This window comes from Gracilinanus agilis, chromosome 4, assembly GCF_016433145.1.
Source record: "Gracilinanus agilis isolate LMUSP501 chromosome 4, AgileGrace, whole genome shotgun sequence".
NCBI classification, from domain to species: domain Eukaryota; kingdom Metazoa; phylum Chordata; class Mammalia; order Didelphimorphia; family Didelphidae; genus Gracilinanus; species Gracilinanus agilis.
Window position 1 is genome coordinate 173,245,225 of NC_058133.1, and position 104,379 is coordinate 173,349,603.

At 36.7% G+C, this 104,379-nt stretch overlaps 2 protein-coding genes and 1 long non-coding RNA gene across 4 annotated transcripts; 1 reads left to right on the forward strand and 2 right to left on the reverse strand.

Annotated features, from left to right (window-relative positions):
- Nucleotides 1–32,021: 32,021 nt before the first annotated feature.
- C4H17orf64 (chromosome 4 C17orf64 homolog) lies at nt 32,022–89,988 on the forward strand. The gene is made up of 6 exons (XM_044674517.1): nt 32,022–32,072; nt 38,286–38,387; nt 38,790–38,965; nt 39,964–40,063; nt 41,275–41,473; nt 89,882–89,988. The coding sequence occupies exons 1-6, from the start codon at nt 32,022–32,024 to the stop codon at nt 89,986–89,988; spliced, it is 735 nt and encodes a 244-aa protein (XP_044530452.1).
- Nucleotides 32,064–52,358, reverse strand: LOC123245569. 2 transcript variants are annotated; one of them, XR_006506115.1, is made up of 5 exons: nt 52,299–52,358; nt 49,727–49,905; nt 43,884–43,961; nt 33,999–34,095; nt 32,064–32,323 (listed from the first exon to the last, which is right to left on the reverse strand). It is a non-coding gene; the product is annotated as an uncharacterized LOC123245569 (long non-coding RNA). The 2 variants fall into 2 exon arrangements; XR_006506114.1 differs by lacking the exon at nt 52,299–52,358 and having other exon boundaries at nt 32,065–32,323; nt 49,727–49,953.
- Nucleotides 57,583–78,353, reverse strand: APPBP2 (amyloid beta precursor protein binding protein 2). The gene is made up of 14 exons (XM_044673062.1): nt 78,321–78,353; nt 77,251–77,262; nt 75,900–76,042; nt 74,680–74,831; nt 72,977–73,100; nt 68,523–68,691; nt 67,143–67,232; nt 64,629–64,696; nt 64,377–64,482; nt 63,532–63,656; nt 60,879–60,964; nt 60,230–60,420; nt 59,628–59,793; nt 57,583–58,163 (listed from the first exon to the last, which is right to left on the reverse strand). The coding sequence occupies exons 1-14, from the start codon at nt 78,351–78,353 to the stop codon at nt 57,910–57,912; spliced, it is 1,719 nt and encodes a 572-aa protein (XP_044528997.1). The 3' UTR covers nt 57,583–57,909.
- Nucleotides 89,989–104,379: the final 14,391 nt, after the last annotated feature.

The following is a 104,379-nucleotide window of genomic DNA, read 5'->3' on the forward strand; positions in this document are numbered from 1 at the left end:
TTTTTAAAGGCCTTATGAATTCCCTCCCCCTTCTCCCCTCCCTTTTTTGACCTTCCCACTCCCCTGCTCCCCTTGGTTTATCCCTTCTGACTTTCTCAGTAGGGTTAGATAGAGTTTTTTATCCCAATGGATAATAAAGCTACTCTTCCCTCTCCGGGTTGATTACACTAAGAGTAAGGTTTGATTATTACCTCTTAATGCTCTCTTCCTCTCCTTCTTATAATAGTATTTGTCCCCTCTCCCTCCCATGCCCTCTTTGTGTGTAATAGAATATTCTATTTTCTTATTCACTCAAGTTTCTCTTGGTGTCCCCTGCTATTTACCCCCTCTTTCCCATCCCTCACGCCATCTTAGATTATTTAGTGTTCCACCCTCACCCTGTGAATTATTCTTCTGATTACTATAATAGTGAATATTATAATAGTGAATAGAGTTCACTACGGAGAATTATAAATAACATTTCTCTACATAGGAATACAGATAATTAGATCTCACTGAGGCCCTTAAAAAGGCAAATTTAAAAATTATGAGTTTTCTTTCTTTTCCCTCTGTATCTTATTTACCTTTTCAGGTTTCTCTCGATTTTTGTGGTTGGATATCAAACTTTCCATTTAGCCCTGGTCTTTTCTGTGCAAATACCTGGAATTCTTCAATTTTGTTGAATGCCCATACTTTCCCTTGGAAATATATAGTCAATTTTGATGGGTAGTTGATCCGTGGTTGCAGGCCCAGCTCTCTTGCCTTTCTGAATATTGTATTCCAAGCCTTACGGTCTTTTAGCGTGGAGGCTGCCAGATCCTGTGTGATCCTGATTGGTGCTCCTTGATATTTGAATTGTCTCTTTCTGGCTTCTTGTAAGATTTTTTCTTTTGCTTGAAAGCTTTTGAATTTGGCAATAATATTTCTAACCGATTTCTTCTCTGGGTCAAATGTAGTGGGTGTTCTATGAATCCTTTTGATGTCTATATTGCCCTCTTGTTGTAGGACTTCAGGGCAATTTTGCTGAATAATTTCTTTTAGTACGGAGTCCAGGTTTCTATTAATTTCTGGTTTTTCTGGAAGACCAATTATTCTCAAATTGTCTCTTCTAGACCGGTTTTCTTGGTCTGTCACTCTCTCATTGAGATATTTCATGTTTCCTTCTATTTTTTCAGTCTTTTAACTTTGTTTTATTTGTTCTTGTTATCTTGAGAGATCATTAGCTTCCAATTGTTCAATTCTAGCCTTTAGGGATTGATTTTCGGCTATAATCTTTCGGTTTTCGGCCATAATCTTCTGGTTTTCGGCCATGATCTTCTGGTTTTCGGCCATAATCTTCTGGTTTTCGGCCATAATCTTCTGGTATTCCTTTTCAATCTGGTCATTTCTGGTGTTCAGTTGCAAGATTTTACCTTTTAAACAGTTATTTTCTTGCCAGATCTCTTCCATTTTCCTCAAAATCTCAGTTTTGAACTCTTCCATAGCTTGTGAGGAGTTTTCCTTATTTGAGGAGGGTCCGGATGCTTGTTTGTTCTCCTCCTCTGTTTGCTCGGTTGTCTGGATTTTCTCTGTGTAAAAGTTGTCCAGTGTTAAAGGCTTCTTTTTCTTGTTGTTATTCTTTCTCTTCTGAGTCTCCTGAGTCTGGGTAACCATCATTAGCCCAGCAGCTTCTCAGGTTTATCCTTGTGCTCAGTGTCTGTCCGCGGTCTATTGGCTCCTGAGGTCTGAGTTCTGGTTTTTTCCAAGGTCAAGCCCCCTGGTGGACCCCCTTACTTGATCCTCTGCAGGAGGTTCCTTTACAAGTCTCAGGGCGCTGCTTCCACAGTCGTATACCCGTCTGCACTGGTTCCCCACTCAGGTTTTCAGAGCTTTAGTTCCTGGCTGTGTCTGCCTCCACCCATGCCTCTGCCCGTGCCTGTGCTCTGCTCAGCCTGCACTCTGCGTCCAGTGTCCTGCTCCCGTGCTCAGATTTCGCTTGCGTTCTTTGGCTTACTGGGGTCCTAAATCTTGCTGCTCTCAGGAACAGGCCCCGGAGCTGCCAATGACTCGATGGGTGCCCCAAACTTGCTCTATTTCTTTTTAGCTGGGTTCCGTGCTATAGGTGCTGTGTGTGGAGGGGGTGGGGATGGGGCGGTTGCTCAGCCCGCGATTTAGTGAGAGCCCTTTATAGCCTGGAAATGTCTCGATTCCACGTACCTTCCACGCTGTGCCCTGTTGTGGGGTTCCTCCGTTCGTCTGGACTGGTTTTTATGTCCCCTTGAGGAATTTTGTGTGTTTCGGTCAGGAGAGGTTAAGAGCTGCTTCTTACTCTGCCGCCATCTTAACCCGGAACCCTTTGTTTTTAATTTTAAGTGGCTTCAATTAATATTTTGTTGTATAAGAAACCCTTTCTGCTTTCAATGTATATCTTTCCTATTTCTGAGCCAAAGACTGGACATTTTAGTCATTTTCTTAGCATACTCTCAAGTTACTTTCCAAAGCAATTTGAATGATTGAATCTTTAAAAACCCCTCCAAAAGTTTATCAGTGTGCCTGTCTTTCTGGGTGACTTAATTTCATTAAATATAACCACAGGCCCAGAAATGGACTATACGTCATCTGTGTAAGCACCAGCTTTGCTGGGTCTGAAGAGGCACATCACTACTTGATTGAGGATTATGAAATTTTTTGGACAGTACAGCTCTTTTTAAAAAACATTAATGTTTTATTGGTTTGGTTTACTTTTTTACATCACAATAATTTTTAAATTATGACCCTTCCCTGACTGAATCTTCCTTTGTAACAAAACAAAATAATTAAATAAAATTATAAATCACTAGATTTCGTGTCTGACAATACATGCAACTTCCTATACTTTGTCCAAGTAAAGGAGGTGCATTTCCTCATTTCTTATTGAGGAAAAACATGTACACAGATAATTAAATACAAAATATATGCAAAGTAAATACAAATCAGGAATGGATTCCTTCTTTTCAAAAAGAACCAATGACATCAAAGGCTGATGTCTTGACTCTTGAGTGTAGCTTTTGTTGTGAAAATCTTACTAAGAGAATTAATACCTAGATTCTCTATACCATTACATATTGCATCAGATTCTGGGTCCCATTTCGAAAATAAGATTCTAGCTACAGTTTATGAAATATTAGGAATTAAGAGACATCTTCACTCAATATTTAGACCCCAGTCCAGCGGGCAGATTGAACGAGTGAATAAAAGTCTAAAAAATCTTATAGCAAAATTATGTGCAGAATCTCATATGAAATGGCCTGATGCATTGCCATTAGCACTATTCCACCTAAGAAGCCAACCCAACAGCATCACACATATTTCACCATTTGAAATGCTATATGGACATCCACCATTCCATGGCAAAGCACCTCAAAGCATTCACAAATTATCACACCTAGGTATGGAATGCAAGCTATATGAATGTATCAAATTGCTCAAGCAACGATTAAATCAACTTCACAAATTAGGCTTGATACATCAAAGAGTACCTTTTGATTTTGATCTACACAACTTCCAACCCGGAGATTATGTTTACACCAGAAACTTCGCTAGGAAGACTGTGTTAGAACCCAAATGGCTTGGACCTTTCCAAATAATATTAACTCCAAGTGCAATCAAAATTGAAGGAAAAGATCCGTGGTTCCATGTCACCCATGTCAAGCCAGCTAAAGACATGTCCCTACAACAACAACCACAAGACCCAGAAATTTGTTCCTGACACAAGTCAGAAGGTGACAAGCGCTGGTGCATCAAAGCAACATAAATCAGAAGTTGACAAGCGCGGGTACATCGAACATCTCACTTGTTGCTGACTACACAGATTGTCACGAGGACAGAAAACCTGAGAACTACAAAGACATCCGTGACCAAATACATCTATCGTAAAGAGGACATCCACACTGTGAAGAGGAACATCGAATCAGCGTGGGACACATGTATTTGGAAAAGAGATAATTTACACCCAACAGAATTCTCACTGCATACAACACTAGATTCCATCCAAGCAGTACATGCTAATTGCAAAAGAATTCCGGTGGAGTAAGTATCTAACACGTCATTACACGGATAAGTCAATAGACAACACATAAAACATTTTCCTGACTTCACATTTACATGTGAAACATAAACTTTCACTTAAGAGAGAAGGGTATATCTGCCTTAGTAAAAGAAAGTCTCTTACTATGGTACAGATACCGTTCTACTCAAATCACCTGACATGTCATGTACATATGTAATTTTGATTACTAACCATTAGCAATAAGTTTACTAACACACAGGGACAGTTTAGTTAGTTTAGTAAGTTAGTACAGGGACAGATCTTTCTAAAATTTTCTTTGTAAATATTGTACATAATAAAGGTCTATGGTTTAACCAATAGACTTACAAAAGATATAGGCTTACTTATTATTACTAACATTTCTAATTTAGGCATAAGTGTACTAACCTATTCATACACTAACTTTAGCAAGAGAACTACAATTTAGAAGCATATTTGGAAAAAATTTGCAAAACTTTTCTTAGTTAATATTATCTGAGTAGTTCATAAGATTAGGTAATGCATAGATAGGATTCATTACTTTGTTCTAGTTAGCAAAAATTAGCCTTAAAAATGTGTGAATGTTTAAAATGTAATTTGTTTTCCTTCCTGTTCAAAATTTTTTGAAAAAATGAAATCCCCATTCCTCTCCTATACTTTTACCTTATCCCGTCTTAGTTTTAGCTTATTTCGTTGTAGCATAGTTTAGGAGATAGCAACCTTTTATTATTTTGCAAACTTAGTTAGGGATAAGAGCTTAGTAAGAATTTAGCTTAGTATAAGAGTAGTAATCCCTTAGACTTTAGTAACTATTAAAATGGTGCTAGTTGCACATTTTGAAAAGAAAAGGGGCATTTGTAGTATACAGAATTGGGGTCATATAGTTTTTTCTAGCTTTGGCTGAGTTCCAAAAGCGGTTAGGCTTTTGGAATCTTGAGGAGAAAAAGCAGTTGACTGGATCTTCCGTAGAGGGAGTTGGTCAATGAGCGAGCTGCTTTGATTACCTAGCTTTAATATTGAAATTTAGCCTAGCTTTGATATATTTACTTAAGAAATTATTATTTTAGATAAACCCTTTATATCTTCCTTTCCTAATACCACCCTACCTTCCCTCCCTTACCTTAGTGTCTGTGAAGTTAATAAGGAGAGTAATTAGAGAGGAGTTAAATCTGTGAAGAGTTATGTAATTGACAGCATTAGTTATAGTTAGTCAAATCATCATTTATTCCCTTTAGATAGCCACAGCATTTTGTAAAGTGAGTTTAAAAGGCAGGTCCTTACTCAGACTCCATCTTTACTTTCCTTCCCCCGCCTGAGGTTCCTGAGACAACTGATAGGGCTTTCCTTTGATCCACCTTCCTAACAAACCATCCTTCAAACAAAATAAACCCTTTTTGTGTTTCAACAACCCTAATTAGTATAATTTGTCTGTTAGTTATCAAGAGGGAAGAAGAGGGAAAGAGACAACATACTCTGGATTAGAGGAAGCTGGGGCATCCATCTTGAAGGAAGGTGTTACTTCAAAATAGGTCCCTTCCTGTGAAATTAACTAAAGCCTGTTTGTTAATTTCAGTCTAGTCTATTTCCCTCAGCTTGTGTTTGAGTCTAAGTCCCAGTCTGTAAGCCTGCTGTGTTTGTCTGTTTAGTTTAACTTCTCTTCTCCCTAAAAGATCTCTGTTTCCCTTCTGTGTTATACTCCTGACTTCAGTCCTATTATACCCTGAATCTCCTTTAATCCCAGCCTACCTGAAACCGAGATTACCCACTTAGCAAGTCTCCAACATCTTCCTTTCAATTTCCTTTATCCCAAACACCTTTCCTCAAAATTTCCTCATAACATGAGTGAATTGGATTTAAGTGAGGCAGAGTTGCACAAAGTCATTGGTCTCACTTGCTTTTCCAAAATCATCCAAATCCAGCTCTAAGTGCTCCGTAGCACCTGCTTTAGCTGCCTTCATGGCCATTGGAATATATTGTTCTCATTCACTCATTCTACTGGAGGAAGTCTTCACATGCTTGGGGTAGACACCCCCCAAACTCACTGATGGGTTGGAAACCTGGTAGTTGCCCTCACCCTGGTTTAAGCTTCTCTCCCAAGAAGGTTTTATTGGGGTGTGACAGCTGGGCATGCCACAGGTGGGAGTTGGGTGAGTTGGGTGAAAGGTAAAGCCCAAAGGTGTTCAAGGTGGATGAGCAGCCCTGGCAAGGGCTCAGCAAGTCCTCATGCCAGAGGTGCTAGTCCTCCCAGAACACCCCTTATCTCCTAAGGTGATAGTGGTATAACTATGGCTGTTATCCCAGCTACCAGGGAGGCTGAGGCTGGTGGTTCTCTTGAGCACCAGAGTTCCGAGTTTCAGTGAGCTACTGTTATTAACACCTATTGGATGTCTTCATTAAGATCAGCATTAATAAGGTAAACTCATGAGAGGTTGGAGAGGTATATATTGACCTTAAGGAAGGGTCAAGCAGCCCAGGAGGGAAATGAAACCAATCAAATCAAAATGCCAATATCCCAATCAGCAGTGTTCCAGTCTTCTAAAACAACAACAACAACAATAAAAGTAAATATAAAATAATTTGGGGTATTGATTAATATGGATTGATTAATTGATTGAAAGGGACACTATTAACTAGGGAAATAAGAAGGATCTAATGTAGCAGTCCAGATGAATTATTACAAGGAGCAACCCTTAAAAGACTAATTTATACTTATACACAGTGACAGATACACTGTGGCACAATCAAATGTAATGGATTTCTCCACTAGCAGCAATGCAATGATCCAAGACATTTCTGAGGGATTTATGAGAAAGAACACTATCCACATCCAGAGGAAGAACTGTGGGAACAGAAACACAGAAGAAAAACAACTGCCTGATCACATGGTTCTATGGGGACAAGATTGGGGATGTAGACTCTAAACCAGGGGTCGGCAACCTTTTTGGCCATAAGAGCCATAAACACCACATTTTTAAAAATGTAATTTCATGAGAGCCGTGCAGTGCTCACGGTGTACACTCCTGAAACAGTGCCTGAAAAAAAATTGACTTTATGGCTCCTGCAGAGCCATATCTGGCCCTCAAAAGAACCAGCTATGGCTCGAGAGCCATACGTTGCTGACCCCTGCTCTAAACGATCATCCTAATGCAAATATCAATAATATGGAAATAGGTCTTGATCACATGTAAAACCCAGGGGAATTGCACATTGACTACGGGAAGGGGTGGGAGGAGGGGAGGGAAAGAACATAAATCATGTAACCATGGAAAAATTCTCTTAATTAATCAATTAAATAAAAATTAAATTTAATTTAAAAAAAAGGACTAATTGTAGTGGGACACAATCTGTGCTGATGGAGGGAGTACCCATGATGACAAATTTACAGATCCCTGGGGGATTAAACCTTAATAAACAACAAAATAATATATATAAATTCCAGATTATGTCCAGCTAAGGAAGAAGAGGAAGAGAAAACATGGAATGAGGGAAGATAAGAGGAAAAGAGAATGAGGTTTTTGGTTCTTGGTGACCAGGAATTCTTTTTGCAATTATGCATTAAAACAGCCAAAGAAACAGCTGCATGGAACTAGTAGGTTTTGAACTGACTCCTAATCTAGAGCTCATATACCCTATTATGAGCAATAGGACATTTTTTTGAATTACAACCAGTAATTTAACTGATATTTGAAATAGTTGACTAGATGACTAACCATTGTTTATAGTCCTTTACCTCCTCTGAGAAAACCTCTCTTCTTGTCCTGGAGATGACCTGGGTTCTTAATGCTATGTCCACAGAGCCAAAGTGCTAGCAAATCCTAAACACATATATGTATGTATAATAAACATATCATAAATACATGCATATACAAACATATAATAATAATATTTATATGGCACCTATTATGTGCCAGGCACTGTGCTAAGCACTTTACAAGTATTATCCTCACACCAACCCAGCAAGTTAGGTGTTATTATTATCATCCCCATTTTACAGTTGAAGAAAATAAGGCAAACAGATGTTAAGTGACTTGCTCAGTGTCACACAGTAGTAAATATAATAAATATCTATAGGGGTGTGTGTGTGTGTGTATGTGTGTACACACACAACCTAAGTCCCTCACTTCTCTTGCAGTAGATATCATGTTTCATCATTGGTCCTTTGAAATCACAAATGGTCATTGTATTGATCATAGTTCTTAAAGGTTTTAAAGTTGTTTGTTTTTATGATGTTGTTATTGTGTAAATTGTTTTCCTTGTTCTGCTCATTTTAGTATTCATTAATTTACAAAAGTCATCACAATTGTTAGCTTTTACAATATTGAAATCATAGTGTAAATTGTTCTGTTCTGCTCACTTTACTGTATTAGTTCTTGTAAGTCTTTTCATGGGAATTTTGGAAATCATCTATTTCCTCATTTCTTACAACACAATAGTATTCCATCACATTCACATACCACAACTTATTTAGTCATTGCCTAATATTTACAGTAGCAAAAAAACAATAGGATATGTAACTATCGTGAAGCACCAACTTAACTATTAAGTTTGGAGAGCTTTCTTATCAGGATAACCATTTAGATGACAAATTGGGGTGGAGAGAGCCACAGCAACTCATAAAATAGCAACTCTAATTGTTATATAATTTTTTTAAATTCCCATTCACCAACACAAGCTGTATGGAAAATCATGTAAGTAGTTGAGCTTATGAAATTTAGCTGAGAGTTCCAACAATGAACACAAAATGATTAATTGATCAGGGGTTAAAAAACCTCTGGCTCCACTTTAAGATAACTATTTGCTAGACTAATATCTGTATCAATTTACCAGATATAATTTTTCCCCTTCTACCCTTGACATGTAAACCTCTTTCCTCCCCATCTGCTTGCTATATAAATTTTACAATCCTATCACTGAAATGTAAATCATAACTATATTTCTTTTTTCTGTTGCAACTGGAAACTACATAAGCCTTAGAACAGTGATTCCCAAAGTGGGTGCCACCGCCCCCTAGTGGGTGCTGCAGCGATCCAGGAGGAGCAGTGATGGCCACAGGTGCATTTATCTTTCCTATTAATTGCTATTAAAACTTTTTAAAAATTAATTTCCAGGGGGCTAAGTAATATTTTTTCTGGAAAGGGGGCAGTAGGCCAAAAAAGTTTGGGAACCACTGCCTTAGAAGAACCTTGTCTATTGCTCAGTGGCTATTTAGAACCCTGAGTTTGTGCTTTGAGCATATAATAAAATTTAATTTTAAAATGACTCTCATATTCATAAGAATGATTGACAGAAGTACCTATTAAGAATCTTTGGATAACTCTATAACCTAAAATTAATGATCTGTAAGTGTTTAAAAAGGAGAGATAGCCTCAGAAAGATCAGGTGGTTTACTTCTGCTCATTTAGGCAATAGGTTTCTGAGGCAGAATTCAAACCCCAAATCATTCACCAAATACAAGAATCTCTTCTACATTTCAACTTTCCCCATCATGGTATCCATATATCTTGGGTCGGCATAAGAAATTAAATAGGATTTTTTTTAAGTTCTGTGAAAACCACAGTGGGATTCAGCAGCCTTCTACCTGTCTGAGCAGCTTTTCCTTTAAAGTACTCCACTGCTTATCTCCTGACATGAGGAAGGGGATAGAAAAAGTGCCTTAAAAATGTCTGCTTCACCTTACCTAACCCTGGCTTATACAGTGACAGGTGGGGAATCCTATCCTGTGGTGAAAACACACAAAAAAATGTGAGACATGAGAGACACTGACACAGGACTATCCAGCATGGTTTGCCCACATCAAAGAAGGTGCTGTGATCTGTGAGCAAAGCAGAATTGCAGCAGTTCAAAAGAAACACGAGATGTACAAATTGAGACATCTTTAATCCCAAATGTTTATATGGGCTATTTGTGTCTCACCTGTGGGAGAGCCTTCTGAGCTTGTATTGGTCTCATCAGCCACAGCTGGACACACTGTACATTGGCCCCAACAGAGTGGTATCAATTTGGTCCTCTTTGAATACAAAGGATAACAATCAACCAACCAAGTAATGAAGATACTGCTCTGCAGGAAGTACCCAGATCAATGAAATGATGGCTCTTTTGGATTTTTGAAGTATAATTCTTTAATGATTATAGTCAGAGCTTGAAGGCTGTACTCTGAATGGGAAATCCAAAGCAGTCAATTATGGGAGAAATTATTTTTTAGATTGTAGAAACAATAGACAAAGTAATATGATTCCCAAAGTTGGAGAAAATCAAGCAGAGTTATATAGATATTTGTGTATGTGTACCTCCCCTACTGGATTGTAAACTCTATCAAGCCAGAGCTAGGGGAAGAAGGTAGTCCTGGAAAATAGTAAGAAAAGTAGTTATAACAATTAGGGAAACATTTATTAAATCTTATTGTTAAAGGGAAAATTCTATACTGGGGATGTTTGCCCTGATTAATGAGGCAAAACTTAGGAAGAGAGTCTTAAAAACTTTATTTTTTAAAAGGCAGGGCAGAAATACATAGATGGATTGACCATTAAAGATAAGCTCAGGATTCAAAATGGAGGATGCTCTTATTTATTACTTTTATAAGAGCAAAATAATACCAATAGGTACCTATTACCAAAAGGGAAATGGGCCAATCCTCAGTTTCTCTCTCTTTCCCATATTATAAGGAAATAAGATGAGAGATCAAGAAGATAGGAAGAAAGCTCATATGACTGACTGCTAAAGAGCAGGTAGGACAAGGAGATCAAAAACACAAGCCTTAATGAACTGATTCAGAGAGAAATAAGCAGAATCAGGAGAACATCTTAGACAGTAAGAACAATACTGTGGAATTATCAACTGGGATAGACTTGGTTACTCTCAGCATTACAATGATCCAAGACAATTCTTTGGGACTTATGACAAAGAGTGCTATCTACCTCCATAGAAAAAATTGTTGTCAGATGCAGATCAAAGTATGAGATTTTTCACTTAAGTTTATTTGGGTTTTGGTTTGGCGGTTTTGGTTTAAATGATTATTCTCTTACAAAAATGAACAATATAGAAATGTGTTTTGCATAATAATACATGTATAAAACAGATCAAACTGCTTGCCAGCTCTGGGAAGGGGGAGGGAAAGGAGGGAAGGGGATAATTTGGATCACATAACTTCAGAAAACTTATGTAGGTTAGTAGCAATGCAATGATCCAGGACAATTCTGAGGGACTTATGAGAAAGAACACTATCCACATCCAGAGAAAGAACTATGGGAGCAGAAACAGAAGAAAAACAACTGCTTGATCACATGGGTTGATGAGGATATGATTGGGGATGTGGACACTAAGTGATCACCTTAATGCAAATATTAATAATATGGAGATAGGTCTTAATCAATGACGCATGTAAAACCCACTGGAATTTCTCATTGGCTGTGGGAGAGGAAGTTGGGGAGGGAAAGAACATGAATCATGTAATCATGAAAAAATTCATTAAATTAAAATCAGGATGGGCAAACTGTGGCCCCCTGAAATGTTCTATCTGGCAGCGCAACATTATTCCTAATCTGACGAATACAAATGAGTAGGATACAATACAATGAAACTTCAAAAAAGTTGCCTTAGAAACACAAGATGAGCAATTCCTTTCCTTTGGCCCCCTCTTTAAAAAGCTTGTCCATCACTGAATTAAATAAAAACGTATGTAGGGGGCAACTGGATGGCTCAGTGGATTGAGAGCCAGACCTAGAGACAGGAGGTCCTAGGTTCAAATCTGGCCTCAGATACTTCTTAGCTGTGTGACTCTGGGCAAGTCACTTCACCCCCATTGCCTAGTCCTTACTGCTCTTCTGCCTTGGAACCAATACACAGTATTGATTCTAAGATAGAAAGTAAGGGGGAAGGAAGAAGAAAAGAAAAGGAAAGAAAGGGAGGAAGGAAGGAAGAAAGAATGAAAGAAAACTTATGTAGAAATTTATTATTACATGTAATTGGCAGAATAAATATCTTTATCATTAAAAAAAAAAAACCAACAGGTTATAGACTAGCTGAGGCCTCCATGAGTTAAACAAACTGATTAACATTTTTCTGAAGACTAGAAACAGTAGGAGGTCACTGAGATAGCATAAATTCCAATACTTCTCCACTGTGGTACTAATAAGACCCATGGTGGAGAGATTTCATATTTACATATATATATATATACATACATGTGTATGTGTAATATATATATGCATATATGTATATGTATGTGTTTCACCTATATGGGTCCTCTATCCTTAACTACAACATCTCAATTTCTGTTGTCTGTAAACATGGAAGTTGGCTTAGAGATCAGTTCTTTGCCTCAAGGAAGACAGTGTAGACATCAACTGCAAACAATCCCTAAGAGCTCAAAAGAGAAAACCCCACAGACAGACACTTTAGTCAATGAAAGTTCTGCACCCTAAAACATATCTGCAGCCCATGAACTTTGGAGATTCTCTAGATAATGCTGTTAAGTCCTGCTCGTGATAAAACTTTGTTTAAATCAAGTCACTGTGTGGGTATTCAAATGGTGGAGTACCCACTTTCATATGCCAGCCCCCCCAACAGACACAGCCCCACCCCCACCCTGTGTTGTTCATAAACTGGAGGCAGGTTGGTAATAAGAAGGCTGCTAAGCCTCACTTGGGCCTGACAGGCTCTGTTGACTGAGTCTGCCAAGTAGGCACTGGATGAATCTGGGCTAGCGAGCAAAGCGTTTGCCAGGTGGCTACCCAATGTGTCAGTGACTCCAGAACCTATGAAGATCAGCTTAGCTAAGCCTCTGCCTCTACAACACATCCAAATCAGGAACCAAATGGGAGTTGCAACAGAGTTCAACAACTCCTCTAACCCTGGCTTGGGGTTAGATTTGATGGCAAAGGGTTAGTTCAGGCTGGTATAGATGTGCTCGCTGGATAAACGCTATTGACTGCGGTTTATAAATCCCTTCCCTAATCAGCTATAGATGATTCACCAATTAGAAAGGGACCACCAAACTTCTTTGATTGAACTGTAACAAGGTTTATTTGCTATCTATAGGGGTTAGGAATAAGGAAATAGGAGGAAGGGTTTGGGAATGCTAAGCTGAATCTAAATAAATCAAGGTGATCTAAATCAATGGATGAAAGATTTGGTAATAGGCTGGCGCTTTCTTCTCCCTCTCTCAATCCCTGCCTTAGCCCAGCCATGACACAAGCCAAAGGATGAGGAAAGCTAGTGATATTCTTCTTGTTAGTTGTGATGTTTGTCTCTCTCAGTTCTATTAATAGCAGGTAAATGATTTCCTATGGCACTCAGATATGGATGCTTGATTGCAGGTCATGGGTCTGCCCTCCCTCCAATCCACCCTCCTCCCAGGAATTCTCAAAAATGAGACCCAGTGTGCTGCTGTCCCTGGGTATTTATAGGGTGGTTCTGTCTTCTGGCCCTGGCTCACGCCACTTGGACACATTCCTAGGTCTACAACCGACGTTCCTATCACTCAACTTGTCCCAGAAGTTCCTTATTACACCTGTAGCACGGTTTCCTTTCACAAGGGGTTAGCCACCTCTGCATAGACACTGGTGGTACAAGGGCTTTGGTTCCCACAGTGGCAATCTGCCAAAGGGGAAATGATAAGCAGCCTACAGAACAGGTCCATAACACACTCATAACTAACATAACAAGTGAAGTTACAACAGGTGAATAAGAAAACCCACTGTAATGGTAGCTTTAGGGGTGGCAAGTCCTTTTGCAGGGTCCATGCTCCTCAGGGGTCCAGTAAGCATTTTCTTTGCATCTCTCAGACAGCTGTATACGGATCAGGGCAGTTCGATGGAGGCATTTCTTTAACCATCTCTTGGTTCCAGGTCATTTGTGGAGATTCTCTAGATAATGCTCCAAGTCCTGCTAGAGATAAAACTTTGCATAATTTAGTAAACTGTGACAAAATCTAATCAGATTGACTTTCTAGTAATTTGTTCATGTGGCAAGAACTAATTCAAAAACAGTATAGATCTAACTCTATTAGCAATAGAGTTACAAGAAAAACAACACATTAGGTACCTCTAATTCATCTAAACTTAGGAAAATTTCAGTTTTTTACATTTTACTTGCCTTTTCTATCTGTCCCCAAACTCTGTACCTAATATGGACTAAAGGAATAGGCCAAAGGAAAAGAGTGGGCCTGACTTGGAAAATGAGCCCTGGTGTCCGTTAATATTATCACACAGATACTTCAAAATAGGAAAAAGAAAATCCACCTATTTAAAATTCTTTACAATTATTAAAGTAATTTTATATGTAAAAAACCTTAATTGATTTTTAAGAACTTATTACCAAAACATACTCAATATATGTATGTGTGTATATGTATGTATGTATATATATTTATGTATAAAATATCTTAGTTCTTAGAGAAAAGTCTTATCTTATTGTTTTCCCAAAGTTTATTATTCCATTAAAATTATTTTTAAATCCTTATCTTCTGTCTTAGACTCAATATTAAGTACTGGTTCCAAGGCAGAAAAGTGGTAAGGACCAGGTAATTGGGGTTAAGTGATTTGCCCAGGGTCACAAGCTAGAAACTACTCTATTAAATTTTCAACCTTTTACATGTGTCTTATCCCCCTTTTTGAGAAAAAAATATACATATGTACATATTATCTTGAAGAAATGAGGTACTTTAAGAATCTAATCTTGTACATGAAAATGTAATTATTAGCAAGGGGATGGCAAGCTTAAGAACTCATTTAGTTACTTAGATCCATGGGAAAGAGTTGACCACAAATATACAGTAATAGCAAGATCTTTCACACTTGCATCCTATTATAATAATTTAGATGGATTAGTATTAATCTATTAATTAATGGATTTAGTAATCCTTTGCAAGAAGGCACACTTCTTTCCTGTGCCGTTCCTGTGCCTCACCACTTGATTCTTTACTTAATCCACTGGTGAAATTGCTCCCAGGCCATCTGCCACTTCTTAAAGGTCTGTCAACATTCTCCCAGGGGAGTCTCTCTCTCTCCCCCATTCCCAACACCCATGGAAGAAAGCACTGTCTTATAGAACAATCACACACACACACACACACACACACACACACACACACACACCTACCATGGTTTCATTAGTAATCAGACAATTCTTTCCTCATGGACAAGATTAGATTCTTAAAGTACCTCATTTCTTCAAGATAATATGTACATATGTATATTTTTTTCTCAAAAAGGGGGATAAGACACATGTAAAAGGTTGAAAATTTAATAGAGCAGTTTCTAGCTTTTTTATCTCTGCAAACTCCACCTAAATATGCACCATTTTTGTCCTAGGTGAAATAATTCCTGTTTCTGATTCTGATTCTATGCTTCTATATGAACACCATTTCAGAAAAGAGAAACTTCTTAAGCTAAAATGCTAATCATAGTAACTTATATTTTCTCCCATATACACTCACATATGCACTGAAGTATATCATGAAAAGTTTAGAAATAGGCAATAGAGATTATTATGAAGCTTTATTTTTATATCTGTCAGGTTATTTGGGGAGTTCATGAACACTCAATGATAATAAGAGGGATATAAAAATCTAGAAATATGAAATTAAATCAGAGTTCCATAAAATGGTAAATGGGAATAAACATTTTTGGATAAGGCCTGGAGGTTTTTGTTTTTAGCAAAGAAAAATACTTGTCATAATGGGAATTTTTTAAAAACATTTATTAATATTCATTTTTAACATGGTTACATGATTCATGCTCCTACTTTCCCCTTCGCCCCCCGCACTCCCCCCATGGCCAATGCACATTTCCACTAGTTTTGTCATGTGTCCTTGATCAAGACCAATTTCCAAATTGTTGGTAGTTGCATTGGTGTGGTAGTTTCGAGTCTACATCCCCAATCATGTCCGCCTCAACCCATGTGTTCAAGCAGTTGTTTTTCTTATATGTTTCCTCTCCTGCAGTCCTTCCTCTGAATGTGGGTAGTGTCTTTACCATAGATCCCTCAGAATTGTCCTGGGTCATTGTATTGCTGCTGGTACAGAGGTCCATTACATTCAATTTTACCACAGTATATCAGTCTCTGTGTACAGTGTTCTTCTGGCTCTGCATCTGTTCCTGGAGGTCTCTCCAGTTCGCCTGGAACTCCTCCAGTTTATTATTCCTTTTAGCACAATAGTATTCCATCACCCACATATACCACAGTTTGTTCAGCCATTCCCCAATTGAAGAACATCCCCTCCTTTTCCAATTTGTTGCCACCACAAAAAGCGCCGCTATAAATATTTTCGTACAAGTCTGTTTATCTATGATCTCTTTGGGGTACAAACCCAACAATGGTATGGCTGGATCAAAGGGCAGGCATTCTTTTATAGCCCTTTGAGCATGGTTCCAAATTGCCAGCCAGAATGGCTGGATCAGTTCTATAAAGGGAATTTTTTAATGGAGATGGAGAGATCCTTTTGTCCAGTGTCTTGGAAGATGAACAACCACTTCCCAAGAAGTCAGAGCTCTAACTACAAATTGTAGCACCCAGGGCAAACACAGTTGGCAAGTTGCTGCCAGGAGAGGAAATGGATAGACCTAGGCTGAGGATAAGCTCACCTGGGCAAGAAAATAGTCCTCATTTAACTTCCAGTTTCAACTAATTATTTTAGATAATCAACTTCAAAGTTCATTTCTTTCTGCTGAAGTAATTAAATACTGTTAACAGCCTTTAAATTTTGGAACCCTGACCAAAGTTCAGGTTGCCCTGCCCTAGTTTATGACTCTGCATTTGGAGGAAAGGTTTTTAGAAATTCAAGAAATTATGAGATTCTTTCATTTAATGCTGATGAAGCCTATTTATTTGGAATCTGGATATACATGGTGGAAGCTGTAGATATTTTACAGCACCACTTTGTTGGTACCATTCAACACTGGCCTTAGTTTCATAATCGATCCATCAATGAGCATTTATAAAATAATTACTATGTGCCAAGCATTGGGCATAGCACTGGGAATATAGACAATATATGAAGCAATTCCTACAATTAAAGAGCTTGTAATCTATAGGGAGAGACAATATGGACACACAAAGGTTTACACAAAATATATGCAAAATAAATACAAGGTAATTTAAGGGGGAGAAACTAGTAGAGAAATGCATGTACTGGAGAAATGGTCAAGCCCTTATGAGCCTGCATATAACATGCTAAGTTGATGCAATTCCTTCCTGGACCTTGTAGCACATAAAGCTATGACTTTTCCAGTCTGCTTACCTTGTGAAGAAACAAACTTTTGATTCACTCCTGAGACTTGGTACTAGATAGATAATAGAATTGGACTTTGCATATAAAAGTTATTAATAAGTCAAAGTATTTCTTCTTTCCTCCCTTATTTCAATCAAAGGAAAAAATGGTATAGAGATCTGGGTAGGGAATATCAGGGGTCCAGGAGTTGGGGTCCATGCCAGAAAGCCAAGCCTTTGAGGAGTGAAGTCCTCAGTGGCTTGTTTGACCCAGCACAGAAATGGATGGAAGGCAACTGAGGGGGAGTTTAGAAAATGAACTTGGTGAAGTGAATGCTATGTAGAAGAAACTGCTTTAAGTTTGAGTCCACAGTGATGGTGAACCTTTTTGAGACTGTGTGTGCCATTCTCCACCCCTGCCCCACCCATTCAGTGTCACATGCACTTTCCTATCTCCCCCCCTTACCCCAGAGAGGGGAGGAAGTGCTCCCATTGGCTGCTGGGCAGAGGGGTGGGGGAAGTAAGGAATGTCTTCAGGCACTTGGAGAGGGAGAGAACAGCTCCTCCCTGAATCCCTTGGTTTTCTAGTAATATATTTTGGTGGACAACTGCAGGCATGCCCACAGAGAGGGCTCTGTGTGGTCTTTTCAGTACCCATACCATAGGTTTACCATGGCTCTAGGGGCGGAGGAAATATAGGGGAGAGGGTGCCTCCACTTGCAGATGGGGGAAAATGTTGTGTGGCATCTATTCTTGCTATGTCTTTTCAATATCCCTTTGAAAAACTGATATGTGTATATACATATATACGTATACAAATAACTTCAGAAAACTTACATGGAAATTTGTTATTAAAATAAAAAATTTAAAGAAAAAAAAGAAGAAAAATTATGAAACCAACAGCAAAAAGCTGATGTGAACTGGTTAAATGCAACCAGGGTGCTGTCAGTACCTAATGATACTAAGAAGAACACATCAGAAAGGGGGGTTGAGTTGATAGTATTAGAAAAAGATAACCCTTGACTCTCAAGAATACCTTTAAAGCCCCAGAAGGGGTGATGTAATCTTGTTCAAGGGACCTGACTCAACATGCCCCAAACTCCAAACTGAACTCATCCTTTCCCTAAAAATTCTCCCCTCTTCTTAACTTTCCTTTTACTACAGAGGGCACCACCATCTTCCTCGTCATTAAGGCTTTGAAAAGTTACTAACAAGTTCTCTTGACTTACTTACCTAACAAACTAAAATTTGGTTGTTGTCATGCCTGTCTCCAGAATCTGTCAAAGACCTAATATGGGCAGCAGGAGGAGCAGACCTTAAAGATTTTACCAGTAACTGTGTCCCCAGATAATTATGATGACCTTTAAGGCAATGAAGCTAGAGCCCATCGTCACAGGTTTAGTTTTATAAGCAAATGCATTGTGATGTCAGTGACGTAGCATGTCTGGCAATCAATCAATAAACATTAACTAAGTTCCTATTATGTGCCAGGCACCATGTTAAGTGTTAGGGGTTACAAAAAAAGACACAAGACAGTCCTTTGCCCTCAAGGAGTTTGCAGTCTAATAGAGGAGACAACATGCAAACAAATATATACAAAATAAGCTACAGACAGGATAAATAGGAGACAATTAACAGAGAGAAGGTACTGGAATTAAGAGGGGTCACAGAAGAATACTGTAGATGGTAGGATTTTAGTTGAGACTTAAAGGAAGCCAGGGAGGTCAGTAAAGTTGCCATTTTATTCTTTAGTTGAGTAGAACATGCATTTAATCTTTGATATGATGACAATGATGAATGGGCTTTGGAGTGAATGTAACATTTTATTTTATTTTTTAACTAAGGAAATTTTTTTTAAACCCTTCCCTTCCATTTTAGAATCAGTCCTGTGTATTGATTCCAAGGCAGAAGAGTGGTAAGGGCTAGATAATGGGAGTTAATTGACTTGCCCAGGGTCACACAGCTAGGAAGTGTCTGAGGCCAGATTTGAACACCAAACCTCCCATTTCTAGGCCTGGCTCTTAATCCACTGAGCCACTCAGTTGCCCCCTGAATGGAGCATTTAAAAAATATACATAATTTATATTTTAGTCTGAAATACATCTTTCAGTTTTAAAACATTAGACTGCTACAGTCCCATCAAAATATCCAGCAGTGAATCTTGTTGCTGCTGTAACCTTGTTGAAATACTAGCTCATTGGTGAGATACTTCATTGCCTGAATGGTGGGGTTGAAGAGGGGATGGAGATGGTGAGACCAGGAGAGGAAACTTCAGTGTCATCAGCTCTGCAGTCCCTTCCAGTGCTTCTGGCTCCAACTTTGAAAGAGAAGATGGATGATGTCCATTCCATTTCAGGTTGCTAAAGGCAGAATAAGACTCTAGGAAGAAGCCAACATGAGAAAAACTAATAGTTTCCATCATGTCCCCAGATCCCTAGATAGCTACACTAGAGATTTCAGGGAATTTCCCTTTTGTTGGGATCTAGTATTCTCTCTTGTTTAATCTGAGTTATCTCGCTTCCACTGAGAGATCTTCACTCTGCATTGTCTGGTACATGTTCTTCTGTGCATACTTTCTGTGATTTCCATTTTACTTGGATAAATGGATTCCTTTTCTGGTTGCTATGTGTGTTCAAGATAGAAATGGTATGTGTGGGAAAGGGATTAAGTCTTCTATTTAAAGCTTCAGTTCTTTTCCCTCATTAATGGATCATGATCAGAAGTTTAGCTTGAAACTGAAAAACATATACCCCAAGATTAATAATATTGAAGAGAGGAGATAGACATAATCTATTCCAGTACTCCCTGTCTTTGAGGAGAGCAGAGTGGTCAAACTTCTAGTCCCAATCTCCTGCTTCCCCTTTTAGCAGAAATTAAAATCTCTCTTGGAGAAAAGTTGGGGGAAAACAGCCAAGATGTGTCTATTCTGCCTTCTTTTGAGCTACATAACCATATCTTCATGCTACATCACTATATTGCCATTCACATTTCTTTGTTTTTTAGGATCATAATAAAGTTTGTTTTCAAATACCTTTTTTAAAAAGACATTTTTTTTTTGGATAGCAGCCAGTTAAAAGGCAGGCATCTTATCAAGGAATTTTGTCTCCAAATTGTTGGGCCACCACCAACAGGGTAACCTTGGGTTGTCCTTTTAAGGGATGACCAAAAGTCTCTGATGGAGATACTTAAGGCTTTTCTCCCTGAGGATACTAGCACAAATGCTAACCCAGACTTCACTGGGGAAGTGGGCAGAAATAAATTCCCACCTTATATACAGAGATAGATACACTGTAGCACAATTGAATGTAATAGATTTCTCTACTAGCAGCAACACAATGATCCAGGACAATTCTGAGGGATTTATGAGAAAGAACACTATCCACAGCCAGAGAAAGAACTGTGGGAGTAGAAACACAGAAGAAAAACAACTTCATGATCACATGGTTCGATGGGGACATGATTGGGGATGTAGACTCTAAGCAATCACCCTAATGCAAATATCAATAACATGGAAATGGGTCTTGATCAATAATGACACTTGTAAAGCCCAGTGGAATTGCATGTTGGCTACGGGCGGGGAGGAGGAGGGAGAGAAAGAGCATGAATCATGGAACCATGGAAAAATTCTCTTAATCAATAAAACAAATAAATAAGAAATTCCCAAAACAGAAAAATACCGAAATGGGGGGAAAGACCTCTATTACTATAGCTATAATAAAATGAGTATGCAATATGCACCTATTTATTCATTAGAAAGAAATGCCAATTACTTTGCATTTCCCAGAAAATGGCACATGCAATGGGGCAACTAGGTGACACAGTGGACAGAGAGAGCCAGACCTAGAGACAGGAAGTCCTGGGTTCAGATCTGACCTCAGATACTTCCTAGATGTGTGACCCTGAGCAAGTCACTTAACTGTGTTTGCCTAATCCTTGCCCATCTGCTTTAGTTATTACTAGAACAGAAAGTAAGGGTTTTGTGTTGTGTTTTTTTTAATGGCATATATACATATAATCATCACAAGAAATGTCTCAGAAAACACAAACCAGCCACTATGAAATGAATCATGGCAATTGTAGCTGAATGGGTCCTATGGCAAAGCAGTAATTAGTCAGAAAAAGAAGTCTCTGTTGTTTTTTAGTGGACCACAAGCTTCATACAGGTCAATAGGATGATGCTGTTTACAAAATGGCTAATATGAGCCTAGGCTCCGTAAAGAGACATCTGGTGTGAAAGATTGGGGAGCTTATAGTTAGGCTGGGCAGAGTACGTTTTGTTATTGACTTCCAGGCTAGACATTACATGACTATTATTAGTAGTTTTAAAAGCCTCACCTTCTGTTTTAGAATCCATAACAAGTATGAATACCAAAGCAGAAGCATGGTAAGGACTAGGCAATGGGGGTTAAGTGACTTGCCTGAGCCATAGCGACGAGATTTGAATCTAGTAACTGTCATCGCCAAGTCTGATTCTACCCACTGAGTCTCCTAGGTTCCCCCAGGCATTACATTTTAGGGAGCACGATGACATGGTAAAGTGTCCAAAGGAAGGTAATCAGATTGGTGAAGGGCCTTGAGGTCAGGTCAGATGCATAGGATTGGTTGAAGAAACAGGAGATGTTTAATTAAAAAAAAAAAAAGATATTTAGGGGGCAGTTGGGTGGCTCAGTGGATTGAGAGCCAGGCCTAGAGATGGAAGGTCCTGGGTTCAAATCTGGCCTCAGACACTTCCTAGCTGTGTGACCCTGGGCAAGTCACTTGACCCCCATTGCCTAGCCCTTACCACTCGCAGTATTGACTCCAAGACAGAAGGTAAGGGTTTTAAAAGAAAGAGAGAGAGAGAGAGAGAGAGAGAGAGAGAGAGAGAGAGAGAGAGAGAGAGAGAGATTGATTGATTGATTGATTTAGGGGGCAGCTGGGTGGCTCCTTGGTTCAAATCTGGCCTTTGTAGAGAATTATTTATTAATCAAGAGTTCATTAGGAAATAGAGTTAAGTAGCATAAGCTATTGATAGATGCATAAGAGAGTTATAAATTAGGTTTCTTTTAAAAAATCTGAATGGAATCTCAGATGGATTTATGGATGAGAGAGGATTTTCCCAGAGTGCTTTGAGAGACAAATTACCCAACTGACTTTCACTCTTTGACCCTGTTCTGAAAGGAGGTCCTAAGAGCTGCTTGGCAAGATTGGGAAAATCTCAGTGTTTTTCACATCTAAAGATTCATCTAAAAGACTTGACAAGTGAAGGAGACTGTTGGGTGAAACACCAGTGCAAGCCCAGAAGGTTTGCTGTGCAAGTGGAGAGAGGCAGTGGAGATTCAAAGCTGTTTGTTCATCTATACAGCAAGGAAGAGAAAGAGACCTAACTTATTTCTCGTGTATAATTTAATGAGGGTAGACAGATTAACGTTTTGGGGAATTTAGATAAAATATGAAGAGAGAGTAGCCTCAACTCTGTTTGGAGATCTTTGCAGATCAGATTTTGGGTGGTTAGAGTAAGAATTAAGAATTATTAGCTTAGGGACTTATATATTATAAGAATTTCTTTTCCACTTGTTTCCTTTTACTATCCCTTTCATTAGTTTTTTTTACCTACAATAAAAAAAATATATTTTTATACAACTGACTGAGATGCTCTAAGGAGTCATTTTTCTCAGTCACACCAACAGCCTGTCCACACAGGACAAATTTATTGGTATTACTATACTATAACAATAATCAATAAGGATTAGAAAACCCTTATAACACTTCAGATACTTCCTAGCTGTGTGACCCTGTAGTCACAAGACCCCCATTGCTTAGCCCTTACCTTTCTTCTGCCTTGGAACCAATACACAGTATTGATTCTAAGATGAAAGGTGTTTAAAAAAAAGAGGTTTAGGTAGGATGCAATACTTCTTTTTAGGCATTAGATGGACAGTTTCATAGAAGAGAGATTGAATTTGTTCTTTTTGTGGGACAGTTATGTGGCTCAAAGGATAGAAAGAGCTAGACCTGAAGATGGGAGGTCCTGGGTTTGAATGTGACCTTAAATAGCTTAGCTGTATCAACCTGGGCAAGTCACTTAATCCTATATTCTTAGCCCTTACTGCTCTTCTTCTTTGAAACCAATACCAAAAAAGAAAGTAAGAGTTTTTTTTGTTTTTTTTTTTAAGTTTGTTCTACTTGACTGTAGGGCAGGGTTCAGCAACCTATGGCTCTAGAGCCATATCTGGCTCTTTCTGCAGGAGCCATAAAGTCAATTTTTTTTTCAGGCACTGTTACAGGAGTGTGCAACAGGAGCGCGCATTGTGAGCACTGACAGAGGAACTGCAGCACAGTAACTAACAGTTTATGCATGACATGGTACGTCACATGATACGTCAACATCATGACGTTACACGTCGCGTACCTTTCGGTACCGTGACTATCTTCTAAGATAGAAGGCTCCCTCATTGATATTGCCCTGCGAGACGAATCCTGGTCTTCAGTTCAGCTTGGTAGGTGTGCTGTGTGTTCCTCCTTCTGCCCTCCTTTTACTCTTTCCACACCTGTTACTGACATCTTGGGGTTCTGTATAATGTTTGATCACTTTTGTCTACATTCTCTACCCCTCTGCCTCTGATTTACATGGCTTTATCTCAGTGCATATATACATTTACAATCCTGCCTCACTTTTTTTTACCTATTCTGCTGCTATATTTATTTTTCAGTGAGGACACTGCCTTGTTTTTTACCCCTCTGCCTCTGATTAAGTGGCTTTATCTCAGTGTATTTATACATTTACAATCCATCCCTGGAACTGTCTCACTTGTTTTACCTATTCTGCTGCTATATTGATTTTTCAGTGAGGACACTGCCTTGTTTGTTACCTCTATTCATGGGGTCTGCACTCCCTATTTGTGGGATTGTTATTATTTTTAACTTTTCTACCTGCTCTTAAAGGGGAACTATAGTCAGATTACATCTTTACATATGCTTCATTAGTGAGAAGCATTTCTCCCCAGTAGTTGTTTCATTTGATACAGAATGATTGAGTAAGCAGCACTGATAAATACCTGTACCAGGAAATGTGTGTGATGTGTCCTCGCCAGTTTTCCATGAAAAGGTACCCTCCTCCCCCTATACTTACTAATGCCTGCACACAAGTCATGTTATTTTCTGTAATCTCCTGATCCCCTACTTAATTTATGTGGCCAAATGGCTTAACCAGCAGGCCGGCAGCTTTTTCTTCTCCTGTTGCCTGACTTGAGAGGGGGAGAGGAAAAAGTATTCTTCCCTGAAACTTATTGTACTTTAAAAGTGTTGTTCTTACATAAAATGCACATATTTACTTGTATTCAGTGTTAAACATATTGTACAGCTCTCACGAAATTACATTTTAAAAAACGTGGTATTTATGGCTCTCACGGCCAAAAAGGTTGCAGACCCCTGCTCTAGGGGAAGAACTTCCCCCAAACCACCATTGAAAATTTTCAAGCAAAGAGTTTTCAACTGTGATGCAGAAGACTCCTTGTCAAGCAAATGTTAGACTGGATGGCCCCTGTAGTCTCAGTCTCCCCACTCCTTTTGGTCTCAAAGCAAATGTGTCTACAAGGGGAAGGTAGTTTCTCCAAACAGCAAAAAGGAGGCAGGGAAAGATAATGCAGCCTCTACTGCCTCCTAGTGGCCCCACATTCATGTGACACATCCACCTCTTCTCCCTACTGGCCAAAGAGCTAGTTGGAAGGCATGGGATATGGCGGGAAAACCCTAGCAGAGAAGGTCCAGAGAGGAAATGCTAACAACTCAAGGCCAACCAAGAGGAGCAGCCAGGGAAGGGTGTTTCACCAAATGTCATGTTGAAATGAGGAAACAGAAGCAAAAAGTTCTCTTAGAAATATTTTGTTAATAACCCAGAGCCAGGAATTTACCGTATAAGAATGACTCCGACTGTGTAAGAGAAGACACAAGAGGGCCACTAGGGTGACTGAGAGGGCCTTGAAGAAGAGAGAGAAGGATGCCCAGTGAAGTAAGCAGAATCAGGACAAGAACTTCTACAATAATAACAACTTGGTAGAGAAAGACAGCTTCAGAGCTCTAATCAATGCGATGAGCAACCAAGACTCCAGAGGATAAAGCAGGACCTCTACCTTCTGTCACAGAAGAGAGATTGGAAATGCAGAATAAGACATACAGTTTTGGATGTGGCCTTTGGGGTTTTGTTTTTCTTCTTTTCTTTTAAATGGGGTAGGGAGAGCTGGGAAGAAGAAGAAAAATAAATGATCATTAATATGCAAATTTTTTTCATTTAAAAGGAGAGATAGAAGAATGTCCTTTTCCTCCTCCTATGGGAGGAAAGATTAAAGATGTGGCAAATTGCTTGTGCTATTTTCCCCCCTGGTTTTAAAGGGCTTTATTTTATGTATATTATTTTTTAATTTTTATTGTCATGCAAAACACACTTCCATGTTGGTCATTGTTGTAAGAGCAAACTCATACATAACCAAAACCTCAGAATAAAACCATAAATACACGGATGTAAAAGATAATCTGCTTGGATCCACATCCATCCAACTCCAACAGTTCTTTCTCTGTAAGTGGATAATGTTCTCTGTCATAAGACTTTCAGGACTGTCCCATATCAGTGCATTGCTGAGAGCAACCCAGTTTTCACAGCTGATCATTGTGTAATATTGTTGTTACTGTGTATAATGTTCTCCCAGAGATGCTTATTTCACTCTGCATCAGTTCATGAAGATTTTCCCAGCTTTTTCTGAAATCATCTCTGCTTATGCTATTGAACTTATTTGAGGTATTGGTTAGTTTTAGGCTCTCTTTTTATTCTTTGTTATAAATGATGGTTCTCTGAGTCAGATGGGGAGGTATTAGAAATGAATGTGATATTAAAATAAAGATATAAACAAAAGTTAAGCATATATGTATATGCAAATAAATATATACATACACAGGTATATATGTATGTATTATTGTTATTCAGTCTTTTCATATCTACCTCTTTGTGACTCTATTTAGGGTTTTCTTGTCAAAGACACTGAAGAGATTTGCAATGTCCTTCTCCAACTCATTTTAGAGATGAAGAAACTGAGGCAAACAAGGTTAAGTGAGTGCCCAGGAGATAGCTAGGAAGCGTTTGAGGCTGGATTTATTACATTTTATTTTTATTTTTAAACCCTTAACTTCTGTGTATTAGTTCCTTGGTGGAAGAGTGGTAAGGGTAGGCAATGGGGGTCAAGTGACTTGCCCAAGGTCACACAGCTGGGAAGTGTCTGAGGCCAGATTTGAACCTAGGACCTCCCGTCTCTAGGCCTGGCTCTCAATCCACTGAGCTACCCAGCTGCCCCTTGAGGCTGGATTTAAACTCAGGAAGATGAGTCTTCCTAATTCTAGGCCTGGAGATCTATTCATCAAGCCACCTGACTGCCCTTATACTAATTATACATTATACATGTAATGTATACATATGTATATTATATATAAACATATACATGTATTTATGTATATTATATCTATATATGTGCATATATACATATGCATACATACATACACATATACTTAAGACTACTCAAGGTAATCAGGAAAACATAAGAAGATGTCTATAAAGTGATATAGAGTGAAGAAAGCAAAATCAACAAAACAATCTATATATTGACTAGGTGTATATATGAGTGACTCATAGATGTCAATATTCGGTCCTAGTTTTCCTCTTTCTCCTGAGTTCCAGAGTCTATATTGCCAAGTACCTATTGGATAACAACAGAAAGTCTCAAATTTAAAAGAACTCATTATCTTTCCCCTCAAACCTACCACCCTTCATTAAAAAAACAAATAAACAAAAAAAACTTACCTTCTGTCTTAGAATCAACTCTAAATATCAATTCTAAGGCAGAAGAGCAAGAGCGGCTAGGTAATTGGGGTTAAGTGTCTTGCCCAGGGTCCATAGCTAGGAAGTATCTAGGTTATATTTGAACTTAAGTCCTCCTGACTCCAGGCCTGGTGCTCTATCCATTGTGCTTCCTAGCTGCCCCATCCATCCCATCCCAGGGAATAGCAAGGTGGCTCTGTGGAAGAGAGCCAGGCCTAGAGAAGAGAGATCTTGGATTCAAATCTGACTCCAGATACGTCTTAGCTATGTAACCCTGTACAAATCACTTAACCCCAATTATCTAGCCCTTACTAATCTTCTACCTTGGAACCAATACACTATATTGATTTTAAGATGCAAAGTAAAGGTTTAAAAAAAAAAAAGACCGAAAGAGTTGACAGCCCCATTAGGACATTCAATTCAATTAGCATTTTACCAAGCATCCACTTCAGCTGGACCCACAAAAATAGATTAGATTATGACTGAGATCCTGCCCTCAGGAAACTCCCAATCTAATTGAAGCAGGAGGGAACTGACATGTACATAAATAATGACTCCAAAGTGAGAAGAATCTGAAAATCTAATTTTTTCCATAAAAAATCAAGGATACCAAAAGGAAGAAATCTAGGGAAATTAAATATCAAAATGATAACATTCTACATTCCATTTGGAACTCTAAGAAAAATTCAGTCAGTTCTCCATTGAGGCAAGGAATCTCCTTGATGAACGCAGCCCCTTAACTGAATCAGTCTCTCACCACTTTAGCAGCAAGTAGCATGTGCTTACCCATCACGAATGACCTCCCCTATCCTCCAATCAGCTGGTTCCTATCACCTCTTAGCCCATTCCTGTAAGCCCAATGAAACCCCAGTTCTATTTCTCATTCATAAATTCTCCTTATATCCTTGAGTACTTTAATCAGCATTCCTTCTACCTTCTCATTTTATGAAAACTTGCCTCTCCCAAGGACTGGAGAATTTTTACAACACCCTTCATATTAGGCAAACCATTCTTGAAGCCAGGAGGAATGTCTGGGCATATACCTACTGTCACCTCAAGATTATTTCTCCCTGATTATTAGTTCTTTTCCTCTTTTGAGGTTCATGAAATCCATTTATGTCACTCTTTCTCCCTCTACTATCATTCTTGTTGCTGGCATTTATAGTTTCTTTCCCAATTTCTAAATGACATTATTAAGAACCAAGGACATGTTGGTTCATGGTCTTTTTCTCTATCCTATTATATGCTATCATACCTGAATTCTTCAAAATTCATCTTTTTGACTCTTCTAGCAACTCAACCTCCTCAACTCAGATTATTTCCTTTACTATCACACCACCTAAATACTTGCATAGTTAAATCTTTAATCACTAAGCAAGCATTTATTAGGTGACTTTGTGTCAGGTACTATGTCTGGATACATACAGACAAAAATGAAATAGCCTCTGTCTTCAAGGAACTTTTTTCTACTGGACATACAAGATGTACACATGTAAGTAGAAAAATATACAATAGAAAATATGTGCAAAATAAATATGAGGTAAATATTTGGAGGCAGCATTAGCAGTCTGGGGATTGGAAAAGGCCTCACGTAAGAGGTAATGTTTGAGAAGAGCTTTAGAAGACCTGAGAGAAATATATAATGAGATGGATTGGAGCCAAGCTGTTAATGGCTTTCGATACTAACCAGTTTGCATTTGATCCTGGAAGTGATAGGGAGCTTCCTCATCAAGACAATAAATGACATAGTCAAAACTGTGCTTTGTGAATATCTCCTTGCAAACAATGTGGAGGTTGGATTGGAGAAGGGAGGGATTTGAAGCAGGAAGACCAATTAGTAGATTCTTGCAATAGTCTAGCAGACAGATGATGAAGGCACAAGTTAGTGTGGCGACTGTGTGAATCCAGAGAAGGGGATGTATGTGAAGGCAGTAAGGCAAAATCAATATTGGTTGGATATATGTGGGATGAGAGATAAAGAAGAAGTCACGGTGACTCAGATTGGGTACCTAGGTTGCTGGGAGGATGCACAGTCTTGAGGAAATTAGACTTCACTATCTCATTGTATTCCCTCTCCAAGACTGATAATGTTCAATTCCCCCTACCTACAATCTCCTATCCTTCTACCACTTTCACTCTGTCCTTCACGTGAAGAGATCATCTTCATCCTTATGGCTATTCCTTTTCTCAAATCCTCCTAATTCATGTTCTTCAGCCTGACTTAACTTTCCTACTTAACCAGTCTGGACTCCCATTTTCTGTCAGTTTAATATTTCACTTAACTGCTGCTTTAGAGTCCCTTGTGTTCCCCAACATCATCCCTATTCTCCACCTTTGGATTGTTTTGATAATCTTTACCTTTTCCACCACATCTAGCCACCTCTTTCTCTCTCATACTCTTTACCATTAAACCTAAACAGGTTACTTTCATCCAGTGCCACAATTTCTTCATTATTGTCTCTTTCCTCTCAATCCTTTGCAATTTGGCTTCCACTAACACCATTGACTTAAAACTGTTCTCTCCAAAATTGCTCATGAACTCTTATTAACTCTTAAATCTTATTAACTCTTAAATCCAGTGACAGTTAAAAAAATTGATCCCACTTCAGCTTTTGGCTGTATCAGCAATCTCCCATTCAACTAGATATTCTCAGAGACCTCCTAGGCTCTTGGTTTTCATCTACACTCTTATCTTTTCCTTCTCTCAGGTCTTCAAGGTAGAAGGACCCCTTGATGAATCCACTTAATTATACTCTATCCTCTTTTCATGGGTCCCTTGCCACCCTGCCCCTCCTCCCCAATCATCTATCTTACCCTTCAGTCTTGCATCATTCTCACCATCTGTTGCCTTTGCTTCTACCATGTGCTGCTGAACAAAAGTGGGCATTTAACAGTTCCAACCTCTTCATACTTTCTTTTTTTTTTAAACCCTTACCCTTTGTCTTAGAATCAATACAAGTATCAGTTCCAAGATGGAAGAGCAGTAAGGGCTAGGAAATTGGAGTTAAGTGACTTTCCCAGGGTCACATAGCTAGGAAGTATCTGAGGTCAGATTTGAACCCAGGTCCTCCAGTCTCCAGGAATGGCATTCTATCTACTGAGCCATCTAGCTGCCCCTTCAAACTCTCTTAATGTTCATGTTCCACAAGATTCTGTCTCAACTATTGAGTTCACAACTCATCTTCCAACTACTTGTTCTTAGCAAAAAAGTCTCTTAATCTGTATCTTCATTTCTGAGCCTAGACAAGCTTCTCTGTCTGTCTACAGGACATATCTATCTACCTGAATGATTGCCTTTCCACATCCTCAAACTCAACATTGGTCAAAATTAAGTATATTTTTTTCCCAAGACTTCACCATTTCAGTCAATGGCACTTAATCCCTTTGAGGTTGTCTTCTGACTTTTCCTTCTCCCTTTAACTTAATCATTATACCAGTGCAACACTTCTTTAGCTCATCCTCTCCTCTCTATTTGCAGGGCTATCATCCTAACAGAAATCCTTGTTACAATTCACTGGAACTATTTATTACAATAGTCATTTACCAGGATGTCCTGTCTCTCTTTTCAGGTTACCTGTCAGTGATTTATCTTCATTAAGCAATGATCTGGTCATGCCATCCTTCAGTAATTTCCCATCACTACTAAGTAGACTTCAAATTCCTTAACATAACAATTGAGACCTTCTACAATTTTGTATCATTTTATCTAGTTTATCCACTTTTCCCCTTCTTATTTCCTATTAATCCCCTCTATCCACTTTTTATGGCAGATAATTTGGGCCATTCTCACTTCTATTCCTGCCTTGCTCTTTTACCACCTCATACTCCATGAGTTTGTTCATGTTCTTTTCTGTGCCTAGAGTTCTCGTCTCCCTTTTTGTGGAATCAAATGATAGCTCTTCCATACCATCTTCTCTAATCCCAACAATAAAAAATAATTTTCCCTCTCAAATTTCCCAGAGCCCTTGTTTTGTAACTCTAGCACACCCATTGTGCACAATAGTCATTTATCAGGATGTCTTGTTTCTCTTCTCTCCATCCTTTCAGATTACCTGACAGTGATTTATCTTCATTAAGCAATGATCTGGTCATGTCACCCTTCAATGATTCCTTATTACCTACTGAGAAAAGTTCAAATTCCAGCTCTTTCTGTTCTATATTGGTGTCTTATCCTCTTACTAGGCTGTAACTTCCTCGAGGATAGAGATATGTCTTATTTAAACTTTGCATTTTTCTCAGTGCCTATGATAGTGCTAGAGCAATATTAGTGCAGTGGATAGAGTGATGGGCCTAGAGTCAGGAAGAACTGAGTTCAAATCTAGCCTCAGACATCTACTAGCCATATAACCCTGTGGCATTCACTTAATCCTGTTTGCCTCAGTTTCCTCATCTGAAAAAAATGAGCTGGAAAAAGAAATGGCAAACCAATACAATATCTACCAAGAAAACCCCAAGTGGGGTCACAAAGAGTTAGACACGATTGAATAAGACAATAGTACTCTGGACACAGAAATGAATAAATTTTTTTTGGTATTTGTATGTAACCATGATAATTATATGTTCAAACTAAAATTCCCATCAGTTTTTAAGAATATATGTGTGTATATATGTATATATGTGTGTATATATTAACAGGCATCTGCCGCCTGAGCTAGCTTGGCCCCCTAGAAGGGTCTGGGACACTTAATGAGATTACGTACGTACATGGGCAGTGTTCTCCCTGGGTCATACACAGCTGTGTGCCTTTACAAATGACATTAAGACCTGGCCAGGCATCCTTAGCTATGGAGAGGGTACTCTGTTTTGGCAGTTGCCATGGTTTCCTTGTGAGTTCTGGAGTCAACCTCCACACTCCAGGAGGGACTCAGGTCACAGAGGAGGATCGGAAGTCGGGGGTGGGGGGTGGTGTGTGTCTCCTTCCAGGAGCCCACCAGCCCAGCTGCTGAGATGGAGACCTCGGATGGGCTAGGGGGCGAAGGGGACAAGGCGCTAGAGAAGGTGAAGTGGGGCATTTGGGGGGGGCAGGTGACCCTAAAGGAGGAGAGTGACGGTGAGGAAGCAAGGGAGCTAGCAGAAGATTCAAGGAAGAAGTGGGAGGAAGAAGCTAGGAAGGGAAAGGAAGTGATTAGAGACCTAGAAAATGATAACCTGGCTTTGGATTATAGTCGAGGTAGCTGGGGTCCCATCTTACTGTTTGCTTAGAGATGCTTTGGTCAGGTGTCTTACATTGCCAATGTCAGGAGTAATGGCTGAAATAGAAGGGAGAAACAGAAGATCTGAAGGTTCATTGATTCCTTTACAAGTGCATTTACCTCATCTTTGTGAAGCAGTTTAGTGGATTACTGGATCTATAATCAGGAAGCCCTGCATTCAAATCCTCCCTCAGAAACTTACCAGGTATATAATTTTAAACGAATCACTTAATCTCTCCCAGGCTCAGATTCCTCCTCTGTAAAATGGGGTTAATCATAGCACCTATTTTTTGAGATTGTTGTGAAAATCAAATGATATAATATGCAAAGTACTTTGCTTAAAGACCTATAACTGTGAGTTACTCTTATCTTTCATATATTACCCTGAAAAGTTGTTTATGCCTAACTCTAATTTGTGTAAATGAATCAATTCAGTGGTACCTCAGTTCCATGTGCCTACTATTATATAGCCTCTTGCTTCTCACTTTTCAGAGATCCTTTTTCTGCATGCTGAATGGATCTTCTGGAAAAGACACTTATGTGCAGCTCTTAATTGATTTGCATCCTTCATCATCTCTAACAGCATCTTCATGTTTATTTTGCCCTGCCCAGAGACAAGGCAGAGTGAGAGGCATCACAGAGTAATGAATAGAGAAGCAGACTGGGAGTCAGGAAGACCTGGATTCAAGGCTAGCCTCTGATCCATACTTTCTGGTTATGTGATTCTGGGCAAGTTGCTTAATGTCTCAGGGTCCTGGGCAACTCTCTAAGAGTATATAAATTGCAAAATAGGTGTAGACCAGTGTTGGTGGAGGGAGGTTCCCTAATAAGAGGTCTGGTTTACACTATGCAAGGCACTGGACCAGACAGGAAGAGGTATGAGACAGAATCCCTGCCCTCACAGTGACAGCCTAGGGAGGGAGGCAAGCAGCAGCAGCAGTAACGTTGATTGCATAATAACTTGAATATAGTGGAGAAACATTTGTTAAACTGAACAATAACTCACACTTGTGAAGCACTTAGCTTCATCACATAGCTAGTAATCTAATCAAAGAGAGGATTTGAACCTAGGTCTTCCTGACTCTAAATCTAGGCTTCCAGACATGATGCTCTAGGGCTAAACAAATTTCAAGGAGTACAATGAGTGGATTGGGGAAGGATCTGAGTGCAGAGAAAGAAGAGATCCTTGTGGGCTGGAGGATTGTTGGGGAAGGCTTGGAGGGAACAGAACTTGAACTGGGCCTTGGACAGTGGGGAGAAGGTATTTCAGGCCAGAAAGTTATGCGAGTAGTTGGCTAGACAAAGGCACCAATAGTATTCTACTAAAGAAGCCTTCAAAACCTGTCAATTCCAGGCTCATGAATTCTGAATTTTGAAATTCTCTTACCTGATCACAATCTATTGTCACTCCAACTATCCCTCTGCTTTGCAACCCCAAACCCTGCTCTTGATCTTCATTAGGCCCTCTAATCCCTTATTTATGGAGTTTTTCCCTAGGTCATCATTCCTGCATTGATTTCATCTGAACTCCTTGGTGAACCAATTCAATTCTATACTGTCTTTAGCTTTCCAGTCCCTGGATCACTTCCACTACTGGCTGCCTTTGTTCCTACTCATGTGCTACTGAACTAAGCTATCTACTTCAAATTTGTTATAATCGCAACTGGGGCTTCTCTGTGGCAATGTAATTCTTTTATACCTCCCTGAGAGGTATAAAAACTATCCTACTCACCACAGAGGCTTTTCCAAATCTTTTCATCTTTCTTCGGACTTCCCAGTGGCTCCCTCTTCCTCTACTCTCTCAGCTGTGAACCTTGTCTCATATTTCCCTGAAAAAAAAATTGAGGCCATTTACTGAGAGCTCCCTTTTCTCCCCTCCTCATCTCACATCACCCAGATGCCTTCTGTTCAATCTCACATGAAGTGGCCCTTCTCTTTGCCAAAGCAAACTCTTTTACATGCACCAGGGATCCAATTCCATCTAATTTCTGTAAACTGCCCCTTCTATAATCCCCACTCACTTAACTTCAGCCTCTTTTGCTTATTGGCTATTTCCCTGCTACCTATAAATGGGCCCATGCCTTCCCCAACCTCAAAAATCACTCATTTGGTCTGTCTGTCCTCATTAGCTATTGTACCATGTGTCTTCACCCTTTTGTGGTTAAATTCTTTGAGACAGCTCTCTACAATCAGTGCCTCTACTTCCTTTCCTCTCATTCTCCATTCTCTTATGAACTCTCTACAGGCTAGTTTTCAACCTCATCATTCAACTAGATCAATTCTCTTTATATACTCTCTTAATTTTCAGATTAATAGCCTTTTCTCAGGCATTGTCCTTCTTAACTTCTCTGAAGTCTTTGATACTGTCATTCTTCTCTCTTCTCTCTAAGCTTTTGTGAACTGCTCTACCCTGATTCTCCTCTTACCTATCTAACTGCTCCTCAATCTCTCTTTTAAAAAACAACAAAACCTAACCCCCTTTCCTTCAGCCTTAGAATCCATTCCATATTGATTCCAAGATAAAAGGGCATTAAAAGCTAGGCAATTGGGCTTAAGTGACTTATTCAGGGTCACACAGGAAGTATATGAGGCCAGACTTGAAAAGCTAACATTCTTCTTATATGCTCTTTGACTTAGTGATTTCATCGGCCCCTGTGAATTCATTTATCATCTCTCTCTACACTAATGATTTTCAGATCTACTTATCACCTAGCCCTAACCTCAAGCCTCTGAACTTGAATCTCTGTCTATTGGACACCTTAAAATAGATAGCCCACAGACATCTTAGTCAAATTAATTTTTTTTTTTTTGAGACAGCTAGGTGGCTCAGTGATTGAGAGCTTCTGCCTTGGAACCAATACACAATATTGATTCTATAATGGAAGGTAAGGGTTAAAAAAAAATTTTTTTTTAACTTTCAGTTCTCTTCCTTCCATACCATATCCCCTTTGCTCATTTATTGAGAAAATAAGAAAAACAAAATCTGTTAAAAATATGTAGTGAGACTAAAATTTCCTTATTAGTCATGTCCAAAACAATAGGCTTCAGTAGGCATTCTGAATCTATCACCTCTCTCTCTGGAATAGGGCAACTATGTTTCATCATGAGTCTTTTGGAACAATATTTGGCTATTGTATTGATTGGAGTTTCTAAGTCTTTTTAAAGTTGTTTGTCTTCACAATATTGTACTTATTATATAAACTTTTCTCCTGGTTCTGCTCACTTCATTTTGCATCAGTTAATTCAAGTCTTCCTGGATTTTTCTGAAATTATCCCCTTTATCATTTGTTACAACACGATATTTCATCATATTTATATACTATAACTTGCTGAGTCATTTTCCAATTGCTGGTCACCCCTCCCTTCAGTTTGCAATTCTTTGCCACCAGGAAAAGATTTGCTAAAAGTACTTTTGCATGTATAGATCCTTTTCCTATGATCTCTTTGGGAAAGAGAGAATAGCTTGGGTCAGAGTTTAATAGCCTTTTGAGTATGCTTCCAAATTGCTTTCCAGAATGGCTGGAACAGATCAGAACTCTACTAATAATGCATTAATGTGCCTTTTTTTTTTTTTTTTTTTTTTTTGCCACAGCCCCTGTAGCATTTGACATTTTCCTCTTTTTCAACTTTGTCAATCTATGAGTATGAAGAGGTACCTCAGAATTGTTGTGGTGGTGGTTGGTGTCCTTATCCTCTGTCTTAGAATTAATACTACATATTCATTCAAAGGCAGAAGAGTGATATGGTCTAGGGTAGGCAATTGGGGTTAAATGACTTGCCCAAGATAGGAAGTATCTGAAACCAGATCTGAACCCAGAGCTTCCCATCTTCAGGCCTGGCTCTATCAATTGAGCCACCTAATTGCCACTCAGAATTTGCATCCTAATTATTGGTCATTTAGAGTATTTTTCATATGGCTATTGATAGATATGATTTCTTCCTTGAAAAATTGTCTATTGTATCCTTTGACCATGTGTCAAAATAGGGAATGGCTCTTATTCTTATATATTTGAATCACAGGAACTAGAAATTAAACTTCTATTTTAAAAAGCATGCTGCAAAGATTCTTTCCCTAATTTCTTACTTCTCTTTTATCTATGTTTGTCTTCTTTGTGCAAGAATCTTAAGTTTTGTGTAATCGGAATTATCCATTTTTCCTTTGTAGGTCTCTCTTATCTCTTGCTTTGTCATTAATTTTTTCCTTATCCATAAATTTGGTGATTTTTTCCATGTTCCTCTAATTTGTTTATGATGTTCCCATTTATTTTATGAACCATTTACCCATTTGGAGCTTGCCTTGATGTATGGTGTGAAATGGCCTATGGCTAGTTTCTGCCAGACCAATTGCTAGCTTTTCCCAATAGTTTTTGTCAAATAGTGAGTTCTTGCCCAAATAAGTGGGATATCTCATAGATATCTTAAAACAGAACTCATTATCTTCTCCATCCCCTCAAGAAGTCTTCTCCTCTCTTCTCTATTACTGTGAAGGTAATTACTGTTATCATACAGTCACCTTGGCTCACAACTGAGGTGTCATCATCTTCCACTCCTTGTTCTCTGCCATTCTCCCCTCACATCCAATTGACTTATCAAGTCTTGTCAATTCTACCTTTGTAATACATCATAAATGCCCCCTTTTCTCTGCTACTTCTGTGGTGCAGGCTCTCATCACTTCACACCTGGATTTTCTTTTTAAACTCTTACCTTCTCTCTTAAAGTTAAAAAAAAAATACTTTAAAGTCTTAAAGCATTAACTTTAAAACAGAACAGTGGCAAAGGCAAGGCAACCGGGGGTTAAGTGACTTACCCAGGGCCACACAAGCTAAGAAGAGTCTGAGGTCACATTTGAACCTAGCTCCTCTCTCTTTCTATTATGTTACCTAACTGCCCTTATACTTTCAATAGACTTCTGATTAGTTACCTTGCCTGAAGTCTCTGACCCAGTCTAGCTTCCATTCAGCTGTCAAATGGATCTTCCTAAAAAGTGTGTGTCTGACCATCATCTCCCTATTCAATAAATGTTATTTCTCCATTCAAATATAAAATCCTCTGGTCTTTAAAGCCCTCCTGACTTTTTCCAGACTGCCAATTTTATGATGTCTTATGCTTTTCCATTCATTCTGTAATCCAGTGACATTGGCCTCTTTGCTGTCCCTTGCACAAGACACTCCATCTCCCAACTCTAGGCATTTTCACTTGCTGTCCTCCATGCTACTCTAATGCTTTCTCTCCTAGCCTATCATTTCTGGCTTCCCTGGCTTCCTTTGAATCTCAGCTAAAATCTTACCTTCTACAAGAGGCCTTTCCAAACCCTTAACGCTAGTCCCTCCTCTTTGAGATTATTTTGAATTTTATCTTGGATGTATCTTGTTTAATATAGTTGTTTGCATGTTGTCTCCCCCTTTAGACTGTGAACCCCACAATAACTCAATTTTTTGCCTCTCTGTGTATCCCCAGTTCTTAGCACAGCATCTGGCACATAGCAGGTGTTTAACAAATGCTTGGTGTGACAGACTCCCAATGCTATATGGATATACTTATTTCATTATTTACATTCAACTTCAGGAAGAATTACGAATTGAATTGACTCTGCTATCATGGTTGCATTCAATTCCCCAGCAACAATTGGAAGCAACTGGTGGGGTCCTGTCAGCCTTGACAGTTCTTGGATACTCACTTAAAAATTAAACGTTTTTGCTGAAAATCTTAAGCAGGCTTCACCTGGGGTTAGGCAAGACACATTTGCCTGATGAATTGCTTATTAGACACCCATGTCCCAGTGTCTCTACTTTCTAAGTCAGTTCTTTTTATGGGCAGAATATTTAATATGGGACATTCTCTGTTAGTATTAGTTTGAGAAAACTGGGGAGGAAGGAAAAGTGTCGTGTTGGAGCTTTGGTAAATAGTGGCTCAGGCCAGACTGCTGGGTTGGCTTCAGCTACAACCCTGCTCAATCCCAACCCCCTGACTAGAAACAGGGACTAGGCCCTCGACCCTACCCCAGGCCTGTGTCCTGCAGGTGACAGAGGCACCCTGTCTGGAGAGAAGCTCCAGCACCATCCCAGCTGGAGACTCACTCATCCGCCATGCAGAGGGCCTAGGACAGGACACCTTCAAAATTGTGAGTGAGGAATTTGCAAAATTTTATCTCATTTCTTTGACTCTTTAGAAAATGTTGGCAGATCTCACATCTGCAGGGGGCATCGTAGCTCTTACCTATGAGTGGAATTTCATATGTGCCATGGTACAGAGGCAGACTCTTGGAAACGTGAGATTGCATAGAGTCAGGAATCAGTCTTCACTTCCCCTGCCTTAGAGCACTGGGAGTTAAAGGCTATTTGATCTCAAAGATGGAGAATTGGGACCTGGGGAAGGAAAAGAGCAGGGGGAAGACTGGCCTCTAGCCTAAGAGACAGATTCCTCTTAATAGTCTGGGCTCTTTTTCCTTTGTTCTGGTTGCTCCATGACCAGAGGGAAAATAAACCCCTGGCTTTTTCTAACCATGTCCATTTTCTCCTCTTAGTGTAAAGAATACTTGAGACCTTTAAAGAAGTTTCTTCGAAAGTTGCACTTGCCCCGGGATCTACCCCAAAAGAAGAAACTCAAGTATATGAAGAGGAGCCTGATGGTTCTCGGGGACCACATCAACACCTTCTTGCAGCATTACTGCCGAGCCTGGGAAATCAAACATTGGAGGAAGTATGGCACCTCTCTCTTCAAACGTCTCACCAATGAGTTCCCTCTTTCATAGGATCATTGGGAGGGAGAGAGTGATAGAGGGAGAGAGAGAAGGGGAGTAGAGGGAAAGATTAGAGAGAGAAGACTATTTTTATCAAGCAGGTCTCTGGACCACTCCTACAAATTCAACCAACAAGTATTCATTAAATGACTATTATGTGCCAGATATGCTACTAAGTATAAAAGTGGAACAGTATCTGCCCTCACAGAACTTATGTCCTAATAGGGTAAAACATATAATATATAAACATATGTGTAAAATGAATCCAAGATAGTTTGGGGATGGAAGATACTAGCATTTGGGGAGATGGGGAAAAGTTTTAGGTAAAAGGTGACACATGAGCTGAATCTTGAAGGAAAATAGGAAAAAACATTCAGCATCTTTTTCTCTTTGCCCAATGAGGAGTTTTGAGGGTGTTTAAGGACCAGGGGAAATAGTAAGGAGTGCACTTTTAGGGCAGCACTACTCCCAGTATGATCATAACTAGTATCCAACATTTGTTGACCACACAGAATGCTACATGCATTCCTGAACTCAGAACTCCATCCTCGAGTCATATTTTATCATATCTAATCAACATGAAGTGCCTACTATGTTGCAGGTACTGTGCTAAGTACCAGAGATATAAATTGAATAAAAAGACAGCCCCTGTCCTTAAGGAACTTGAAATCTAACATCTTAAAGAGTAACATCTTATTAAGTTATTCAAAGAAAGGGCAGGGGTGGTGGTGGAAGTTCTTGACTTGTTCAGCAAACAAGGTATCCTTAAATTGCCACCTCTCCCACTTTCCACCTATCCTCCAAGTCCTCCCAAATAATTCAAGCTTATTTATGTGATCTAGGACTAGGCAATCCACCCTAGATCATTCTGTCTCCCCAATGAAGGAGATTGCTTTCCTTTTGACCCAGCTTTTAGCAGCACTCAGGGTGTTGCTGTCTTCCTGTCTCTTCTCCCTAGGATGCTCTGGCGTTTCATCTCCCTCTTCTCAGAGCTGGATGCCAAACTACTGCGCCGACTGTACAAGTACAGCAAGAGTGACCAGAATGCCAAATTCTTGGTAAAGAAGATCTCTTCCCCCAGCCTCTCCCCACAGGTTCCCCAGGGAGATATGGGTAGTGTTCTTCTCAATTTGACTTTTTTCATGGGAGAAACTAGAGATCCTTGGCAGGAATATGAGAGAGGTTTCCAGAACACCCTTCTCTTGTTTCTTCTCCATGAGGACATCCAGGGAAGAGGGAACATGGCTACTAAGGGCTGAGTCCTGGGACTTTCTCTGTCCAAGTGAATACCAGTCACAGGTCTGGCTGGGAAAGCTATCTCCCTTCCAAATCTAGCTCTCCCTTCAAAAAGTAGTCAGAATCCAAAGGTGGAAAGATCTCAGCCTGGAGGCCAGAGTTCAAAAGATGTATAAATCTATATCTAAATCTATGTCTATGTCTATATTGTTGTTCAGTCATTTCAGTTGTGTCTGACTCTGTGACCCCATTTAAGGTTTTTTTTGGCAAAGATATTAGAGTGGTTTGTCATTTCCTTTTCAAGTTCATTTTACAGATGAGGAAACTGAGACAAACAAGGTTAAGTGATTTGCTCAGGGTTCATTTATACACACATACCTATATAAAACATATGTATATGCACATATATAATCTTATAAATAAACATAACTATATAAACAATATATAACCACAAATACATTAAACTATAGATAACTATATATAAAACTATATACATAGGGGGCAGCTGGGTAGCTCAGTGGAGTAAGAGTCAGGCAGACAGGAAGGTCCTAGGTTCAAACCCGGCCTCAGCCACTTCCCAGCTGTGTGACCCTGGGCAAATCACTTGACCCCCATTGCCCACCCTTACCAATCTTCCATCTATAAGACAATACACCGAAGTACAAGGGTTTAAAAAAAAAACTATATACATATATGTACACACACACACACACACACACACACACACACACACACTCTCTCTCTCTCTCTCTCTCTCTCTCTCTCTCTCTTATATTGGCTTTCAGCCAGATTTTTAAAAGGCCAAAGGAAGCTGTGTTGTGAATTGGATTTTCTTTTTTTCAGAGGAAAGAGCAGAAAGGGTGAGAATAAGGTCTGGCCTTTTAAAGATCCTAATGGTCAGCATTAAGCCACTCTTTTCCCCCTCCCCCCAATAGTTTATTCTTGGAGGATGGGGTGGGAGAGACTAAGGATTTGGTGGCCCCTTGTGCTTTCCCTGATGCATGAGCTCCCTTGCATCCCATATTGTTTACAGGTGGCATTCCGGCCCTTGGAGACCTCAGAGACGATCGTCCCCCCTACCGAGCAAAGCAACAGCCTGCCTGAGCTCTACAATGCTTGGGGTCTCCACCGGGACTCCACCTGCACAAAGGAAAAGTTCAACAAGATGCAAGGCCATGGCCCAGAAGCCTCTCTTTCTGGGGAGCAGAAACATGGGGGCCAGGCCAAGAGAGGTAATGCTGGCATGGGTCTAGGAGGGAAATTCCCAGGAGAACTGGCTGCAGTACTAGCTACTCAAAATCAAGACAGTATATCCAAGCAGCTGGAGGGCAGTACCAGATGTAGTTTCTCCCCAGGGACCAAAAAGAAGCAAGAAATGAGGGATTAGGTATAATGCGAAACCTCTGATGAATAAGAGTTCGGGTTCCAGAGGAAGTATTCAGATGAACTCTGGATGCTCTAGATGGGATTCCTGAAAAGAAGGGGAGGTTACCCTAAACGACTTCCCAAATCCCTTTCAAAAGGGAATAATGAGGCAGTAGAATTACAAGATGAATTTTACTCCAGTGAAGGAACCAGCCCTAAGCTGTGGAAGTGGGAGGCAATAATACTAACCCTTCTATTCAACCTAGGATTGAGTGAGACCTTAGGAGCATCATCATAATAATAGTAACTGCCATTTATATAGTGTTTTAATATTTGTTAAGAGCTTTACAAATCTTGTTTCCTGTTTTATTTTTTATTATTCCTGTTTTGTAGAGGACAACATCTGAGGCTCAGAGTTACCAAGTGATTGCTCCAGGGTCACATAAGTGTATAAGTCATGACTCAAACCCAAGTCATCTTGCTTTAAAAGTCTAAAATTACATCTTCCTTCCTCATGAGGGTTGATGAGGTATAGTCATTTCTATTCTTAGTAACTCTTGGCTAGAGAATAAGTAGGGAACTTGAGAAAGGGCATGATGTTCTGAAGGGCCGACAGCCCAGGGTCTTAAGAAAACCCTTTTTCATCTCAAATTCCATTAGATCTACTGACAAGAGCCTCTCTCCCTTCCCCCACTCCCCACCCCCCATTAGTCTCAGCTCACAGGACATCTCTGTTGAAAGCACAAATCTGAGCCAAACAGGAATGTGGGAGTTGAGGGGAGAAATCAGTGCAGTTTGTAATATTGAGCATCTATATGTACAGACAACCACTCTAGGCAGTAAGAGAAACCATAAAGAAAGATACAAAATTATAGGATACTGAGGATGAGAGAGGAGCCCAATCCCCTATTTTATAAGAGGAGGAAGGTAAAGTCCTGAGATATTTGCCCTAGATAACACAATGCAGTCAGTGTTGGCTACTTTTCTTCTTTCTTTGATTGTTCTAGGGTATAGTCTTTAGTGGTTACACTATGTTAAAGGGTATGCACAGTTTAGTAATTTTGGGAGCATAGTTTCAAACTGCATTCCAGAATTGCTGAACCTTTTTGCATTTCTGTCAGAGTTCATTATTGGGCTTGTTCTGCAAGTCCCCCTAACATGTGTCACTTTGGGTTTTTTTTAAACAGCATTGGCAATCTTAGAAGCAGAAATGTGAGCTCATGATTGCTTTAATTTTCATTACTCCAATTATTAGTGATTTGGAGTATTATTTTAATATGGCTACTACTAATTTGAATTTATTCCTTTGAACATAACCAGTTTATAACCTTTTACCATTTATCTATTGGGGAATGACTCTTTATTTTTATATTTTTTAATTACTTTTAGTCATGTATCTTGAGGTTTTTTTTAAACCTTACCTTCTGTCTTAGTATCCGTTCTAAGAGAGAAACACTTCAAAGATTAGGCAATCAGGGTTAAGTGACTTGGCCAGGGTCACACAGCTAGGAAGTGTCTGAGGTCACATTTGAATCTAGGTTCTCCTCACTCTAGGCCTGGAACTCTAATCACTGTACTACCTAGCTGCCCCTGTATATATTTTGGAAAGGAGACATAGCAAAAAAATGCTTCAAAGATTTTTTGGTAACTTCCATAACTGTTTTAGTTGCTTTCAAGCTACAATTTTTAAAAATGTTTATTTTCTAATTGATAAAAACAAAACAATACAAAACAAAAACTTCTCTCCCTCCAATCTCCCCCATGGAAAAATAAAACTTTTGTGACAAATAGGCATAATAATAATTATAACTAGCATGTATATAGCACTTTAGGGTTTGTGTGCTTAACAAAAGTTCTCATTTTATCTTCACAAGAACTCTGGGGAAGAGGTGCTATTATTATGATTCCCATTTTACAAATGAAGAAACTAAAACAGACAGAAGTTCAGAAGCTTGCCCAGTCACATAGCCAAAGGTCTGTGGTCAGAATTGAAGTCAGATCTTTCTAATTCATCATTGCATTGGTCTTGTCCAAGAAACTGTCTCAGTCTGTGTGCTTGACCTCTCTCTGTCAAGAGGTATGCAGTATATTTCATCATGAATCCTCTGAAATTGTGGATAATCATTATGTTGATCAGTTTCCTGTTCTCTTTTTATGAAGAAAAAGGTGAGAAGACAGGAGTGTACTTATGAAGAAGACTAGGTTTGATTCAGTATGCTTCTGCTCCCCTGCTGCTTTTCTCTTTTTTGTGTCCAAAGCCCAATGAAAAGTTCTTACCCCTTTTTTTTTTCCCATTTTGTGATGCACTCTCCAAGGTTAGTTTTCACTCTCTTCTCTCTCTTCACTCTTCTTTCCCTGTTGAGTGAAATATATTTTTGTACTCAATGATATATGTGCATTTCCTTGACTAGTTCAGATTAAAGTGAGGTGCAAGGGTCAGATTCTTCCCCAACCCCTTCCTCTTTATTTGTATGGTCTTTGATTTGTCTGTGTAAATTATGTGAGATAATTTCCTTCACCTTTTCTCTCTTCAGCTATAGTGTGTATTCCTTCAACCACACCCTTTCCTTTATTCTAAGATCACTGAAACATAGATTTAAAAAACCAAAACCACCAGAGGCCCTCTATCTCATTAGACTCTCACTTTGGTACCTGACAATGACAGAGAGCTAAGGGATGTAGGTATCATGTCCTACATTAGACTATAAAAGGCTATTTTCATTTATTTCCTTGGGATTATTCACTCATATTTACCTTTTTAATGTTTCTCTTGACTCTTGCATTTGTATTTTAGAGTTCTTTTCATTAGGAATGCTTGAAAGAACTCTATTTCCCTTAAAGATTCATTTTTCCCCCTGTAGGATTATATTCAGCTTTGCTAGACAAGTTTTTTTTTTTGTAAGACTAGCTCTTTTTGCCCTCTAGAACATTGTATCCCAAGTTCTCTACTTCTTCATTGTGGTGGCTACTGAAATTTATGTGATCCTGACTAGCATTCCTCAGTAGTTGAATTCTTTTTCTTTTTCTTTTTTTTTTTTTTTGATAGTTTTCAGCAATTTTTCTCTGGCCTAGATGGTGAGAATTTTGGCTATAAAATTCTAGGGAGTTAAAATTTTTCATTTTGCTCTCTGGTTCTAAGGTAGTTTTCTTAAAATAAGATGTCTAAGTTCTTTTCTTGGTCATGGTTTTCCAAAAGTCTTAAGTAACCTCTCCTTGATCTATTTTTGAGGTCAGTTATTTTAAATTTTAATTTAATTTCTACACTGTCTCATTCTACCCCTCCTCTGCTCATTGAGAAAGCAACAAATAAGATTATTATACATCTATAGTCATGCAAAACATTTCTTTAAAAAAATTTTTTTTAACTGTTACTTTCTGTCTTAGTAACAACTTAAGACAGAAGGGCAAAGGCTAAGCAAATGAGATTAAGTGATTTGCCCAGTGTCCGAGGCCAGATTTGAACCTAGGTCCTCCTGACTCTAGGCCTGGGTCTCAAGCCATTGTGCCATGTAACTGCCCCCTGCAAAATATATTTCTGCATTAGCCATGTTCCAAAAAAAAAAAAAGAGGAAGAAAAACAAAGGAAAAAATATTCTTCAATCTGTAATCTGGGTCTATTAGGTTGCTATCTTGTGGTATAGATAGCATTTTATATCATAAGCCCTTTCAAGTATGGTTGTGGGGTCATTGTACTGATTCTTTTACTAAGTACTTTTACTTTGTACTAAGTCTTTTTATAGTTAATTTCCCTTAAAATAGTGATGTTACTATGTAGATTGTACTTTTGGTTCTGTTCACCTTCTTGGGCTTTTCTAAAATCATCTCCTTCATCATTTCTTATAGAAAAATAGTATTTTATGGCAGTCATATACCAGACAATGTTTAGCCACTCCCCAGTTGATAGATATCCACTCAGTGTCCAATTCTTTACCACCAGAGTTGCTATAATTTTTTTAACATATGGGCCTTTTATCTTTGATCTCCTTGGAGTATATAGCATGCCAGTGGTTTTTGATATGTTTTCTTGCACTTTGTATTTTTTCCAGCATTTTGGCTTTATTTTAATATTTCTTGGGTCCCATTCATTAACTATAATTTGTAACTATTTGGCACCATTCTGATTTTCAAGGAATCGTCACTTATATTTCTTCTTTCTTCCCTAATTCTTATCTTTTCTAATTGTTTTCTGTGACACTTTCATTTCATTTATAAAATCATTTTTGGCTCTTAAAAAAATGAAACTCTATCTCTTCTCAGGATCCTAGTTAAACTTGTATCCACATTGTGTTTTTCTTTAAAGCTTTCCTTGTATATGGTGTTTTTTTAAACCCTTACCTTCTGTTTTAGAATCAATACTGTATATTGGTTCCAAGGTAAATGAGTGGTAAGGGCCAGGCAATGGGGGTTAAGTGACTTGCCCAGGGTCATAAGGCTAGGGAGTGTCTGGGTCCAGATTTGAACCTAGGACCTTCCATCTCTAGACTTGGCTCTCAGGCCACTGAATCATCTAGCTGCACCCTTGTGTTTTTAATTCATTCTTCTGGGTTTCTGTCTTGAGTATATCTGTTACCATGATATAGTTGGATTTTGTTGTTCTTATCTACCAATTCTTTCAGCCCTACTTCTTGACTTTAGACTTTGTTTGGGCTAGAGTCAGGGACAGAATTGCACAGCTATTGGTTTCTAAGTCTGCTCTTTGTTCAGTATATAACTTGGTTCCCACAACTGCTCCTTGGACTATACCATCATCCCTTCTTTCAGTTCCTCTTCTCTGTCTTCCCTGGATATGTGACACAGCACTGGGTAGAGTGCAATAGAACCACTAGTTGGCATCTCTTCTTGGTCCTCGTATAAGGTCAGGCCCCTCTTTGCCAGGTCTGGCACCTTCCCTTGCTTGGATATACTTTCATGGACAGGAGCTCCCTTCAAACCTGGTGCTGGAATGTTCAAGGTTTTTCATTCCTGACTAGGTCTAGGCCCCAGTTTCTACAAACTTCTGACTTTCTATTTCAACTTGAGCTGGAAATACAGCTCACTTTTTAACTTAAATTTCCCATTCAGAACTTGGAGTGCTTTCTAGATATTTGTGGAGAAGTTGCGGAAGGGAAAGAGTGGCCATTTTGGCTGTTCTCCAACACTCTCATTTTACAGATGTTAAAATGGAGTCAATAGAACACGAACTGGTATTAAGCAGCAGAACTAAGATCCAGGAGAAGATACCCTTCATCACTTAGTTTCTCTAATAAAACTTTTTGTGTTCTTTCGATTTCATCATCCTGCTTTTTTCTACTTGGTTAAAATAGCCATTGGATAGTAGTGTTTTCTTATGATTACTGAGGTAATGAGGTTTGATAGTTATTCTGGAAGTTGTGTCCTTGAAATGAAGGAAACGAGCTGATCTTGTAGTGCCTGGAAGACCAGCAGAAGACATGGTGTGAGCGTGAAAACTCCTACCCCTTTTTATGATTATAATAGTATTAGCCTCTATTTTTATAACACAATCATTAGTTTTGAGTTAATAGTCAAATAATATAATTTGCTTTATAAAAATTATAGATATTAGCTTAAAAATACAATTTAGGGTGGTATCAACTCTTGTTTACATCTTGACCTTAAGCCTATAACCCAAGAGTTTCCACTTAGCCTACCATACCCCTCTTTTTTGTATAACAAGATAGTTGGATAGACACCCAACTGCTGACTCCTGGTATAATAACTGTCAACAGAAAAACAATCAGCTCCCAATCATTTATTGCAGAGGCCTTGGAAAGGTCAGTTATAATAAGATATAAGTTACCACCTATAGTGATTTTTTCATACTTTCTAGCTTAATCAGTACTTGTGTCATTATTTAAGAATTGCCCATGTGAAAGATTTTGCATCCATTCTATTTTAATTGTGATTGTAGTTTTCTGTCACTGTGTCATCAGATTTCTTGGCATAAAAAAGGCTATCTCTTATGACTCAGAGTTTCTGGTTCTGACCTTGACCAGGCTTTATTGGGAGTTTGGCCTCCTCTCAATAAACCTATTTAGCTTGGAGTTTTTGTATTGGTGCGATAAATTTTCGCCACAATGGTGGGAAACGGCCCTTGTCTGGGCTTGAGTTCTGTTGCTTATTATATCATTAACTACATGTGTGATCTTGGTAAATAAAGTCTCTGCCTTGTTTCCTTATCTGTAAAATGGAGTTGTTTTGAAGGAGAGGGGAGAGGCAGCAAATGCAAAGCACTTTGACTTAAGAAGTCTAATCAACAAAATGACCAGTCATGAGTCTAGTGGAGCAATGATGGATGGACTGAGTGTGAAGACTGTCATTTTTTTTTGGACATAACCAATGTACTTGTGTATTTTACTTGACTTGCATATTTATTACAAGAATCTTGTTTCCAATTTTCAGTGGGGGTAGATGAGGGGAAAATATTTTGTTCCCTGAAAAAATTAAATTAAAAGAACAAATGCAAAGTACCTTTGGAAAAGTAAGTTATGATAGCCAACAGTTCCTTTATTCCTCACCCCTTGCTCTGTGGGCTTGGATTCCATACTGACAAGACCTTTTTTATTACCTTTTTATTTTTTCAGACTCTATAAAGAAACTTTCCCACAAACCAAAACTGAAGAGAAAGAGAATGAAGGAAGCCCTCAGAACTCCTGAGAGCCACCCATAGGAGAACCCACCCAGGACAGTGAGAGCGTCCCCATTGTCCTGAAATCACTCTGCTTCCTTCAACACCTGCAACCCCCTCTACCCCAGAGTGTTCCTCTCTCTATCAAGGCTTTTGGGCTTGGGGGAAAAAAGGGGGTGGGGACAGATATGAGGGAGGGAGAGAAGACAAAATTATCTTTATTCACAGATCATTGGGGGTGGCAATTAGTAGCAGATAGGGAGGGAAATAAACATACTAAAGAAATTCATCCTTAGTCTAACCAATCTGTTCAGTCACAGACTGAGAAAAAGAGAAGTTGGTTGTGGGGAAGTGGACAGGGGAGGTGAAAGCTGTGCTATCATTCCTCAGTAAGGAAACAGGGAAAATCATACCCTAATATTTACTGTCAAATGAGATTAAATTTAGCTTAGAAAAAAAGTTTCAAAAGTGTTGAATGTGGAAAGGTCTTTTAGTACTCTTTCCAGGCTGTTCATGCTAGGGTTTCAAATCTTTTATGTACCTCTCTCCCCTTTCTCTCAGTCTCTCCTGGGTCAATAAGTACCAGTTGGATTCAATTATGCTGATGTAGGGTTTATAAAGACAAGCTTTCAATTACCTGTAGCATTGATATTGCGTGTAGAGTATGGACAAATGAAGACAAAAGGCTGTCACTGCCGGCCTTTATCAAGCTGGTCTTCTTAACTGAAGAGGGACAGTTCCTCTAGACTTCCTAGAGGAAGATTTCTCAAACAGGTGAAGAGGGATGAGGGTCTAACAAACTCAGGTCCATTTTCATGGCATGATGTTGAGAAGAGCTCTTTGTTCATGCAATGCAATGGCACCACCCAGAGGCAGCATGGGTACCTGCAGCCTTATGCTCCCCTTTTTTGGCATTTGTCCTCCCATGCTTATACTAATGTCCTGATGCTCTCGTATTTTACCCCATTTCACTTAGGAAGGATCTGATAAGTTCAGTTACACTAAAAATGGAAATGACCATAAGGTATAATAACTTATTTCTCCCAGGAAAAAATATGACATAAAAGAATATTTAAAATTTAGAAGAAAGGATTACGGGGCAAAGGGCACGAGGTTGGGGCCTTCAATTCAACAAGCATTTACTAAGCACTGTGCTAGATGCTGGGGATAGCAAAACAAAAACAAAAAAATGTTCATGCCCTCAAGGAGTTTACATTGTACTGATAGGCCTTCTTAGAGCCTATCAAATTATGACTTTATGTATGCTGACTATGGGCATAAACACCCAGGTCTAGCCATTGCAGAAGGGGGAGTACCCTTTTCAGTTAATTTTTAAAAAATAACTTTTTATTGATATTTTGTTGATTACATCATCATAGTATACCCTTTCATCGTATATAACAGTATTTTTAGAGAGGTAAAAAAGTCACCACAACTGATCAATATACTGAAAAAGCCCCAAAACATGTGCAACATGTAACACCTGAGGACCTACCACCCAGGTTGGAAGTGTCTTCTCATATCTCTTCATTCAAGTCCCGTTACACTGACTTTGATATCTTGGTGTGTCACTGTTCTTTCCATTTACATTGTTGTTGTTACTGTGTATTGCTTTCTTGGCTCTGCTTGTTTTACTCTGCATCAGTTCAAAACTCTTTGGAGACTTCTCTGTATCTATCACACATAACATATCATTTCTTACTGCACAGGAATATTCTATAACATTCATGTACCACAATTTGTTTAGCCATTCCCCAGTTGATGGGATATCTACTTTGTTTCTAATTCTTAACTATCATAAAAAAAAAGTGCTAGTGTAAGGGGATCTTTTTTTCCTTATCGATGGCTTCTTTGGGGTCTAAACCTAGCAAAGAAGTCTGGTTCAAAGAGAATACACTCTTATTTAATTTCACAAACATTTACTAATATCTACTATATCCAAGGCACAGTACTCATTAATGAATTCACAGAGGGGGCCTCTTAAACTTCATAGTTTTATGAAAAAATACTGCTGCCTCCTCCCCAGAAGACACAGCAAGCATAGATGGGTATTCTAATGGATATTCTCCTCTGCAAAAGCACAGATTACTCATCCAAGCTGCCTTTCCCATTTATAATGACCTCTCATTTTGGGAGTTAGAAAAAGGGGAAACATCTCTTCTTTGGTGTACTACTTGCAATCAATGTAGATACCTTCCAAATATTTCTCTTGAATCAAAGTAACCTAGAGACTTCCAAGTTATCTAGAGTTCACATTTTTCTCCCATTTTTCTTGTCCTCAGCTTGAGTTAACTAGTCTTGGGTAGTGTCAGAGCCCAGTGCAGTTTCTCAAGCCAAAGGAAAAAAAGTTTCTCTCAAGGAAAATAATTTTATTGGATCTGTTAAAGACAAATACCAACACATCCAGCCTATAGAAGTCTAGGTTTAATAAAGGTACTTTAGCCTGGGCCTCTAAACAATCAAGTTTATCTTGGGGGAGGGAGGGGTCACAGGATTCTATTTGAGAATTTGTTAATCCTCAGCCAACCTTCCATCAACTTATTTGTGGTAGAAATAAAACTTGTATGAGGATGTAGCATGTCCCATTTAGGATTTTAAAGTTTGGGTTCACTGGCTTGGGGAAGGAAAGGCATAAGGCAAAGTAGAAAAGGTGAGCTGACTCTTAGAATCATTGTCAAATCTCAGAACAAGAGATATCAGGATTGTCCTAAGTTGGGAACCACTGCTTTGAAGTTTTATGACATGTAACAGGTTGAAGATTGAAAATGGAATGTAAAATTTGTTTAGAGACTTCTGGAGGAATTGGGGTAAGGAGAAAACTCTGTGGAGTCTCAAGCTGGGGAATAAATTTTCACACATACTAGCACCCTTTCTTGGTTTGTTATTTTGGCTCAGAGGTTTCATGTCTCTAAATGGAAAATTTAAAAAACCTAAGTTTTTCATGATAGAGTTCCAAGCATGTGGGATTTTGGTATGTACTGAAAAAACCTAGCAAACTTGAAAATAATAAGCATTTACATAGCACTAAAAGGCTGGCAAAGAACTTTACATAAGTTATCTCACTAGATCCCCACAATAAACCTTAATAAGAAGTGTTTTCTCCATTTTACATATGAGATAAAAGTGATTTGTCTAGGGTTACCTAGGTAGTGTGTCTAAAGAAGGAACCAAATCCAGATCTTTCTAATTCCAAATACAATCCTCTATACCCTGTGTCACCTAACTGCCTAGAAGTTTCAAATAAAACATTTTCTAAGGAGGTCAGCCTCATTTCACTTTGAGAACCCACAGTACACATAGATGATAGTAAATGCTTAATCTAAAGACCTTTTCCTTACACCATCCCCAATTTTGTTGGCCTACATTCTATACCACTAAGAATCTCAAGGCCCCTCAACTAATTACAGCCCTATAGCAAACCCTATGGCCCCTTGAGGTTCTGGAGGAGAAGACATACAGAAGATAAGTTTGAGGTTATAAGATCTGGGCAACTATGCAAGAAAGATAGAAGAATAACTTCTTTTTGATAAAGTAAAAAAACAAATTGAGTTGATACCTTAATCATCTGGTTCCTTGTCTTGCTACAGGTTCCCAGTGACAAAGACTCTATGCTTGGATTAGAAAACTGGAGGATTTGCCTGGCTTTTCTTTCCTTCTTTAAAAAACAAAAAAGCAAACCCTTACCTTCTGATACTAAGTGTCAATTCCAAGGCAGAAGAATGGTAAGGGTTAGGCAACTGGGGCTGAGTGATTTGCCCAGGGTCCCATAGCTAAGCAGTGTCTGAGGCCAGATTTGAACTCGGGATCTCCCATCTCTAGGGATGATTCTCTACTAGGCCACCTAGCTGCCTCTCTTGCCTTCTTTTTTAAAATCTTTATGTCTATTCTCTCCTGTCCTGTGATCCTCAGATTTCCACAGCAGAATCAGTAAGCAGCAAATCACCTAGAGCCACTTCTGCATAATTAGAACTAATCTTCAAAAGGCCAACCCAACCTACTGGTCCTTCCGTGGCAACAGACCTATCAGTCTGATTCACACAAAGCCAGGGGTTACACTGAAGCCTTACCATCCATTCATCTGAGGTCTATGTCATTGGTCATCAATTTTACAGCATACCCTACCATCTTTAAAGCTCCTCTCTCGCTTTCTGGCAAAACTCCAGGTCCAGAAGAACCAAGGACAAAGCCCTTGAAAGCAAGTGTTCACTGGCATGGCATTGTCAATTTCCTTTCAGTGTGTCCTTCTTTCCCCTGCAAACAGAAGTGGGGAGGCTGAGATGGCATATAGTCATATAAGAAATGAAAGAAAATACAGAAACTATATGTGATCTGCTGTCACAACCAAGAAAGCCTAGCTCTGTGCAAAATCTGAAGCTATTTTATAACTGAAAAACTGAATTGTGTATAATTCTTTTTGATATAGTATCCAAATTGCTCAACCCAGGGGAACTCTGATTCTGTGCTTCCACTTTCCCATTCCCAATGTGTGTGTGTGTGTGTTTATGTGTGTGTGTACACACTTCCATGTGCCTTCCACCCAAAAAATAACTTCATTATATCACAGCGAAACATTTGTTCTGCCAGACGTAAGTGGCAAAGTAATGGTGCCTAGCCTGGAGTTAGAAAGACCTGAGTTCAAATCTTATCTCAGACATATACTGGCTGTGTGACCCTGGGCAAGTCACTTAACCACTGTGCCTCAGTTCTCCCAACTGTAAAAATTGGGATAATAGCACTTAACTTACATAGTTGTTGGGAGAATCAAACAAGATGCCTATAAAGTGCATAGCACAGTGCCTGGTCACATGGTATTCACTATATAAATACTTGTTCTCTTTCCTTTCCCTCCCCTATTAGCAGTCTTTACCTTCCATCCTCAAATCAAAGACAGCTTTAAAGTTGAAGTGATTATGATGTGAACAGTAGGGAGAGATAGGCAGTAGACCCATCAGAAGCTCCAAGATGAAGAAACTACCTTGGCATCCTGCAGAGAGCTGACTTGGCCAAGGTCACAGAGCCTATATGTCAGAGGCAGGACTTAAACCCTGATATCAAAGGCCAACTTTCTACTCATTATGGCAAGTCTTCTAAGGTCCAATGAGACTAAAAGATACAGGCCAGATCTATCTCCCCTATACCATAATGTCTCTGAATTATAATTAGAAATGAAAGTGGGGCCCCAAACCCATACCAGACAATCACAACTAAATTGGAAACAGATACTATGAATGCAGGAACACTCTATTTATTAGGTCAATAATTCATTTTTAGCAATACAATTACAGAATATCACAATGCTGGTTACAAACATACTCAATATGGTTTGATGGTTACAAATAATGTTGGGCACTACAAGTCTGTGCGAAGTATGATACGAAAGGTTATTCTTGACACAACAAAGAATTGTCTTCAAAATCTATTAATGACCTAAGTATATCTAAATAAATTACTGTGGCACTATTAATGGGGATTCTCACATAAGGTATTTTTAGTAAATTGCTTTTAATAGTCAAGCAACTACTTTAATTTTTTAAAAGAATCCCATTAAATTAAAATCCCCTGTAGCAATAAAGTATAAAAATAGTACTGAACCTGGTAATATTTAATAAATGTAGCATTCATTCACACCATAAGAGTAGAACTAAATTGTAAAGTTTTAGTTACCATGGCAACATAGCTTCCCATCAGAGGAATGTACATAAATGAAAAATGTTACACAAATGGTACCTGCAACAGTTATTTAGTGATCCAACACTTAACTTGTGCACCACAAACCAAGTTTTCTAGATAACTATATATATAGCATATATATATATATGTTTTTTTTTATCTTAAAATTTACCTTTGAAAAAAATGTGCACTTCAACAAACTCACTAAGGCCACTCATGCTATAGATACCTAAGATTGCAATTTAAGTACAGTATTGTTAAAAACAAATCCTAAAGCACACTCCTTTAAAATCACCAATAGGCCTGATTTCATTGCCTAAAACTTTCCTGAGATTTGGGGACAAAAGTATACCTAGAGCTCTTTAATGTGGTGATTAATCTAGATTTCAAGTATTTTTTTTTTCAAACGTGTGTGTGTGTGTGTGTGTGTGTGTGTGTGTGTGTGTGTGTGTTCTTTCATTTTTAGGTCAAGAAAATAAAACCCCAAATGGAAATCTTGACTTAGCAGTAAGCATTTTATTCTGGTTAAAAGTTTTGCCATAAATTGTAATTTGTGGGCAGCACAGGCAACAAAATATAGGAATTTATGACCAAGAAGTAGTTCATATACTTTGCTATTCAATGAATCCCTGTTTCAAATAAAGTTTATGCCAGCAACTTATATTATGTCTTGGGCTTGTGTTTTCTGCCTTATACTTTGCCTGCACATGGGCTGAAAGAAAGTACATTGGTTGGGTACTAAAGAAGCAGCACAATTCAGCATTTATGGGAAATATTTTTGGATGTAAAAAACAATCAAGTTTTCCTAACAAGTTAGGCCCCCAAAAAACTTTGCAAATCCCATCCCTCCACCCCCAATTAAAAAAGCCACCTTGTGTGCAATATGTTTAAATAACAGGTATCTAGTTAAACAGTAGTGAGTGTCCTTCTACAAAGCAGCAGCAGAGATTTGTTGGTAATAGGTGGTAAAAATGCTCTAAGCAGGGCCAGCTTGGAGGACCACAACAGCCTACAGTTTAAGAAAACATATGTGAACCCCTAATCTTAATGCAGGGCTGTATGGGATGGAATAGTGTTAAATGAGTGCTTATCAACACACTCAGCTTCAGTAGTGCTAAACCTTAGAGAAAGAATAAAATTAGGGGAAAGGTAAGAACAAGATTTATTCATGAATAAGAACCTCCTCCGAAATTCTAAAGCTTTGAACCCATAGAGACTAATTCACAAAAGTAAAATGTTTTCTGAGCAATAAGTAAGCATGACAGACAGTTTAATTCATTTCATTGAGGATTATGGTCATATTTATCTCTTTTGATTATAAAATGCTTCCCATTAAAGGAGAAATCTTACACTTACCAGGGAATTGCTCCTTATTAATTAAAAATTAATAAAATAAACAGACAAGTCCCTCTTTCTTTTCACCTTTTCTCTTTCTCTGAAAATCGGAAAGCTTGCATAAATCATTAATGGAAATAAGTTCATGTAAGCCTACATCAAAATGATGTTAAGAGCTCAGTTTTATACCTTTTGAGGAGAAAGGCAAAACCCCCAAAATACTGATATTGTTCTGAATGGAGGCAGCATTTGGGCACTGCAGCTTCAAACATCACTTTGGATAGGTTCAGTGTTTTATAACAGAATAAGTTAAATTCAAGAACTGACAGGGAATTCTGGGGAACTGCCTTTTGCTTGATTTAATTCTTGGAGGCTGTGTGTGTGTGTGTGTGTGTGTGTGTGTGTGTCTGTGCGTCTGTGTGTGTCTGTGTCTGTGTAACCCTCTTTCCAAACATTCCCCCCCAAATTAGGTTAATTTGAAAACTTCATATTGAAGCATGAGAACACCATGTTGAAAAACAATTTAAACTAGTCATTCCAATGCCGCAAATACAACAAATGACTCTTTACAGATCATAACAAGTGTTAGTCTATCCTATAAATTATCTTTGGGGTAATTTAAATTATTATTATTTATTAGGATAGCCCTGAACAGCTTGAAAAGTCTATAGCCCTTCAGCACAGACTACTAATAATTAAAAAGCTGGCTTTGACATCAGATTGCATGACTAGAACCAGTTCTACATTGTTTTGCTGATATGTCAATGCAATCAATCCATAATTTTAAAAAATTAAGACACCTCTGCAACTATTATGCCCAAAAATTTCTATATTAATACTAATTAGTATCCTATTTATTAGGAATTTTTCCTACATTCCTCTTCCCCATCCCCCTGCAAAACTAACCAATTGCAAAATAGTAACTTAAAACAAAACTTTGCTGAGTAATTTAAAGTGTATGAAATCATTAATTGAAATTTTCTTTTTACACTCGACTTGGGAGATCTTTAAGTAGAGTTCCATCCCACCCCTAATGTTAAAACAAAAACACAATCACTCATACACACATCACTCCAAGCCTTCAGCTAGGAGTAAAATCTCAACAGCCAAATCATGAAAACCCCTGAAAATAGGGGGGAAAACCCAGACCCTTAACTATAGAGGCATATTTTGTGCCACTATAATAAGAATTGAGGTAACAGTAAAAGATCTTTTTGTTTCTAAATTGCTACATGACAAAACCATTCTCAAATTTGTATATTACCTCAATATTAAATAACCTGACTGGTTTAATTAAAAAAAAAATACTCCTAAAATCCAACAAACAAAAATTAAGACAAGCTAGTGAAACAGGCATATAGTGTTAGGGGAGTTTTATATTTAATTGATGCCTTTCTAGCAAAAATGTTTCTGGTTGTACAATAACATTCACTTTAGAAATGAAGCATCACTAAAAGACTTATTGTGCTTTTGGGGCATTCCTCCCTCTCCTCAATGACCCCTTCTGCTGCAAAATGTACAATAATATGAAATCCCCATACACAGAACCGGATTTTTTCACAAAGTTATTTGCCAGTATACATTTTACTGCCTCAATTACTGGTAAGCTTATTTAAAATGTGGTGAGTAATAGGGAAAGGAGTGACTGTAGCAGATACTGAAGCATTTCTAGAGTTGCTTATGGCATTGACATTTGTGTACCTTTACTAAAGACATGCCACTGCCAACTTTCATTCCTAGTATTTAAAAAAAATCTATTACATGAATATAATTTTTGCATATCGTTGATCATCAAACATCTAAATGAAATCACGCTACTGGTAAAGTGTATATGTAGGGGCAGAAATATTAAATTAAAGCCACTGGTCCAAATAACCTTTAGTTATAAAGACTGGTCCTCTTTAGATTTTCCTGGTCCTATCATGAAATACTATTAGAACTTCTTGCTTTTGCTGTACCAAAAAAAACTAAAACAAACCAAAAACAAGCAAAACAAAAAAGAAAAATAAGATCGTTGGTCTATCAGATCTTCTATTACTTACAGATCAACACTGGTCCAGTTCAGATGATTTAACAGTCCTTCCCTTGCAACATAGTGTGGTTCACAACACGTTTCTGGAGTGGTTCTTCTCTATTCCCCTGGTAAGGCAGCCAAACCTAAGTCAGGACATCCCTCTTTCATTAGTATTTGTGATTAACTTTTCTATATTGCATATAAAGACTGTTTTCCATAAAATCTTTTTACAATACAGTATTGAATACCTCCACATGGAAGAATTATTTGTTAAAAACAGTTGTTAAAATCATCCTTTCATAATAAGAATGCAACTCTTTTAAACTCTTAAATAGTTTTATTTAGGGTTTTTCTTGCAGGCTCTCTGCAAAATGACTTCCTTTGAAAAAGAAAAAAATAGGATCTTCTGGTGTTTGTTCTACTAGGTTGAAAATGTGAGCCAGACTACTACACATGCTGTACATGCTGATAAGAAATTGAATACGCGCTTATTCCTACGGGTACTCTGTGAGACAGGGGTTACCCAAACAGGGCCTTCAATGGACTGGACCAGTGTTTCAATGCAAATTCCAGCCCCAGAAAACTACATGGTTTTGATTTCACAGTATGAATTCCCCTGGAATCTGGGAGAAGGTAAATTGGTTAATTGAGGTTCACCCTCAGCAGCTCTGTCCTTCAATATTCTGAGACATCAAGAAAGATTGAACCACTTCCTCAGTGGATTGCGGGCTGGTGTTTACATCTTCCAGAGCGTCTGTCACTGAAAACTGACGATCCCGCAACCGATTCCAATTGGCAAGAATATTGTGGTATTCAAATACTTTCTCATAATTGCCAATTGAATTATAAAGTTTAATGAGACCTCGATAATCATACTCTAGTCCACTATAGCCTTCACCAAAAAGTTTCTTCCCTAAAAAAGAAAAAAAAAGTAAAAATAAGAAACTTCTATAAAAGTATAATTATGTACTTTAATAAGAACAGATCCATTTTTAATATTAAATGCCTTAATTTTATTCTTTTGAAAGGACTTGAAACACCCAGACATTATTTATGGATCTAGTAATATCTGTGTTTTCTATTTTTTTTTTTTTAATAACTTTCAGTACTTTAAGTAGTTAGTTCATGGGGGGGGAGGGGAATTTTCAGAGAAAGTAGAAGGAAACCATTTAATGGTAATTTGATACTTCTTGCCCATAAGATGGCTCTGACCCTGGACTTCATTTCATCTGTCCCTTAGAGCAAACAACAAGATGCGATATTCCTGTTGATACCTATGATTAGAAAAATGCAAGTAAGCCTTTTATGTTTAGCAAATTATCTTGAAAGAATATATATATAATGGGTCTTCCATGAAGGTTGGAAAGTGTGTGTCTGTGTATGTATATAAAAATCACAGAATCACTTTGTTACATATGTCAAATAGAGCTATTGCCTTTTAATTTAAAAGGTAAATAAGGGGCAATTAGGTGACTCAGTGGATTAAGAGCCAAACTCATGAGATGGAAGGTCCTGGGTTCAAATCTGCCCTCAGACACTTCCTTGCTGTGTGACTCTGGGCAAGATACTTAACCCCCATTACCTAATTTTTACCACTCTTCTGCCTGGGAACTAATTAATACACAGTATTGACTCTAAGACAGAAGGTAAGTTAAAAAAAAAGTGTAAAGAACTTCTTACTCTTTTTTTTGAAAGATGAAAATGCAACTAAATTTTTTAACACTTTTAGGAAATATTCCTAATAGTGAAATTAATGGGTAAAAGGCTAAATTACTTATGCTGCCCATGATAGAAAAAAGGTTCTCTAATTTTGCTTTCTGGTTCTGAAGGATATCATTAAACTACAATATCACTATAACTCCAACAATTATTTATTCTATATAGTCAAAATATTAATAATGTGTCAGATTTTAAGTGATAATAAAAGACATCTTCGTAGATGAGCAAAGAGGCTGCCAACTATCTCATTTTTTTAAGTTTTTATTTCTTCATATGAAGTTCTGATAGTCAAGAACAATAGTTTTGCATTAAATATAAACTGTCTAATCTCATAAAAACTAAATGTGCAAATATTTTAAAGCTACTGATGTTATTTTTCACTTAATAATTTTCTCAAAGTATACTCAAAATCATTTTAAATTAGTCAATTACTAACTTTGCTGAGCTATAACATTCTACAATAAAAAGAAACACTAGGTCCAAAAGTGAAGCAATGGAGTTGCATTTATGCAAACTACAACTTGTGCTCTGCTGTGGTGTTTCTATACATAGCAGTTCTAAGATGACTAAAACTTTCATAATGTAACTCCTATGAAAACACTGTATGACATGTTGCTCAATTTAATCAGTGAACTGGAAATAAGTTAAAATAACGCACCAATTGCTATTGATCTCAAATAAAGTTTCTCTGCATTTTCATATTGATTCATGTCATAGTTATACAAAGAAGCCAGATGTCCCACTGAAAGGGCTACTTCATAATCTTCTTGACCAAGAAGTTGTTCTTTAATCTGAATTGCCTTGATGTGCATTTCTTCTGCTTCCTGAAAGATAATTAAGCCATGATCCATCAAAATACAGAAGCATACAGCATTCTTAGAATTTTAATTAGTAGAAAGGGCCTCAGAGATCATAATCCAACTCCTATCTGAAATAAGCATTCCCTTTATAAAGTTTCTGGCAAGCTGCCATCTAGTTTTCAAATGAAAATTTCCAGGGGAAAGGAACTAAGTTATACTTGCCCTTAAGTTTAGCAGCTTGTACCCTTTAATAAAGCAGCTTTCCTGCCAAGCCTAAAACATTAAGTTTATGAAACATTCACTCTGAAGCTGTTGGACAGCCACAGTGCATGCTATTTCAAATGCATTTTCTGTAGAGTGATCTAATAATTCCAGGGCAATACAATGCATTATACTCTTACACATAAATAAGTGTTATAAGTACAAAAAGGAAGATGAATTTTTAGCATGATAATTCTACCTTAAATTTTCTCATAGACTGATAGAGTCTTCCAAGGTTGCCATAGTGTTTTGCAGTCTGAACATTAAACTCCCCAAAAGCTTTTTTAGCCAGCTGGAGTGAAGACAGATGCAAATCATGAGCTTCTTGAAGCAGCCTCTGCTCAGTTTCCTTATTATGACAGTCAATTGCAATCTCTTCCAAAATAAGTGCTATAAAAAGAAACAGAATTATTGTATTTCACAGTTAGCAATCACAATCATAGCAGCCAGAAATTCATACCATCTATGAAAACTGCATGTTAGTGAGACAGCTAGGTGGCTAGAGATAGCTAGTGGCTAGAGGGCCAGGACGAGAAATGAGAGTCCTGGGTTCAAATCAGGCCTCAGATATATCCAAGAGGTATGACCCTGGGCACATCACTTAACCCCCACTGCCTAGTCCTTACTGCTCTTCTTCTGCCTTGGAACCAATGCACAGTATTGATTCTAAAACAGAAGGTAAGGATTTTTTTAAAAAGTTCTTTATTCAACTTGTAGTTAGTCATTTAAAATATTTTATATTGCCTAGGATATGATAAGCAGAAATTTGATATACAGGATCTTGTCTAGCCAGAACAAAAGAAATAAACCATAATCCCACTTTTAAATGCCACAAATCAAAAAAGTACCTTTCACTCTCTTTGAGGAAGCCAAAAGAAGATGGTCTTCTGGAAGGATATGATTAATGATTCCAATGGCCCTTTCTGCATGGAATCTGCAACACAGTTAAATTATTTATTTTATATTCAATTAGTTTGCATCTTTAAAACAAAATTCTTAAGTCTGTAATATCATGATAGTTAGGAAATATATTGGGTATTTAAGAGGGGAAGAAGAGGCATTCAATTTGTTGACCTTTATTTAATCATTGAATTCATAACACTGTTTTTGGAACCCTCAATAGAAAACAGATCACCTCATTAAAGAATATTATTAATGGGCTCTTTTATGACTGCTAAAAGCAAGCATTTTGCACAGGGTGCAAGAGAGATGCACCTCATACCTTTTGTTACAGCAAAACTCTTGTGTTAACATATGCCCAGGATCCTTTGAGAAATATGGATATGAATATCTCTTATTCGTATTAAAATAGAAAATCTAAATGAAGAGTTTGATCTCTGATCCTACAAAAATCACAAATTTTCTGGGCCTCATTTTTTTACCTGTAAAAAGAAGAAATTGGCCTAAATAGCTTCTAAAATCCCTTCCAGGTCTAAATATATGCTCCTAATTACTAAATAAATTATGGTGATGTTAAATGACTAGAAACATATTCCAAGCATTATTCCTACCTGTGTAAGACAAGTAGATTTCTAGAAGTGATTATTATGATAAAATGTCTAGCCCAGAGGTTGTTTATTCAAAAGGAAAGGTGTCCATGTTTGTTTTAAAATATTTAGCTGACAAGTGGTCAAAGGATACAAATAAACAATTTTCAGATGAAGAAATCAAAGCTATCAATAAGCATATAGGCGACAGCTGGGTAGCTCAGTGGATTGAGAGCCAGGCCTAGAGATGGGAGGTCCTAGGTTCAAACCTGGCATTAGACACTTCTCAGCTGTGTGACCTTGGGCAAGTCACATAACTCCCATTGCCTAGCCCTTACCACTCTTCTGCCTTGGAGCCAATACACAGTATTGGCTCTAAGACAAAAGATAAGGGTTTTAAAAAAAATCATATAAAAAGGTTCTAAATCCCTCTTGATTAGAGAAATGCAAATTAAAACAATTCTGAGGTACCACCTCATATCTATCAGATTGGCCAGTATGACATTAATAAAATGAAATCAATAAATTAAATTTAAAAAAATTAATAAATGTTGGAGGAGTCACTAATGCATTGCTGGGTGAAGTAGTGAAGTGATCCAACTATTCTGGAGGGCAATTTGGAATTATGTCCAAAGGACTATAAAACAATACATACCCTTTGATCCAGTAATACCACTACTAGGTCTCAATCCCAAAGAGATTTTGAAAAAAAGGTGGGGAGGAAGGGCCTACTTGTACAAAAAAAATTTATAGTTGTTCTTTTCATGGTGGCAAAGAATTGGAAAATAAAGGGATGTCCATTAAGGGGAATGGCTGACCAAATTGTGGTATATGCTGGTGATGGAATGCTATTGTGCTGTAAGGAATGATGAACAGTATGATTTCTGAAAGAGTTAAAAAAAACCTTATGAACTGATGCAGAGAGAAATAAGCAGAATCAGGAAAACGCTGTACACAGTAACAGCAATATTATGGAATGATCAACTGTGACAGACTTAGCTAATGTCACCAATACAATGATCCAGGATAGTTCTGAGGGATTTATGACAAAGAATGTTAACCACAGAGCAGCAGCATAGCTCAGTGGATTGAGAGTCAGGCCTAGAGACAGGAGGTCCTAGGTTCAAATCCGGCCTCAGACACTTCCCAGCTGTGTGACCCTGGGCAAGTCACTTAACCCCCATTACCCACCTATACCACTCTTCCACCTAGGAGCCAATACACAGAAGTTAAGGGTTTAAAAAAAAAGAAAAACAAAGAAAGCACTGTTGGAGTCAGAATGCAGATGAAAGCATATGATTTTTCACTTTTTTAATTTGGGTTTATATTTTGAGATTTTGGCTTTATAAAATTACTCACAAAAATGAAAAATATGGAAATACGTTTTTGCATGAATATAACACAGATTGAATTGCCTGCCACAGGGAGGGGGAAGAGAAGGAGGGAGAGAAGTTTGATCATATAACTTAGGAAAACCTAAGTGAAAATTTATTACATGTAATTGATTTATTGTTGTTTTACATGTTCTTTAAAACAGATAGTACACAGAGTCCCATGAATGAAGGTGAAGATGCCAAGAGTAAACAAAAATGAGGAAATTTAAGCTTAAAAAATATTTTACCATTTCAATGTAATATTAATTGCTTTCTTTGTAATTTATATTTTATGTACTTAAAAACATTATTTCAAGTAGGGATTCAGAAGCTTCAGCAAACTTCCAAAAGCACCCAATACTCAAAAAAAGGTTTAAAACCTCAGGCATAGAGACATTAAAACACTCACTTTCAAGGCCACAAGGTAGGAGAGTTAGAATGCCAAACTAGGTTCTTTAACTCAAAATCTGGTGGAATCTATTCAACAATTATTCTATGAAGTTTATCTTCAACTTGGGGGATAAAGGGGAGTACAAATTTATTTTGTAAAGTACAGTTCTTCCAATAGTATTAGATGAAACTAGTCCTCCAATGAGCCTCCAGGATTTTTTCCTCTGCTAGAGAAGAATTTAAGTACTTACAGTGCATTGTCAAATTTTCCAGAACTATACTGGTGAACATAAGAAGAATAAGCCAAATCTTCATGCGCTGTGGCTACATGTATATTCTTTCCTCCAAATACTGACTGTCGAATATCAAGGGCTGTCTGAAATATTTGTTAAAAGAAATCCTATTCAATCAAGAATACTTATAAATCACTATCCAATTTGGTTAATCATCTCAGTTATATATATGCATATATAATTATGGAAAAACACATATTACTATTTATATTATATAAATTATACAAGTATACATACTATAGTTCCTTACATTTTTAAACCAAACATGAGGTACTGCTTTAAAATAGATTTTAAACATGAAGATGCACAAGAATATGTTTAATTTCTGAAGATGATTTTACTTAAAGATTAAGGAATGAATCTGCAAACATGTTGATGCAAGAGTTTCTTTAGGAAGCTTATTTTGCTCTGGTTCTTAGATCTCATAAAAGGGAAGCCAACTTTCATAACTTGACTTGATATTACCTATTTTACATAACTTAATAATACCTATTTTTTCCATGCAGTAATTAGGTTAACCATAATCGTATGAATTGAAAAATTCTAAAGTGAGAGTTAATAGGTAACAATATCATCAAAATAAATGAAAGGAAGATATTTATATCTAGTCACATCAAGGGCCTAATTATGATAATAGCTTTCCTTTTAATATCACAAACTATTTTAATGAAATGAGCTGTTCATCATAAAAAGAATTATTCTAAGGAATTGAGAGAGAATTATAAACAAAAAGTGGCCATTTAATGATTAGACCAGGAATTTAAGAAAAACAACAGAAAATAAATTCTGAATCTTTAACATACCTGATAAATTGCAACAGACTGGCAGATATTATCTACATTGAGTAAGTAAAATCCATAATCTAGCAGTGTATCCGAATATTTTGGGTGTTTAGCTCCAAAATGTTCCCTGAAAAAATATGCAAAATAAGAATCTAGGAGCTTAATGAACATATTTTTAAAATATATTACTTTTCCCTCTTAATATTTGGAAAAAAATTTCATTGACATGTGTATTTGTTACATAGAAATGTACTTTTAATAATAGTCACTTACCGTGCTAAGTACACTGCATGTTTTATTAACTGTTCTGCCTTCTTGAATTCACGCTTTACTACACAAGCCTAAGAATTGTAGAGGAGAAAAACCATAATTAAAAACAAAACCTTCAAAATAAAAAAAATTTGTAAAATATAAATTACATTTCATAAATAATTTAATGTACACACTTCTGCTGCTGATAAAAGCAAACTACCCCAAAGAATACAATTTATAGAGTAGGTAGAGGAATGCAATCTAGTTCCACTTAAAGCAAAAGAAAGGTCATTCTAAATAATACTCATAATGCAGTTATAGGTCCCATCCTCAAAGTATATCTTCAAAGTTCACTATAGTAGGTCTTGTAGAAACTTTTACAATCATAAATGAACTATATATTTTAGTCTAAATTCTATTAACTATTTTGATATTGTACTAATGTTCATTCCACACACTCTTTCATTTTGATCTAAGATCTGATGTTAATCATTGGTCAGTTCCTAAAGTTTTTCCTATTATGTTATAATTTGTGTTTTGAACTCTGAATATAGATTCTTATTAATCTGTAACTAGTAAATATTTTTATTTTGTTCACTCTTTAATATATCATACCATTTATTTGAACCAAATGTACATTTACACTTCATAATATTAGCAATAGACATTGAGGTGACTCAAGAACTAACTAGGTTTTAATGAAGGGATTTAAGAAAAAGAATACCTTCTCTAGGTTTGAAGAAATCAAATGTATCTATTTGTTCCAAAATGGAACTGATTGAACAAATTGTATTTCTATTCTTTCTTTTTTTTTAAACTCTTACCTTCCATCTTAGAATCAATACTATGTATTGGTTCCAAGGCAGAAGAATGGTAAGGGCTAGGCAATGGGGGTTAAGTGAATTACTTAACACAGCTAGAAGGGGTCTGAGGCCAGATTTGTAACTAGAACCTCCTGTCTCTAGGCCTGGCTCTCAATCCACTGAGCCACCCAGCTGCCCCCAGAACAAACTGTATTTCTGAAGAAACCTTGGAGTTAAAAAAAATTTTTTTTAATATATATTTTTTTAAGTTTCAAATTCCATTCCTCCCTTCCTCACTTCTTTCCTCTGAGAAGGAAAGCAATTTAATATAGGTTATACATGTGCAGTCAAGCCAACCATATTTCCATAATAACTATACTGTGAAAGAAAGCACAAGTTAAAAAAAAAAAGTAAAGAAACTATTCTTCAATCTGCATTTAGATTCCATTAGTTCTTTCTCTGGAAGTGGACAGCAATTTTTCAACATAAGTCCTTTGGAACTGTCTCAGATTATCATATTGTTTATATAAATTAATGAAAAGGAACATTATTGGGGTTTCAGCCATAAGAGAAACTTACCAGAAGAATCTTATTCCTGTCATTCCTGTATTCTAAGTCATTTTACAGTTGTTCGGCATACAACACCATTGTAACTATATATAATGTTCTCCTGGTTCTGAACAGTTCACTTTCTATCAGTTCATGTAAGTCTTGCCAGGTTTTTCTAAAAGCATTCTGCTCATCAATTCTTATAGCAGAATAGTATTCCATCATAACCATATGCCACAACTTGTTTAGTTATTCCCCAATAAATGGGCATCCCTTTAATTTCCAATTCCTTACCACCACAGAAAGAGGTGCTATAAATATTTCTGTACAAACAGGTCCTTTTCTTCCTTCTCCTTTCACTTATTTATTTTTTAACCTCTTTAGAATGTAGACCTAGGAGTAATATTGCTAGATTAAAGGGTAGCTATAGTTTTATAGCCCTTTGGGTATAGTTCTGAATCACTCTCCAGAACACTTGGCTCAGTTCACAACTCCAGAAATCATCCATTAGTGTCCCAATTTTCCAATACTTGTTCTAACATGTCATTTTCCTTTTCTGTAATATTAGACAATCTGATAAGTGTGAGGTAGTATGAGCCATCTTGTCTCTTTCTTCAATGAATTTTTAAACATCTTTTTCTTTTTGGCCAATTCTGCTTTTTAAAGAATTTCTTCAGGGGACAGCTGGGTGGCTCAGTAGATTGAGAACCAGGCCTACAGACGAGAAGTCCTGGGTTCAAATCTGATCTCAGACACTTCCTAGCTGTGTGACTCTGGTAAGGGTTAGGCAATGGGGGTTAAGTGACTTGCCCAGGGTCACACATCTAGGACATGTCTGAATCCAGATTTGAACCTAGGACCCAGACAGAGCAATGTTATTTCTTCAAAAGAAAGGAGGGTATATATACACTTTGGCAGAAGAAGCAACAGGCCACAAGATGACTTGGAAATAATTTGAAATCTCTTAGTCTAATAAAGGTAAAAAAAAAATTCTTTATTTCTGAGGATACCGTTAGGGGGAATTATTTTGCATTTTGTATATAAACTATTAAAAACATTAGTAAAATACCAAAAGCATATAATAACTACCCTGTCATAGGAAAAGATATCATGTTATAAAATCAGATATATACTATGAAGTTAAAAGTCAATACTTTTAAAATTTGAAAATATTTAAACTTACCTTTGAAGCTTGTCGTAAAACATCCACCACTACTTTGACTGGTAAACCAACTGTGATTTCTTTCATAGCTTCTATGCACCATTTGTAAGCCTACATGAGACAAATATTTACATAAGCAGCATAAAGTAGATAGAAGCACTTAATGAAAATGCCACTACTAAGAAGACGATACAAAGTAAAATAGTAAATATGACTGACTCAGTATGTTAGTAGTGTCTTAAGCAAACCTAATGCATGAATATTTTGGATTTATAAGACAATTAAGATGATAAGATTTTAAAGCAAGTCCTTATGAATTCAAAGTGCTAATTTTATTCATAGAATGTTTACTTGCATTAAAATCTTCAGGAACAAAGACAATCTATTATATGTAGCTGTTGAAGAAGGCCTAAGTTTTATTTTCTTCAATAAAAAGATGAATGGTTTTGTTTACTCTTGTAAGAGGGAAATTTAGGTATTTTATAGATATATATTTAAAACGTGGCCGCCAGGAATCAACAGTTCAGATTGATTCCATAATTAAATGTATAATTCTTAGAAGGAAATGTATGTTTTATAATCTATAATGTAAAGTTTAAATTCTTTTGAGAATAATTTCAGGATAAGGATCTTGCCATCTCCCCAGAATCCAGACTACGAACCTGTTTAGTGAAGACACCAAAAAGATGCCTGAAAAGCCTTCACTGTACCATGAAGACCAAAATTTGAACCTTGGGGTGCAGTTAATTGAATTATAGGGAGTTGAAATTGAATTGAATGTATTGTTTTAATTAGTACATGTTATGCCAATAGGGGACTGCCCCCAAATTGGTTTTTTGTCAATGCGGCTAGTTTTATCCATTTGTTTATCCATTTCTTTTGTCCCCCGAATTCCTAAAATTTTAGAAGTTGTCTACGTTTACGGATCCAGCGAAGAAAAAAGACCAACTTTTTTTTGCCGGATCCCAGGGGGAATTGTATAATTAGAATTTGGGAGATGCCATTTAAAAATATATATATATTAAAAATATATATATATTTTCTATGGACAATTGGGAACTATCAAACTACATTTTCCGTGGTCCAACGGGTTTCCGGTTTTTGGATGTGGGGACGCCTGCATCACCACACAGAGGACAGCTTAAATGGGAGGAGAATCCAAAAGGAAGCTCTCTCTGAGCTAGCAGGCGCGGGAAGGTACAAAAGGTAAAAATAGTGGAGACAGTTTGAATTCTTACAGGCATGGTCTAATGATTTTATCAGCATGGCCATGGCTTTAATTAAAATACTAATTTATATTATTATATCAGTCGTTATTATTTTTAATCGTAACACTCTGAAACAAGTTAGGAGGTGTCCATCTGAACTCCACCCATCCATCACTACCTCAAGAATACTCACCTCATCATAATGACTTTTTGCAAAGAGTAAAGCACACAATTCTCCATAAAGAGCAGCTTTATTTGCCTGCTGGCCATGTTTTGCGAGCTTGTCCATATAAGATTGAGCTAATTTGAATGTTTCTTCACCCAAATGATATTTACAGTTTCCATTCCGAACATGTAGCAACCTATTTGAAAACAAATAACACCAATGCTTTTTAGGAAACAGTTTGTATTTAATCCTATTTTGTTCTTTAAAATCACTTCTTTTGTACAGTGTAGACAAGAAGTCTGTTGTCTTTAGTTTACTGACAAAGCAATGCTAAGGGAAAAGAAGCAAGAATTGAGGATAATAAATTTCCTTGAGCTGTTATGATGTCTACAAGGAAAATGATTTTTATAATTTTACTCAGTAAAGAGGCCAAATAATTGTGGGGTGGCAAAAGCAAAGTAGCATCAATTTTGGAAATATTTTAAAATTTTGTAAATAAACATTTGAAATGGTCCTAGTTTTCATTTGAGTTAACTATCCATGGAATCTTTACTAGCTAAATATGCCCACTTTTGAATATTCCCTTAGCTCTTTCTCAGAGACTTATTCTGTCTGTATTACAATAGTTAAAATTTTTACCAGTTTAAATGTTTCTATATAACACTGTTAATTGTTCTGTGTGCATGTTTATTTCCAATGAAGTTCAATGAAGTCTTCATTTCTTTCATTCCTACCTCTGCTGCCTAGAGCCATGATCCCAGAAGAGAATGACTAGAAGCTCAAACAATGTTGCCTCAATAACCAAATACCACAAACAATGCTAGATGTTTCATAATGATATTCTAAATAGTCAATAGTGGACTGTGACATTAATAGAGAGCCTACTTTAATGCAGCACAGGACACAATGTCCATAATTCTGAAGACAGTTCCTCTTCCTATGGTATGTTCAGTCACTATGGGGAGACTAAAGTATAATGTCATTGAAAGGTACTATATGGCCTCAAACAGCAATGCTTGGATGGGCTTCTAAGTCTTTATTAAATGCAAATGTAAAGCAAAAGGCAAAAGAGGATAAAAGGTTATAATTCACTTAACAAAAACTAAGCCATAAAAATGTTCTTAAATCAAAACCTTAAGGAAAAAAATACATAAAACTAAGCTCTGGGCTAGTATTGGAGGTTGTTTTATACCAAGGTGTAGTCCAGAAGCTTCCCTAAATGCTTCTGTTGGACTCTAGTTAATAAACTATAGTTAAAATAGGCCTAGATATAGAAGCTTTTCTAGGGAATAATAAATAATAGCAGCTAACATGTAGTCCAGTACCATCAAATTCAAATAGAAACAGGATGATCCTGCAACAGCATACAGACTTAGAAAACCCTAAATTAATATTATCTATGGGATATTATTGTATTTTTATTTTGTTAAACATTCTCCAATTATATTTATTCTGGTTCCAGCTGAGAGTCAGAAGTTTTGTGAGCCATGAATTTAACACCTCTCATTTAGAGATTAGATGGCATGATATTTTTTATCCACTATTTCATCCGCTGGTCTCTGAGGTCCCTTCTTCTAGATCTATAACTGTGAAACTTAAAACAACACTATGAGCTGGATAGTGCAAGCATTACTTTCCTTGATACATAAATGAAGAAATTAAAGATTAATGTAGTTAATCTATTTGTCAGGGCTTAAACCAAACTTTTCTTACTCCTACTGCAATATTGTCATGATTTTTATTCAAAATTCTTCAGGACATCTGACCACAGCATATATGAAATATTCAGAAACAACAAAACAACAAAAATTAAACAACAAAAAATATAATTATTAACACTTAAGTTTTAAATAGATGACAAATATTTATAACTACATATTCAGCCAACTGCTTTCGTTTCAGTATTCTGTATTAGTCAAGAGAAAAAAGTAAATTATTACTATTCAAGAAGATAGGAATTAGCATACCATTCTAGCTAAACTTAGTGTGCATTTTTTTCAATTTTCATCAGTAATAGGATTCCCATTTAGGAAAAATTCCAAGCAAATAAAAAATACAATAGCTAACCCAGGAATATTATATTTGAAGACACTAAAGTTTAAATAATTAAAATACTTAATACTAAATCAATCTACTATTAGCAGACAGAAATGAGAAAATGAATATTTTCAGAGTCCTGCTTTAAATGGTATTCATGTTCCAAAAACTCATAATCAGAAATAGTACATACAAATGTTAAATATATGCCATAATATATGAGTATGGGGGAACTACTAAAAACATTTAGTATACTTATGAGAACATGTGCAACAATCTAGATATTAGTTATAGTAAAAAATGTGGAGAAAAACGAGAGAACTTAGCACTGAGTCACTATAGAAGTACAGCACATACAACTGAGTTAATACAAAGTTGGTTTCAAAAAAAACATTTAAAAAAAAGTCAGAGAATCCTACTCGGAATTTTCCACAACTGAAAGAATGAGTCTTTTTAAAAAGTAGATAGATAGATAGATAGATAGATAGATAGATAGATAGATAGATAGATAGATAGACATTTTTTCACACAAAAGGTAGTTTTGTTTTGTTTTTAAAAAACCTTTATCTTTTGCCTTAGACTCAATATTAAGTCTTGGTTCCAAAACAGAAGACTGGTAAGGCCCAGGCAATTGAGATTAAGTGACTTGCCCAGGGTCACACAGTTAGAAAGTGCTTGAGGCCACATTTGAACCCAGGACATCCTGTCTCTATCCATTGAGGCACCTAGAAGCCTCAGGCCTTTATTTTAAAAGTATATCCTGTTTAGGTCACCACATTTTAAAAGTGTGGATAAATTTTTCACTATCGTGTTTGAACAACAAGAAAAGTTACTAAAGGTTTAGAAAATGATCTATAAAGAAATATTAATTATAATGGGGCTTTACATAAGACAGAGGGTGACTAGAGATTCTATTTGGATTCTTCATATACAACAGCAGGTGAGTGAAAAAACAGTGGAATATGTTATTTATAAAAGTTGTGACTGTGGGTTTTAAAAATATTGTGGCCAGGGGACTATATTCCCCAGCATGCCCCAGGAGTCCCTCCCCACTACTACCAGGCCAGGGATTGGTCTTGAAATGGACCAGTCCCATGCAAGGGAGGGACCACATCTCCCTCCCCACCCCCCTTACTTCCTACCTGGAAGAAGGGGCCTTTGGAATCTGACAAGATTCAGGGTTTAGGGGGTTAGTTAATTTCAGACTAGAGAAACTCCTCTGTTTCTTCTTTAAATAAAGTTTTTGTGAGATCAAAGTGAGATAGTTTTTCTTTCAGCTCTTCTTGACTCTTTGAAAGTCTTCAGTAAGTAAAAAATCAACAGATGTTTTGGATGGTTTAAAAAACCTCCCAATAGAAAGTGGACTGAGAGAACACAATAGATATTGGCTTTTTAAAAGCTGCCCCTCCCCTAAGAAAATTTAAATCTCCACCAAAAATAAAGTCGCTACAAATTCTAAGAAAATGAAAACACCCAAAAACAAAGAGATAAATAAAATTTGAGCAGAACTGAAGTTCAAGCAGAAGCAAGAGAAAAATACCAAAAAAGGTATACCAAAAGAATATTATAGGATTTATAACTGCAAGGGGCCACAGAAGTCAAAACATCCAGACCCATCACTTTATAGATGAAGAAACTGTTATGCAAACATATTAAAAGAACAGAATATAGTAAAAAAAAAAAATCACCAGAGGGTATCACTGGGAAATCTCATCATTCTATAAGATCAAATCAACCTTTCAACTCATGTCTCATTACAACCCTCTAACCTTATGATGAATGAATTCCAAAATCCTCTATTTAAGGAGGGCGCCAGAATCAGACATCTCAATTCCTAACATCTGGGCTACTTTTAAATTTCTCCATCATGTTGGTACGTTTTCCCTCCAAACCCACCATGTCACTTTTCAAGCTTTTCTTTTGTATGTTGTTTCCCCCTATTAGACTGTAAGCTAACCTTGGGGACAGATCTTTTTTTTGGTTTTGTTTGTTTTGCCTTTTTCTAGATTCCTAGTGCCTGGCACAAATTAGGCACTTAATAGTGACTGACAAACTCCTGAATTTTGCTTGGAGTCATTGCATCTCTGGGGCCAAAATGGCTAAATCATGGTAAAAGAAAAACGAAACCTATATATGAAGACTAAAGATAGTATTGCCTCTTCTCTCCCCAATAAAGTATGTGCTAAAATTTCTGAGCTTCCTAGTGATTCATGTCTATCTCAAATGAAAAGAACACTGTAAAATACTATGAACACTCCCCCCCCCAAAAAAACTTTTGCTGTAAGTTAAATGTATTTTGGGGCAGGGCAGCAAAAATATATAATACAAATATAACAATAGTATTATATTTGTCAACAAGGACATAGATGTATTTAAACCAAAATGTAGACTTCAATGCTAATTCTTTGACACCAATACAGCTACTTCAAGAGAGTTAAACCTACCTCACACAACATTCTACTGCACGAAACCAATGAAGCATTTCATCATGTAGAGTACACAACTGAAGGCAGGACAGGAAAACTTTCTCTGCATCACTGTACCAACCTGCATCTGAGAGAAAGCCACCTAAAAAAAAATAAGAAAACCAAACTATTTTCAGATAATTCCAAAAATACCTATTTCCCACATTCTATGAAACAAATGAATGACATGGAAAATGGGCTGTTTTATATTAATTCTAAAACAATTTGGAATTTAAATAGTAAGAAAATAGGAAATAATTTTAATTAAAAGGACTTAAGGACAGTGGTTACTCAGTACTAAAAAATCTACATTTTCTAGATAATTATGTATCACTACTAAGTAATTAGTTAACATTTTCATCCTACAAATTCTTGAGGCCTTTCATAAGGAGGAAAAAGTACTACAAATAAATTCATGGTAAAGGCAAAATAAATACTGAGAAGGAAAAAGGTATTGTGAACCACATCATTTATGTGGAAGTGAACTTGCTATCCAATAAATACTTGCAGCTTTTCATCTCTAGTTCAATGGATTTAGACTAAAAAGGATTTCAGAAGGCATCTGGTTCAATCCTCTAATTTTATTCATGAGGAAACTGAGGATCAGAGAGTCCAAGTGATTTGTCCCAAGGTCATAGAGGGAGTAGTAAACAGCAGAGCTAGGATCCAAGTCCTGGTATTCTAACTCCAAACCCAGCCCTTTCCCTATTCTTCCACATTGCCACTAGAACCAGGCTATAATGTCCTTGAGAATTAAAAACCCCAATTTTTAGCAACATCATCCTAGACCCACAATGGGTTAAATAACTTCAAATAAGTCACAAGTAACAAAGTCTTTATATGAAATTCCTCTACAACTTTCAATGTTTAACTATCTTTTAGCAAATACTAAAGCCTAGAAAATATAGCTTATTTTATACTTTTGTAACCTACACAATGAAAGATTTCCAAAAGTTCTCTTCCCCACCTAGCATCTGTGTATTCATGTCGGCCATATGTTTCTGGTATAAAATTTTGAGATAAAAAGGTGACTAAGAAAGAAAATCATCAAGGAATGATAGGTAGCAATAACAAAAGACTAAATTAGATAATTGTCCCCAATAGGATACTGTATATGGATTTGTATATGTGAAAATGTTATGTAAAATGCCAAGGTAGAATGGGAGAAAAATTGAATTTGAGAGTCAAAGGAATGAGCTCTGCTACTCAACTACCTGTAAAATGGGACTAATAAGTTAAGACTTAAGCCTGATAGGTTTCTTAATAATAACTAAAATTTACGTAGTACTTCAATGCTGGCAAAGTACTTTGCAAATTTTATCTCATTTTATCCTCATAACAAGCCTGGGAGATATATAATACTATCATTCTGATTTTACAGATTTGGAATTTGAGGAAGAAGTTAGTTAAGTAACTTATAAAGGGTCACACAACTAGTGAATGACTCAGGTTGCAATTGAACTTAAGATTTTCCTAACTCCAAATCCAATGTCTATCCACTATATCACCTAGTTACTTACTAGATGCTTTGTAACCACAAAGTGCTGCATAACTACATGGCACTCATTAATATACTGGAATATATTGGGAAGACTGTGGAGAACATTGTATAGTTTGACAAGTCTGACTGATTTACAAGAGCATTATATAATACACATTGTTCTATTTTTCCTATTATTTACCTAAAACAAAGCCAATCTGGATTGCTTTTTCTTTGACTGTAGCATCTGACTCTGCTATATAAGAGCACCGTCTACTGAATGAGTAGGCCAAGACAGAAGCAACTTTCACACCATGATCCATCAAAGCCTGGAAACAGTGATGAAGCAAATGTCTAAAAAGGGGGAAAAGGTATTAAATTAAAATATCATGTCTTAATTCTTTTGGAAGATACTGGCTTTTTTTTTAAATAATGCTTTTTCTTTTTTAAAAATTTTGAGCAAAAAATAAGTTACTACTTTTAAAAAGTACAAATTCATTTCAACACATATAGCTGTAAATAGAATACAGTAATATTACAAGATTAACTTGAGAAGAATCAGTTTAAAATGACAACTTGGTTCTGAATATGTACCATATGGATTAAGTGGAACTAGAGGCTCTACTCACATAATTCAATATGTACTTTTATTAACTGAGCAAAGATTATATGGAGATGATAATAACAGTATCAATGGAAATGTCTGCAATCAAAAAAATCAAAATACTTATAACAAAAAATAAAAGTATAAAGTTTACTTGGTGTTCCTTATCCAATAGTATTTCTTTTCTTTTCTTTTCTTTTTATTTTAAACCCTTAACTTCTGTGTATTGGCTCCAAGGCAGAAGAGTGGTAAGGGTAGGTAATGGGGGTCAAGTGACTTGCCCAGGGTCACACAGCTGGGAAGTGTCTGAGGTCAGATTTGAACCTAGGACCTCCTGTCTCTTGGCCTGACTCTAAATCCACTGAGTTATCCAGCTGCCCCCTCATCCAATAGTATTTCAATTTAACTTTGGGATCCACAGATAAGGGTCTTGCTTTCAACAATAAGATGAATAATTTTACTCAGTACTCTAGGTATTTGAATTTGAAATATGTTGTTCAAAGAAATGATCAAATTAACTGATCCTAAAAAGAATTTATAGTAACTATTAAATACTTTGTATTCTGAAAAGATTTCCCAAGAAGAAAACTATCCTCGAATGACTTCCCACTAAAATAAATTATATAGATATGTACTACTGAAGTGTTTGCTTAAAAAAAAAAAACCCATTTGTTTCTCTAATTTAAGTTTTGATGCTAAATTTTAAAAAATTTATGATCCATGCTTAGTGTTCTATAGAATACAGAATATCATATAAAACAGGATAATAGAATATAGAGCACAAATATCTGCATTTAGGAAATATTTAATATACTCACCTTTTGTCTAAAGCTCTCAACACTTTAGCAAAAACTTCTAATTCACAAAATTCGCTACCCAGTTGACATAAACGGCCTTGTTGGTAAAGCTGAAATAAATAAAATAAAATAAAATGTATTTTTCTCCTTCCATTATTAAAAGTCTGTGTTGGTTACATAGTCAAGTAACAGTTACTTCGTAGAAACATGCTAGCATTAGGTTTTTTGCAAAGTACTTTTTGTGTAAAGATTTGGCAACTAAGCAATCATTGGTAACTCTTTTAAAAATTGTTTTTTATTTTGATGAATTTCCACATTAATTTTCCAAAGTTATATGGTCCATATTGACTCTCATCCTTCCTCCCTCTCCAATTCCTTCTTCCATTATTTATTTCCATCTTTCCTAATTTTTTTTTTACTATATTTCCTCATCTCTTTCTAGAATTCAGACTACAAACAGGATCAAAGTTGTTACAGTTTAAAGTAATGAATACAAATGTTTAAATACAAAAGTAGCCAGATTCATTTGAAGGAACTTTTTACAACTAGGAAGAGGGTCATTTCTTTGTCAAATTCCAATTGGAATTATATTATATATAATTATAATCAAATCCTATTTGATTAAATAACCAAGGTCATTCCTTTTAAATAGCATTTTAATGACAAATGTTTCTTGAATTACATATAATAATGAAAGTTTTCTATGATCACTGAGAACCTCATTCTAGGGTTTACTTTCATCCTAATATTTTATTTAGTGCAAAGAAACAACATAACCAATAATTCATCAAATACTTAAAAAACAAACAAACAATCTTTATCAGAGAAGCACTATATTGGGTCTACAATGTACTCAATTCTTTTCAAGTAATCAGTAAGTATATATTAAACATCTAGTGAGATAATCCCTGTTCTCTAGGTGCTTATATTCTGCCTTGGGAATCATGTATATACATAAGCATAAACAAAATAAATGCTGTTTAAAAAGATGATTAGTTAAAAAGTAATTAGGGGAGGAAGACCTAAACAGTTGGAAGAATCAGGAAAGATTTCTTATAGTGATGCTTGAAGGAAGTAAAGGATTTTATAAAGCAAAGTTAAAGAGGGAGAATAGTCAATACATGAAGAATGATGGATGGTTAGTTCAAAGGCATGAAGCTTAGAAAGAGATGGAGTGCCGTATATGAAGAAATGAAAGCCAGTCTGGCTATACCATAAAATGTAGCCATATACACTATAGGACTGAAATAATTTTAACTTTCACTTATTATTTAGGCAACTAGGGAAATCTACCTAGGTATCTGCAAATGCCCTCATGCCCCAAAAGTGACTGGCCTGGCCCTAAAAGCAATAATTGAGTCGGTTGACTCACTGTCAACTTGTTCTGCAAAAAAGAAAATGGGTAAAGAAAGAGTAACATAAGAAATAACAAATTAAATACTGCTACAACTTCCAGGAAAGTAGCCAGCTATCTGCTATGTGTGATGAAGATGCCTAGCCTTGAAACATGATGGATTAGAAGTTGTCTGCATCTTCAAATACAGGGAAGCTTAAGTCTAAGATAGGAAGAAATTCAATTACTTTATAAGCCTTTCTTCAATGCCCATGACATGCCAAGCCTTGTGTTAAATGCTGGGGATACTAAATACAAAAACATAGTCCCTTCCTTTAAGGAACCTACAGTTGAATGGGAGAGACAATATGCCAAAAAAATAAAAAATCAAAAACAAACAAACAAAACCCCCTGCACATGCAAGATATACATACAGTATAAAAGGAAGTTAATCTATAAGAGGAAATTTGTAGTTATGGCTAATATCAGAAAGATCATCAGCTGGTATGTGAAAATATGCACCATACAATGTTACAGTAATAGCTTCCATACAATTAGGATACTTGCTCTCCTACAGCCACATTCAGACACAGAATATACTTTTTCTGTGAGCCCATCAAATCCCTAATAAATATATGTTGTAATCAAAAAATGCATCTACATACTACTTTTGAAATCAGTTAATGAGTTGTAGATTTACAACCCTCCATGCCTTAGAAGATAGTCTTCAATTATGAGATGTGGCTTCTGTCTCATCTGAAACTTATTTCTAAAGAATTACCAATGATTGTGTTTTGCATGATAATACATGTATAACCCAGGTTGAATTGCTTATCAGCTCTGGGAGGGAGGTGGGAAGAAGGATGGGAGTTAATATGGACCATATAACTTTGGAAAATTAATGTGAAAATTCATCAAAATAAAAAACAATTTTAAATAAGAGTTACCAATGATTGCTTAGTTGCCAAATCTGATGATCATTTCTCAGTCTTCATCTTTCTTGACCTCTCAGTGGCATGACACTGTTGATTACCCTTTCTTCTTGATACTCTGACTTCTACAGGTTTTTCTCACTCTTTTCTCTTGGCTTCCTCCTTCCTATCTATTACCTGTTTAACTTCAGACTCCAATGCCATCCACATCACAACCTCCACCACTTTGGGCTTCTTTCCTTTTCTTTCTACACTCTAGAGACCTCATTTATTTCCATGGTTTCAAATATAATCTCTATGTAGATAAGTCATAAGCCAATATATCTTGTACCCACTTCTGAGTTTCAGGTCTGCATTACCAACCACCATTTGCAACTGAATGTCCTGGAGATACCACAAATACAACATATCCAAAACAGAACTTATTAACTCGTTCCCAAATTCATCCCTCTTTCATTAAATTTCCCTGTTTTTGTAGAAGGCACTGCCATTCACCCAGCTTCCCAGGTTTGTAATCTCAGAGTTAACCTTGGTTTCTCACTCTTACTTACCCCCAAATATTCAATCAGTATTCAAATCTGGCTGTTTACATTCTTTCATTAGTATTACTAGAATCAATAACTCAGCACAAGGATATAAACATTTTAAAGAGCCAACATTATAAACCTAAAAATCTTCCTTCCAAGAAGCTAAATGATTTTAAGTTGCTGACATTGACAGATCTAGCCCAAGTCACACTTCTCTTATTTACCAAATACAAACAATTAGACTAAAAATGATCAGGATGCCAGGGCCAAGGCTGCAATACATTTTTCATTTGTTTTGTTTCTTTCCTTTTTAAAATCCTTACCTTCGATCTTTTCCAAAGCAGAAAAGCAATAAGGGCTAAGCAGTGGGGGTTGTGACTTGCCCACAGTCACATAGCTAAGTGTTTGAGGCCATATCTGAACCTAGAACCTCCTGACTCTAGATGCCCCAACCTGTTTTCTACTGTAAATCAAACATCTTTTGTTTAAGACAAGAGACTCAAAGCAACCACTGAAAACAAGGAATGTAATAGATAAAAATGATAGTTTCTCAGCAAAATGACTCATCATCATATAATCAGAGTTCAGAATTTCTTTGGGATCGTAGTCATGAAAACATATTGTGTAACTGCACTTTACACACTCTTAGGCATTCACAACCAAAATAATATTTTTAAATTTAGGGTTTTCCACCTTTAATAGGAATTCTTTAATGACCAGGAAATGGTAGCTTTCAGAATCAGGCAACAAAACTTGGAAGAAGATGCCACTTCAGTCAAAAGATGTGTATTTCCAAAAAAGTTTTCACAGGAACTAAGATAATCAAAACCTATTACTTCAGTTGTTCCATTTGCCAGCTTAACTTCTTTTTTTAAAACTACATTTTACATTGTGAAAATAAACATTTCATCATATACCTCTCCTTTATAAATGTATTCTAAGATTGTTACAAAAAAGGTCTGTAATTCTAATGCTTCAGATTTTAAAAATAAGATTCTATATAGCACTAATATTACAAAGGGCTCACAGAAAGAGCTAAAATAAGACATGAGCTTGTGCCCTTTAGGGATAATAGTTACAAAGTACAAAAAAATATTCTGAAAAATGGAAAACATCTACCAAAATTTTGATAAGTTTTTATAGCTTCTATTTACCAAATACAAATGAACAATTCAACTAAAAACAATCAGGATGGAAAAAATTTTTTCACCATCAAAGAGAGTAGTCACTACACCTACACTCCAAAAATAAGTTACAGATGAATGGAGGTAAAAATTGTACTAAATTAATATCTAATTGAAACACCTATGTGACAGGTACTATACATATAAAGATAATACCAGAAATAGTTCCTGCTTAATTTTAATAAGTTTAAGTTTTACTGACATAATCTTGTAGTATAAGGTTAGGTTTGACATGGGGGGTAGGTGGAGGAAGAAGGATTTCATCATTTTGTAGTTATTCTACTTTGGACAAGCTGTAGCTGAGATGTTGGTTGGCCATACCTCCAAATTTCATAACAATTTAATACAGAGGTTAACTCCAGGTTAAAACCTGGAGTAAGTGAACTTCAAAGTGGATATAACTGAATTTAAATATATTTTATTTTATTCATTTTAAAATATTATTCTAAAGAATCTATAAGCTTCATTGTTGGAAGGGTCCATGACACAAAAAACAGACTGAGAACATACTGCCCAAGATGGATAGATAAAATGGATACACAAAACAACCAAAAACTAATAAAAGATAATAATTTCTATGGTGCAAACAGATTTTTAGATGCTATTAGAATTCAGTGTAGGGGAAAAGCTGCCATGAGATGGCACCTTACAGACATGCTTAAATATAGACCATTCTTCCAGCAAAATGTTCAATCAGGAATCAATTTCACCAACAGGACAAAAATTAAGACCTTCAAATGTTTTATTTATTTATCTTTAAATAATCTTTTTCTGATAATTCTATAGATAATGGTATCAGTCCCGTGTTACACTATATATATTATATGATGAACTGATTTTCATTACAATGCAAACTCTAAATATTCCTTTCATATCTTTATCAAGTTATTCTTTCTTCTAGATGCCAAATTCATAGTAATTTGGTCTTCAAAGGGAAGAAAGTTCTGGCTTGTGTCAACATGATAAAGGATATATTTTTAAAATCTTACTCCATGTTTTCCTTTCAAAACCAACCTACTGCTGCAGTGGAAAAACTGTGACTGCCATTGATTGTGTCTTATCAATTTTACCATCACCAGTTTGGCCTAAATTTAGATACAAATTGCAACTTTTCATTAAAACATCAAACACATACATAATAAGGTATTCTAAGGTATAAATAAATCTCTTTAAAATGAGAATCACCTTTTAAATTATTCTTTGAAAATCACTGCAGCTATTCATGCATTTCAAATATTAGATCCTCTCAAAAACTAAAACGAATAGTGAGTAATACCAAACAGTATGATATGCTCATTTGATTTCTGCACAAGTTAAAATTAATAAGGCTACCAAAAGAACTTCTCCTACTTTAATGCTTCATTACAGCATAAATGTACCCCTCTGTGGTTTCTCAAAGATTCCTTAAGTTTGGAGAGGCTCATTCGTAGACAGTCATAGAGTTGACAAAGATTTTAGACATTAAAACTCTGAAAAATAGGGGCAGCTGGGTAGCTCAGTGGAGTGAGAGTCAGGCCTAGAGACAGGAGGTCCTAGGTTCAAATCTGGCCTCAGCCACTTCCCAGCTGTGTGACCCTGGGCAAGTCACTTGACCCCCATTGCCCACCCTTACCAATCTTCCACCTATGAGACAATACACTGAAGTACAAGGGTTTAAAAAAAATTAAAAAAAAAAACTCTGAAAAATATAAAAATCCCAACTATTTGTCAGACTGAAGGGATTTTAATAAATGCTGGTTGATTAGTTGATGTTAACTAAAACTTGGACAGCTACAACTAAATGGAACTCTAGGAGCTGGATTTCTTTTTAGAGGTAATCTGATCTAATTCTCTCATTTTACAAAATGAAGAAATAAAGTACAATATGAAACACAAGAGCTATTGCTACTTTAGATGATATTAATAAAAGTATAATGTTATAAAAGCATTGTCTTGTTACAGTCATAGTATATTAAACAATGTGGGAAGCTTTATTTCAGAAGAAATATAGACAAACTAAAGTATACCTAAAAATGATAATTAAGACAATAAGGAGATGAGTAATGAATTAAACACAAATTGTTTAGACTTTAGAAAAAATGACAGTCTTCAAATACTCAGGCATGAATTTGAATTATTTGTTACACCAACTAAATCATTTTAAAATAATATCTATCAATCCATCTAGGTAGTACTGTACTAGAAAGTTGCTTGTGGTAATCTGTTGTGAAGATAGAATTATCTCTCTTTGTTATTTCTAATGTAATCAATCAGCTACCTTTAGTTTAATCAATCAAAAACTGAAAACACTTGACCAGTCACTAGGTGGAAGAGTTCACAAGTCAAAAACTCTCACCTCCAAAGGGAAATGCCCAGCACTTTGGAAGCAGTGATTGGTTACTGTGAAGAGGGGAAAAGACAGGAAGTGATGTGGGAAATGGACTATAAAAAGATTATGGCTCCCTGGATTCAGGGCTTTTCTTTTCTCTTCAAATCTTCTGGCTTGGAGTCATTCCTGCTTTGGTGCGTGAAGAGAAGTTTCTCTTGGATAAAGTAAGTGGAGTGATTTCTTCCTTGGCTCTTCTGCTCATTGGTTCTCTGATGGGACACTCCCTTCAGCATGAGTTCTGGTGAGATTCTTGGCGGTCTTAACCTCATGTGCATTGAAGGTTCTTGGCCATGTCCTTCAAATTTCAGCTTCTTAATTAGGACTTTGGATTCTGGTGAGATTCGCTTTCAGATTCACATTTATGGTCGGAAGACATTAGGATTAAACTTAGGGTATTTGTAGTTAGGCAGTACTTTCTGTCTTTTTATCTACATTTTCCCACTTTCACTCTTCACACCTCTCTGTAAATAAAGCTGCTAAAAGTCATTTTGACTTAAGTTGTAATATTTTAAAATCGCTGACCACAATATTACTTTAGAATTCTCAAATTTAGCATAAAACCTAAATTTAAATTCTTACACTGTTTTAGATCTGTCTACATTTCAGTTCATTGCCTAGTCATTACTGCTCTTCTGCCTTGGAACCAATACTTAGTATTAACTCTAAGACAGAAGGTAAGGGTTTAAAAAAAATGTAGCAATTACAGATAAAAAAAATATAAAAAATGCATACATTTCTGTTAATTTAGGATGTCTAGAAAATATAGTTTAATTATTTTTATAATCTTTCCAAGAATAAGGCTCCCAATTTACTTTTTTTTTAAACCCTTACCTTCCATCTTGGAATCAATGCTGTGTATTGGTGCTAAGACAAAAGAGCAGTAAGGGTTAGGCAATGGAGTTAAGTGACTTGCCCAAGGTCACACAGCTAGGACATGTCTGAATCCAGATTTCAACCTAGGGCTTCCCATCTCTAGGCCTGGCTCTCAATCCATGGAGCCTCCCAGCTGCCCCTTAAGATACTCTTTTAAAAAGAATGAGAATACAAAAAGATAATTTAAGCACAAATTAAGCTAACATTTAATTTTTCTTTGTGGATTCAGAAAATATTTTAAGATCTTGTCCTCAAAGTCATCATATATATATCAATATAATATTGTAAATAATTAAGGTGTGAAAGACTACTTACTCAGGCCAATGACATACTGTAAAAGTGAAATTTGGGAAAATGCCATCTAAAAGTGTATATATTTCTATGGACATGGGAAATGTATCAAAACTACATTTCCCGTGATCCAACATGGTCCAACTGGTTTCCGTTTCCGGGTCTTTGGGCATGGGGAGGCCTACGTCGATGCAGAGAGGGGTTTATAATCTCCGGGGTTAGGAGGGAGTGGTCTCTTTGCCAGTAGGCTCTCTTGGGCAGCAGACTGGAGACAGTAATGGAGGCGGCAGTTTTGAATGCTTACAAGCGCGTGGTCTGATAACTTTATCTATCAACATGGCTTTAATTAAAATACTAATATATATATTTATACCAGCCTTTATTATTTTTCATATTTATAATAATACTCTGGCATATATCCTTGATAACAACTAACAAATATATATTAACTTTTATTAGAAGTATAGAGAAATATCATCCTTAAGAAATTTATTATCTAAAAAAGTGCAATGCATATTATACATATATGTATAGGTAATTTACTGTATGGAGGTATCATATTAATAGGGAGAAAAGTATGTAAGATCTGTCATGGTATATTAGTATCCAAGTTAATGTTCTCAGTTTTATGGACTTCAATGTATTGATTTTAGCTAGAAAATATTAATAAAAATAAAATTATAAGAAAAAAAGAAATTTATTCTTTTGGGAGGGAAACAAGATTTTAAAACATGGAATACATAGAGGATAAGGAATATGTAATGATATATTAAATTTTGTAGAAGTACTTATTAAATGTGCTATAGCAGTAGTACCAAACTCAAAAAGAAACAAAGCCACTAAACTATATATAAGGATCCCATGGCCTGCAATAGTGACAATTTTAGAATATACTATTTATGTCCTGCTGTATTTTTATTTAGTTAAATATTTCTTAGTTACATTTTAATCTAGTTCAGGCTGCACTTAGGAGAGCAGCAGGAGGCCTGGAATATTAAGGAAAGAAGAATAAAGTACTAGATTTTCCTAGAGCAAATCATTTTTACTCTTTAGGTCTAAATTACCTTACTTATAAAATAAAGGGATTGAATTATATAGAATTCTTTCCAGTTTTAGGAACTATGAGTGTGCTATAAAGGAAAAAAGTAGAAGAGACTTGAGGGTAGTGGGATAAAAGGAAAATTATAAAACAGGCTATTCCAGGTAAAAGAAAACAGCATGAACAATGGCGCAGTAGTAAAGCATTTGGCATAGGTAGAATGGAAAGTTCCAGATAAGACAAAACCAGATTGTAAAAGAATAACAAAGAAATGTATGGATTTAATAATTGTTGTGCAGTTAAACATCAATAAGGGTTCTTGAGCAGAAATGACATAGAAAAAGCAATCTTTTAGGGAGATTAAATGTGGCTTTGGCTTGTAGTAACATTGAAGAGGGCAGAGACCAGTGTGAAAATTAAAGTAATTCAAGCACAAACCCTAGGATATGGAGTAAAAGGAATGTATAAGAGATAGGATTCAAAATAAGAATGAAAAGAACTTCTTTAGTGAATGAACTTACAGGATGCCTGAAGAGAATTAAAGATGAATGGGGACCAACTTTTACACTGGGGTCATGAAGAATGGTAGCATTACTGTCAAAAAGACAAGGAAATTAGGTAGGGGAGCCTGTCCTTTTAAGACATGGAAGGAGAGAAAGAAAGGGAAAGGCAGAGAAGCTTAGTTTTAGATATTTTAACTTTAATTTCATGACTAGACAAGCAGGTAAAAACAAGATTTGGCAGTTATCAGCATTAAAGTAAACAGAGAGGACAAGAACATTAGATTTGAGCCTAAAAATGCAGTTAAAGGATAGAAGGAATTGTTATTATAGCAGAAGCAACCACTGAGACAGAACCAGAATAGCAGTGTCATAGAAGCCAAAGAAAGAGGATTCTAGGAAAATCACTGTTAAGAGAATAGGAAAAAATGGGTAAAACAAGTGTAGACTACTATTTGAAAACAACTGCATGAAAAGGAAGTAGAGAAATAAGATGATAGTTAGATGAAGTAGAGAAAAGTGATGGTCGTTTTCTTGTTATTTGCCACCTCTCATTAAAAAAAAAAAAAAAAAAAAGCAAATGTGCAATACAAGTTGGCAAACCAGTTCAATTCTATTCTCTAGGCATCTCTTTTCCCTTGTCCTATTATGCCTCCCTTGTTAAATCACAACTCTCACAGTTCTCTCTTTCTTCCTCAACTTACTGCAGAATAGACTGGGTTCACTACAAACATATGCTAGGTAATTTCAAGAAGACCCACAATGCAGTAAAGTAATCTCCCTTTCCATTAACCACAGGCTCAATTCTCTCAGATCATCCTTCTTTTTCATCTTAGCTGAGGCTCGTTACCTCACCCTAAAAAAAAAAAAATAAATAAAGCTTTATTCTCAGCAAGCTCTTTGCACTCCCTTTCTCATTTCAAATCACTCTGATATCACTCCCAACTATTTCTTGGCACAATCTCTGATGACAAGTTGATTAGGTTGTCTAATAAAGGGGGCACTTTCTTTTATTTATATACCTTATATACCTTCAATCTCACACCTTTCCTTCTCCAGAAGGTAGTTTCCATCATTACCCAAACTCATCTTTTAGTTCCTTTCCTACTGTTTACAAATACTAACATGTCCCCCTAACTTACTTCTTGAAAAAGCCTTCTATTCCAGGTGCTTTTATTACTTTCCCCAAGATACATCTCCCCCCATCATTTTGCAGAAATGGAGAACTATGGGTGTGCAAGATTAACCAAACTGTCAAGAATTAGTGGTTAGTTTTGATGAACTATTCAGTTTCCCTCTTTTTCCCCCCCAAAGAATAAATAAAATGAAGGAGAGAATTTCAGGGGCAGGGATATATTCAGAAATGAAAATATTAAAAAAAAAACAAACACTCATTTAGATCTTTCTATCAGAGGGAGATTTTAAATAAGTCTAGATAGTTAGTCCCTAGTTTGGAGCTTAAAACTGGATGATGACATTTCAGAAAAAAATTATTAATCTTTAAACTCTTCAAAGTTTACAATGTTTTACTTAACAGGGTTAGGGGAGGCCCAAATCAATTGTTCTCTGTATATTTGTTCTCTCCCGAAATAGAAAGAAATAAAGGTAGGGAGAGGTCTTTTTCCTCACAATTCTTCACCTCTGCCTCCCCAAATGCCAAGTGCAGCATGCTAAAAAACTGTAGGGCTCAAGAATGTTGTTGATGACCCATAAATGGCAATATGATTGCAAAGTTAATGAGCCAAGAACACAAAGAACATGAGGTGCCTGCACCTCACAGTTATCTTAGTGACAAAACAGGAAAATTACAAACAGATTCCAAATTCTAACTATTAAAATTCTTCTGGACCCAAACTGCTACATTCCTATGTTCATAGTCAATTTTCTTTTAATGTGTTTAACATTTTCAAAAAAACACTGCTTTATTGAAATAATGTTTTATTATGATTCTCAAAATATCAAAGGTAAGAATATTACAGAAAAAAAACTATCTACACATCAAATTTTTGTTTCCTAATACATGCTTTGCCATTTCTTGGTACTATTCTTAATTGAGAGCCAGGCCTAGAAGGTCTGGGGTTCAAATCCAGCTTCAAACACTTTCTGGCTATGTGACTGTGGGCAAGTCATTTAACCCTCATTGATTAGCCCTTATCACCCTCCTACTTTGGAACCAATACACAATATTGATTCTAAGACAGGAGGGAAGAGGATTTTTAAAAAACCATTCAAATTAGATTAATCAACATACACACACCCTACCTGGGGGGGGGGGGGGGGGAGAGAGAGAGAGAGAGAGAGAGAGAGAGAGAGAGAGAGAGCGAGCGCGAGAGAGCGCGCATGCATGTGTGTCAAACAGTAAGAATTCTGAATTTGGAGCCAGAAGATCTAAGTTGGAGTCCTTGCTGGATTATCCTTTTTTTACCTTGGGCAAATCATTTCACAGCTTTAGGTCTATTTTGACTGTAAAATGACTTGTACTAAATAATCTCCAAGATCTCTTCTAGTTCTAATATTCTGTGATTCAATTACTTTCTGACTCAAATTTTATTTTGACTCTAAACTCCTTGAAGACCCAGTCATTAACAATTTTCATCCTTTCCTGGTGCCCAACAGAAGATCTTACTAGATACTTACTACTGAATAAGACCTTTCTTACGAAATGACTGACCAAAACTGTGGATTAAAAGCTCTAAACTGCAGTTGGTAAGTTCTGGTGCCTTAAAATGAGACCTTTTTATGACTACTCAATAAAGGATAGTTTCCAGTTCCATTCCTAAATTACAAATCACAAATTATTCTTACAAAATAACCCATGGTGTTGTCATATCAATAAAGCATTTTCTATGTATCTACATTATGGGTTGGATGCCCTATTGGTCAAAGCAGGCACAATATTTCTTTTTTGTATAAAAAGAATGGACAAATGAGATTTTACATATAATTCAGATGTGCCTAATTGGCCATATAGTCTATTGTCAAAATAATTTTTTTTTATTTCTACCCTTGCATAGTTTCTTCTTTTCCTTATCACTTACCAACTACTATTGATGATAGCCCTCTCCATGCAAGTGTCATCCTTAGAGGGTAGGCCAAAAGAAGAGTTTAAAACAAAAATAGTGCCTTGTGAAGTATTTGCTAGATCACAATTTGGAGAGCAGACTCAGATGTTTCAAATGGTGCAGTGAGCTTGGATATTAAAAACACAATACATGTAGAACTTCCATTAAAATGGATATTTGTTCACTACATTTGAACTATAAAAGATTGGGAGAAAAAGGAATCTAAGGAGACAAACTATACTTTAAATCTTATGTGGTCCCAAACCCTACAGGTGTATTAACAAAGAAAGACCAGTATAGTACTTGATAAAAGATGAGACATTTACCTTTTGATAACTGAGGAGAATTTTTTTCTTAAAGAATTTGCCTGTTTTAATGAACCTGGAATTCAGGAATGAATTGTTAAATATTAGATAAAAAAATTCTTTGCCATCTTTAATCACAGTGGGGACACAAAAGAATATTAATGTCAGCATGCTGTCACATGCCAAAAAACATTAAAAATGAGAAAATTATGGAACTGACATTTTAGTACTACTTTGTAGTTCTCTGAATTCCACTGTCTTTTCCAACAGATTTCGATTTTGTTGTTCATGAATATTAGGGGAAATATATAACCAGAATTAAACATTCAAGATCTGACATAAGCTTTTACAGGTTGTCTTCATTAGAAAAGCAAAGACAAAATCCTTTGCTATATACACTGGCATTTATTTCCCTTTGTTTTTCATAAGCTGGAGATTGCCCAATTATGCATTTATTCTTGTGCCTCCCACTGAAAATGATCACAGATGTGTATATGTTCCACATACGTTACATTTAACTTTGTACTGCTTATTGTTTATTTTGCCATTTGTAACATCATTTGCAGGTTCATGTCTATGGCAGTTCTGCCTTTCTAGAACAAGGAAAGATCTGTATAAATTCACTTCGTATAGTACTTTGCATGATACGTATAATAAAACACAAACACTTTTAACTGAAGATGATCTAGTATTTTCAATCCTTCCCAGCTGCTAACATTTTAATTTCTCAATTGCTCATCCCTTTTTTAAGTCTCATCTTTTCTATCTGTATTAACACAATTATTCAATTGATGGTATCCTTTATGATTAAGGCAGTGGTTTCCAAACTTTATAGAGCACTTCATCTAAAAAAAATCCTTACCTTCTCTCTTACAATCAATAAGTATTGGTTCAAAGACAGAATGAGTAGTAAGGGCTAGGCAATTGAGATTAAATAACTTGGCTGGGGTCACATAGCTAGGAAGTATCTGAGACCAGATTTGAACCAAGTATCTCCCATCTCTAGGCCTGGCTTTCTATCCACCGAGCCACCTAACTGCCCTTGGAGTACCTCACTTAAAAAATATTGTTATATTTCCCACACTTCTCACAGAAAATGGTCTTATGATAAACTTGCTCATCAATCTCATTCGCTAGGAGGTGGGAGAAAGGTCAGTTTTTGAGGAATGGTAGATCCAGGATGAGGTTCAAGATACCACATACATGTAGGGAAGGGGGAAGCAAATGGGGAGGCAAGGTTGCTATAAGAGTAAAATAGGCTCTGGTCCCATTCAATCTGGCCGGTGAGGGATATCGTCATTCTCAAAAACAAATTTCATGACATTATTAAATGGGTCAATATCAGAAATGAACCTAACTTAATCGGTGGAAATGACATTTAAAAAAATGCATTACTATCAGTTTATGGCTACACCTTAGGGACTATAGGGCCTTTCCATTTGACTTACTGCTAAAACTTCCTAAATATGTTGATTAGAATGTGAACACCTCGAGCAGAGAGGCTGTCCTGTTTTTCTCTTTGTTTCTTCAGTGTTTTGCATATAGTAAGCACTTAATAAATACTTTTTCACTTGTTCATTTATTGGCATGCACTCCAATGATTCCTACTTCCCTCCCTCTAGCACAGGATGCAAGTCTTTTCCCCTGGCTGCAGGGGCCTGTGATGACAGCAGTTTCTCCTTGGACCACTGCCTAGGAAAGGCATACATACCCCTTCTGCCATCTGCCATTTTCCAGTTTGAAAATATTCAAAGTATTACTTGTTTTTGTTGACTGTGAGCTGAACTTTTGTTTTCGTTTTTAAAAGTGAATGTGTTGGAGTGTGTATAAAGACAAGCATATTAATACACTGTTGATGGAAAGCAATTGGGAATTATGTGAGAAAGGAAACTAAAATGTTCTTAGCTTAGATACAAATGCTAAGTATATGTTTCAAAGAGATCAAAGAAAGAAAGGTTCCATTATTTATCAAAATACTCATAGAATACTTTTTTTAAGTCTTGCCTTCCATCTTAGAATCAATACTAAGTACTGGTTCCAAAGCAGAAAAGCAGTATGGACAGACGGGTAACTGAGGTTAAGTGACTTGTCCAAGGTCACACAGCTAGGATGTGTCTGAGACCATAATGGAACTCAAGACTTCCTGTCTCTAGCTCTCTAACCAATAAGCCACTCAACCAACCCACCCACTCACCTACCCCTTCAGTACTTTTAATGATAGGATACTACAAAGAAGGTTGTAGAAGAGGGACTAAATAAATTATAGCATGTTAATATAATTTTATTATGCCATAAATAAGAATTTTTCAAAATAAGATTTAAATCAACTGATGCAGAGTAAAATAAGCAAAATCAGGCAAACATGACTACAAAAAAGTAAACTGAAAGAACAAAAGAGATAAAAATGAAATCCATTAGTCATTATAATGACTAATCTTAGACCAAGAAATAAGAAAGGAAAATGCCTCTCTCTCCTATCTTTGTAACTCTAGGAGAGCTAGTGGTGCATATACTGTCAGACTTGGTGGATGTGTTGTTTAGCTTTTCTAAACTTCTTTTTTTTCTTTTTCATAGTTTAAAGGAATGGCAGACTGTAGTGTAACATGAAGGTTATGTAAAAACAAAATGTAAAAAAAATTAGTTAAAAAAGATGATGAATGTATTTAAGCAGAGTTTTACTTTTAAAAAAAATGCCCACTGATTCATTTTCCTATTTCTCAAAAATGGCAACACTAAATTTTTTTTTAAATTTACTTCCCCCAATTACATGTAAAAACAGTTTCCAACATTTTTTCAAAGAATGTTGAATCTCAAATTCTCTCCCTCCTTCCCTCTCCACCCTGCCATTTTCCCTTTTTAATACTTTTGTGGAAGGAAACAGAAATTTTTAAAAATTAAGAAAAAGATGAGAAAAACTTGCTTTGGCCTGGATTTAGATTCTATCAAATCTTTTTCACTGGAGGCTGATGGCAATTTTTTTCATTATGAGTCTTCTGGGATAGTTTTGGATCATCATAATACCGAGAATAGCTACGTTATTCACAGTTGTTTACTGTATGTACAGTATTCCTGTCACTGTACACAATGTTCTCCTGGTTCTGCTATTTCACTCTGGTTCCATTCATTTAAGTTTTTCCAGGTTTTTTCTGAGCTCATTCTGCTTATCATTTCTTACAGCACAATAGTATTCCATTACGATCATATATTAAAACTTATTCAGCCATTCTCTAATTGGTGAATAACCTTTCACTTTCCAAATCTTTGTCCCCCAAAAATGTTGTTTTAAAATTTTTTTGTCCTTCCTTTTTTGTTTTTTCTCTCTTTGGGATACAAACCTAGTGATAGTATTGTTGGGTCAAAAGATATGTACTGTATTATAGCCCTTTGTGCGTAGGTCCAAATTGTTCTCTAGAATGACTAAATCAGTTCATAACTGCTCCCCAAGTACATTAGTGTCTCAATTTTCCCACATCCTGTCCAAGTTTTATCATTTTGCTTTTCTGCCAAAATAGCCAATCTGATAGGTGTGGGTACCCCAGAGTTGTTTTAATTAATAATTCTCTAATTAATAGTGATTTAAAGCATTTGTTTGCATAACTAAGGAGAGCTTTACTTATTTTATCTTAGAACTGCCAATTCATATTTTTGATTATTTATCAATTGGGGAATGACTTGTATTCTTTATATATTCAACTGATTTCTCTATGTATTTGTGAAGTGAGGCTTTTATTAGAGATTTGTAAAAAAAAATTTGCACCATTGTGACTATTGTATATTACTCTCCATTCTATTTCCCCGCCCCCCACCCATTCAGTTCTGATCACTACAATTTCCAATTTGCTCTCTTTTTTTTAATCAACCCCAAGGGGACAGCTGGCTGGCTCATTGGATTGAGAGTCAGGCCCAGAGATGGGAGGTCCTGGATTCAAATTTGACCTCAGACACTTCCTAGCTGTGTGACCCTGGGCAAGTCACTTAACCCCCATTGCCTAGCCCTTACCACTCTTCTGCCTTGGAACCAATACATAGTATTGATTCTAAGACAGAAAGTAAGGGTAAAGAAAGGAAGGTAAGATTATAAAAAAAATCAATCAACCCCACCTCCTTCTCTTGACCCCTTTCCCTTCAGTTTTCCTGTAGGGTAAAATAGATTTCTATACTCTACTGATTATATATGTTCTTCCTTCATTGACATACTCTCCCTCCCTACCTCTCCCATCTTCCCCTACACTGTAAAATCTCTTTCATGTCTCTTTTATATAAGATAATTACCCGATTCTATTTTTCCCTTCCACCTTGTCCCAATGTGTTCTTCTTTCTCATGCCATAGTGTTTTTCTAGATATCATCCCATTATATTCAAGTCACACCAGTGCTTTCTGTCTATGTATACTATTTTAAACTATCCTAATAATGATAAAAGTTCTTTGGAATTACAGGAATCATCTCCTCATGAAGGGATGTACACAGTTTAATGTAATTGCATGTCTTGATTTCTCTTTCCTGTTTACTGTTTATGCTTCTCTTGAATCTGGTATTTGAGATTCAAGTTTTCAATTCAGCTCTGGTCAAAAGACATCAGTAATGTCTGAAAGTCCTCTATTTCACTGAATACTCATTTTTCCCCCTGAAGAATTATGCTCAGTTTTGCTGAGTAAGTGATTCTTGGTTGAAGTCCTAGCTCCTTTATGCTTGGGAATTATTATATTCCAGGCCCTCCAACCCTTTAATGTAGAAGCTGCTAAGTCTTGTGTTATCCTGATTGTGGCTCCACAATATTTAAATTGTTTCTTTTTGGCTGCTTATAGTATTTTCTGCTTAGTCTGGAAGTTCTGGAATTTGACTATAATATTCCTGGGAGTTATCCTTTTGGGATCCCTTTCAGGAGGTGATCAGTGGATTCTTTCCATTTCTACTTTTCCCATTTGATTCTAGAATATTGGGGCATTTTCCTTGATAATTTCTTGAAAGATAATATCTAAACTCTTTTTAATCACAGCTTTCAGGTAATCCAATAATTCTTAGATTATTCCTCCTGGATTTATTTTCCAGCTCAGTTGTTTTTCCCATGAGATACTTCACACTTTCTTTTTTTTTTACTTTGTTTTTTCTTGATGTCTCATAGAGTCAGCTTCCACTTGCCCAATTCTAATTTTCTAGGTATGGTCTTCTTGAGTGGGCTTTTTTATCTCCTTTTCCATTTGGCCAATTCTAATCTGTAATGAGTATTTTTCCTTCAAAAAATGTGGCCCTCTTTTTCTATATGGCCAATTCTACCTTTTAAAAAGTTCTTTTCTTCAATGAATTTTATGCCTCTTTCACAAATTGGCCTATTCTTATTTTCGAAAGTATTAATTTCTTCAGTATTTTTGTGCCTCCTTTACCAAACTGTTGACTCTTTTTTTCCATGATTTTCCTCTATTACTCTCAATTCTTTTCCCAATTTTTCTTCTACCTCTTTTATGTGATTTTTAAAATCCTTTTTTGAGCTCCTCCATTAATTCTTTTTGGGCCTGAAGGCAATTCATATTTTTCTTGGAGATTTTGGATGCAACGATTGTGTTTGTCTTCTGAGTTTGTTTTGGTCTTCTCTATCACCAAAGTAATTTTCTATGTTGGGTTTTTTTCCCCCTCATTTGCTCATCTTCCAGCCTTTTTACTTAATTTCTCTTTTAGTTTAAAAAAACTATTAAAGTTGGACTCTGTAACTGTGGTGAAGGAAGCACTGTTTCAAGCTTCAGATTCTTTGTACAACTGCTTTCAAAGCTGGCACTGGAGATCTATCTACTTTCCAATCTTCCAAGGTGGTATGGTATAAGGAGAGATGTATTTAATTCTCTCCAGGCCTGTGCTATGGTTTGTGAGTAATCCAAGCACTCTTTTACCCCTTGGAACTGTCACCTGTTCCCCTGTGGCCACAAGCAATGTATTCTATTCCTCCTCCTCATCCTTAACCTTGCCACAAGACTGCTATGTGGATCTGCATATAGGCAATGGATGAAAAGACTTGCACCCAGAGAGAGCAAAGGGACCTTTTTAATCTGCCTCTGAGCAGCTATCTGACCCCTGTTACCATCTGTGGCTGAGAGCTCCAGAAGCTTCTGCTGCTGCTTCAGCTCCACCCAAGGCCTATTGCCACAGTAGGGCCTGACTTGGGGCACTGCTTTGCATTCCACCTCCACTCAGTGTACTAGACTCCTCAATGCCTTCTACATTGTTTTGGACTAAAAAATTACTTGACCCCGCCTTTTTTGTGGGTTATGCTGCTCTAGAATCCTTTCTGAGGCATTATATCATATTTTTTTGGAGGGTAATTTGGTAGCTATCTGATGGGACCATAAACCTTCTCCACCACCTTATCCCTGCCCCTGCAACACTAAAATCTAAACTTGTCCTTTTTACATGAAAATGATACTACTGGGTCACTCTCTATGGAGTTCGTCAACACATTTTTGCCCTGTCCCTAATGCAGGCCATTGGTATGTGTATGTGGCTATGGAGCAGCATGAAAGCAGATTAGAACATTAACCAGGTAAGTTAACCTGATACAGTCTTTTAAGTTTTAGAGTATCCCCAATTCAGGCAGGCCAGTATGGTGGCCTTACGTCTTATTAACATACTTCCTATCTCCTTAAAACACAGGAGAGTTGGTCAAGGAGGTGGTGCCTCCTATTTCTTAAAAGGTTTTTCAGTTTTTTTCCCAGGCCAGTGATTCTGAACTGACTCAAACTCTTCCTTTCCCTGATTCAACTCTGTGAGCAATCAGTTCAAATTATACTACTCATGACATTCCAATTCCTTGCCCCCTTGTCTTATTACTCATCATGCCTTCCCAAGCCTCAACTTCCATCACTTGTCACCTTTGCTCTTATTCATATGCTTTTGAACAAAGCAAAAAAAAAACAAAACCCAACTAAAGTATGCTAAATGGATCCCATAAATATTTGTAATGTAATTTCAACCAACCCCTCCTAGTAAGGTAATCTTTTTACACTTTTCTAATCAATATTTGCTTTCCTGCTCCCTATAAAAGCTGTTCTAAACCCCATAAACCTCCCACACTACTCCTTCCTCCTAGCCTCTCAAACCCTAATCTCTTCATTTCACACAGAAAATACTTAAGTAATTCAATAAAAACTCTCCTCTTCCCAAATCACTCATTTGTCTTCCGCTACTATGACTTCCTATAAGTCTTCTATCTCATAAAAAGGGGTTCCTTCTTGCCAAGGCAAACCCCTCTACCTGCAAAATTATTTTATCTCTACTCTCTTACTAGTCCTTCAATGTCTTCCTACCTCCCAGCTCCTTCCCAACTACTACAAATATGCCTGCCCAAGTCTCTTTCCTTTAAAAAAAAAAACAAACAACCCTTGTTTGAATCTTGTTAAATTTTGTCCTATATTTCTTTTCTCCTTCTGGATCAAACCTCACTTTAGCCTTCACCTCCTATCCTCTTACTCTTTTCTAAGCTTTCTGCAATCTGGCTTCCAATTTCATCATTCAAATGAAACTAGCCTCCTAAGTCACTAGTTGCCTCTTACTTGCAAAAATTCAATGGCCTTTTCTCAATTCTCATCTTTCTTAACTTCTCTGTACTATTTGACTCTGAAAATCAGCCTCTTCTCCTAGAAACTTTCATTTTAGTTTTCTTGACATTCTCTCTTGTTCTCCTATCTATAGGGTCCTTCCCTTCAGTATTATTCATCTGAGTCAAGACATTAACCCAGAGTATCCAGAGTTTGAGGCCTACTCCTTTCTCTCACTTCACTATCTTTTTGGTAATCTCATCTCTGCAGGTCATTCCACATCTCTGGATCTGGAATATATCCATCCCTAATGTCTTTGCTAAATTCCAGCCTCCATCACGATTGTCTATTTACTGGGCATTTTGAAGCAGATTCCATAAGTATTCCAAACATAACTGGTCCAAAACCCTCCCCCTCTTCCTAATTTTCCTAGTACTATCAAGGCAACACAATTCTCCCAGTAACCATCCTTGATGACTCCTCTCTTACACTCACTCTAAAAATCCAATCTGTCATGTCTCATCATATGATGAAGGTATTAACAATGATAATAATAGCTGGCATTTATATAGAGCTTTAAGAGTCTGTTGAAGCACTTTACATGTTGATTCATTTGCTCTTTACAAGTCTGGAAATTAGGTGCTACTTTGTTGTTCAGACATTTTTCAATTGTATCTGACTCTACAGGACCCCATTTGGGGTTTTCTTGACAGAGATACTGAAGAAGTTTGCCATTTTCTTTTCTAGCTCATTTTCCAGATGAGGAAACGGAATCAAATGGGGTTAAGTGACTTGGCTAGGGTCACATACCTATTAAGTATCTGAAGACATATTTGAACTCAGGCAGATGAGCCTTTGTGACTCTATTCAATATGCCACTTAGCTTTCCAGGTGCTATTATTATCCCCATTTTACGAATGAGGAAACTGAATGATTTGTCTAGGGTAACAATAAGATTTAAACTCAAATCTTTCTGACTCAGGTCCAGCATCCTATCCAGTGTACCACCTACAACATATAATGTTCTATCCACTCACAAACAACACTCTGGCATAGACATCAACCAAAAAAGCTCCTACTATGTGGCAAAAATTGTGCAGGAGATACAGGAACTGCAAAACAGTCCTAGTTTTCAAGGAGTTCAGTCAAATGGGAGAAATAACATGCAATAAATTATATACAAACAAGACAGATATATACCAACCCACACATGTGTGTATACATATGCATATACCATATAAATAAAATAAATTGGAAATAACAAAGAGGAAAAACTAGCATTACAGGTATCAGGAAAGGCTTCTTTCTTGTAGAAAGTTGGATTTTCATGAAGCCTGAATAGGGTAGGTTTTTGTCATTTCACATTATCCTTTAATTTTTAAAACGATTCATTATTTTCCCACAGGGCAGCTAGGTATCACACAGCATCCTCAGAGTGCTGGTCCTGAAGTCAGGAAGACTAATCTTGCTGAATTCATATTTGAGCTCTGACAATTATTAGCTGTGACCCTGAACGCATCATTTAATCCTGTTTGCCTCAGTTTCTTCAACTGTAAAACAAGCTAGACAAAGAAAAGGAAAACTTTCCAGTATCTCTGCCAAAAAAAACCCAAATGGTGGGTCACAAAGAGTAAGACAGGCCTGAAAAATGATGGAACAATTATCTTTCCCCCTAAACTTTTTTCTCTTCTCAACTTCTCTACCACTGTTGAGAGTACCACAATCTTCCTTCACAATTTTGTCCATCTTTACTTTTCCAGTTTCATTATAGTTTACTCCCTTCTCTTTCTATGTACTTTATAAACTTGTCTTTTTGCTATAAATCATGCATTTCATCACCAGATTCTTTGTCTCTTAACTGGTTGTCCCTCCATTCCTAGAATACTCTTCCCTCTTCATCTCTGCTTCTAGCTTCCTTGAAGACTGTTCAAATCCTGCCTTCTGGAACAAGCATTTCCTGGTTCTCTCTACTATACTAGTACTTTCCCTCTGGGACTACTTTCAATCATATATGTAAATATATATATATATATATATGTATGAAATACATATATATACACATACACATATATATCTTATATGTATATAGTTTGCATGTTCTTTGTATTTTTGCCTTTCTTTATATCTACAATGCTAATTATTAGTATAGTACATTGACACATAATAAGCACTTAATATTTGCTTGTTGATGATAATTAAAAAGTTGATTTGAAGGGTCTTTACCCAATGGTAAGATCCCATTTGATGATATTTAATAGATGACTGTTAACTGAAAAGTTGAAGACTTTCTGATCTGAGCTTTTAATTTTTTTCTATTTTGAGTCTAGATTTGTGATTTTATCAAAGAAAGAAATGGATGGTATGGAAACTTCCCTACCAATGAACATCAAACTCATTTTTCATTCACCAATTTTTTGATGCAATGAGGTTTAAATGATTTACACATCCCAGAGACAGTATTTAACAAATGCAGTAAACAATCCACATCTTCTTCTTTTCACTATGGTATATGGCATCTATTTTAGATTCTATATTTAATATTGATACAGTAGGATTAAAGTATGAATTCTCTAGAATAAAATGTCTCTCTTCCTAAAATTTTCTAGAGTACTCTGGCTCTCCCATTTGCCCAATACTATCATGATTCTACTAAATGTCCATGTTGGAACTCCTAACCTCAATTTTAAGTTCTTTGATGGGAAGTAATTTTATTGATCATCTTTGTATTCAAATGCTTATTAGTATTATGCCATGTACATAACTGGTGAACTGAATTTAGTAATTGTGAATGATTATTTTTATTACTGTTATTATTTGAGGAATCAATTAAAAAAAGTTTCTATTAAATCCCATTCTGGCATTAAAAAAAGGTAAAAAGGATTTGTCCATAGGGGAAAAAAGAGAATTTATTATTTTAAAGCTAGCATGTGTTTTATTCATGTAATGTAATATTGTAGAGCCATAAAAACTATTAATATGAAGCACATGAAGAAGCATGGAAATATCAATTTAAAATTAAGGGATTTTGTACTTTAGACAGCTTACCTGTTTAACCCCTTCCTAATGGGCTTAGTCTACTTAAAGCCAAATAGTTCCAGTATGGTTTGTTTTTATATTTCCCACTCCCCCACCCCAAGTTTTTCATCAGCTTCCTTTTGTGTTGTCTTTGCTCATAATTTGTATTCTTAAGAGTTTCATTCAATGCCTAGTATAAGTACTTAATAAATGCTCTATCTATATTTATGTTTCTATGCTATCTCAACAATAGTTGTGATTAGCAGATCTAGATTTGTTCCCCTACTTGTCCTTTATTTTTATTATGTCCTTGACTTTTATTGCTCTTCTAGCTTCTCCAGATGGAGACTTCTCCAAAAGATCAAAAGATTTGGTGTAAGAATTCCACTGTCAATACCACTTTTACCTCTAGAAGGCTTACTCTAAGAACTCCTTCAATCACTCTCCAGAAACTGCTTGGAAATATTGCCACTGCCTCTCCACAGTTGGCATGTCTGTGGCATGGGTTTTTTTTTTTTAGAGAAATCTACCAAGAAAAGCAGGCCATGGGCTTTTTCTCCTATTCCTATTCTCAGCTCTGGTCAATCTTTAAATTTGTACCATTCGCACTACTCTAAATCTCAGATCTACTCCAGCCATCATTCAATTGTCTCCCCCAAATTCCAAGATGCAATAATCCTAAATTGAATTGTGTCAATAGACTGATATAGTAAAAAGAGTGTTTAGGGAATCAGAGAAACTGGGTTTGAATACTGGCTCTACCACTTACCTTATTATTATTTTTTTAATATTTTTTTAAACCCTTAACTTCTGTGTATTGGCTCCTTGGTAGAAGAGTGGTAAGGGTGGGCAATGGAGGTCAAGTGACTTGCCCAGGGTCACACAGCTGGGATGTGTCTGAGGCCAGATTTGAACCTAGGACCTCCATTCTCTAGGCCTGGCTCTCAATCCACTGAGCTACCCAGCTGCCCCTCTACCATTTACCTTAAGTAAATCACTTTTCTTACTTGAGCTTTTCCTTAACTCATATGTAAAATGAGGGGAAGTTGGACTAGATAACATCTAAGATTATTTTCACCTCTAAATCTAAGCCTCCTAAATATCCATGGTTTCTCAACAGAGATATCAACACTATAAATGCAATTTATCTTCAAATTCTGAACAAAATTCTTAACCTGACTGATCGACCCTCTTATATCCTTTTAATTGATTGCCATCAACAAGTTAAAATTTTTTTTGTCATTAGTTGAGAAAATCACTGAACTGTTCAAAGGTATTGCCCAAGGAAATCAGAAGCAAAGAAAAGTCCCATAGGTAACTAAAGTCATGAATGTGAAGGAAGCAAAATCAAGAGAAGAGTATATGCTGTTATAAAAGTCAAAATAATGTCTCATTCTTAGTGCTAAGAGAAAAGCTGAAACATCACATTTTTTTGCAGAGAGAAAGCAGGATGGAGATAAAGAATGTTGCTTAACTTCATTATAAGGAAGGTTTCTACAATGGAGAACTGGAGGGGGTCTTCAGAAATGACTAATGCATAAAAGAATATCTTTTTTAAAAATGTAAAATTAAAAGTTTTGCATTTGTTAAGGGTCAAAGCCAGTTCTCTCTCAATAATAAATACACATTATTAATATTATATGGTTCCACCAGGAGATCATTATATACAGAAACCGTAACATTGTGGGAGGATCAAAGGCAATTGACTTTGCTACTAGTAGCAATGCAATGATCCAGGACAATTCTGTGGGATTTGTGAAAAAGAAATGCCATTCACATCTAGAGGAAAAAACTGTGGGAGTAGATATACTGAACAAAACATGACTTATCACTTGCTTATATAGGTATGTGATTTGGGGTTTGGGTTTTAAAGGACTGCTCTTTTACAAAAATGAATAATATGGAAATGGGTTCCAGCGATTACACACACACACACACAACCACACACGTGTGTGTGTTCCAGTGGTATATATATATATATAAAATCACCCAGTGGAATTGCTGTCAACTCAGGGAGTAGGGAGGAATGAGGGGAGGGAAAAAACATGAATCATGGAATCATGAGAAAAAATTTTTAAATAAAAAATTTCATAGAAAAAAATATTATATGGTTTCAGGTAGCTAAAGTTCCTTAAATGAAAGCTAACAAAGTTCCTTACTTTTTTCTCCTCTTTAATTCAGCCTCCTAATAAAATAATTATTAATGTTCATTTCACAAGATACATTTGTCCTATAATAAGCACTCAAATTATAATTCAATACTTAATAAGTGATATTGATTAAAACTCATGATGGACACTAGAATTTAAGACTTTTGTACATTCTATCATTTTTATAACCAATTTGCAGATTTGAATTTGTTTAAACTCCATTCTTAACAGGTCACCCTAATTTCAAAAGTAGGCTATATCAAAAAAGTACACATGTGAAATCATAGACAGAAATGAATACACAATGAATCATGGATCTAAAAAGATTATGAAACTATTGATCCCCAAAATATATCTGAATAAGTTACCAAAATATTACCAAATTACAGTAAATACTAATGAAAACAACATTGTTTGTAAATGATCTGGTTATAACCCAAGTTCTTAAGTATGTTTTTAGGGGGCAGCTAGGTAGCTCAGTGAATAGAGAGCCAGTCCTGGAGATGGGAGGTCCTGGGTTCAAATGTGGCTTCAGATACTTTCTCGATATATGACCCTGAGCAAGTCACTTAACCACAATTGCCTAGCTCTTGCATTAATTCTAAAACAGAAAATAAGGGTTTAAAAAATTTTTAAAAAAAGGAAAGGAGTGTATATGGGGGAAAAGATGAGAAGATATTTGGTTATCAGAACAAATACACTTTGCAAGAGTTTTAGGGTTTCAAAGGGGAGGAAGAATAAGTGGATTACGTATAAAATCAGTATGTACTCTAATATGAATAAACATTTTTTAATTCTTATATTTAGTGATTAGTAGGCATCATTAAAAGTCCTGTTTAGAAATTTTGTGTACAATTCCCACATTAGAGTATGTCAAAGCAGATGATTCTCACCTGTGTTTATATTTCCCTTTTATGATTGTTCTAGTATATGTCTTTTGTGGCAAGATGGCAAGCAGATTTAAAATTATTGCAATTTTTTGTTTTTTAAAAGAGAAACCCCAAAAGAATTCATTAATGAAATAAGGTTAGGCTAAGACAAATAATAAAGAGCTAAAGAAAACAAAGGATACTACAAAGGATGATAAGTTTAAAGAATAAAGAATTCTTCTCTCATTGAGAAAGTTAGTCAGTCAATAAACACTTATTAAGCATCTACTAAGGACCTATGCACTATGCTAAGTGCCACAGATAAAAAGAAAGGTAAAAGACAGGCTCCATTATCAAGGAACTAGACTAATGGAAAGAAGAGTTAAGAATGGGGGCAGGGAAGGTAGGTGGCTCAGTGGATAGAGAGCTAGGGGTATAGATGGAGGTCCTAGATTTAAATCTGGCCTCAGACACTTCCCTAGCTGTGTGACCCTAGGCAAGTCACTTAACCTCAATTGTCTAGCCCTTACTGCTCTTCTGCCTTAAAACCAATATACAGTATTTATTCTAAGATGGAAGGTAAGGGTTTAAAAAAATTGGTGCTCTAAGCAACTAAAGTTCTCTCAAAGGTTGTTATGGTCACAGTATCGAATCTCTTCAATTCATAGTGACACAAAATGCAATGAAAACTAGAGGACTATAAGATCTGATAAAAAGTTATTTTTAAAAAGTGCTGCACAATTTACTATTACAGAATACTGATCAAAAATTTAATATTTATCTACAGAACTGTTTAAACTATATGTAAAAACTTGGCATTTTCTCACCAACAAATAGTTTTAATTATTAAAGGCTGAGAATATACATTCAAATATTTCTTTAGAGACTTCCAGTTTGTACACACATACATCCCTTTGGTAGGGAATTAAAAAATTATTTCAAAATGATGACAAGAGTTCAATTAAATGAGCAAAGGAGAGATATTCAGCTAAAAATCTAGATTTTGGTAAACACTGCAATAGTATGGATTTAACTATCCCAAACTTCTTTAGCTATACAGATTCCCTTTATGTTAAAGGATTTTTCTGAATGTGATGAGTAGGAGCACATATTGCATTTAAAAAGTGCTACTATGCAGTACTAAAAAGAAAACTGTCAAATATTTAGAAAAACTCATCTTTAACTGTGGCAGAAAGCAACTGAATTTAGCAGAATGTTACAAGCCAGCTGCTAGTTAATAGAAAAGACTGGGGAGGTTGGGGTGGAGAAAGTTAGAATATCTACCAAAATCCACCTTTTCTTGATCAACTAAGCACTAACTAGTAGGGGTTGTTAATTTAGAAAAGTTTAGATAAATTAAGATTATAGGAGTGAAAAATTTAAGATATAAAATAACACGTTCCTACAAATTAAATATGGTTGGATACCACATGGGAGAAAGGGTCAATGGATGGAAAACATATATTTATTTACTTGCATTGTGGAAGGGATAGATTTTCACTGATAAATCCAGGGGTCATATTCAAATTTGGGAGGAAAAGAAAAAATGGTTGGCTCTCACAGGATCTCCACAATACGCGGCAAAAAAATGTCTTTGCCTTCAGGCATTTATCCTGAAATTCAAGCAATCTGGGGAGGGAGGGGGGAGATTTAGGAACAATCAGTCAATCAATAAGCATTTATTAAGCACAAAATGTCTCACTTTCGATTACAAGAAACGAAAAATCTCGGTCCCAACCCCCAAGGAATTCCCACTCTCTAAAGGCCACAGTAAAACTAAACCAGCACCATCTAAACTGTTCAAGGCCGTGCAGTTTAGGCCCATTTCACTCAGCCCTCTCCTCACTCCAACAGTAGATCCACTTCCTAATCCAAACCTCTTGCCAAAAGGTATTCAACATATATTAAAAGGTACAAATCAAAGCTAAAAATCACTTTCAGTTAATATGTGTACTCTTTCATACATCTTTTAACTCTCCCACTCCGCGCCTCATATTGAGGGAAGGGAGGAATCTTAGACTGAGTGGACACAGAAGAGGAAGGAGAAAAGAGCAGTAAGGTCCACCTGGGGATGATGATAAGCGAGGATGAAGTGGGGTGTCCCGGAAATGTCACGCGGGACACGGAACGAGGAGGGAGAGAAGGAAAATACAAGGGAATATTCAAGGAAAACTAGGGAAGATCCCGGAACCGGAGAAACCTCGAAAGCCAGTCAAGATGTACTTTAGCAAAGGGGTTAGGGCCCAGGAGGCGGCCCAGGAGATCGGGGTGGTAAAGAGTCGAGCGGTGATAGAGGAGCTGGACAGCGGAGTCTGGGGGTGCAACAACAAAGGGGAAATTGGGGGGAGGAGGTCCAGGCGGAGAAGAAGGGGCCAGCACAGAGAGGTGTACAGAATGGGAAGAGCCTAGGGATCAGTGCAGAGGGGGAGTGAACAAGAAGAAGCGAGGGGTAGTACGGGTGGCGGTGGGCAGGGTGAAGAGAGTAAGCAGAAAGGGAAGGGAGGAGTTCAGGTGGGGTGGACAGGAGG

Bases quoted from the DNA above. Each gene is read 5' to 3' on its own strand.
- C4H17orf64 (XM_044674517.1), top strand. From the start codon at position 32,022: ATGGAGACCTCGGATGGGCTAGGGGGCGAAGGGGACAAGGCGCTAGAG. The intron at 38,388-38,789 runs GTGAGTGAGGAA...TTCTCCTCTTAG, and splicing joins GACAGGACACCTTCAAAATT to TGTAAAGAATACTTGAGACC. The intron at 41,474-89,881 runs GTAATGCTGGCA...ATTTATTGGCAT, and splicing joins TGGGGGCCAGGCCAAGAGAG to GCACTCCAATGATTCCTACT.
- APPBP2 (XM_044673062.1), bottom strand. From the start codon at position 78,353: ATGTGGATGGCATTGGAGTCTGAAGTTAAACAG. The intron at 67,233-68,522 runs GTGAGTATTCTT...TGTCTCATGTAG, and splicing joins CAAAAAGTCATTATGATGAG to GCTTACAAATGGTGCATAGA. The intron at 60,965-63,531 runs GTAAGTACTTAA...ACTGTGTTGCAG, and splicing joins GGAAAATTTGACAATGCACT to ATTCCATGCAGAAAGGGCCA.